The sequence below is a fragment of the Vicugna pacos genome, chromosome 12 (genome assembly GCF_048564905.1).
Source record: "Vicugna pacos chromosome 12, VicPac4, whole genome shotgun sequence".
NCBI lineage: Eukaryota > Metazoa > Chordata > Mammalia > Artiodactyla > Camelidae > Vicugna > Vicugna pacos.
This window is the reverse complement of record NC_132998.1, coordinates 9,069,203-9,209,152: the sequence shown is the minus strand read 5'-3', so window position 1 is coordinate 9,209,152 and position 139,950 is coordinate 9,069,203. Positions and strand designations below refer to the sequence as shown.

General features: G+C 46.3%; 4 protein-coding genes, 1 long non-coding RNA gene and 1 pseudogene across 18 annotated transcripts; 3 read left to right on the top strand and 3 right to left on the bottom strand.

The window, feature by feature from the left end:
- Positions 1-22,352: 22,352 nt before the first annotated feature.
- On the bottom strand, positions 22,353-36,403 carry GTSF1 (gametocyte specific factor 1). 4 transcript variants are annotated; one of them, XM_072972695.1, is made up of 10 exons: positions 35,399-35,435; positions 34,372-34,416; positions 29,823-29,923; positions 27,910-28,036; positions 27,372-27,455; positions 26,837-26,903; positions 25,641-25,735; positions 24,689-24,721; positions 22,897-22,915; positions 22,353-22,456 (listed from the first exon to the last, which is right to left on the bottom strand). In XM_072972695.1, the coding sequence occupies exons 2-8, from the start codon at positions 34,385-34,387 to the stop codon at positions 24,705-24,707; spliced, it is 507 nt and encodes a 168-aa protein (XP_072828796.1). In that variant the 5' UTR covers positions 34,388-34,416; positions 35,399-35,435; the 3' UTR covers positions 22,353-22,456; positions 22,897-22,915; positions 24,689-24,704. The 4 variants fall into 4 exon arrangements, with proteins under 4 accessions (XP_072828796.1, XP_031538743.1, XP_072828795.1 ...); XM_031682883.2 differs by lacking the exons at positions 22,897-22,915; positions 35,399-35,435 and adding an exon at positions 36,328-36,403; XM_072972694.1 differs by lacking the exon at positions 22,897-22,915 and having other exon boundaries at positions 35,399-35,432.
- LOC116282713 (small nucleolar RNA U3) lies at positions 30,960-31,056 on the top strand (annotated as a pseudogene).
- A 96-nt stretch (positions 36,404-36,499) lies between the features above and the next one.
- NCKAP1L (NCK associated protein 1 like) lies at positions 36,500-89,196 on the top strand. 2 transcript variants are annotated; one of them, XM_072972693.1, is made up of 35 exons: positions 36,500-36,693; positions 39,488-39,554; positions 39,893-40,030; positions 40,339-40,422; positions 49,790-50,146; positions 51,229-51,339; positions 52,061-52,153; positions 56,366-56,422; positions 56,913-57,055; positions 58,005-58,095; positions 58,186-58,323; positions 59,132-59,180; positions 59,283-59,439; positions 63,298-63,354; positions 63,630-63,726; positions 64,265-64,374; positions 64,542-64,674; positions 65,070-65,151; positions 65,336-65,394; positions 65,608-65,753; positions 66,771-66,903; positions 67,186-67,305; positions 69,734-69,879; positions 70,195-70,326; positions 72,832-73,050; positions 74,386-74,516; positions 77,228-77,325; positions 77,455-77,548; positions 77,687-77,769; positions 78,074-78,154; positions 81,501-81,594; positions 82,499-82,615; positions 82,900-83,009; positions 84,817-84,906; positions 88,673-89,196. In XM_072972693.1, the coding sequence occupies exons 5-35, from the start codon at positions 50,045-50,047 to the stop codon at positions 88,802-88,804; spliced, it is 3,405 nt and encodes a 1,134-aa protein (XP_072828794.1). In that variant the 5' UTR covers positions 36,500-36,693; positions 39,488-39,554; positions 39,893-40,030; positions 40,339-40,422; positions 49,790-50,044; the 3' UTR covers positions 88,805-89,196. The 2 variants fall into 2 exon arrangements, with proteins under 2 accessions (XP_072828794.1, XP_015093690.2); XM_015238204.3 differs by lacking the exons at positions 36,500-36,693; positions 39,488-39,554; positions 39,893-40,030; positions 40,339-40,422 and adding an exon at positions 48,830-48,849.
- Positions 89,197-90,849: 1,653 nt separating this feature from the next.
- Positions 90,850-108,984, bottom strand: LOC140700099 (uncharacterized). Of its 6 annotated transcripts, none has more exons than XR_012078309.1 (9): positions 108,902-108,984; positions 101,584-101,716; positions 99,424-99,505; positions 99,195-99,287; positions 96,153-96,351; positions 95,597-95,713; positions 91,830-91,975; positions 91,588-91,745; positions 90,850-91,201 (listed from the first exon to the last, which is right to left on the bottom strand). It is a non-coding gene; the product is annotated as an uncharacterized lncRNA (long non-coding RNA). The 6 variants fall into 6 exon arrangements; XR_012078311.1 differs by having other exon boundaries at positions 99,424-99,502; XR_012078307.1 differs by having other exon boundaries at positions 99,195-99,505.
- Positions 94,556-120,284, top strand: PDE1B (phosphodiesterase 1B). 4 transcript variants are annotated; one of them, XM_006203101.3, is made up of 16 exons: positions 94,556-94,709; positions 94,798-94,920; positions 110,173-110,286; positions 111,204-111,386; positions 111,527-111,593; positions 111,938-112,054; positions 114,197-114,337; positions 114,748-114,848; positions 114,931-115,056; positions 115,176-115,277; positions 116,267-116,387; positions 116,691-116,772; positions 117,118-117,226; positions 117,641-117,771; positions 118,274-118,393; positions 118,891-120,284. In XM_006203101.3, exons 2-15 carry the CDS (start codon positions 94,811-94,813, stop codon positions 118,375-118,377), a joined length of 1,608 nt encoding a protein of 535 aa, XP_006203163.2. In that variant the 5' UTR covers positions 94,556-94,709; positions 94,798-94,810; the 3' UTR covers positions 118,378-118,393; positions 118,891-120,284. The 4 variants fall into 4 exon arrangements, with proteins under 4 accessions (XP_006203163.2, XP_006203164.2, XP_072828793.1 ...); XM_006203102.4 differs by lacking the exons at positions 94,556-94,709; positions 94,798-94,920 and adding an exon at positions 104,964-105,890; XM_072972692.1 differs by lacking the exons at positions 94,556-94,709; positions 94,798-94,920 and adding an exon at positions 109,072-109,129.
- Positions 120,285-121,215: 931 nt separating this feature from the next.
- PPP1R1A (protein phosphatase 1 regulatory inhibitor subunit 1A) lies at positions 121,216-128,978 on the bottom strand. 2 transcript variants are annotated; one of them, XM_072973909.1, is made up of 7 exons: positions 128,731-128,978; positions 125,016-125,076; positions 123,938-123,975; positions 123,577-123,640; positions 122,841-122,996; positions 121,872-121,978; positions 121,216-121,348 (listed from the first exon to the last, which is right to left on the bottom strand). In XM_072973909.1, the coding sequence occupies exons 1-7, from the start codon at positions 128,812-128,814 to the stop codon at positions 121,343-121,345; spliced, it is 516 nt and encodes a 171-aa protein (XP_072830010.1). In that variant the 5' UTR covers positions 128,815-128,978; the 3' UTR covers positions 121,216-121,342. The 2 variants fall into 2 exon arrangements, with proteins under 2 accessions (XP_072830010.1, XP_072830011.1); XM_072973910.1 differs by lacking the exons at positions 125,016-125,076; positions 128,731-128,978 and adding an exon at positions 124,248-124,330.
- Positions 128,979-139,950: the final 10,972 nt, after the last annotated feature.

Here is a 139,950-nt window from a genome sequence, read left to right as displayed (position 1 = left end):
AGGGTGGAAAGAGGGTGCCGGGAAGGAAAACTGAAGGAAGAAGGGGACGATTCATGGAAGGGAGAAAGGGTGACTCTGTGGTCAGGTGGGGCAGCCTGTGAAGGTGAAGAAGAGTCAGAGGGAAACAGCTGGAGAGAGAGAAAGGATAGGAAAAAGGGTCTCATCCCCCTGCAACTCACCCTCCTCACTGCAGGCAAATCAATCTTCTTAAACCGAGGCTCTAATGATGTTCCTTCTCAGCTCAAAAACTTCCCTGGCTTCAGCCTTTTGACTAATAAAGATCTGTCTACTCTAAAGAGCCTACAACTGTGCAAGGCACATGGTAAGTGCCAGTCATCCAATTCAGGGTACGTCTAACCGTGCTGGGGGGCAGTGTAAAGAGAGGGAAGAAGGAGGAGGAATTAGACTAAAGTGGAGACACAAATAAGAGCAAAGAGGTGGAGAGAGGCTTCGGAGAGAGAGAAAAGACAAGTGACCAGGGAGGGAGAGCCAGGAGCGTCGAGTGGAGATTGAAAGGGCAGGTGGAGGAAGTAGGAAGGAGGGCCCTGGAAAGATGGGAGGAGGGAGGGAAGGGGAAAGGAAAGGGGAGGGAAAGGAGAGGGAGGGGGATGGAGGGAGAGGACCATGAAGAGAGGAAGGCAGGGGGTGGAGTCACGGAGTGTGGGAGATGGGTAGAAAAGGGGACCCCTCCCCGCTGGGCTATGGTTGGCAGTTTGGATGGGCAGGAAGCCTGCAGGCCATCTGTCTGTTCCCCATCCATTTCCTATTTAGGACTCAGCTTTCTATGTCCTTTGTCATTTTGGGGTTCTCGAATTGACTCTTCCTCTTCCTGCCCTCCCCACCCTCACCTCTTGGGCACAGATTTTTGAAGTCAACTTCCCTCCCACTCATCCCACTGCAGGCCAGTCTCCTGTGGACCTCTTCTTGGAGTTTCTTTCTTTGGAGTGGGTGGGCAGGGATGAAACAGACCAGAGGTGCTCCCAGGTCTGGTCTGCTCTCCACTCAGGGTACCCCCGCCTTTTTCAGACCAGTCCAGGGCTGAGAGTGTATTTCAGGAGTTCCTTTGGCCCCTTTCCTGCTCCAGAGTCCTTGGGGGTTGGGGGAGGGGAAAGGTCTGAGGTGGAAAGTCTGATGGCAAGTCCAGGCCCCCAGCCCCACTCAGACTGGCTGAGCTCATCTCTCCAAGCAACCACGGCGGGACATTTTCCATGTGATCACTTCCGGGAGAAGGGCTGGCTTCCAGAAACCCAGACAGCACTGAGTCTCACAACCTTGGGGTTGGGCACCCTCAGGTGCTGCCACCCCACCTCTGCTGTGCTCTGCAGGGAAAGCCCTGGAGGAGGAGCCAGGGCAGAGGCGAAACAGGCCTGGAGAAGCCCCAAAGCTGGAATCGATTTTGGGCCCAAGTGGCCCAGGTTTCCTTATCCTGACTTGTGAAGTTTCACCACTTGCACTGGCCGGGCTGGGAAAAGATGCTGTGTGATGTACATGTTTATGTGAGGTGAAAATTTGTGTGTGTGTGTGTGTGTGAGGTCTGAACACCTGAATACGCTAGGTCAGTGTGTATGTCTGTATGGGGTGGGGGCGGGCATCTCTGCCCAAAATAGGCCAAAGATGTCTGTGTGTCTGCGTGTATGATTGCCCTGCCTCTTCCCAGTGCAGTGGGAGGTGACAGCTGCCTGCTCTCCTGATCACTCCATCCCTCTCTAACCCACGGCCTTCTCTTTCAAACACAGATAACAGGAGGGCAAGAGAAAATAAGCCATTGAACAGAGGGAGGAATGGTTCCCTTCCTCCCCCAGTGGAGGGAATTGGGGTAAGGGGCTTCCAGGCTGGCTGAGGGGAGGGCAAGCACTCAGCAGTGGACACAGGGGCTTCTGTGAGTAGCCCCTGGCCCCCTGCCATGAAGGCTGTGGACCAGGAAGTGTTATGGGGTGTCCGATGTGCGTCTCTGCACCCCCTTTCTCCCTCTCCCCTGGCCCTGAGATGTTGGGACAGGCCAGAGGAGTTTGGTGGAGCGTGTGAGGCTGGGAGGCAGGGATGGGGGTGGGCAGGAAGCCCTTAGCTGTTTGCTCCCTCTCTTTCCTGACTCCTTTGTGGCAGCAGACGGGCTTCCTTCCTCCCCATGGCACCTTGGCTCCCAGCTCGTTTCCGCTCTTATGCCCTCAGCGCAGCTCTGGGATTGGCACGGTGGAGTTTTTCCAAGCAGGGCTTCTGGGCATGGGAACCCCTAGATGAGCGGGAAGAGGGGCTGAGGGATGCAAGAAGGATGCCATTTGCCCCTCCCTCAACCCATTCAAGGTCAGTAACCCGACTTGAATGAATGTGGGAGGGGCTCATTGGCCAGCGGAGGCGAAGGGCTCTGAACAAAGCAGAGACCCAGGTGTTTGGTTACCTGGAGCCTGTCTCTCCTTCAGCCTGGGATGTGGAGAGAGCAGGACTGGAAGAGGCACCCCACCCCTACCCCAGCCTGTCTTCCCTCTCCCTGTCCCTACTTGGCTGTCCTTGCCTCAGTCTGCCCCTGCCCCACCTCCCACCTCCATCCACTGCCCTACAAGTCAAGGAATGTAAGTTTCCTCTCTCACTCTCTCATTGATTAGTCATGGGCACCCCGATCCCCACGGGAACCGTTACTCACCCTTGGGCCCCCCCTCACCGGCAGTCGTCTCCCCAGAACTGGCTGAATTCCTGTAGGAGGAGCTCAGGGTTGGACATGGTGGGGAGCTAGCAGGGGTGATGGGTGGTGGGCAGTGTCCTAGAGCAGCCAAAGCAGCACCCCCACCCTCCCCCCCAACACACACAGACACACAGGGCGGTGGCACTCCTGTTCAAGCCACTTTAACGGCTCAGGAGGTTTAGGCAGAAGGGGTGGGGTTGAAGTAGGAGACTGTGTGCTGTGACTGTGTGGAGAAGGGCCCAAAGTAACTGAGCATCTAGTCCTTTCACCCTTCGGGGCCAGGACGGGGGCCTGGGGCCCACTCTCTGGACTTGGCTGAGTGCCCAGGCCTGGCCTCTGTCTCACAGAATCAGACAGGGGCCTTTCCCAATAAGGAGCCTCAAACTCCGGGTCCACTCTCCTGCTGCCCCCACTCCCTCTCCCCTCTAACAGCTCCTCTGCCCTAAAATGGCCACGTTTTCCCTTCTTTCCTCCTTCCCTCCCCCCAAACCCAGGTTTGGGCCCCAGGGGAGAGAAGGGGGCCGGGTAAGGGTACTGCACAGAGGCCAGATGGGCAGGTTTGAAGGGTAATGGGATCCCAGGAAGAGAGGGGAATTGGGCCACATGACCCAGGTGTATAAGAGGGTAGGGGTAGAGGCACAGCCCCCTGCAGTTACTGTCTTTCCTACGATAATAATAATGACTTATGCTATTATTGTACATACTATCTGATAGATATACTGCTATAAGTATTATTACACATATTATGTATTCTGAGAGCTCTAAATATACTGACTCATTTCACTGGCGTTGCCATTCTAGGAGGCATACTGTTGACCTATCTAGTAAGATGAAGAGACTGAGGCACGGAGAGGTTAAGTAACTTGCCCAGGGTAAGTGCAAGAGCTGGGATTCAAACTCAAGCAATCAGGCTTCTCTTTAGGAGAAACCAACCCACTCACTTTGTCTGTGGAATACTTAAGACTTGCTGGCGGAGGCATAAAGAATGGCGAAGTGGCTTATGGGGCGCTGATGCTCACAGAAGCTGTGGGCCACGCATGCTGCACTATGGACCCTTGGGTGTTTGCATGGATTCAGATTATATATTCTCAGAGAGCCATTGATTCATTAAAAAAAAGCAACAAATAAACAAACAAAACTAAACCTAAAGTCTATTGTTGAGTGACAGGCAAATGATACGCAGGTTAGCACGGAAGCTAAGTAAGTGTGACTGGGGAGTGGGGAAAGGATGGGGGGCGGGAGAATGCAAGAAGGGGAGTTAGGGAAAATCTGAGAGAATGAAGATGAAACCACAGGGTGTGTGTGTGGAGGGACTTCCTTGAGCCCTGCCCCAGCCTTTGCTTATGTTCCCAGCAGTTAAAAATAGTGATTTATTCTCCCCACTGAGGCAGAGAAAGAAAGGAGGGGATGAGAATTCTTCTAGCCCTGACAGCAGACAGGAACGCCCTGGGATGGATCCAGGTACTTGACTTGGAAGTACCAGCTTGAGCAAGACTCTTGCCTTTTCTGGCTCTCAGTTTTGTCTTTCCTAAGCCAGAGGAATTGAACTAGATGATCCCTGAGGTTCCATCTCCAACACATTCAGATTCCTATATGGGAACTCAGTGGGGAAAACCAGCGCAGGGGGCTGGAGTCCTTGTGTGGGGCCAGGACTAAACAAACACTTGGTAACTAGGATGAGCTCAGGGCTCTGGGGGAAAGGCTCTGCAGGGGATGATGGGAAGGAAGCCAGGCCAGGCCAGACCCCGGAACAGTGAATGGAGGATGGAGCCATTCATTCATTCAACCGTGTCCCTTCAGAAAATTAAAACCCAGAAAGCTGAGCTTCCCATCCAAGGAGGCTACAATGAGAGCATGAACTCTAAATGTCTAGGCAGGGCAGGCCCCTCCCCCAATTTTTGAGGTATTATGGGAAAAATTAGCTAATTTTAATTAGCTTACCAAGTACCAGGTACAGACATTAGCATTTTACAGGTATTATCTCATTTAACCTCTAAAAAAAAATCCTGTGAGGCAGTATTTTCTATCTTTGAAATCAATTTCCCTATTTAATCTTCCTAACAACCCTCTAAAGTTAACAAGGCCATTTGGTTGACGAGGAATCTGAAAAAGCCAGGAAGGGGGGAATTAGATTCCTGGTGGGACTTTCTAACTGGTAAGCGTTAGGGGAGTTAGGAGACTCTCACTTCCCAGGAAAGTCTTTCTGGCTCTGGATTTCTAGATTGGTTTGGCTGGAGGGAGGGTGGGGCTTGCATTCCAGCCCTTGACAATAGGGAGATGGAGATATGCACTAATGTCACATGACCTGTTACTGATTAGGATGGAGAAAATGACACTCTGATAATGTGGAGAATGCTTCTTAGAAGTCTTTAGAGTTAGAAACAATCATAGGGTTGAGGATTAATTGCCTTAAATCTGCAAAAGGACCTTGAGAGGCCAGAGGGAGAATTCTGAGTGAGCTGGCTGCCCTTTGTTTCCACCAACTACTGGCCCAACAGCAGGAGAGAAGGCAGTTAGATATATAGAGGGACTTCCCTACTGTTTGGGGCTGATAGGGGAATCTGTCCCCTGTGGTGACTGTAAAGTGAATACATTCTTCCATTACTAGTCTGCAGTGATGAGTGGTAGTGGTGGTAGAGAGGGGGATGGCAGTGGACGTGGGGTAGTTCGCCTGGATGACCTCTGACAAGCTAGAAAAGCCTGAGATTTCTGAGGAGGAGGAAATTTGCCAAAAGGGCACTCATGGGGAGGGTCCATATATTTGGGTTCCAGCTTGGGGTGAAGTCAGAGGCATAAATCACACCTCCCAACTGCCCATTTCCGCTTTGAGCTTAGTTCCCAGCCAAAAGCCCAGCTCTCCGCCCAGAGGAGTGAGTGTGGTGATGGGGGAGGAACCAAGGAGCTGGAAGCCGGTGGTTGGGAAAGGGAATCAGCTGGGACTGCAAATCTGGTCTCATCAGGGTCATGGAATGGGCTCAGGGTCCGGGCTGGTAGGCCAGGGAGGCCGGAGATCTTAACTGAGTAATAATAAGAAATGCCTCTGAGGGTTGTAGCTCCCTCATCCCACTCAGGACACACCCACTGCCACACCCAGTCTGCCAAATTCTCTCCCACAAATAAAACCACTGTGACGCGCTTAGAGGCACAGATACGTATGTAGACATACCCCCATCCTGTGCTCTTCCCCCATCCAGCTGTTGCTCAGAAAAGCCCAGATCTTCCTGTGAGCTGCACTAGAAGAAAGGAATGGGGGTTTCAAAGAGATAAGAGTATCTTGGATCTTTGTTGAGATGTGGAAACACCCTCCTCTTCTGATCTCAAAGGTCTGCACTATGTCATCTCTTTTGCCCCTTCCCACTGGGGACAGGTCTGGATGATGTTCCCTCTCACTCCAGGAGAACCTTGCTGGTCTGTTGTCCTCTGGCTCTGCACTGCCCGGGAACCACAGTGATGGAGGAGGTGGAGCAGAACGCCTGAGACTGAGTACGTGTGTTGGGCGAGGTAGGTGTTTCAGGGCAGGAAGCTGAGAAAGCAGCTCAGACAATGGCATTTTCCGCTGGCTTAGGCCCAGGCTGCTGGGTCCTGTCTGCCCCTAACAGCACCTCCTACCTCTTCCTTTGGTCAGCTTCCCACTCATTGCTCATTTGGGGGAAGACATAGGAGAAGCAGTGTTCCCCTGGAGGAAAGGTACCCCTTCTGTCAGCCCCTTTCCAGGTGAGTGTTCTGGGTTAACCACAGGGATCTGAGGGCCAAGTAACGTCATCCAGCCTGGAACCACCCCCTCCCCCTCCCCACTATTTTCTTCCACGTGAAGGAGTTTGTCAGGCTCCTCGATGGTGTAGCTAGAAGCGTTTTGACATTTAAGGGAAACCATGATGCTTTTATTTTGGACTGACTTTACCCCATTCTGTTTTCTGAATTGTCTGTTTGCAGCCCCATTAGACTGGAAATTTTAATGGAACAAAGACTGTGTGTCTGTCAGTTGGTACAGGCCCCAGAACTGCATTAGGAGAATAATACACTATACTTCCCCATACACAAAGTGACCATATGATAATACTGGAGCAGGGGAGAACTTGGGAATGCTGGAATAGATTGTTTTTTCCCTCCTAGAAAAGGGGAGGAATTACGGCCACAGCTACCAGGACCATTTAAATAGGGGTAAACTGACATTGAGGCCTCCCTCCTCCCCTACCTGTGAGGACCAGAAAAAGCCTCTTTCTAATACAACCTCCATTCCAGTCACTTGAGTCTCATCGTTTCCATGCTGTCTCACTAATGTGCCCAGTTTATCTTTAGTTTTGCTCCTGTGATGCCTGCATCTGGAAAGCACTGTCTTCTGCATCATTCACCAAGGCCCACCCAAGCCCTGCATAAACTTTCCCAGCTCATTCTGACTCTCAGTCATGTTGTGCTCTTCTGAATTCCTGCACTCATAGTCTGGACTACACAGTCCAGCACTTAATTATGCAGAGTATTTATAAAGTCCTTGTGCAATTTAGAAATGGAATACATTTGGATGTACATGATAAAAATAACTATAAATATTTTATGAAAGCATATTCCATAGAATTTTTAATGCTAACGTTAGCTTTTTGTTAACATGCTTTTAATTTGCAAAGGAAAGACGTATGCTCTACTGAAAAGAACACCTAGGTTTGAATGCTGCCTCCATCACCTAATAGATACGTGATCTTGGGAAGTTACTTAACCTCCCTGGATCTCAGTAGCTTCATCTGTAAAATGGAGATAACACCTTCCTCATAGATTTATTGGGAGAATTAAACTATTACACTGTGTGTACAATTATGTACCATAGTGCTTGGCTGCACATATTAAAGCCTCATTCAGTCTGTCTGATGAATCTGAAATCTATTCAAAGTCTGATGTGCTCTCTGAATGGAATGGAATGTATTTTATAGGTCAGTTCTCAGCAGACGTTACATCCTTCAAGAAGCCTTCCTTAATCCCCACCCAGTACTACAGATTTCACTAGTCGTAGCCCTTACCCCACTACATTGTATCTCTTTGTTTAACTGCCTCCCCAACTGGATTCAATTCTGGGTGGTAAGGATCTTGTTTACTTCTGTTTTCCCACTGCCTAACACTTTGCCTAGATCAGTAAATATTTTGTGAGTAATATTTTAAAATTAAGTCTTTTAAAAAAAGCAATGGTAAACATAACACATGATATTACGAAACTAATTTCTGAACTCTATGACTAATAATTGCTTTTTTTTTTTAACAAACTAGTCTTCCAGAAAGATAGCACTTCTTGCTAACATGCTTTAAATGTACATCCAATTCTTGAAATGTATCTGGAGATTTGATCCAATTTCTTGCTAACCTTAGTCACTTGGCCTGCCCCACAGAACTCTATTTTGTCACTGTAGCAGAGACCACTGTCTCCCAGCATCCAGTTTCCTCTTCCTTTTAGTCATATGACCCCATCACCCTGCCACCCACACACTGAGTTTTAGCAGGGTACATGGCTGCTAGCTAGGGTACTCTGCCCAGCCTCTTACAGTAGACACACAACTAGATTCTGGGCAGCGGATTGTGAGTAAAGTGATGGTGTAACTCCTCAGTCATGTTCTTAGAACGGAAAGCTGATTGCCTTCTACATCCTCTTGCTTCCTGCTGCTTACCGGGACTTGATGACAAACTAAGCAGTCACCGTGGACCAGTGATGCTGTCAAGGACTATCAACCCCATCTACCTCTGGACTCTTACTTTATCTGAACTCCTCTATTTGCGGGTCTTTTTGTTACAGCAGCATGGCCTACTGTCTTTGGATAAAGATTGGTTTTGGGGGGATGTTTTTGGTGGGGGAGGTAATTAGGTTCACTTATTTCTTAACAGAGTTACTGGGGATTGAGCCCAGGACCTCATGCATGCTGAGCATGTACTCTCCCACTGAGCTATACCTTTCCCCAGAATACGTTTTGTGTTTTGTGTGGTTTTTTTTGGAAATTTTTTTCATTTTTTTTTTGAGGGGGGAGGTAACTAGGTTTATTTATTTTAATGGAGGTACTGGGGATTGAACCCAGGACCTCGTGCATGCTCAACATGTACTCTACCACTGAGTTATACCCTCCCCTGGAATGGTTTTTTTTGGGGGGGGGTTGGAATTTTTTTTCATATTTTTTTGGTAGGGGGGAGGTAACTAGGTTAATTCAACTACTTTAATGGAGGTACTAGGGATTGAACCCAGGACCTCCTGCATGCTAAGCACACACTCTACCACTGAGCTGTATCCTCCTTGAATAAAGATTAAAATCACAACGCAATCGTGAAATCTCTTAGCCTACTCTGAAGAATGTTCTCAAGGAGTTCAAATGTAAAATTAAACCAAGTTTCAATGAAAACAGAATCTGAAGTCATTTATTTAATGACGTTTCATGAAAAAACTATGAAATTTGCTCTATTAGGAACATTTTCAGATTTCTTGCAGGTTTATAAACCTCTTTTGTTTAGCATATTATTTATGATAACTTTGAAATCCCAGACGGTTTATGTGGTAGCTGGACTCCAAGATGGCCTAATGACCCTCATCTCCTGCTATTCATGCCCTTCCTGTGTTTCCTTCCTACACTGACTCATGGCTGGTCTGGGATAGCAACACAATACTGTGGAGGTAACATATGTAACTTTCAAGGCTAAGCCATAAAAGACTTAGTTTCCATCTTGGTCTCTCTCTTGGATCGCTTGCTCTGAGGGAAGCCAGCCGCCATGTCAGGGGGACACTCAAGCAGTCCTATGGAGAGACCCATGTGGAGAGGAACTGAGGCCTTCCAGCAAAAGCAGCACCAACTTGCTGGAATTTGAGTTTGCTCATGTGAATGAGTTACCTTACAGTACAAGGTGGCCAACCCCAGTTATGCTTTCAAATAACTGCAGCCCCAGTTGACATGGTGACTGCAATCTCATGAGAGACATCAAGCCAGAGCCATCCAGTTAAGCTGCTTCTAAGTTCCTGACCCACAGACACTGTGAGAGAGAATAATGTTGTCCTGGCTTACTGTTTTGGGGGGTAATTTGTTATGTATCAGTAGGTAACTAATACAGACTATAAATTCCTTGAAAGCAGGATTCATGTTTTCAAGTTATTGTATCTCCCTGCACCCCACCCCTCCAACCTCAGAGACTAAAGCGTACTAAAATACGTGATGGAATAGGAACAGTGAAATGACATTCCCTTTGAAATTCAGCCTAAAGCAAAACATGATGTTAATCAGTCTGACTTTCTGACCACATTTTTTTCTTCTCTGAGCATATTTAAGGCTCCCCAGGGTGGAGGGAAGGACAAGGGAGCAGAACTTGGGTCTCAGGTGAGTATTGTTATTTGCCCATTTGGAATCTGCCCTAACTCCCTGTTCTCAATTCTTAAGTGGAATATTTTCATAAGGCTGGGTATATAGGGAAGCTTTGGTAAGTGAGGAGTTTCCAATATTCTGTGGAAACTCACCTGGGCAAAGGAAAGGAGACAATGCCTAGAGGCGAAGTAAAGGGATACCTCATTCAGGCAGAGGTCCTTTTCCAGGGACCAGGTGAACACTTCACAGGCAGTCAGCCCAACAGTCAGCCCACTGTGAATCTGAGGCAATGCAGCAGAGATTGGAGACAGATCAGCCTTAGACCTGAACTCAGTATATATCATGCAGTGGATGTTACCCAGATGAGCATCACTTTCTTTTTGACACAGTAGTTTTAGATTCTCTTAGCTACAAGGCTGACAAAAGTTTACAAGAGCCTCTGGCCTTCTGAGTATACAGAAGATTAGGAGGTCTGGACCTCTGATCTTCAAATCTCTGTGCTGGTGGGAGGTCCCGTGGCCTGGCGTGGCATAGAGATAGTGGGTCAGGAGGGGCATGGGGAACACAGGACTTTCACTTCCCCCACTCCTTTAGGGCTGGCTTCCCTTAGCTAAGACATAGCTTCTGCCGGGTCACACAGAGGTCTATGGGTGCTAGACGGGTCACCCTAACAAGGGAAAGTCAAATCACTTCTCAAAATTGAAAAGTGTGTGTCAAAGGAGGAAGATACTCTAGACCCCATCCAGCCCAACGTCCTCATTTTACAGATCAGGAAACTGAAGCTTAGAGAAAAGAAATGACTTGCCCAAAGTCATGCAGCTGATGTGGGACAGAATCCAGGTGTCCTTATTCCAAATTAAATCTTTCTACCATGCCCTGCACTGGCCTTCACTCCACTTCCATCGTACATTCTGTTTTATCCTACTGACTTCTAACTGCAGGTTCTGGGTCATATTCACAAAGGTCCATTTCCAGACTTTGCCAGTGGAAGAGTTAAGAGCCTCTGGTACTGTTTTTAGGTAAGGTAGAGCATTACCTGCTTTCCCGGTCTCCTTATCTCTTCTTGCTCTCAATGAGGAACTGAGTCTATGGAGGTGGGCTCTTGGAAGTTCTGTGCTCCATTCAGTTTGTGGCCGGGGAGGCTGATGGGCACAACCTTTTGGGATGCCCCTCACCTTGGCAGGCTGATTGTACCCAACTGGTGGTGGTGGCCCAGTGCCCAATGGCAGGGAGGGTGCCCACTCATGCACTAACTCGATGCCTGGCATCCATAGGTGCCGGACAATTGTTTGGATCCCTATGCCGAAGCTTGCCTGGTCTGCTGGTCCTGGCTGTGTCACTCTGAGATCTGTTTACCTGTGGGAGTTTCAGGAGGGTGATCTCTCCACGGATTTAAGATATTGGCATTTCCAGTTTGGCAGGAATGACACTTCACTGCCAAAAGAATCTGTGCTAAACAGCACAGATCCTGGATTTCTGGAAAGTTCGTCAAATGTATGAACCCCCTCTTCCCACCTTTCCCCCACCATCGAGTTGTTTGTATCACCCCTTCCTAGCCTCATACCAGAAGCCGACAGATCACAGTCTCAGGCCAAAGTGTCTGTGAAAGAGAAGGAAGAGAAATGGGGCGGATGTGGGTTAGGATGAGTAGGGGCTGATAAGCAAAAAAGGCATGCTGCGTACTCTCTACCACAGGCCTCAGAAGACTCTGGAATCTACCTACTGCCCAGTAATTTCCACTGCAGTTCCGGGCAGCCTTAGACTCTATCTCCACCTGCTGGACACCAAGGAGATCGACAACCTTGTCTCGGCTCTTTAGAACCATAGAGACTAAGACTTCACAATTACTCCACCTTTATTCCAAGGTTAAATTCTTTCTTCTCAATCTGTGGAGGTTACAGTTTTCTTTCTTGGAAGACTGCCATTTTCCGTTTTAGGAAACTGGATTTTAGAGAGACCTGGGTACAGTTTCCCGCATATGCTGTCCTATCTCTATCAAAAAATCTCTCAGAGGCTGATTATAGTCTTGTCTCCTTGCTTCAGCTGCCTGAGATGTAGGGAGGTTGAAATCTGTGTCCCTCATGCCAGTTAACTATGTCCACAGACAGAAAGCAGCAGGCAGGTGGGGCTATGCTTGGGTACAGATCACAGGGTCCCTCCCTGTTAGCCTTAGAGGCGGGGAAAAGGAAATCCTAGATAAATAATTACCCCTGTTTGTCTATCTCCTACCTGCTTCAGAGATGGGAGAAACTGGAGGAGTCCTCCACTGTTCTCTTTATACTCACTGGCTAGTCTCCTCTTCCCAACAGACAACGCCACTGGAAGCCATTAGCAATCCCTTAGTCCATGTCGAGACCATGGGCGAGCTAACCCCTAAGGTCCCCAGGCTATATCTTCAGAGGTGAAGGTCATTTATAAGTAGTGACAGCTCTCAAATGAATCTCTTATTGGTAAAATGGGACAGTGCAATAAATAGCCTCAAAATTGATCAGGACATACAATAGCATCAATCCACAGTGGGGGGTAGGGTATAGCTCAAGTAGTAGAGCACTTGCTTAGCATGCATGAGGTCCTGGGTTCAATCCCCAGTACCTCCTCTAAAAATAAATAAACCTAGTTACCTCCCCCCATCAAAATAAAAAAATAAAATAATTTAATAAAACAATAATAAATATCAATCCTTGGAGATTATAAGGCTAGGAAAATAAATGACAGCACATCTAGAAATCTGCTCTCCTTTCCCAGCTGACATCGTGATCTCTCCAGGTTAAGTAAAAAGCAGTCATTTCTTTTTAATTTTTTGGATGTTTGATCTTGACTGAGGATGTCCTTTAAGTGTCTTTCAAATTTTTGTTTTAAAAGGAAGAAATCAAGGTGTTAAGACAGTGTGTGGGGATAATTTTGTGCTGCATGTACGCCATGTAATCTGTGTTAGGTACCCTCAGTTTATTCATGACAACTAAAATGTATTAAGTGCTTACTGTTGACACTCTTAAAAACTTTAATGCATCCCCCCTACATTTACACCTTTAAATGAGCTTATGATTCAGGTATCATACTTTATTTTACCCGTGTTCTTAATCACTACTCTGCTGTACTCTACTTTGTGATTAGCGTGCAGATTTTTTAAGGACCTGGGTCCTTAAAACTCAAACAGTGTAATTATCTTCCTTGTAAATTCCTAAAAAGTCTTTATTCGAAGTCATGTGTGGTTTCAGAGGCTTTGCTGTACATAAGAATTATGCGAGGTATAATGTGAAAAATAGATTGCTGTGTGCTGCTTCCAGATATTCCGATTCGGGAAATCTGGACCAAAGCCCAGGAATCTGCATTTTAAAATAAGCACCCAAGTAATTATGATGTAGGTGATATCTGGATTATGCTTTGAGAAACACTGCCTTTGACTATAAATGGCTTGAGGGGAGGGCTGTAAGTATAACAAATCTCCACGTGCACATCCCATTTAATTTGGCCACATGTAGCGAGAGATGTAGCACTGGGGTCTGTGTCATCTGTGGCAAAGAACTAAACCCTGCTTGTTCACTCTTCTCTCATTCTTTTTTCCCTGCGCCAAGGAGAGGGAGCTCTGGAGCCTCCCTGTCTGTTAGAGGCCCCTGGAAAAGAGGCTTGCTATATGTTAAGTGGCTGTTTCTTTTGCTAACCTGAAATATCTCTGTGCACAGGCGTGGTGAAGGCTGCACGGTCTGGTGTGCTGGCCCCGGTGATGCTGCAGTCTTCACTGGAGAGGGCTGAGAAGAGGCTGTTATGTCTCTCTACCTTTAGAAAGGCACAATGCAGGGGGCGGGATGAAGGCAGGAGAGCCCAGGGACTAAGCTAGAGTTGGTAAACAACCTTGGAAGCAAACTAAGGAAGCATATTAGCAGGGGAGAGACGAAGGGCTGCCCACGGCTCGGGTAATGCCACAGCACTCTGAAGACAGACCAGTCGCTGCCGGGTGTCTCTTATTTTGAAGGAAATAACAACAAAACACAGTATTGGCAAACTGACCCTGGGCTAACACTTGAAGGCTTGTCTGGAAATGGTGTTCTGAAAAGCTGTTTACATCAGAGAAGCAAGAGAATGGAGGACAAGTCTTGCAGGGGAAAAAAAAAATTAGGCCAAAAAAATACAGCAAGCACCTCAAATAGCCCAAAGGAGATTGCAGGGACCTGGGGAAAGCTCTATTTAATCTCTGGCCTAGCTAACACAGCCTAGAGGCAGCTTTTTAATGCACTTTTTATAACAAGCCTGGCTTTTGAGGTTGTGATGAGCCCTTCTAGCTCCCAGTCAGTGACGGTTCTTTGAAGAATTTCTTTCCCCCTTAATTCCTGGGGACAGATTAACCGGAACTCCAAACCGGGAAATTAGGGGACTCTGAAGACTGTATTTGATTCAGCATGGTGAGCAAAACCCCCTTCTGCGTCCTAGGTTCCTTTCTTCCCCACTGCTTCTCTCACCTCGTCTGGGTGGCCTCAGAGAATGTTTTAAGGTTGACAGGAAAATTTTACAGAATGATCAAAAGAAAAGAGAGCCCTAGAAATGGCTGCATAATTTTCCTATTTACTTTAACAATGTTTTTTTTTAAATTGAGTAACTGAAAAACCAAAAATTTAGGGTTGGATTCAAGCTTGGAGGTCAAAGGAGGAATAAAGCACAGAAAATTTAAATGACATTTCCAAGGTCACAGGGTTGGTCTCAGATTCAATATACGTCTGTACTGACGCCTAGTTCAATGTTACCTCTCAATTGCTTTCATAACCACTTTTCTCAAGTAGCTTTTGCCTGCCTCTGCCCACTTAAGCACTCAAGTTCTAGTAACAACACATTTTTGGGTTTTTTTTGGAGAAGGAGAGGTTGGCATATGGTATCTTTTTCTGTGAACTTTGAAAGTAACTGATTTCCTTAAAAAAAAAAAAACAAAAAGGCTTACCTCAATCTTATTTTATGAAAGCAAACATTCAAAAACCCCAGCACACCCTAAAGCAAACTTTCAACGCTCCAGATTCTGAATATCCAGTTTCCTTTTTCCTCCCTCAGCTGACCGTGCATTTGGATGTTTACATTGGTCAGAAGCTCTGCAGAATGTCTGATACTATATATGTTGTGGGATTGTTTGTCCTGTTTGTCAGCAGCTTCCTGATCCCTGGATTGTACTGCAGTGCTATGTTCTCACACTCAGTTTTCCAGTGGCCATCAGAGGCTGTAGCTCCCTTGGTAGGTTAGTTTGATAGTGTTCTGGGAGTCATTCTTAAGCGGCCCCAGCTACATCCTGCTTCTCCAGCTATTCAAAGGACTTGGTAAACACTTCATAATTCTCTGTATTAAATTTCTTTTCTGCTTAAAATACTGAGATATAGAGAGTGATTTCTGTTTCCTATTCTAAACTGGCTGATGCAGGCAATTAGAAGATAATCACAATGCAACTCAAAAATAGTATAAACAGAGAACAGTAGGAGCCTAGAGCAGAGAGCTTGGAAGTTACCCAAATAGGTAACATTTGAGTAGGAACTTAAAGGTGGAACATGCTAAGCAGAGAAACACTGGGGAGGGGACAAGTGCATTCTAGAAAACAAGATGTGTCAAGGTGTGGTCATCAGAGAGTGTACTGCATTAGAGAGATGGTGAGTTCACCACGGCTAGACTGTGAACAGAATGGGGAGGGATGAGGCTGGAGCAACTGTAGAAGGTGGTGGGATTAAGAATACTGCCTTCCCGGGTAGCAGACCTGACTCCAATTCTGGTTCCTCCATGAAGTAACTAAATAACTCTGGTCAAATCTTGTATATTTGATGATCCTCAGTTTCCTTACCTACCAACTGGGGACCTAATAATATCTACTTCATGGGGATTTTAATGTGACAATGTATACAGAATACTTTGTACAGTGCTTGCCACAGACCAAGTGCTCAAAAAAATCTTTGCCATTATTATTAGGTGAACTGGAAACAGATCACTAAATATCTTGAAAGCAGGTGGAGAAGAAACTGAAATGGGGAAAGCCTAGCGGCTAAAGGACTACTTAGGAGGTTGCTGTAACAGTCCAGGCAGGGATGATGACTGAAATATGGCAGTGGCAGTGGAGATGCAAAGAACTGGTTGGCTTCAGAAGTCATTGCTAGTACTAAAATTCCAAGATTTGGTGACTGTGAGGAATTCTGAAAAGACTGGGCGAACAGTAACATCACTAACCTAGTTTGGTCGTGTATGAGGAAGAGCAGGTCTAGAGAGTAGCTGAAGCTCAAAACTCTAAGTGCCTCCAAGTCCAAGGCCTGCTTGAGGAAAGTGGCCTTAAATGCTTTGGTGAATTAACATTGACATGGCTCTGACCACAAGCATCACCAGAAACAACTTGCTGCTCCTTGAATGCCCAAGGGAGCTGGACTAAAATAGACAAGTGGTCCATCAAATTAGTAGACTGAGTGGAGACAGAACAGAGTGGGCAGACTGCAATGCATTAAAGAGTAAGGGGGAACTGGAGACCAAGTGTAGACAATTTCAGGAAATCTGACACTGAAGGGAAGCAGCAAGAAAGCAGTAGCTCGAGAGGGAGTGTGGAGGTTTCTATGCATTGGTTTGCTCAACATGATACTCTTCTAGGGTACCGACCTGGACAGCCAGACTACATTCCCCACATTCCCTTGTAGCCAGGGTGCAGGTGTGACTTAAATTCTGCCAATCAGCTGCACTACTGTATCACTTGGATTCTGAAGCCAGCAGGGGTTAAGGTGGTGCAGGCCATCCATCTGGGGATGCTGACAGTGGCAGAGAAAGTGTGCTGCTTGTACTGGCAGCTGCAGGGGCAGCTTCCTTACTGTAGCAGAAGCAGCAGCTTCCTGAACAGTCTTTGGGAGTTATTTACGGAAGTCCAGTCTAGAGTTTATTTCTTCAGCCTTCCCAACAATTGTGACCCATTTAATGCCCTATAACAAGTTCCTTCCTGCTTAGACTAGCTCAAATGGATGTTTTCTACGACCGAACCTGAATTAGTATGGGGTACAGGGTATGTGTTTAAAGAATGAATGTAATGTATTTTTGTAGCTTAAAGAGTTAAAGGTTAAAGAAGACAACCTATTTATTACTGAAAATAGAACCTTATAAAGAAATTGAACTAAGGTAAAGAGAAAGGAGAGAATAACTTATGGAAGATATGGAAGGTAGGGGAAGTTGGGTGTGAGAGCCAGCCTCCAAGATGGCCCCGATGATTCTTGCCTCCTGGTATTCCTCTCTTTTGACGTCCCCTCCTACAATGAAAAGGGCTTACCAGTGTAACCAAAAGCATACTTTAGAAATGATGAAGTGTGACTTCTGAAGTTAGGTCATAAAGATTTTAGTTTTCACCCTGCTCATAATTTACTCTCTCCGGGGGAAGGTAGCTGGCATGTTGTGAGGAGACTGAGGTTGTGGAGAGTCTCACATGGGGAGGAACTGAGGCCTTCCGCCAACAGCCAACACTGCCTTGCCACACATGTTAAGTGAGCCACATTAGAAACAAATCCTCCAGCGTCGGTCAAGTCTTCAGAAAACTGTAGCCTTGGCTGACATCTTAACTGCAACCATAGAAGATTCCAAGCCAGGATTGCCCAGCTAAGCCACTCCTGAATTCCTCACCCATAGAAACTGTGAAGGTAATAATGTTTATTTTTTTTTAATTCACTATGCTTTGGGGAAACTTGTTATGCATCAATAGCTGGGATGCAGTGCAGGTACAGGGATGAGGTCAGCCATGGAGAGGAACTATACCTCTGACATAAAGGGAAAGATGTATGTTGTAGGAGTTAAAGTCTAGGGATAGGAAAAAAAGGAGGTTAAGTTTGATGACCAGTGTTTTCTTTAGAGTAAGAGGCAAAGCCATCTGCTGAAAAGGGAGGGGTAGGGATTATAAAGTTTATGAGAAAAGTGAAAAGGGTACAACGGTTACCAGGTAAATATGGAAACAGGCAAACAGGAATGAGTGCCTGAGTAAGAAACACATTTGCAGTGGAGTCAGTTGGCATATTTGTGTCATTTTCTACCACTGTGCTCAGTAACCTAGAGGAAATTCTCGAGTAAGAGACGGTGGTCGGGGAAGGGTATAGCTCAGTGACAGAGCACATGCTTAGCAGGAAGGAGGTCCTGGGTTCGTTCCCCAGTACCTCTGTTAAATAAAAATAATAATGATACTAAATAAAATAAGTATTACCTCCCCTATAAAAAAATTAAAAAAAAAAAAGACAGTGAGTTTCACTTGACTTAAGAATAGGTGAAGTGGAGACAGTAGAACAACAATGGGGTCAAGGGAAGTCAGGGTGCTGATTTAGGCCACTGACGTGACTGACCATGGAGGCCAGGCTGGTAGACGTGGAAACGAGTTCAGGAGGAAACTCACAGCTGGAGACAATGAGAGGTTGGGTGCAAAATCAATTCAGAGAAGCAGAATGGTTAGAGAAGCCAAAAGCAGCAACTTAGAAATCAGAAGTCCCAGGTTATTATGGTCATGGCTCACTGCTAACAAGCTGTGAATTTTCAGGGCCTGTTTACCCCCTATCTTGGGTTAAAATATGTAAAATGCTAAGAAAGAATATGCCTTGCCTACAGGAAGCACTCTGCAGTGATTCTGACAAATATTGTTAGATGTTTTAACATATACTATTTAATACACACATATGAAGCATCGTAAGATAATCATTGGGAAACCCACCACCCAACTTATTAAACAAAATACACCTAATATACTGTGTTCTTTCCTGACTCCATCCTCCTGGCTTCTCCCCTAGAGATAACAACTATCTTGAATTTTGGGTTTATCATTCTCTTTTCTTAAAAAAAAAAGTCCTATTTCATATTTGTACCAGGCCTGTTTGTAGGATGTGTAAGAAGAGATGTAAGATGTAAGATGTGTAAGATGAAGCTTTGGATTAGGGGATCTCTAAGCTCCTTTCCAGCTCTAAGAGTATATAAGATATGATAGGTGGATATCAAAATTACATACCTAGCGGGAACCATATCAATGCTTATTTTTCAAGGGTTTTATATAGCTAAAACACTGACTCTTCTATTGAAATCTTCAATTCAACAAAAGGACATCTTCTAATCTCAGGATCAAGACTTTCCATCACTTTCAATTTGCACCTCTGCTATAAAGTTCTACTCTAGAGAAAACCAACACAAGGAGCTAAATAATCTAAGCCCTTGACACTGTCCAATGAAAGCCTGAAACCTAAGCCTGAGGAGACAGGATTGAAACAGATGAACTGAGAAAGCACAGTTTATTTCAGTGACAAGTATTTTAAAAATTAAGAGGCATAGTTGGATTCGTATGTAGTAGTTTTTCATACAACCTGGAATTACTTTTTCCATATATATGTGTGTATATAAATAGTATAAAATAAAACAACTTGTCTTCTTTAGTTTCATCAAAGGTGCTTACAATATTTTAGTTTCATGCAAAACCGTCTTTAAATAAGGTTAAATACAAATGCAAATCTGCTGACCATATGGTTGTCCTCTAGGGTTATTATCTAGCCTAGAACACTGTTCTTCCTAGCTGTAAACAACCTGAGGTTTTATATTTGTCTTGCCAGTGACCAAGTTGATAAGAGTTAAGTGAGTTGGCCTAGGCAGTGGAATTGCTGTGTCAAGGGCAAACAAATGCCCTGCTCATACACAGGTCTGCATTCATCAGACTTCAGCATGGCTGGAATAGAAAGTCAGCTGAGACTGCTGGTATGAGGTAACAGGTTAATGTGTCTTCAGTGGCCTCTGAAGAGGCCAGACTGTAAAGGAGGATGTGGGTAGTTCTGAACCTTAAAAGGACCAGGAAGACAGTGGTCAAAAGAATGAGCAGTCACTACAGTAATTTTCTCATGGAATTTATGTAGTTTTCCTTATTTTACCCACTGAATTGGCACAAGAAAACAAATACTTTCTTAGCGGTATCTTCTTCCCAAGGCCAGTCCTGCTTCAATCATTTAAAATATAGAATACAAATCACCTCGACTTTTATAACCTGCCTCTTTAAAAACGGTAATAAGAAGTATAATGTCATCTCCTTGACTTCTGTCTACTTCAGAGCTTAATATGAATTGTGAAATGTACAACTAAAGGACTCGAAGAATGCCAGGACAGGTGTATACATTTTGTCTAAGAGACTAACACAGGCAGCTACTGTTTCATCTCACCAGTGAAAAGCTACTGCAGTGTACTATCTGAAATTAAATCCAAATACTCTCCTTGTTGAGCTCAGGTACAGCTACCACGAGAGCTAAGCAGCATTTATTACCTACATTTGTTTATTCCTGGTAAGAACATTGCAAATCACAGTGGTACTTCTAGAATACCTGCAGAGAAAGGCAACCTTCCAGAAAGCAAATCATCTCCTTGGGGTAGAGTGTGGAAGCCCTGGATAAGATCAAAATGCAGGACTCAAAGGCTCTCTGAGATAAGCTTTTGAAACACGCCTGTATTTAACCTTTAACCATAACACTTGACCTTAACTGAAATTAAGGTAGAATATTCAGCTGTTTACCTTCCACTGTTCACATTCCAAAGGGAAGGTAGCCTCTGAAAAAGAAGGTCTCAGAAATAAGTAAGCGTCTCCTCCTAGCTTCTGACAGAAGTAGTAGAGTTAAACAGTCACTCCTTTCTTTTAGTTTTTGGGAATGTCCACAATCTCCAGCAAAGTAAATTTAGACTCGTGAATCTTAGGCCCAATAAAAATCCTAAGCAGTCTCTGAAAGCTCCTGCACCAGAAAAACTGGCTGCTTTAACCATTAGTTTACTAAATAAACAACAGGGTTGTCTATTTTGTGAGCTAATAAAATTAACATAGACAGGCATTCTCCCATAGTGTTACTCACACTCCATAAGGTCAAACGTGTTGTGGTTAAGTTAGTGAGCAAAGAGGTGTCCTCTTAAAATAACATGAGGTTTTTCATAAACGATAGATGCTCACCTATCTTGCTCCTTTAGATATTTAAAAAAACAAAGTAACTTTTTAAATTTAATTCCTTTATTGAGTTGTATTCAAGCAATTAATTCTTTGCAAATATTTCTTTGCAGTAAGATGCACACCCGTTTTTCCTAAACTAGGGAGGAGTTCTGGGTTACAACTGTAGTTATGAGACAGTTTTGTCTGTTGTCACCCAAACAAATGAAATCAAAAGGGTTGTATTTTCTAGTTAAGACTATTTTTAAATAAAGTTAAACTGTTGTGAGTTGTTTGCTGATGCATAAACATAAGGGACCAGAATTACAGGAATAATGAGTGTTTTTTTTTCCTTCTCTATACGTTGCGCCAGAAGAAATGGTCTACTTACTCACACAGCTAGAAGCAGAAACACTATTGTACTGGGGCTTATCTTGAATCTGTTTTTAGAGATTAGAACTAAATAAACAGATAGCTCTGCTTCATTAGAAGAGGATCCTGTTTTGTGTAAAACTCGTGGGAGAGGCATTCCACGAGTTCACTTCTCCTTACTGTTACCTACAGACAATCCTAAAGCGATCATTTTTTGGAATTATTGGTCAGTATGCTTCATCTGAGTCCCTGTCTATCCCAGACCCCAAATCCTGTCCCAGGCCAGACGGTTTTAAAACCAAATCACACCAAACCTGAAAACAACCAACCAAACAGAAAACTGGTCTGGGAGGTTAGGAATTCTCCTTTTGAGGGCCAAAAAAACGCCAGAATAACCAGAGCCTCAGGTGTTTCAGAAATCTAACTTATTATACACACGTCCCAGGGTAGTCGGCAGGGCCCTCGCACATTTCAGCTTTGAAGCTTAATGAAATTTCACACACAGGTGGAAAGCCTCTCTCTCCTCCACGTGTACATTGGTTCCTCCTCTCCATTCCAATCTTCACTCCTACGTAATCCATACCTGGTCTGACAGCTAGGACAATTTCTAGCTGGAATGTGGGAAAGATAAAAGAAAGAAAAGACACCTACCCTAGGTTAGAAATATTCAGGGAGCAAGATGTCCTAAAGACTCTAAACAAGAATGGGGTATTTTACTGTATAGAAATGCTATCAACATCGGAGACGCAATAAACAGACGCACTGATCAGAAAAGGCCCACTCCTATAAATGCTGAAAAGAATTTGGTCCATGTGTATCAGAGAACACAAACACAGTTACTCTTTCTAACCCAAGTTTCTTGCCTGCTTTAGCTGGATCCTTTAAAGATAACTTTAAATGATTCTGTTTCATTAATGTGGGATGGGGTGTGATTTCTGATCTTGGGGCTGCAGCTACTTAACCAAACTATCAAGCTAGCTACAATGATGGTTTATCTGAAACAGTTCTTCAGAGCATGAGGGTTCTTTCTTGCATCAAATGAGTGAGGACTCACAGAGGGGAGAGAAAAAAAGGTACTTGTCAGTTTGAAAGCCACAGACAATTTATCTTTCTATAATTAGATTGGGAGGAAAAAAATGAAGACCCCATTGTAGCAGGAAGAAGCAAGAGTCTTCTAGGGTCTGGCATCTGTAAGGAAAGGAGAAAAGAGTTCTTAGTTCCTTTCAATGACAAAACCACCAACCACATCTGACAATGGGCCACACAACTACAGCCCAATTAAAATCCCTTCGTCTGCTCAAAGAATTTGCTGTTAATGGCAGAACACCAAGTACTTTCTGACCCTTAGCTCTTTAGTACCACTAAGCACACAGAAACTTGTTAATTGAATTAAAAACATTCTCTACAGGGATCAACGTCCACTTCTTGTGTCAACAGCTTCGTGGGTGAGGAAAAAATCAGAACTGACCATTCAGACAACTGACTTCTCTAGACAATTCTGGATTAATTCCCATTAACTTGTATTGATCTTTTTCTCTTCTCATACACTCTATCTGCTTGTTAATTCAATAATATTTTTTGAGCTGTTACAATGCACATTAGGGGAACAAAAATTGGTAAAGTATTACCTGCTCTTGAGGTACTTGGCTGGTAAAAAGTGGAGTTGTTGATAAAAACACAAATGGGATAAAGCATATTAAGTGCAAGGTGAATAAACCCTTTTCATGAATGTGCATTAAAAAAATTCTCCACCCACTCTTAAGTTCCTTAAGGGAATAAGTCATGTCTCCTCTTTCTTTGGGTGTGGGTGTGGCTGTGTGTGTGTGTGTGTGTGTGTGTGTGTGTGTGTGTGTGTGTGTGTGTGTGTGTGTGTGTGTGTGTGTGTGTGTGTGTGTGTGTGTGTGTGTGTGTGTGTGTATCCTTGCAAAGAAGAGAATTCTGTAACAACAGGCATTCAGAAATGATGCTTTATTTTTATTAGGAGGGTAAGAAGGTCTGTGGCTGTTTAAGGATTCTTATTTTCCCCCTCTGATTCCTCAGGGGTTACACAAAAAAAAACAAATTCAGTATGTAAGGAGTTCATCAGCAAAGAGCTAAGTTCCAGGGGGTGGCTAAGTTCCAGGGGGTGGGTACAGCTCAGTGGTAGAGCACATGCATAGGATGCACAAGGTCCTGGGTATAATCCCTAGTACTTCCATTAAAAAAAAGGAAAAAAAAAAAGAGTTAAGTTCCAAAGCAGAAAAGTGTTTAGTCTTAAGTGGCAGAGGGAAGATTCTCCTAGGCTTTCTTTCACCTTAGACTGGCCGTTTTTACTAGATAGCTATCCATACTGGATGAGCACCAAGAATCTTATGCAGTGTGTCAGAGAAGGAGTCAAAGTTCACCATTTACCAAGGTCTGTGTGTACTTTCTTGACACACCCCAGTGCAGTTGTGTCTCTTTCCCTTCTGGGGCCAAATCCAATTTTCTGGTTTCCAGATATATTTAATAATTTGATGTCAGAACCTACCAAGAAAAATGGCCAGTACCTAGAAGTAACTGATAAATATTATTGTTCAGAGCTCAGGCGTGTTTGCTTTTAGAATCTCTTTTCTGCTTCTCTCCAGAATAACAGTTTTGGTACAAAATGAATTCTAACTCATAGAAAAATAACTTGCTTCACTGTCCAGAGGAAAGAGAATGGACTAGAAGAAAACAGGCCAATTACTCATTCATTCAATAACTATTCACTGAAGGCCCCTGCAAGACAGTGGGGATGATCATCCCATTCCCAGCCCAATAATATTCCTTTTGCCAGAAGCAGTGTGACCTGGCGACCTCAGCCAAGGCAGCATGTGAAGCATCAAAACTGGCTCTACTATGAGTATACAGGGTGACCTCAAAGAAAGGCTTCATCTGTGAAAAGTAAAAGATTTTGGTCTCTTCATATAGATTTTGTGAGGTTCTACTAAATCAAATATTCAGATAAGATCAACAGTGCAAGACTCTTAGAGACCCAAAACTTTAGGTGCTCATTAAAAAGAGTGTGAATTTTTTGATGAGTATTAAACTGTACTGCACAGGGAAGAACTGCAGAGCAGTGAAGCACAACTCTCTGATTAATCTCAGTCCATTAAAAAGGCTTGATAGATCTAGAATGCAACTTTGATACAAAAGAAAAGAAGAAAAAGGAAAAAGGCAATGTGTACCAACATTAGGGGAAGCAACTTGGCATGTTAACAGAATTCTAATTTAACTAGTAAATGCCTATTCATTAGCATGTAAAGCCATAACAGAGGCTATATACTTAAAAAACATAGGCACACACAAAGCTTTAATTTGGTAAGATAATCTGAAAGAAAATTGGACCCAAAGTGCTTTATGTCCAGTTAAATCTTACTATCATCTGAAGAAACAGTGAAATAAAACTGAAACACTTACTCGATGAGATATTCAGTTACTGCGCATTTCCATCTACGAAGTAGAAATATTTCAAAATAAATACACATGTCAATTGAAATTCACTCCATCTCCTATTCTTACCAAACACAAATGACTTATTCCTGGGGTATATGGAATTACAATATAAAAGTAGAATTTAAAATTAGCGATTGGATTCTACTCAAGAGTATGAAAAACAACAACAACAACAACAATTCTCTATCTATCAAGCCCTGCGGCATATGATCTGGTGATCTTGTTTTGGGGAAAATGCAAGTACCCAAAGGGCAACGTTTAAAAGAGAACCCTTTAGCCATCTAAAAATTAGCTCAAACGGTGGCACAGATTCAAATATAGAGAATCTGAATTTGGAAGCAACATTAGAAAAAGGAAGTTTGTATTAAATAAACATGATAGTATCCTAAGTGTTCCTTATGTGGGGATTTCTTTACTAGGGCGGTATGATATGAATTTAGTGCCTGTTTACTCAGCATGGTCTCTGAAGCCTAGGGAAGACACATGAGTATCATTCTTATGCTGGTTCTTATACTTTTATTCTCTACCCATTTCCTTTTAGGCCCCTGCAATCCAATTTCTAATCCCAATTCCTTATTGATACCGTGCCTTGAAAACCAAGGATGACATCCTCCTAGCCAAAATCAATAGCCTTTTTATTGGTCCCCAAATTTACCCATGGTATATGATGTCAGTGGTCACCCTTCCTTGAAAATAATCTTTAGGCTTCTATGATCTTGTATTTTCCTGTTACTAACCAGCATCAGGATTAGGGTGAAGTCAGTGAGGTGCTTAGGGTACAAAATTTAAGGAGACACTCATTCTCAGGGTCATGTGAGTGAAAGGTGTTCGGACTGAACACGTCTTTGAATAATTAAGACCAACTGTATTTAGCACAATGAACAATGTAAAAGCATTTTGCCTCTATTTCACTTACTGTTTTTCCATGGCAGAACATACGGCAGAGACTTGGGAACGCGCATGCCTGAAGCCAGGTTACTCTTATGTTCCATAACTCTGTTGCTTGCGGGGCTGCAAAAAGAAAGACGAACTGACTATGCCAGCATATCTGTATTCTCCAGACAGGCACACACCAGAAAATCAAAATATGTTTCTTGTAATTTTGGGGAAAACAACCACCTACATTCTGAAATGTAAACACATTTCCATCAAAACATTCTTGAAATTAGAATGATTACCACTTTTCTGGAAAGCTCACTGTTCTGTACAGGCATTAAGATGGGTCTAACCATTTTCATTTTCCAGAAATTGAGATAAACAGCAATGCCATCTACTGTTCAGTTGTATGACAGGCTCATCAACTCACTCAAATATAAGAGAGAAAATAAAATGCCAAGACAACCAAAATAAAGGGAACAAATCTCACTGAACTGAGGTAAAATTAAAATTGTACCAGTGGAATTCACCTCTCAGTTTTTCTATCTCAGTGCATACACAAAATAAGGTACACTTACAATAAGTAACTGACCTCACGAGCTAAGAAATAAAAATTGATAAGCACTTTATTTGAGGGAAAAAAATAAAGTCTAGCATGTAATTCCTTCATTTTCTAATCCAGAAATATTCTCATTTGGGTTTAAAGCTTGACCTTTTAAGGTCTGAAGATCAAGTAGTAATGAAAAATCTTATAGATTTAAATTAGATACAAAATCAGTGGGAAGAAGAGATGCATTTTCTTCCCTACTCACCCGGTATTATGAATTGTTCAATCTCAAATCAAGAAATTTTAAGATTATGTTTTCCTTAGACGCCAGTTTTCTGAATAAAAATGATCCATGTGGTATAGCTAGAGAATTTTTTCAAAGCATTAAAATAATGTGAACCTAGCAAAAAACCCAACTAAAACATTAGAATGTCTGGCGCCACTGTCTCCCTTGCTAGACTATGAGCTAGTATTTTTGTGTTCCCACAGTGATTAACATAAAGCATGCGACCTGCTTTTGAATCAAGGAATAAATAAGGAAAAAAACCCACCAAAACTATATCTAGACTAAATCACCACCAAGTAACATCATTAAGGAAAGAAGTCAATTCATGCTTTGGTAGCTTCTACCGGTAACAGAGCACTCTGATTTTGGGAGGCAGTGGTGGGAATGAGGCCATTCCACTTACCTGTTGTTGCCACAGTAGTTGGCTGTGCCCCAGACAAAAGGGGTGCTGGTCTGTTCCCACAAATCTGCTAAAGGAAGCAAAACATGGTTTGTGGCACTACAAGGCAAAACACCAACTCATGCTAGTTGAACTTGTAAGATGAGAAATAATAAACTTAAGTTTAGAGAAGCAAGTAAAAATTAATCAAGTACCCTGCCTAAATGACACAGGAGCAAGAATTTAACTGAAGGATAGAAGGATATAAACACAAGCTACATAAATAATAATAAATGTACCTAGTAACAACCAAACACAGATGGTATAATACAATTTATGGAAAAAAACAGATGTAAAGAAGTGTTTTTTCCAATCAAGAGGGAGACTGTTACATGTGTCTGCGCAGCAATACAAATGTGTTTATATTGGGGCCCAATAAAAATAATAAGGCATTCTGAACAACATGGTATGCTCATAAAAAAGGGAAGTCTTCCTTCCGTCTAAAGCAAATGACTTGAGATTTAGACATTGGGAAGAAAAAGATGTAAAGACACTTCACCTTTGTCCCAGTCTTCATCACAAGGAGGGCACTGCCATGTGCTCTCAGCCAGAGTCTCTTGTCCAAGGTTCCTGGTTTGGTTGACTGCAAGACAACAGAGATTCTGGCTTAAGAAAAGGATACTGCCTAGTTATTATGTTTAGAAGGGTTAGTGGCTTAAAAGGCTGCAGTATCCTAAAGGTCTTTGTTTCTGAAAAAATGGATGGGATGAAAGCTAAATAGAGAGGTCTTATCCTCTTGCCGACAGAAGGGAAGAAAGAGAAGCAGAAACAAAGATGTTTGCCATGTTTATGGCAATAAAAGATTTTTATACTTAGATGAGTTATCAGTAAAATAAATCAGGCTGTTCAGAAGAGAAAGCAGTCTGACAAATACAACCTGACAACCTTTTGCTGATGAGGTAAAAGTCTCAAAGGCAGAAAAGTACTGTTCTTCAGAAATGATGAAAGTTAAAAATCAAGGTGTTAATGCAGCATCATACAAATATGAAGGGGGTGATAACCTCTAGCACCGAAACATTTTAGCTGGTTAGTCTTACCTACATCCTGCTCAATACAGCTTTTGTCATCACAGGTCGAGATATGATGACTGATTTCAGCCCGAGGAACCTGATGACGAGCATTGAAGGGACAAGTAGCCAGTTTGTTTGCGATATCAGGATGATTCTATGGAAAAAAATTAAAGGGGTCCTTGTCCATAAACTTGTCGCTGAGCTATGGTAGGTGAACTCATAGTAGAAAATTAAGAGGGAATTACTTATCACTCATACAGACTATAGACACCTTACCTCAAAATCATCAAAACCTAATGACTATAATGGCTGACAACACAGATATTGGGGTTAAAGTGGCTTACACAGAAGCAAACAGTGAATTTAGGATTGGGTTTTTTGAACCATATCTTCTTCATTGTTTACTTCAGGGTCAAAGAATAGGGCAGCACAGCCTGTAAAGGTAGAGCTCTCAGGGTGTCTTTGAAAGCTGATATTCAAGGGCGAACAGTAACACTAAAACACACCCTTAGTCTGCACTGCGGTAGTGCCCCTGCTACTGCAGTACAACAGTGCTGGCAAACAGCCGCTGGAAGGGAGCTGCAGAAGAGGCAAACCCAGTGATTTTTCAGATTAACGCAGGAACACTTATTTAAAGTAATGATGCCTGAAATGAAGCTCTGAACAATTTGGACTTTATTTCAGCTACTTCACTAAGGAAGAGCCCAAATGATAGACTCTACTCTGCTGACTAAGTTTCTTATTTTAATACAAAACAAGAGAGTAAAACAAAGTGTTTAATATCACCCAAATCCTATGGTAAATTTACTAGCAATTAACAAATTTATTTATTAGGAGAAGTGAAAGGTGTATCACAAATGATACTTGAAGTAAAAATAATGTAAAGTGGGTGGGAGGGTGGAAAAAAATAGAGGCTGGAGAAAATTGCGAGGGTAAGTATCTCCGTGATTTTTGTAAGGGATATCAGGCATTCCAGCGCAAAGGTTTTGTGGCTGAAGATTAAGAGCATTAGAAGAGGCGAGTTATGATGATGTCTTTTCACCGCCTGGCTCCCTTTCCCAACTTTGGGACATGTTTGAGAGCCTAGGGGAGGAAGCTGTGGTGGTATCTGCTGGTTCATATTGTCCAGGTTCAACCTTAAGGAATCCTTGCTCTGGAGATTAAAAAGAGCTGAGAAATAATCAACAATGGCATTGTGATCATGCCTCCAGGACTGCAAGAGAAACACCCTTTGAAGAATGCATACTTGAATTGTACGAAGGTTTGGATTAAATAACAGAATTGTCTTCCAAGCATAAATCCTGGCAGAACTTTGGCTTCAGTGTCTGACATCTGTATTCTAATGATCCTTTCAAACTGCCTCAATTAATATATCAGCATTAAGTTAGCTTACGTCAGCTAAGTCTACAGAAGGGTGACCAGAGAAAAAACTTTTTGAGCTGGTTCCCCCCCAACCATAAGCTTACTGCTGAAACCTGGAGAAACAGTTATTTTTAGGAATAATCTTTTCTTGGACTAAACTCTGGCTGTTCAACTTCTCTAAAATCTCCAAACAACAACAACAAAAAATCAGAAATGAGTGTTTTACAGTATTCCATCCTTATTAGGACAATGAACAGATCAAATTTACAAGGCAGGAGGGATTTCTCATTGGTAGCAAAAATTAGTGTTTCCTCTGTTTTACAATGGTTGAGAAGACTCCAGAGAAGCTGTTTATAAAAGGTGCTTTGTCATCAGTTGGGGGAAAAATCGAAACAAGAAAAACTAATGCATGTAAGAAATAAACAAATTCCTTTCTATAAATGCTGGTATTTAACTCAAAGCAATTCTGGCATTCAACTAAAACACTTATGCTAAAATTATTTGAAATTTACAAAATTTGGCTTTTAAAAAGAACTCAGGAGGGCATCACGGGGCAAATTATGAAAATAATACCCTACCTTTCTGCACTTGATAAGATGATAAGGAAACCTGCAGGCCCTGATCTGGTGGTTTTTATCATAGGGGCATTGTAATAGCTTTTCAGGGTCCAGGGAATCGACTGAAAGAGAGAAAAATAGGGTGAGTATAAAGCTTAACAGGCCCTTGTAAAACTTCAGCATCCCCGGCACATTGGATTTTTCAACAGAATCTGTAAGAATTGAACAAGACAGTCTAACAACAACTTGGAATTTTTGTTTTTAAACGGTGACTAAACATTTGAAAGTGAAAATGTAACCCTGAAAAGATAAAATTGTTATCACTGAATCTTAATAAGTTCAGCAAAACCAGCAATCATGGGATGGGGTCTTAGTTCATATTTGGTTGCACATAAATATTGTTATTTTCATTGTTGGCTACCCTTACCATAAACAAAAAGTTAAATGAAATGAAATCTTTTCCTATTCTAAAAGTGCTAATTCAGGGCCATTCTTATCTCTAGCTAGCTCAACCAGAGCTTCCCAGCCAGTATGCTGAGGGTTGGAATGGACAGTGTACCAATACACTGACGTGGGGGTACTACCCATGAGCCCCCTATTCCCTAACCAGTCCTAGGGCAAGTTGAGGGTAGTAAATTCTCTTTACTAGCATCCTTGTCTATTTATTTGTATGCTATGACACAAAAAAAGTTGGTAAGTATGCCTCTGTATCAGCTGTATGTTCTATGGAGGCTTGAGAAATATTTATTGATTTCTTTCTGTCTGCTTTAATGTATTTCTGTAAGTAGTTCCTGATATATATATATATGTGTATATATATATATATATATATATATATATATATATATACATATATATATATATGTATATATAATTGAAGTATAGTCAGTTTACAATGTTGTGAGACCTTGGTTAATCTAGTTACCTCTCAAAGAAACCAAAACCTTTACCAGATAGGTGGTTTTACTTTTCATATTTTGGAACACAATGAGAAAAAAAGAGAATTCTTTAATTGAGTGATTATCAAATTGGCCAGATGAAATAAAGAATAATATGCAAAAACAGAACCTCCTGAGGTTAACACAACTGCAGATATATGGAGCTACTGTGTGAAAGAAAGCCCTTTACCCATATTGTGCTATTTAAAACTACCTTTAGAAGACTATACTTTCAGGGATCATTTCAACAGTTTGTGACTAGAGAAGTTTCCCTGAATGTGTAAAACTACCCTTAGGCTTTTCAAAATGTCCAGGCTGGACCCCCAATTTTAACAAGCCTAGTTAAAGAAGGGAAATTAAATGGTTAAGCACATTCTGAATATATTATGAGGACAAGAGGCAACGTAATAAAATGCTGTTGCTACCAATGAAGGCAATAATAAAAGTGAAATAAGATAAACAATTCACATTTGGTAAGAACCTTACAAACCAGAAAACTGCTATGAAAACCAGAGTCCAGTGGGGAATTTAAACAGACAGTTTCACTGGAAGAGTGGTAAACATGGAATAAACTAACCATGATTGTGATGCAAATGAGCCAGAAAGGTGACTTGAAGGACAGAATGAATTGGAATGAAAAGTCTTAGACAGACAGGCTTATTATGCCAACCAGGCTCATCCTGACCAGCAATCTTTTCACATTTCTGAAGCTTCAGGACACCCAGGGAGAGTTTACAGATGAAATTCTTGTTAGTTTCCCTTCATTTAATCCATTCCATCACTAGCAAAAGATAGGGCATTTTGGCAGATGACAGACTAGACGTACCTTATGATTCATACCCATTAGACTGCCCATACAGTGGCATACATCAGAGTTTATAATGATAGCTTCCTACCATAATGTTTTTTTTTTTTTTGGTCTCTGATAACTTAGGTCAGCTCTAAACTGATTTTCCAGATTAAAACATTTTAAATTTATTTTTAATTAAAAAAATTTCATGGTAATAATACACCCATAACATAAAATTTACCATCTTAACCATTTTAAGGTGTATAGTTCTGTAGTATTGAGTATATTCACATTTTTGTGCAACTAATTGCCAGAACTTTTCATCTTGCAAAACTGAAATTCTATATCCATTAAACAACTCCCATTTCCTCCTCCCTGCAACCCCTGGCAACCACTATTCTACTTTTGGTTTCTTTGAGTTTGACTATTCTAGATACTTCATGTAAGTGAAATCATACAGCATTTGTCTTTTTGTGACTGATTTGTTTCACTTACCATAATGTCCTCAAGGTTTATCCACAGTGTACGTAGCATGTGATGAGATTTCCTGTACCTATTTTGCTATTTTTTTTTATTTAATATATCTTAGAGCTCCTGCTATGTCAGTACATATAAGAAGTATTTCTTTTTCGCATATGGATGGGCCATATATTCTTAATCAGGTTCTTTCCTGATGGACATTTGTTTCAGGTTATTTACTACTAATACAAGTTGTGATTAGCAATCAAATGTACACTTCTTTGTGCACTGTATGAGTATTTCTCTTGGGCAGATACTTAAAAGTGCTGCATTGAAGTATATATACATTTCAAGTTGTAATAAAATACTATCAAACTGTTCAGCAAAAATTTTGAGTGGCTTTCTGGGAATATAACCTATTTTGGAAAATAAAGTGGGCCCTGTGGACAAGCATCCTCCAAAAGCATATACTCAAATGTTCCTCACACTTGGGTAGGGCCTGGAACCCATGGTGAGAAATGGAGGAAACTTCATGAAATAAGGAACTAGACCTGTCAAGAGTACCACCAGCTAAGAGGTACTGCCCAAAGACAGAACTGGAGATCTTCAGGAATCTATCAGATTAAGGTTAGACTTAGGTCAATATGGTAAAAAGGTCAAGTACATTGGAAAGCAGTGTTTCTCAAACCTCAACATGATCCCTGGTGTTAAATCACTTGAGGACTGTGTTAAAATGCAGATTCTGATTCAGTAGGTTGGAAAAGAGGCCTGAGATTGTGCACTTCTAATACACTCCCAGGTGATATTTTTCTTTTTCTTTAATTGTAAAAGAATCAAGCTTAATTAAGAAAGACACAGATTAACAGAAAGAAATGCCATGTTTTTCAATAATCAAATATAGACTTAAAGGAGCTGATTCTTTCATAAGCCAACTTATTTATTAAGTTTATTTAATCACAAAACAAAAATTTAAAGTATACAGAATTCATCTTTTCCTTATTTCTTTAACACCTACTGTACCAACTATGTAAAAAAGTTTGTGCTATGTAGCAGTAATTAAAAGACCCATGTGATATTTTTCTAAGAAAAAAATTATCGCTGAAAAAAGTTAAGAATGAGACACATAAAGGAGAGATGTTGCTTTCTAATAGAGAGCAGTCAGCTTCCAAGAATAAATAAATATAAATCTATATCTCACATTTATCTCACATGGGCATTTCAGATTTTAATTAAAATACTGTAAGAAAAATTAAGGTGGGTGAAGAAGGGAGCCCTAAGGAAGATCAAGGACAATCAGCCTTCCAGATCCATGATCCTTAAAGTATGGTCCTCAGATTAGCATCATCACCTGGTAACACGTTAGAAATGCAAATTCTTGGGTCCCAGACCTTCTGAGTCAGAAATTCTGGGGGTGGGGTCTAGCAACCTGTGTTTTAATAAGCCCCCTAGGTGATTCTGTTGCATGCTAAGGTTTGAGAACCTCCGTTGTAGATATTTAATAAAGGCTGTTTCCATGTAATTTCTGTATGTTGGTGATAAAGTTTCTACTGGATTCTTTCTTGAAGGCAGAATGGGACTAAAACATCCTTTAGTTAGAACTTACAGAGATTCTGAGCAAGACAGCAATGCTGGAGAGAAAGTAGGCCCTGTTGATGAGTTTCATTCACTCAGATGTCCCTCACGCTTGGTCAGGGCCTAGAAACCACAGTGCCTTGTGGTATCAGTAAGGCACTACATATAAACAATGTACCAGACTCTGGTTTGACTCTGCCCCCAACTAACTATGTAACTTTGGGGCAAATCAATTAATTTAGGTTGTTTTCTCAGTTGTAAAATTTGAGGGTTAAATGACACGACTTTTCAGGTTTCTCTTGGTTCTACACTTGTCTGATTCTAGATCTGCTGGCTCCCTTTGATTTGCTGGGCCATCTAAGATTCCTAGATCATGTGAGACAAAGGAATTCTCCCTAGAATTTCTTTAATCCTAAAAACTCAGTGTACATCAACATTATTATATATACCACATTATCCCTCAAAATAAAAGAAACCAAGGGTTACTCTTCTGTGTCATTAACAGAAAAACTGAAGTCCTGAGGAATGAAAATGCTCCATTTAGTAAAAATATAGCTTAACACAGGTGTCCCAACTGTAGCCTTTGCAAAACTCAATTAACTTTCTCATACCTCTTTATTTAAATTTCAAATGTCTTATTTCAAATTTGGGCACTTCTCTACATTACTAAAACAATCTCTGGGGAGACTGTTTCTCTTTGGCAGGTTAGCAAGAGACTTGACTCTTTCCCAACACACTAAAGGTCTTATAAGGCATAAAACTAAGTGTAAGTAATTTAACTTATTTTCTAAAAGCAACAAGAAGTACATACTGTAGGTTTCTTCCATATTGGAAATGAAGGAGCCAAATCCAAGTGCTGTGGGAAAAAAATAGCAGTGATTCAGGGAATCAGAAATGAAATGTATCAAATGTAGCTCTAAGAAGTGGAATCAAACTGGAAAAAGTTACCCAGGTTCAATACAAAAACCCCTATAGCACCTCCCTCCCCCAAATAGTTTCTCCTCTTTAAAGCATTCTTTACTACTTTGAGGCATTTTAACATCATTGGCTAATTCACACTCTTGGAATAAATTCTAGGGCTCATAAACAGTTAAGAAAAAACATATATGTGCCTATAATATAACTGTATTCAGGTGATGTCAGTCTATTTTCAGTGCCATTACAACAGCCTGTTTGTTACTGTTTACCATCTATTAGGGCTTGATGCTATTAAAGGTTAGAGGGGGCAAATCAAGCCCATGAGAATACAGTTACTTAAACTTCAGGATAAACAAAAGAATAGTGTACTATTTTAAAGCTCTCCTGTCAAGTCCTTAAAAATACAGGATGGGCAGGCTGTCAGGCTTGCTTCCCCCCTGGGACCTGAGAACACTGGAAGCCTATGTCAGACTATACACTCAATCCATCCAACATGCCCAGAGACATTCTGATTTACTATTTCTATGACTTTGCTTAAATATGGTCAGTAAGTGCCACACTTTTTCCAATGATGCTTCACCTCCCCTCTCCCCACCCCCCAATCTCCTATGCTAAAATGGATAGACTTGGTTATTTAAGTCTCTCCAGTTAATACTCATTCTTTTTACGCATTGAGGGAAAACTGCCGAATGTTAGGACTTAAGAACTGTTCATTTCATATTAACACAGTCACAAGAACAAATCTGTAACAGAAATATGGAAGATTAAAAGACAAGAACTGTTTTCTTTAGTTTGAATCCTTTTCTACCTGAGATCCCCCCATTGAGCACTGTGATTAAATAAACTTATCATTATGAGAAAAAACTAAATTTATATAAAACCATCCCCATAGGAAACTTCTGAAAATAGGCTAGCTTTACAGCTATTGCCTCCAGAGCCAGCTCTCCTTTGGCCCCGCATGCAATTCCAAACCCCTTCCCCCCATTCTATGACATAAGCAGCCTTGGAACCTATGATAAGAAATACAAGTGATCAGCTGGAATCTACTTTAGTAATATGCTGCTGAGCCCATTTGTAAATGACAATTATCAGTGACCAAACTGCCATAAAAAATATTTTTCATGCCTGGATTAAGAATTCTGACCTTCCTTTTGACATGTTTTATGTACACACAATTACTTTATACTTTTTCAATAAAAATAAAAGAATTGGAAGGAAGAACCGAGTACTATTACTTGATTTAAAGGTATTTAAAGGAGTGATCAGTGCCAGATTCATCTTCTTGTAGAAGCTACCCTATCCTTCGGAGGCCAAAAGTAGTACTGGAATCCATAACCTCATCATTCAGCCCTTCTAATTATCTTCCGTATCAAACTGTTAGGACTTCTTTTACCTTTTCCCTAGCACTAGACCGTGGTGAAATGTACAAATTACACTAAGCAGTCAAGTTTAGGGGCTGGCTGTAGTCTGAAGCAACTGGTTAAACTCTTAACAGAGCTGGGGGTCTCAGTAAAACCATCGTTTTTCTCCCTTTCAACAAAACAATCTGAGTCGATTTAAACAACGGGACTAAAAAGGCGAAGGTGGGGAAGGTGGTTAACCTAAAGGAACAGAGACGAAGGAGCCAGGAAGGCCAAGGCCCTAGAGGGGAGGAAGGCCCTCGAGGGGACGAAGCCCGAAGCCGCGACAGAACCACCGGTTGCCAAAACATCGGCGCTGAGAACCCACGAGGCCGAAAGCTCTGAGCAGAAAAGGGAAAAGGGAAGACAACTAAACGGTGAAGGATCCCCAGCCCACAAAAGGTGAGCTGTTCGGAAGCCCCAAGCCAGGACCGGGGCGCGTCTCCTACCTTGGCTGAGACACGCTCTCCGCTCTCCCGACTCTCGCCTTCGCCCCACACCCACGCCCCAGCAACGCTCACTTCCGGCCCCTGACGTTGGGGGTGGGGCTCCACTTCCTGTGACGCGGGGGGGGGCGCAGCGTGGGCGGGGGGGGGGGGGCTCGGCCGTCCGCCTTGTGGGTCCTCCCGCCTCAGCTCCCCCGCCGCCTCCCGCCCCACCTCCGGCGCGTCCTCCTCTGGCCCCCAGAATGACCGGGGCCGTGCGTTGGCCGAACTCGCACTGCTTTCGCTGGTGACCATCTTAGAAAAGAGAATGAGTGCTTAGAAATGGCACTCGAGGAGGGACTGGGACTCGTTAGAGGTCGATCGATGCTGGTGAGAAAGAAGCCTTGTTTGTGGAAGTTGTTCAGATAGAAAGATAATTTAGATTTTGAGGGGAGGGAAGCGGAAAATTGTAAAGGAGATATGAGCAGACAGAACAGCCCCCCACCCTCCCAGCCCCCAAAACGAAAAATACTAATCACCAAAGGACAGGAACCTTTTTGTTTAGCACGCAGTTGTAGAATCTCAAAATTCAAAAGTCAGCAATGGTTTGTCTGAGAATGCTTGGTAGGATGGGTGTCCTAGTCAGATTAAAGGGAGATTTAACCTGACAGTGGAAAACTAAACATATATTGTGAGCCTTTGCTCTGGAAACTGTGATACGAAAAAGAAAAAGTGTAAGCAGCATTTCTTGTCTCCAAGGTACTAGGATAACAGGCCCCAACGTGGCAGCATAATAGATGCCAAAAAAGGTGGTTGAGACTGTAAATTCATATTAGGAAGATATCAGTGGGGCATAGAGTGACCTGGGGAGGGCTATGGAGAAAAGGGACTTGTGGCCTTTGAAGATTACACATAGAAAAGGAAAGAGTTGACATTACAGGTAGATCTGGTAATAATACTTTTCAAAACCAGGAGTAAAAAATGTGATGTCACAGATTTTTATATTTGGTAGGAGGTAAGAGGCAGTCTGGGAGATCAGTCTGAGTGCTGAAATATTGCGGGTTTAGAACATTTCAGTGGTTTACAGAACCAAAATATGATTGCTAACATTTCAGTGGTTTACAGAGACAAAATATGATTTAGGGGAAATCCAGACAGTAAGAGCTAAATGTGGCTTTAGTGAAAAGGATCATGGGAGTAGGATATTTTATTTTTACATGAATAATAGCTAAACATTGTTACAGTTTTTTTGTTTTTGTTTTTTAAATTATCCTCCCCAGGGCTTCAGGCAGTGTGCTTCACAACCTTTAGTTCATATTAAGACCCTAAAAAGAAACATGTTGATGGAAACAGGGCCCAGGCCATTCTTGTTCTAGGCTACTGGTTCTTAATCTTGTCTGTACCTTAGAATCATCTGGGGAGCCTTTAAGACATATTATGCCAGGTTCTGTCCCAGACAATTAATCAGAAAGAGCTGGGCATAGTTATTTTTAAAAAGCTGCCCAGATGATTCTAATGTGCAGTCAGGGTTGAGAACCACTGAACTAGGCATTGTTTTGAATTTACAAAAGCTATTCCTTCACTTGGATGGAATGGATAATTCTTGTGAAGGAGGAGCAAGCTATTAAAGTGCTTCTTGAAAGATGATTGCAAAGAATGAACGCTTCATTGCAAGCTTAGCACAGAGCATGTTAGAAAAAGCTGTTCTTTTGGCAAATTTCAGATTGTTAAGAATATCTTAAAGTAATCTTTATGAAATCCTCTGGATTTATCACAACATCATTCACGTGAAATTAGTGAGGCCAGTGTGATTTGAAGCGAAATGTGATTTTTCAGGATTTAAATTACAGTAATCTGGTGAAATGGTTTGACACTGTTTCTGTGACCCATCCATTCTTTTCATTCAGATAGATACCTGCAGATTGAAATTTCTGGGGAAGAGCGAGCTAAGACCTTGAGAGGACAGGGAGTGGATACCAAACCAGAATCCCAAGTCAGGCTTCACTGCATTCAGTGATGCCTTGTCAGGGTGACAGGCTCCTGAGCTGATAAAGCTGTTCCATTTAGCAGCAGTGAACAAGCCCACCAACTTTTAAGCAAACAAAAGCCAAACCTGTCTTTCAGTGGTGGCGATTTTAAAATAAAAATGCATCACACATCTATTCTTTTCATTCTTAAATGCTTGGTTCGTTCCTTTCTAACCCAGAAAGTTCCTTTATCTGAGATGCCTGCTGAGCTTTCTTTCAGACTGACTTTCCATCCAGGTTGAATATTTTTGAAAAGGAAAAACAAAGCAAACAAAACAATGAGAGACCAAGGCATTTACACAGGTTCATTCTAAGAGCTAGCTGAGATTAATACCCTAAACTGAATCTGATCCTTGCTGGTTCTGTCTGTGGGTATACTTGCATTTATCCCTAAGTTATAGATTATATTTTTAGAGTGAATAGTTATTAGTTAAAAATAAAGACTGAAGTAATGAGTAAAAAGACAGATCTATATGCTAGTGATTGGGGGGGAAAAAAAGTATGTTAGAAGGTGAGTTTTCTCAGCTTTTAGAATTGAAGGAATCCCAGTAGGTTCTCAGATTCTTTAGAGTTTTTCAGTGTTTCAGAAAGCCTGATAAAACTTAAACTTCTGCCCATCAGAAGCCTAAAACATTAAATTTCTTTGTTTCTGGCTTGAATTTTATCAACTAAGTCCTGGTTGTCTCATCTGATTATTTCTGATTGGTAGTTAAGTGTGTAATTTAAAATAGGAAAATTATTCAGTATGTGCAGTTGCAAAATATTTCAAAAAGAGATTTATGGGGGAACATAATAGATGTTCTCATTGGTGAGGATAGACTGGAAAGTATTGCTTTAGAGGAGGGTGAAAAATTGGGGCTAGTTACAATTTTTCAGGGAAAGTAGCAGGGAGAGGTGTTCCTACCAGGGAGCCATTGGAAATAAATTTGTGTTCAAAAAGAGGTACTCCTGGGAGTTTGCCAAGAATAGCCAACGACCCGCTCTAGAAATACAGGATGATACAGGGTAAATGAGAAAACCAGTGGTGATTTTTTTGTTTTGTTTTGTTTTTACTTTAAATTCATTCTGCATCCTAATATGTAAATATTCTGTACCCGTGTAATCCACATTGCCTGTACTTGAGCAATCTGTTCTCTGTGTTTTTCCTTGACTTTTAGGTAGTTCCTTTCCCCAGGACTCAGCAACAAATAGCCCCTCACATCTTTCCTGATGCTGGCATCTAAGGTGCAAATTGTTAAGTCAAAGTTTGCAAACTATTGTTAGTATTGATTTGGCAAGGGTTAATGAACAGATATGTAAAGAAATGGAAATTTCTAAAAAAAAATTATGTTGAAAAGATGGTAGAATGGCAGAATTATGCTAAAAATCTTTTACTTACTAAAAATTGTGGAAAGAGCTATTCTTGTACAGAACAGTTCTAAAATTCTAATACTACTATTCTGATATTATTTTAAGGAATGTCAAATGTTTAAACCCAAGAATCATTTTGTTTTTGAAGCCTTCTCCTAACCTCTGCCTGGAATTAAGTTCTTACGTTTTCTCATAACCTCCTTTCCTCCCAGCATGTAGTAACCTGTGTGTCATACCAGTAGTTCTCAAAGTGTGATCTCCAGACCAGCAGCATGAGCGTCACTTGGGAACTTGAGAAAATGCAAATTCTTGGGCCTTACTCCCGACCTACTGAATCAGAAACTCAAGAGGTAAGATGTCCTACAATCTGTGTTTTAATAAGCCCTCCAAGTGATTTTGATGCCCACTAAAGTTTGAGAACTGTTGCTTTATACTATAGTTGTCACCATTGTTCCCTCATAATGGACCGTGGCCACTATAGTTCTTAACGTAGTGCTTCAAGCTGAGTAGATACTTGATTATTTGACTTGAGCACACAGGTATACTTTGTCAGGAGCTGCAGCAACTGTAAAACATCATCTATCTTGTAAGAGAATATGTGGGAAGAGGAGACTAAAATATTTGAGATTTTTTTTTCTTTCCTTGTTTTATACCACAGCTGCTTGGAAAGCCTGGATAAAAAGTCCCATAAAGTGTGGCCCAACAAAAGGATAAAGATGTGGAACCAATGAGAGATGTTTTGGTACGTATCTAGGACGTGAGTAATGGGCCTTAGCGCTATTTTCCCCACAGTTCATACTGTGAATGTAACGGTAGAAACCTTAAACCCGATTTTAGGGAAGAAACTTTATAGCTGGAAAGTCTTATTACTGGTACATAAATATAATTTAAATTGCCTTGATGGGACTTTTTGGTGAAGATGAGTGAACCTGGTTACCAAGGTTTTTGAGAGGTTGATTTATTCAGTATAAATATTTAGCCCCGAGTCCTGAATCTCTTTTCACTCTACCACGTGTATGTAGTATAGAGTCTCCACATTCAACAACTTTGATTTTGTGTGGGCACAGGACTAGTGCATGGGCAGATCATGCCTCTCCTAAAGCAGAGTGCAGTTTCATAGTAATAAATCAGAATGAAACTCCTTTTAGTAAATGGAGGTAAATGGAGACATAAGCCACCTGTTGTGGGAGCTTGGGGGAATAGCTAGGACTTTGGGGAATCTAGGCAAGCTTTGAGGCAATTATTTTTAAACTCTGGCTTTTTTTAAAGTAAGTATTTTTCCATAAGTTTATTTGGTCTTTTTGAAGCTTTGACCAAGTGTCATTTTTGAAGCCAAAAAGTGATGCTTTAGCTTCTATTATGCCTTCTTCAGAGGAGCTGAAAACCTTTAAAGCAGGATTTGAGTCGATCTGGCACGCACGTTTTAAATGACACAAGTGCCTAATCGATGATTTATTTCTTTAGACTTAGGGTGGCTGACTTGATTTGTCTGGTTGTTATTCCAAGATAATTATTGTTCCCCCTTTCAAGCTCAAGAGTATCCTGGTTTGGAGGAAGAATTATGGGTTCCCCTAGTTAAGACTGCATAGTCTTTTAGGATAATATTCCATATACCTAAAATGTGATAAAGGAAGATATCTTTATCTTTTGGGGACTTTTTTCTCCTCAGAAACATTCTGATGTTAATATACCAAAGTATAATTTGTCTGATGTTAAAATACCAAAGTATAATTAAAAAAATTCAGAATATGTGTAAGGTCTTAGTCAAGAGATAAAAGTAAATCTTGTTTATATTATGTAAAGCTAAGGGAGAAAGTCAGTAGCCCCCCACTCCCTCCACTTTGTACAAAATATGCTAGAATGTGCTAGATGCTAAAAGTGTCTAGTTGTTCTCCCTTCTATTTTCTACTTTAGCTGAAGAAAGAAGAAAGATCATTTGAAAAGAATCTAGAAAATACTTAGGGATGGATGAGACTCCTAAGGGCAGAAAATATTCATTTGACTAAAACTTCTACTTTTGATTATAGGTGTAAATATATCTGAAATAATCAGTAAACTAGCAAAACCTCAAACTCATTATTTTAGAAGGATTAGCTAGCTGCAATAAAAATTACAGCTTAAGAGGTACTAATTTGGGCCTATTTTAAATTGGGTCTTGGTTCAGTTTAAACACTGAGTATTTGAATATCTCCTGGGTGCCTGGCACCAGGCTAGTGATGTAGTAAATACAAAGCAGTATGTGATTCTGACTTCCCTCATGAAGCTTTGTGCTATGGTTGAGTTTGGAGACAGGGAACATTTAAATGAGGTGAGAATTAAGAATTGGACTTAAAAGCTAGAACAGGGATTTGAATGGTTTAAGGGCAAGGGGTGGCATTTTAAATGAACAGAGTGGAAAAGAATAACGCATATTTAACACAGGAGTAAACTGACTTCTGTGGAGTTAGGAAGTTAGATTTAGAGCCATGTTCCAAACTCTGCTTATCGTAAGACGATACCTTTTAAGCATGGAAGATTTCTGTGGAGAATTGATTGAAGAAGGTTGATATGATGGTCATATGGTAAATGACTTGGAGGTAGGAGAAGAAAGTTGGAGAATAAGGAATCTAACTAAGGAATAGCATTATACCCTGCATGATGACTGTATTTTCCCTACTAAGGGAAATAGGCAAATAAGCCCTTGAGCTATTTGGTTGACAAATGAGGATATGAAAACAAGGCAAATAAACCAAAGCTTATCATAGGAAAAATATTCTTTATTTAATTAAATAAAAACGTATTCACATGCCGACAATGGCAAGAGTTGTTACCAAGAGTTGTTGTCAAGTTGTTAACAAGAGTTCAAAACTTGAGAGTTAAGATTTCTCCAAAGTTTAGAAAAGACTTAATAAATCTTCCATCTGCTGGCTCTTTAATCACAACTCCTCCCTCAGTTTTTGTGACCTAACGGTAGAAAGAGAACACTGAGGGGGTGTCACTTTAATAGCGAGCATTTTTATCAAAGGCCTAAGCTTGATGTGCCTTAATAGCATTTCAAATAAAGGTCTAGAGAGCTCTTTCTCCAAAATCAGATTTAAAGCCAACAGGACTTTTCCCTGCATTCTATTGTGTGTGGGAAAGAGGACTTAGAATAGAAAATATGGTTTATTTTTTAAAGAAGAAAAGCTTGTCTAAGGATCTTTGAAAATTTAGAATACGACATTAGTGATATTAGTTAAAACTATGTTGATATGTTAAAAATGATGTTAAGATACTTAAAAAATTACTCTACCATTTCTCCAGGACTTCTGGTGGTTAGGATGTTTATCATCCATAGTCTCTTTTTAATGTCTTTTGAGTCACTGTAGGAGATGATCAAAGGAGGAAAGTTAGCTGGAAATCAGAACTAGAGAATTAGATAACCATTCTGGGAGATTAAAGATTATTTTATCAAAAACAGTTTATCACTACATGTCAGAATAGGAATTATTGGTTTTGTGCTAGCTTCTGTTTTATATAGTTCCTTTGCACTTTCCCTCCCCACTATGTATGTGGTGGGGAACTCCACTGATGGCTCCTGTAACTCTTGGCTGTGCCCTTCAAGCTTGTGTGTTTGGAGATCCTGACCTGGTTCATGTAGAGTATATTAATTCTTTCCCTTTCATAGCTTTAGGAATGGGTTTTTTATTCCTTGAAAATCTTATGCAGAATTGAGAACCATGTGTAATCAAGTTCTTGATGGATTAAAGTCATAAGTGGAGCGTGAGAGAAGAAATGGAAATACTCTGAGCCTGTGAATATAGCTCTTTTAAAATCTGTAATTGAATCTTAGGCATCTGCCATGCCTATGATCTAGTGGCCAGCCCAACTTAAAGGTATTCTGCTCTCTATTCCAATAACTTGTATAAGATGATTTATCTTACCTTTCACAAAACAGCATTTTTGGAGCAAATGTCTTAAGGACAAATAAAGGAGAATGATGTGTGTTATCTGGAAAGAAGCAAAGGAGGAAGAAGTAACACAAGTACTAGGCATTTTTATATTGCAGGGAAGGCTAGCTGGCAGCAGAGATTTGAGTCTCCCTTCCACAGTTGTTGCTGGAAAGTGGAGTTGCTCTGCCAGTCAACCTGCCTCCATTAGATTGGCATGGTCATGTAACTAGTTTTTGCCAATGAGAAGTGAGTGAAAGTATTCTCTTCTAGGCTGAGGTGGTTAAGAGGCAGCTGTACCTTCCTTATTCTCTTTTTGTGGCTGCTTGGGAAGCCAGGTGTGGAAGGTGACAGTCAAGAGTTAGGAAAGACCCTGTGTTCTTGAATCACCACCCCCACAGAATACTTGCACTGAATTGTAGACAAGGAAACTTCTGCTGTGTTAAATCAGAATATTAACACAATTTGAACTTTATCTATTACAAGAGCCTGCATTGCTCTAACACACACATACATCTTTATTCAATATTAATCTACCTTATGAGGTAGATATTATTCCTTTTATAAATGAGGAATATGTGTTTGAGAAGTATCTTTCCTGAAAGCCAAAGCAGCTAGTTGAACCTAAATCTGACGGAAAAGCTAGTGAGTTCTCCAACATACTGTGCTGCAGCTTAGAGAAAGGATATCACTTGAGATAGGACAAATCCCAACCTTCCAGATTACAAGTTTCAGTTTATACCGGTAATTTTTTCTGTGGAAAGTGACTAGGTATTGATAAGATAAGAATCTTTTAGCTGTTGTAAGTGAATTTAGATTTTAATTAGACTCCTTTTTTACTGGATTGCCTCTCCAGAGACAGATGAAATTCTCAGATTTACTCTTCTGATTGTTTTGGTGACAGATTTTGTGGGAGGAGTATTAAGAGTTAATTACTTCAGGGTTGCAGTGCTTATTAGCTATAGAGGGCTTAGAGTCCAGCCTTCACTTAGGACTGTGTTCACCCTCCCACTGTTGCTTACCTATGCTCCAGACATCAGGGTCAGGAATCTGATTGGCAGCATTAGAAAGTTTTTCATTTGGTTTGAAACTTGGAGAAACAACCTTTAGAAGATTAAATGGCTCTGAAATAAAGCAGACCAGAAGTTAGAGAAGCAGAGTAGAAACTTCCTTTGGCTTTTCATTCCTTTCATTTGGCTAAGGTTTCCAGTAGCTATGGAATACGGAGGTGCGGGGCAGGCAATAGAACTTGACTCTACTTATCCGTCCCTCAAGTAAAGAAATTTATTATCATCAATAGCAGTTCTGTTGATACAGCCTCATGTTCTTTGAGCCTTTTGATTGGGACCACATGACAAGCATTATATTTACAGTTAGCCATCTTTGTAGCTGTCTTTGGATTTTTCGAAAAGGAAAAAGTTCTTGTTAAATGGCTATTAGGTTTTAACTCTATTTCACCCTCCATTCCTTTCTGGAAATGCTGAAGACATACCATGTTCCAAAATTAAGAACTTCCAGGTCAGAAGTTTGTTCTTTTTTTTTTTTTTTAAGTCTTTAATCTTTTATATACTTAGCATGTTTTTCTCCTTCCAGTGACTTAATAGTTCTTATCAGGAAAACTTACCTTTCTACATGATGCTAGGTGGTACTGTAACCTGCTGGCTAGCATCCTGTGGTTTGGGTCATAAGGACATATTTCTAAGGCTTCTGGCTCCATGAAGCCTAAGTAGCAGGAACCATGGGTTGATGAAGAAAATATTGACATTTAAGATCAGGTAATCTTGGCATAGGCCTATTTTCTGTTCTCAGAGAAAAAGAGCTGTGAAAGATATCAGGGTCTGAAGTCATACCTGTGAAAGTTTTGGGTAACTAAACTAAAGTTTTGGATAAACCTAGCCAGTCAGATAATAGGATGATAGGACAAATTCACTGCTTATATGCCTTGGGAGACCAAAAATTAACATTTGTACATAATTTTTAGTCTGAAAGCTTGCTTTAAGTAGCTTTTTGCCCTCCAATTATTAAATAAACAGGCAGGATTCCTTGGGAAATTCATGAAAGTGGGGTAAGATGAAGTTTAACACCATAAGCTTGAGTGCTGGCGAAAGCAAGGCTGGGGCAGCTGGTTCCTTTACTGTTCAGCATCGCTCCCTTCCTCCTCTTCACCCAACCTGTCTAAATTAAGCTCTTTGCCAGACAAGGATGCTACTTGTCAGATAGATCAGTGTAGCCACTTTTGGGGAGAGGGATTTGGAAGAATGAACATTACCATGTTCAAGTTCAGGCTATGTTATAATTGTCTGAGAATGCCAGTCTGAAATCTCTAAAGTTGTAGTTATTAACATAGGAAGACTCCTAGGAGTGAACTAAGAATGTACCGGCTCAAATCTGCCGCATTTTACTGCCAATAGGAGGCCTACTTTCCCTTTTGGCTAGCTGTCTTTAGCTATCATCGCAGACATTCACTTCAATGACTTCCAAGTTTCCAGGCAACAGCTACAGCTGAGATTTCTGCAAAGCAGAGACAGCACGGTCTGATAGGGGGGAGAAAAGATCAAGGAAGACTGGCATAAGCAGTAGGGATAGAAAAGGGCCTAGAATAGCCCATTTCAATTCTACTTTGCATCATGCCTAGAGCATAGACAAAGGGCACAGAACTAGACTGTTAAATGTCAGACTTTCCTGAGGGCATTTATGTGATTAAGTCCAGGGATTTAGACTCAGGTGTCTTTCAGGAACACAAGCCAAGGTGTTATTTATTTTTTTTAAAGCTTACAGTGCATATTAATGATTATATTAGAGCCATGAACATTTATTATGAAGTGAATTGGCTCTCTGAATATAAAGGCTGTAGTATAATCCAACATTGCATAGCTGTCTTTAGATTCTTAAAGATAATGGGAAAAGAGCTTTAATACTTAAATGTAGTTTTCAGATAACCCCAAACTCTTATTTTTAGCCAGTGGCCTAGAAATGTATGACATTTGATTGGACTGATAAGGCTAGTCTTCATAAACAAAGGGTGATTCCGAGTAAGCCTCAAGAATTGGTGACATTATGGATAGCTGAGCATCCCATGTAGGGAGGCCAAGACTATAATGGAAGCCATTTGGTTTAATACATGTTAGACTTGGCAAGAGTATTCCAGCCTTGATGCTAGCTTGACACTTAAACCTAGTCTAAAGGCTCTTTAGACCTACCTTATTCTTGAAGCAGTGTCTCTCAAGAATCTGAAGGGAAGTGTCACTTGAAGAGGAGGACAGTCCTGTAAGGCAAAACAAGGAAAATAGCTGAAGTTTGTTGAAAGAGAAGGCATAGTACCTTACACTCGAGTGATACGGATCAGCTTTCTGTTCAAGCTACTCAATTCCTCTTCTCCCTCTGTATGTTCTATGGCTTCTCAGAGGTTTGGACATTTTTGATGTCATAGTTAAGTCTTGAGAAGTGGTTCTCTGTCCTAGATGTGTATGAGAATCACTGAGTAGTCTTAAAGTGACAGAGCCTTTGACCCCACTCCAAAACTGTTGGTTTAGAATCTTTGCTTTTTTTGGGGGGGGGGAGGGGGCAGGTAATTGTGTTTGTTTATTAATTTTGATGGAGGTACTGGGGATTGAACCCAGGACCTCAGGTGTGCTGGGCATATACTCTACCACTGAGCTATGCCCCTTCACTAGAATCTTTGCAAATGGAGTCTGGCTAACTGTGGCTTTAAAAGAGTTCTACAGGGGATTTTGATTTGTAACCAGGGTTACTAGACCCTGCTCTGGGGTAATTAAACTGCCCTTAGAGGGGTTCCTCCAGTTTCCAGCAGGAACTGCTGCATAATGTTTCCAATGAAGTCTCTCTAAAGATGACCTCTTGGCAAGATTAGTCTCATCTTTAAACCTGGCCTTTTTCTTTATAGGGTGCTAAATAGAATTCTATAGAAAGCAACATATGCTCACTTCATGCTAAAAAAAATCAAAAATTTATTTTTGGCCGTCCTAATCCAGTGGACCAAGGCTTGAGCCAAATATATACATACACCATGTCATATAATTACAGTTGTATGATAGATTACCACCATTGTATAGTTAGAAAACCAGCTCAGTGGTGATAGCCTAGAGTTACAAAGCTAGTAAGTGTTTGAATATCATTATTAATGTTATTTGATGTAATACATGTCAAGCACTTAAAGTACCTGGTACATAGTAAATAACGGGATCATCACTTTACATGCAGTAACTTATTTAACACACACACAATATCCCCAAGAGATAGAAACTATTATCAATATTGTCTCCATTTTACAGACAGGGAAACTGGATCAGAGCTGCCAAATGATAAAGCTGGGATGTGAACTCAAGCTGTCTGTTTCCAGAACCTAGGCTCCTAGCCGCTAAGTCTTAAGTCTCATACATATCTACTTTTGAGCCCAAAATTCCATCTGATGCCAAAATGTAGGCTTTTCCCATATGCCAAGTATGGCAAATAAGTGTTTATAGGCTCCAGCAATCTTACAGTTCACCTGGGGTGGCAGTATAATATGAAATGGGCAATTAAAGAGGAAAGCTAATTTAGATGTCAAATATGTGCCCTAGACCAAGTGCTATAGGAGTTTATCAGGGGCTGGACTTGGTACTATTTGAGCTAGATCCAGAAGATCGACTAGGATTTGGGCCAGCAAGAGGGAAAGCATATATAAATGAGAAAGGCAGAAATGAACATAGGACATCCACAGTAGACCAAGAACATGGTCCCCACTAGGTTGAGGAGTACATATTAGGGGACAGCAGAAAACAAGATTCTTCAACAAAATTTTCAGGACGAGGATAAGAAATGCAAGTGAGAAAGATCCAGTGGGAACTGTACTCACCCATAAGGAGGCTGCTGCTATGCCGCTGCTCAGCTCCCTAGATGTTAGCGTCTTCCTGCCCGCCCTTTATTCCCCCCATCAAGGTGAAAGACCAGCAGAAACCTCACAGATCTCTTTAGTAGAACCTGGGTTGCTTTGGTAACAGCAGGTGGTAATTCAAATATTCAGGGCCAAATCGCCTTATGCTAGGCCCATATTCTTCCAGGGTCTCAATAATAGTAAATAAACTGGAAGGCAGATTCTATTTTCCAAAAATGCAAAGTCTACCTTAGAGATAGTTGAAATTTCATGCCATCTTCTTGTTTCTTTGAAAAGGTATTGGAAAGAAGGTAGATATGAAGATAATCCTGTTTGATTTAGAATTGTCTGAGGACTTTCTGCTTTTTATCTTCAAAGAAGCTTCAAAGTGAGTTAGTTAGTTTTCTTGAGTTAGGGAGTTAAGACCTAACTTGGAATGGCAAGAATATTTTAGTACTAAAATTAATCTAGTCTTCTAAGATTTAAAGTCTATTATTAGTTTCCCCTTGTTAATCTCAGTTAATTTGGTTGTTCTTCATGGGGACTGTTTCCCAGTTTAGTCTTAATAACTCAACAAATAAATCAGCATATTTATTGAGTGGCTACTATATCCAAGAGGTGGTGTTCTAGATCAGTGTTTCTCAACACGTGTCTGATGGAGCATTTGCACCAAAACCTCCTAGGGTACTTGTTAATGCAGACTTCTAGACCCCACTGCAGACCTACCAATCCCGAATCTCAGGAGATAGGGATCAATCTCAGTTTCTCAAGCACCTTTAAGAATCATTGTACATATGCAGTGGTTCTCAAACCTGAGAGAGCATTGGAGTTACCTGGAGGGCTTGTTGAAACAGCATGGTGACCTTACCCCAGAGCTTTGGATTCAGTAGGTCTGAGAATTTGCATGTCTGGTAAGTTTCCAGGTGATACTGATGTGACCACACTTTGAGAACCACTATGCTAGAGCATTTGTGAGGAATGTAAAGAAGTATTAGATATAATTCCTGAAGGAGCTTGTTATGCTGTAGTTGGGGAGATAAAACATGTACTTAATAACATGACAAGGAATTCAATGTTATATATACTGTTTGACACTGAATGGGGTAATTTGGAGGAGTTGGGATTTGATCTGGGTCCTAAAAGGTGGATGGGCCCAAGGTTCAGGAGAAAATAACTCAGGCATTCTTGATGGGGATATTAAAGAGGGAAAGTATAAAGGTGTGCAGGAGTGGGGTGGCTGATACTTTATCTGGTTTATATAGGACACTAGTGGAAGGGTAAGAGCCTTGAAAGCCTGCCCCTCTCCCCCACCTCCACCTATTTCACAGTCTTACCAAAAATGCTGCACAGCTAGAAAGAGGAAGTCTCCCCTGCTGAGTGTGCAAGAGGAAGCACAGAAGAGTCTGAGGGCCTGTGAGTGGTAATGACTGCTTTCACCCATGAGCCAATGGTAGAGGCGACAGGAAGACCAGTACACCAACCAGGCTGGGCCCCTCCGCCCAGAGGGTGTCACCACCCAAGCTGAAAGTGTTTGGGGAGATCAGGCACTGCTCTCTGGATGCTCCTTTCTCTCGGTGGCCATCATGTCTTTGACCTCTGCCTACCAGCATAAACTAGCAGAGAAGCTCACCATCCTAAATGATCGAGGTCAGGGCGTTCTCATCCGAATGTATAACATCAAAAAGGTAAGCGTGACCATCTGGGCTAGTACTAATTATTCCAGCAACAGTACGACAGGGAACCCTGAGGCCAGTAGATCCAGCCAGACTCCCTCCTCTTTCCCACTGGTTTAACTGGCCTTCAGTCACTCGGATTATATAGGACAACCAGTGCTGGCAGGCAGAAGGGGAGGTTTTTTTTTTCCCCCAGGGTTTCCCCCTTCCTTAGTATGATTCTCACCCCAACAAGAGTGTCTGCTTCCTGCTGGGTGTGGAGGTAGAGGTGGGATGGGAAATAACTGTTTCGAATCACTTGGGTCTAGAATTCTGGGTCTTATTGTTTAGTGCTGATCCCCCACATTCTGACGATACCCAGAATTGGGTCTCTGGCAAAACCTTTTAGAGTGGAAGTACTTTCCCTAAAGGGAAAAAATAGATATGATATTTGGATTAAAATAAAAGAGTAGGTTCCTTCTGAAGTACTTAGAGTCTGAGACAGTTCTTGCTGTGGTCATACATGTGCGTGTTTAGGATAGGAACCGTGAAATTGGGAGAAGCTGGTGGCAAGAGACGGGCTAGGAGCTGAGCCTGGCGGAGCTAAGAGATAAAGACGGGTTGGAGTGAGGAGTTTCTGGAAGAGAAAATAGGGGACTTAGGGGGAGGGCCTTTGTGCATTTCGTAATAAAACAAATCACTGGGAACACGGTTTCTCTGCCCCCGTGTACCCTATGAATGCCCTTCGGGATGAGATGCTTATATAATGGACAGAGTTGTGACACTGGGTCTCCCACAAAGTGTAGCTTCTGAGCAGCTGCTTTTCTTACTCCTTCCGGCTTCGGCTGAGGGGTGGGGAGAGAGCTTCCTCTTTGTGCTGGGGCCAAGCAGGCATTAAGCTTTACCCAGCAAAACGACATGCCCAGTCTGTTTAGCTCTTCTGATAGTTGGCTTCATGTCCTGGAACTTGTTGCTGACCTACGCTCCGCTTTTATAGTTCATTCCCAGATCCCCTTTCCCTAGAGAGATAGTGTGAGAATGCATAGTGCAGGAAAGAGGTATGTTTCTGAGGAGCAGGAGAAAGGGTTGAAATATAGTGTAATTTGTCTGTGCAGACTTGTTCGGACCCCAAATCCAAGCCTCCTTTCTTACTGGAGAAGTCCATGGAATCATCTCTCAAGTTCATCAACAAGAAATTTCCCAACATAGATATCCGAAACAGCACGGTGAGAATGCCATCCCTCTTCTCTCCTTTCTCTGAAATAACTCTATGCTTGGAGGGTTCAGACTCGCTTTTGTGTGCCTGTCTTTGAATTTGGCAGGGGATGGAGTAGCCTTCTTTCAGTTTTCCTAGGCTCAACCACAGGGCTTCAGGTTGCTGTAGTCTTGAGAATTCTGTGACAAGTTGGGGTTCTCCTAGGGTGTCTGCAGCAAAGCGTTGCCCCTTCATTGTAAGATTCGCAAGAACCCTTTGTTTTTATGGAGAAAGAAAGCTCTGTGAACCCAGCAGTTGCGTATATTTTACAGTTGTTTCCCACTCAGCGTTTTCTTGCTTATTGTCTTTGAATTATGTGTCTAGTGGCATATCCTTTACTTCTCATTTATTAAATAATAGCCCTAGATTTCTTACTATCTTAGCTGTAGCATCTTCTCATTCTGCTTCTTTTGACTTTCATGTAAGTAGTAAACCTCTTTGGCTGAAAGAGACTTTGAAATTTCCTCTCATTTCATACTCTGTATCTAGTCAAGATCACATGCAACCATCCTACCTAGACAGAAATATCCTGTTTAAAGACCTTCCAAGTTCGAAGATTTTCCAGCTCCCTCTGTCAGTGTATTTTAACCCTCTTTAAGACTGTTTTAGGTATAACCCTTGTTCTTCTTGGGCTGCTTTGATCTCTTGTTTCCTTATTTTGTGTTTTTTATTTTGTTTTATGTTTCTCTCAGCAACATTTAGGACCAGTACATCGGGAAAAATCTGAGATAATTAGATTCCTCACCAATTACTACCAGTCGTTTGTGGATGTCATGGAATTTCGGGTGAGCTCTCTCTAGCCCAGGTCCCCAGTGTTTGGATGTTCATTTATGCTCCTTATTACTATTTTTTGAAAAAATAAGTTATATTGATTTGGAAGAATCTAAGTTGTATTGCTAAATGAAAGTGAGTTGCAGAATAATGTTTGATACGATTATATTTTTGCTTTAAAAGATACATAAACTTATATACACATGGTATTAGTGTAAACATAGGAAAGATTTGGAATATTATACATTAAGCTGTTGAAAAGCACCTGCTTTTGGGGGTGGATTATTGTGATTGGCTTTAATTTATTTCACTATATACTTTTGTATTATTTGAGTTAAAATTTTTAAGTATTATTCCCCAATATTTTATTACAAGTCTACTGAAAAATTCCAGGAATAATACAGTGAGTATTGTTCCGCTCTCCCCCCTGGATCTCCTAATTTTTAATATTTTTCCATGTTTGCTTAGCTTTGTTATTTTGAACCATTTGAATTAGTTGCAGATATCGTGACATTTCTCTGCCTGAATACCTTGGCATAGATCTGCTAAGCACAAAAATATTTTCTTATATAACCCCAATACAGTTAAATTGTGCTGAGGAAATGTAACATTGCTGCAATGGTACAGTTAATACATAGCCCATATTCACATTGCTTTAGTTGTCTGAAGGGTCAGACACTGAACTTATGGTGTCACATCTCTTTGTCACATCTCTTTAGTCTTTATAATCTAGAATAGTTCCCGGCCTTATTTTTTTTGACCTTTCTGAAGAATCCAGACTAGTTATTTTTCAGACTATCCCTTAATATGAATTTGTCTAATTGTTAACAGTGTTTAGTAGCATAATACATGGATGATATTTTATTTGTGTTTTAAACAATGAGCATGTACTATTTTTGTAAACATAAACTGTAAAAAATTATTCAGTGCAATGTTTTTGGAAGGCAGATTAATATGGTGTTTCAAAAGTCTTAAAAATACATACTTTTTAATGTAACAATTCTAATTCTAGAAATTTGGAAACAGGAAACAGTCAGATAGAAGCACAAAAGTATATGTAGCAGAATGTACTCTTGCGTTATTTATGATAGTGACAACTTAATGATTAATATATCAGGTAAATAGAGGTTTAGTTAAAAGTTCAGAGTATATGTCTGTAAATGAACATTATACAACTATTAAGATGACATACATTTATATTAATTGGCACAGAAAAGTGTTCTTCACATGTTCTTTAGTGTAAAAGCAAATTACAATGCAGCTTAAGACAGGAGATGTCCCTGAAATGTGTATTTACATAGATCAAAATGCATGGAACTTCTATATATGGTGAGATTATGAGTGGCTTTAAAAACTAATTAAAACTGTTTGTATTCTTCTAATTTCCTGCAATGAACATGTATTATTTATGTATTCAAGAAATAATACAAATTTTAGTCATCTGAGCAATCTAAGTTTGTGATGGTATTATAGTATTTCTTCAGATGATAGAGGAGCATAGGTCCCTGCCTTGGGTGTCCTGCATATACCCTAGGGAGCTAATCCAGGCCATTCATCAGATCACACAATGAAGAGAGAAGTGGGAACTTGAAAGACTGTAAAGTTTGAAGGAGGGTCAGGCCAGAGGTTACTAATTAGTAGTGGTTAGGAAGAAGGTAGGCACTAGTGGAGGTAGTAGAAAGTATGCTGGAAGCATATAAAAAGTTCTCTTACTAGGAAAAGCTGGAATCCAAAGGAGATTTTAGGATACCTTCTGATTGCTCCAGTGGTAAAATTCTGAGCCCAGGGCATTTAGTATGGCTTATTTAGGGCTGGAAGGAAAGTAGAGACTGAGATATTGTGCACTGTAAAGTAGGTAGGCTCTGAATCAGACAGACCTGGTTTCAAATCTCAGCTTTATCACTTACAAACTGTATGACTTTAGACAAGAAACTCTTCGAATACCAGTTTCTTTATCTATAAAATGGGGAAATAAGATTTACTGCATGAGATATTTGTGAGAATTAAGTGAGATAACACATTGGAAACATCTAGCTCAGTGTTTAGCATATAATTAAGTAATAGGCCAAGAATGTTAAATCCATTCCCTTCTGATTCTTGTCTTCATAGTAAAGACCTGTATAGTGACACTGGCTAATGGCTGAAAACAAACCTCATTTATACCCCTTGGGAATTGGGTTGCAGGAAGGAGTTGTAGAAAGGCCCTCCCAGCAAAGGAGGCAGCATAGACCTAGACAGAGGTCTTGAGGTCGTGTAGTATAGACAGAAGATCATGGGCTCTGGGTTCTAATTCTGGTACTTTTCCTTACTGACTTTGGGATCTTCAGTGAGTTTCTTGACTGCTCTTAGCCCCAGTTTTCCCCATGTGTTAATTTATACACAATCTTTTGGAGAAGATAACTTGGAAACATTTTTTCCCCATACATTCGATAAGTGCGACAAATGTATATATCTGTGTAACAACCGCCACAAAGTATAGAAAATTTCCATCAATCCAGAGTCTCCCTGTGCCTTTTTTACTTCGGTCAGTCCGTGTACCCCCAACTCCTGGCCCCAGGCAGCCACTGATCGGCTTTCCAGATGAGATTTTTCTCTTTTCGAGGTTCATGTATGTAATTAGAATCTGTGCAGCATGTCTTCTTTTGTGTCTGGCTTCTCTCATTCAGCATGTTTTTCAGATTTGTTTATATTTCCTGTATCTGTGATTCGTTTTCTATTTTTGCTGAGCACTAGTTCATTGTATGGATACAATCTGGTTAGCCATTTACCTGTTGATGGACTTTGGGTTTGTGTCCAGTTTTGGGCCAGTATGCATAAGTTGCTATTTGAGCACATTTGAGCACAAATCCTTGTAGGGCATATTTTTCATTTCACTTACATAAATAATGTAGAAGTTGAATTGCTAATACATATATGGTAAATATATGTTTAATTTTGTTAGAAATTGCCAAACATTTTTCAAAAGTCATTGTTCCATTTTCCCTTCCCATCAGCCATATACTAGTGTTGCAGTTGCTGCACGTTCTCATCAACACTTGCTATTATCAGGCTTAAATTTTAGTCATTGTAATGGGGATGTAGTGGTATCTTCTTGTGGTTTTAATTTGCAGTTCCTTGATGGCTAATATTATTGAGCATCTTTTCATGTGCTTATTGGTCATTTTCATTTTTTTTATTATAAAGTGGCTGTTCAAATCTTTTGGCAACATATTTTAAAAATAAAAAATATACACATACTCTTTGACCTAGCAGTTCCACTTGTGTAGAAATGAAAGTACTGATATGCAGAGGATAGGGCCAGGAATTGGAACAAAGCAAAATACTCATCAGTGGGAAAAAGGCTGAATGAATTGGCTATTAGGCAGCCATTAAAAGAAAGTGCATTGTACTCCACCAGATGACTTGAGGACTTTTAGCAGGTAAGGTTAATAAGAAAAGTAAAATGAATATGAATGGTGTAGTATGTCAATTTTATAATATAAATGCTGATCAAAAAAACCCCTCACTCTCTTTTTCTCCCTGTCTATCTGAATAAGATTATATAAATAGGGTGAAAATAAAGAAGAAAGACAAACCAGGTTATTAAACTGGTTTACCTGAGGGTTAGGCAGCATGTAGGGTGGGTGCTGATGTGGGCAGAGGGAACTGTACACAATGAAACTGTATATTTATGTAGGTAAAATTATGTATGAAAAGAAAAATAATCCCTCTTACACTAGAATGAGGGTTAAATGAAATATGTGCAAATTACTTACTATTTAACACATAGTAGGTAATCAGTAAATAGAAATGTATAGAAAGTTGGGTACTATTCCCATTTGTTAATTAACTTTTGAGAACAGGAGATGGATTCTGAGAACAGACTGACTTTGGGATTCATCATTAAAAACAGGTCTGATTTTTGATATTTTAGAGTCTGTCAGATCTTCATTTTGTGGACTTTTTTTGTGAAGGAAGAGGGCACTGGAGTGATAAGATCAAGGAAAGTGTGCAGAATGTAGTGATGACTTGTGCCTCTGGAGACATGGGCATCTGGCAGGGTAGCCTCCCAGGGACCCACTGACAGCTTACTGAGGAGCCGCCCCCTCTGCTCAGCAGGCCTCCCTTAGGTTATTCTGTGGCTCTCTGGGACCTCCAAGGGAGAGAAGCCTTTCCCTCAAATTCTGGTAGAACATGTCATCATCTTTTTATTCTTTATTCATTCTCATCTCCAATTCTACCCCCAGGATCACGTATATGAACTTCTCAACACCATTGATGCCTGCCAGTGCCATTTTGATATCGTAAGATTCCTTGCAGTTCTATTCTATCCTAGAGCCACAGAAGTGGTCTCTGTTTGGACAGTGTGGGGTGAGATGGGACTGGAGGAATGTCTATTTCTCTGGGACTGTAATATTATACATGATGAATACTATATAATCAATGAATGGATATTAATTCCAGGGCTATAATTCTCCTGTAAAAAGTAAAGTGTATTTACATGTTAAGCAGGCCTGCAATATCATTTATTTAATGTAATATGTACACAAAAATGTTCCTATTCTACCTCCTCCAACCCCCAAATGCTGCCTTATTTCCTGGTCTCTTTATGTCTTGAGCTCACTTTTAGCTCCTGACTTTTGTTCCAATTTTCTCCTTCTGAATTTGCAATCCTGTCAGTTTCTCCTTCTAAATAGGCACTTTCAGAGTCTGTTTGGCACTGTCTGGAATGTTTGGGGAAGTAGGGATTAATTGGCCTTGCTGTTTTTGGGTTCCTATGTATTTTCTTTGTAGAATCTCAACTTTGACTTTACTCGGAGTTACCTGGACTTGATAGTGACTTACACCTCAGTTATTTTACTTCTGTCACGGATTGAAGACCGACGGATACTCATTGGCATGTACAATTGTGCGCTTGAGATGCTGCACGGACATGGGTGAGTTGGGATATACAGGATGAAGAACCTCATACAAGGTGTTATGAAGTAAAGGGGATACAAGGAAATAAATGGCATATTTTCTCATGTGAGAATCTGTAATCTACATGATGACCCAGGCAAAATAAAACAATTCCGAATACTCATAAGGGCATACACCAACAAGTGCACTTTTATGAATACTTAAATCTTGAATATCTGCTAGTGGATTATCCGTTTTACACTGTCTCTGATCAGTTTTTAATCCTCGACTGGCTGCCACTCTGCTTTTCAGGTTATTGCAAAAGGCAAGGAAAATTCTTTTTAGTATTGGTAAGAATAATATTAGTAAGGTTAAAGCCATTAGAGGTAAGTAATATATGATAATACATTCAAAGTCAAATGTAAATGGATTTTGGATTATCTACAATTCTTTGCCTTTCCATTAGTGCAAATAAAAGTATTTAGAGGCTGATAAAGTGAAGACCAGAGGGATCAGAGTGGGCTGTGGCACATTGTTCTGTGTACGATGTGTATTCCCACGCGCCTACATGAATACCTAGGCACGTGACTTACACATACGCTTTGAATATGTGTATTGTATATCCTTTTGGGTTGTATACAGTTTTAGGTCCAGCCATATTACTTGATTTGTAACAAATTTGATTTATAACTTGGTTTATACCTAATCAACGTGAATTTATAGAGTACGTATCATGTGTCAGACCCTATTTTGGGTGCTTATAAGGAAGAAACATTCATGGACCGGCCCAAAATTATGTGGTCTACGATAGCTTAGAATACCTGGGCCTGGAATGGGTTATCTATATATGTAACTCACAGTTTGGTATCTTTGGAGATGGAAAAGAAGGCCAGCCCTCGCACACATCTTTATCCTATATGCAAACATGAACATTTACGTCATGTTTAAAGGAGGGCTGTGACTTCTCTTTCGTATGCTTTCTTCCAGTGACCCCAGTTTTGCCCGTCTGGGACAGATGGTCTTGGAGTATGACCACCCTCTGAAGAAGCTGACAGAGGAGTTTGGGCCTCACACAAAGGCAAGTCTCTTGAGAGAGTGGAGAATTGCTCAGGTAGAAGTATGTTGTCCTCATCATTGACGTTACAGATTAACTTGCTTTCCCCTACAGGCTGTGAGTGGAGCCCTCCTCTCTTTGCACTTCCTCTTTGTCCGAAGGAACCAGGGGGCTGAGCAGTGGCGCAGTGCCCAGCTTCTAAGTCTCATCGGCACCCCCGCAGCCATGATTAACCCTGCTGGCTCAGACACAGTGAGTTCCCTTTTCCTGTTGTCAATGGAAACATTCTCTTTCCAATGCTGTCTCTGTACAGGGTGCTTCTTCCCAGGAAATATCAGCCCTAGGAGCGCTTTAGCTCTCTTCCAGGACATGCCTCTTGGTGGATCACCTCTTGTAGCTAAAAAAGTCATGGTTGGGTTGGAGCTTTTCTTTGGACCAGGATTAATGTGTGCCTGCCCATAGAAGGAATTTAATAAATGTTCATAGAATGAATGAATGGATGAAACTGAGTCATTAGGCACCTATTCAGCGCAGCAGGAACTTGAGCATAGATGTCAATTAATTAACAAGTGTTTTTATTCAACCAGTATTGACCCAAGGTTTTTGTTTCAAAGAATTTATAGTCTAGTTGGGGAGATACACCATGTAGTCATAAAAATAAAACTGATGTTACAAGATGAATGGGATGCACCAGAAGAGTGATTTATACCTTATGTGGTAAAAGAATCCTAAGGAGGGGATTCTGAGTATTGCTCTCATGAACTCTTGAGGAGAAGTTATGTTAAACCTCTTGTTTGCCCTGACTTCTAGCCCAAAGTCCTTTTTTTTTCTCTCTCTCAACTATATTCTTTTGGCTTTACTCTACTTCCAGTGCCTCAGCTCTGTTATTATCAGGGTTCCCAGATACTGGCTTATCAGAGTACCCTGATCCAGTCTGGTAAAATAAAAGTTGATTTTGATACTCAAATTCTCGCTTGACTGCCCTTGCCTTGACTGCCTTAGTCTTTGGCGTAGACCTAGTTAAATAACTGCTTAACCATCTCTACCTCTCTTTTCATAGATGGCCTGTGAGTACCTGTCTGTGGAAGTGATGGAGCGCTGGATTATCAGTAAGTTTTGTGGAATGAGGTGGGAACAGATACATATAGCAGCATGTTACATGGATATCAAGTTCTCAGAGTCTTCCTCTGCACTGTTTTACCCACCTCCAGTTGGGTTTCTTCTTTGTCATGGGTGCCTCAACTCCAACAGCCAGTGCCAGAAGCTGTGGAAGCTGTGTCTGCAGGGCTCCCTGTACATCACCCTCATCCGGGAGGATGTGCTGCAGGTGCACAAGGTCACTGAGGACCTGTTCAGCAGTTTGAAAGGGTGAGCCATGAGAGCCATACTAATCTTCAGGGATTTTTAGCTCCTCCTGACATCCTTTTCTAGCCTCCATAAGTGTCCCAAGTACGTGTGTTAAGGATTAATTCTGATTATTGAAGAAATATTTATTGAATACATAGTATTTACTAGGCCCTTCCCTGGGTTTTAGGGATACATTAATTAATAAGACAATATAGAAATTAAGATCATGGGCTCTGAAACCGGACTACCTGGGTTTGAATTCCAGCTCTACCACTTACTGGCTGTGTCATCTTGGGCAAGTTATTTAACTTCTCCATGCCATGCCTCAATTTCTTTATCTAGAAATAATAATAGTACTTTCCTATGACCTACCTCATAGGGTTGTTATGAGGAATGAAAGAGTGACTATAAAGCCCATAGAAAAGTACCTGGTACATTGTAAATGCTAGATATGTGCTTATTAAATAAAAAAAAGACAGAGTCTCTGCTCTCAAAGAGCTTACAGATTGGTGAAAAATAGGCAAACTGTTGTGATATAATAAGGGATTATGATGTTTAAATGAAAAATGCTAGCATTTAGAAGGATACTTAAACTGGCCTTGGAGGATCCAGAAAAACCTGGAGACAGATAGACCTGAAGAATTAAACGGGTGAAGTGTGTGTGTGTGTGTGTGTGTGTGTGTGTGTGTGTGTGTGTGTGAGTGAAGATGGAAAGGCAGGGGAGTTGCTTAAGGCAGAGGAAGATATTCTAGGCAGAGAAACTAACAAGATTTCAAGGCAAGAGGGAGCATGGCAAGTTCTAAGAAATTCATATAGCCTAGGTTACAAAAGTGGGGCTGTCTTCGGAGACTGATTTGGAGAGGTAAGCTGGGGCCTTGTGTGTCCTGCCGTGGAGTTTGAGCCTTCCCTAAGAAGGATAGGGAGGTCAATGAGTAATTTTAAATAGGGAAGTGGTAAGATCATATTTGCATTTTAGGAAAAAAATCACTCTGGCTGCAGGGAAGAAAAGAAGTTAGATGGAAAAAACTAGAGGCAGAGATTAATTGAGCAAATTAGGAGGAACTGAGGATGAAGTCGGGGTTTCCAGAATGGTCACTTGGTATTCCTGAAGATAGAGAACATGTGATAAAAGCTAGTTTGTCAGGGAAAGGTGGTGAATTCAGTTTTGAGCAGATTGAATTTGAAGTGTTTGTAGAACACTGGAGATAGATGTGCGTTAGACTTTTTACTTTGTGCTTCTGGAACTTAAGAGCAAGATCTGGATTCAGGTAAGATTGCTGAAATGGTAATTCAAGCCATGGGAGTAGGCGAGATTACTCACGGAGAACATGTAAAGTGAAAAGAGAGTGGGATAAAACCTCTGATGGGAACGCTGATGTTTAAGGGCTAGCAGAGGCAGAGAAATCAGTGAGAGGTGAAGAAGAGCGATACCAGAAGGCAAGGGAAGAAGACATACCAAGAAGGAAGGACCAGTTATCTATGTCAGATGATGCTGAGAGATCAGATACAATGAGGACTGGAAGATGTTCATTGAATTTGGCTCTACAGATGGTCTTAGTGTCCTTCTTGTGGACAACTTCAGGTGAGTGCTGAGGTTGAAACCTGGGTTGCATTGGGTTTAGGAGCAAATAGGAGGTAGGGAATTTAGTAAGTAACTCTTTCAGGAAGTTTGACTGTGAAGGGAAGAATAGAGAGAAAGCTATAGTGACGAGGTGTGGGATTAAGGAAGGGGTCAAATATATTATTTTTTGTAGCTGTAAAATGAACACCAGAAATGTAAAAAATACAAAGTGGAACTTGACTGCAGTCTCACCTCCCAGAATAGTTTGCTGTATGTTTTCCAGATGCTTGTCTGTACACATGTAAACATGTAAAAATGTGCATGTATTTTCAGCCTTATATAAGCAATGGATCCCCATTCTATATTATATTCTGAAGTTTGCTTTTTTTTAAACTTACTGTGTTTTGGATATCTTTGCATATCAGTCTATAGAAACTTACTATTTTTAACAGTCAAATAGTATTTCATTATATTGTTGTAACATAATTTATTTACTCAGTCCACTGTTGATGGACGTTTGAACTCTTTCCCTCACTTAAAAAAAGGCCATTACAAATGATGTTGTAATGAACATCCTTAGACTTATATCTTTGTGAGCATTTCTTTTTCTTTCTTTCTTTTTTTGCTGGAGGCGAAGTAATTAGGTTTATTTATTTATTTAGTTTTTAATGGAGGTGCCTGAGACTGAACCCAGGACCTTGTGCATGCTAAGCATGTGCTCTACCACTGAGCTATACCCTCCCCCTCTTTGTGAACATTTCTAGAGGGTAAATTCTCAGAAGTGGGATTGCTGGGTAAAGGGTATGCTTATTTCAAAGTGTAATAGCTCTTGCCCAGTTGCTCTCCAAACAGATGTATTATCTACAGTGTATGAGAAAACTTATTCCTTATGCTCTCAACAACTGAGTATTATCGTTAAAAAGTCATTTCCAGATTTAAGAGAGAGTAATCTAAGACTAATAATTAGAAGTTACAGGAGGTAGATAGATAGAAATATATAGAAAAACGTCCTAATGATTACTACTTCTAAGGAATGGAAGGGATATTTGAAGGTGTTCAGTTCCCCTTCACTAACAATAAAACTAACATATAAGATTTATAGTTTAGGGAGTTCTTTGACATAAAGATTTAATCTTTGTGTTACTTATACTGAGGTGTAAGTGTTAATATCTTTCTTCATAAATGAGAAAATGGAAGCTCAGTTTCAGTATCACTCAGTTAATAAGAGATGGAATTAGAAAATAATTCCAGGTTTTTTGATTCTTAATCCTCTTGCTTTCCATCGTACCATGTAGAGGATGAAATAATTACCTACCAGGAATGCTGTGGAGTTGGATCCTGAGTTAATTAAGATACTTTCCAACTCTAATTGTTCTGATTTTGTGCTAAGCTCAATAAAGGGGTGGTTCGGAGAAGGAAAGTGAAAGGTTATAAATTCAACTGGTGTGGTGGCAACAGATGCAGGACAAGAGAAGACATAGAGAACACAGAGCCGAAAGTAATGTGGGACTTTTGGATCACTAGCAGAAAGAAAGAAATATGATCAGGAGAGTCAAATATTACAGGCAAACAAAGGACGTTGAAAAGGCCATCGAATCTGGTGATTCAAAAGTTCATGGTGACTTAGAGCAGTTTGCTTAGTATCCAAGGTTATATGGGCTTCAAGGATCAGTGAAAGGGGAGGTGGAAAAAAGTAGGGCTGTCTCTCTGGAGGAGTTCAGTGATGTGGGAAAATGGACAAAGTTCATCAGATTCTCGGGCTCAAGCTAGGATCCTTTTAGAATAAGGGAGGTTTTGAACTTACGTGTTGGGAGAAGAGAATAAACCAGTGGAGAAGGAAAGTGACAAAGGAATAAGCTTAAATTCCAAGAGGAGGTGGCTGGGAGTAGGACCCAGGGTAGAGCTGGAGTAGCTACTTCTACTAGAGAGCAGGGTCTGGGTCGTATTTATAAGCCACTTCATGTATTTTCCTCAAACCTGGAAGGACTTGGCTTGAAGGTGTCAAGGCAGGAGCACAGGACAAGACATCTAGTCCCAGCTTTGCCATTAAAACCCTACGTGACCGTGGGCAAGTCACTGCTCTTCCCTAGGTATTGTTTTATTTGCCGATTAATGACGGCAACTAGATAATCTCTTAAGTTCTCTGAGTCTCTTGTTAACAGGCCAGGGTGAAAAGGGGGGTTTGGAAAGATCCTGGTGGTGAGTACTGCCCATGCTCCCCTCAGGCTGTAGTTGGGAATCTGTGAGGACTGGGGAGGTGGGACAAGGCCTCCAACCGGTGGTGTGGCCGACCTTGCTGTGCTTGTGTCAATCCGCAGGTATGGCAAGCGAGTGGCCGACATAAAGGAGAGCAAGGAACACGCGATCACCAACAGGTAAAGGTGGGGAGTGAGCTCTCGAGAGGGGATGGAGCAGCACTCTCTCCTGACCTGTGTTCTCACTCAGCCACCGCAGTTTCTCTCCAGCCTTATCGTCTCAACCCCAGAACTTGCTGCTGCCCCAGATCCTTGTGCTTCCTTACTGAGTCTAACTAGCACTGAGCCCTCCTTCTGGCTGACACCCCTTCCTAAATGCAGCTCTTCCGCACTGCCTTCGGAGGATTTAAGCCTAGGAGAGGCAGTATTCTCGAGTTTCCACTTTCTTTCTTCAGTGGCCAGTTTCATTCTCAACGACGCCAGTTTCTGAGGGTGGCTGTGAAAGAGCTGGAATCTGTGTTGACTGATGAGCCAGGACTGCTGGGTCCCAAGGCAAGAGAAAGAACTGCTGGGAGGGGGATGATGTCCAGTGATAAAAGGCTCCTATGTGGGAGGTGGCTTGGCATTCGAGTTTTTGCATTTCTGAATTTTTGTGATCTATTTGTATTTGTATATGTTAATTCCCTTGACTCTTCTTGGAGTACCCTAAAGCTTTTTGTATCTCTTTTTTGGGGTACTATTACAGTATATCATATGTTATAGCTATTTGTGTACTTGTCTCATCCTGTATTTGAGAGTGAACTAATTGAAGACAGAGCTTGCTTTTTTTTTAAAAAACACATACATACCTAGTAAATATTTCTAAAATTTAATTTGATAAGGGGATATTGACTGTGAGCCAGTGTCAACATATATACATGTCTGGTTCTTGTCAGATAGTTTTTGGTGGGTTTTTGTGTTTAGCATTGGACAGTATTGTTGGTGTGGCTACACAATTGTATCTGTATGTATATTTTCTTGATAGTTTTCTCTGTGCTTTGAAATCCATTTTTAAAGTAGAAAATTCTCATAGTCCCTATCCCCTCCTTAGGCCCTTTTTGCTTTCATGGCCCTGTCCTTCATTCGTGATGAGGTCACTTGGCTGGTTCGCCACACAGAAAATGTCACCAAGACAAAGACACCAGAGGACTATGCTGACTCGTTAGTACCTGGCGTGGTTAAGATTCCTGACCTTAGATGGATTGGGAAAAGGGATGGGGGGGCATGAAATGACCTCGGGAGGTTACGGTTTCTGCCCTGTTGTCACTGTCTTTGTCTCGGTACACATTTTCAGTCTTGTACATCTCTTCTCATCCTCGACCTTGTAGGAGCATTGCAGAACTGCTTTTCTTGTTGGAAGAGATTCGGGCTCTGGTCCGAAGACACATCAAGGTGATACAGCAATACCACCTTCAGTACCTGGCCAGATTTGATGCTCTTGTGCTCAGTGACATCATTCAAGTATGTTTAATTGGTGATACTTTGGGAATTTCAGGGTGATTCCTGGTCATTTTTCCCTGAGGGCCACCCTGGCTGAATCTCATGCTCTGTAGATTGTGTATCAAAAAGCCCAATTTTCCCCTCTACATTTGTTTAAGAAAAAAAAGACTAATAATCTGAGCAGTTTTTCCCCAACTGAGGCTGCATAGAAATAGGAGAGAAAAATAAATGGCGGTTGGGTGTTAGCATGGCAGGGAAGTAAGGAAGTTTCGTCTGTGTCTTGCGAGGCTCCTTCTCTCTATTCATGGCCCTTCGCAATTCTTTCTACCTTCATACACTGACTGAGACTTGTGGTCCTCGTTTCCCTCCTGGTGGAACTTATGCCCCTTTGACGGTAACTCCCCCTTCTCTTTTAGAACCTGTCTGTGTGTCCTGAGGAGGAGTCCATCATAATGTCCTCATTCGTCAGTACTCTCTCCTCTCTAAATCCCAAACAAGGTAACAGGGGGGAAGTGAAGAAGGAAGAGTATATGTGAGGGTGAACATCTTGTTTTTTCTAGAAATATTGATCTCTCGAGCCAGGGAATGGGTCAAGATGACTTTGAAGAGCCTCTCGCATTCCATGCAGTTGGATAGAGGTGCTGTTTTACTAGTTCCTTTTAAACTGCTGTTTCTCTTACAGTTGATAATGGAGAGAAATTTGAGTTTTCTGGACTGAGGCTGGACTGGTTCCGTCTGCAGGTAGGTCTGTTCCTGTTAATGGTCCCCCATTCTCAAGGTTTTTTCTCCCTCACGATCCCTTCTCCCTTTAACTCCTGAGCTCTGCTGTATGGAGTGACTCAACACTGAAAACTGCTGACTGGACAGTACAAACCCCAGCCAGACTGTCTCAAGGCTGAGAGTCCTTTTCATTTATCTTGTGTTTCTCTACTCTTTCCCCAACCCCAACCACAGGCATACACCAGCGTGGCTAAGGCTCCCCTGCATCTGCACGAGAACCCTGACTTAGCCAAGGTGATGAACCTCATTGTCTTTCACTCCCGGATGCTGGACTCAGTGGAGAACATGCTGGTGGAAACTTCTGACTTATCGATTTTCTGGTATGTTCTGACTCAGAGTTCTTTATCAATTGCCCTGATCTCTTGCCTGCCTCTGTGGAGGACTCTGATTCCCCCAGACGTGCAGGAAAGGCTTGTTTTCTTTGAGATCTCCTGAAAGGCAGATGCTCAAACTCCACTGCTCCCTCATTCCAGCTTTTACCAAGTGATAGGAATTTGAAGTTGATTCCCTTTTTTGCCAGCTTCCATTAGGGAAGGCTGTTTGGACTTTACACAGCCCTCCCTTCTCTGGGATAATTTGATTGTCTTTTCCTCATTGTTATCTTCGGAACCTTCTTCAGCTTCTTTTTATTCTTTGGACACAGTGACTTTAAAGAGACATGGAAAACTTGGAGATTTAGTGGAGAGAACTAAAAATAATTGGGAGGGCTGGGGAATAGGGCCTTTGGAGAATGCAAATTGGTTCATCTTGCTTAGGTATCATTTGGCATTTACTGAGTGACCACTGTTGTGTGTGCATAACTCTACCCTTTGAAGGATCCAACACACAGCAAGCTATGTTGGCTCGGCTCTCTGCAGTCAGCGTGGGTGGGGCAATACAGCCCCCACATGTGAAAAGGACATCAATGTAATAATTGCAGATGTTAGAACGTGTAACAGGAGTGCATGATGTCAAAAGGATACAGGTTTAAGGAATGATCAGTATCCCGAAATTTATTTGAGAAAGTTTTCTGGAGCCTGAGTGTTAAATTTTGGGAGGACTGTAAATTAGTGGTACTTCTAAATGACGGGGAAAAGGCCCAAATCATGCAGAGGTTCTGAGGGAGGAATAGTTTGTGCAAGGAAAGGGAAGAATATACTAGTAACCTGCCCTGGGGTTCAGTGAAAAGGTCTGAAAGGGTTGCGTTTCTTGGGTTCCTGTTTGCCTTAAGGGTAGGGAAATTGAAGAGGGAGGGATGAAGATAAATAAATATTTGTTGAGGGAATGGCTATTCTCTCCACCTCAAAGGGACCAGCTCATAAACCCTGGTTTTAAGTCTCCTTCCCCTTTTTCCTCAGCTTTCATCTCCGTACCTTTGAGAAGATGTTTGCTATGACCCTGGAGGAACCTGCCGTGTTGCGTTATGCCATTGCCTTCCCCCTGATCTGTGCTCATTTTGTCCAGTGCACTCATGAGATGTGCCCAGAGGAGGTGAGTACCCTGAAATCCAAACCCTGTCATCTCTCTAATCACATCTTACTCTTCCAAAACACAATTCTGAGGGTTGATTTTGGTCCCAGGGAGGGTACGAACATAGATGTCTGATACAAGTCCCTAAATGTCTCAACTTTATGTAGAATGTATCCTCTCTCTGGGTCTGTTTCTTCTTCTGTAGGAGTGGGTGGCCCAGGCCAGGGGATCAGAGCAGTATTATGAGGAAGAACTGGCTGTCTTGGTGATGACAGTTTCTTCCTTGGTTCCTTTTTCCCAAAGTACCCCCACCTGAAGAACCATGGCCTTCATCACTGCAACTCCTTCCTGGAAGAGTTGGCCAAGCAGACAAGCAACTGTGTCCTGGAGATCTGTGCTGAGCAGCGAAACCTGAGCGAGCAGGTAGGCTCAGCCCTCTCTCTGTATCTGCCTCCCCTCTGCCATCCCTCAGTGTCTTTCCTCTACCTACTGCTGTCTTCCTCTTAAATGCCAAGTTCTCTGACCCTTTCAGCTAGGGCTGGGCTTTTGTGTACTTGAGTTGATGGCAAGCTTCTTTTCTAGCTGACTTTTTTTTTTTTTGGGAAGTGGAGGTAATTAATTTTTTTTCCTTTGAAATTTATCTTTTGTAATGGATGTACTGGGGATTGAACCCAGAACCTCATGCATGCTAGGCATGCACTCTTACCACTGAGCTATATCCTACCCCCTAGCAAGCTTCTTTTCTTAGTGTAGTCCCTTCAGTCTTTACTCCCTTAGCACTATGGGTGTCTAAAAATACTCTTATTTAAACAGCTGCACTCCAACAAAATCTGTGCTCTCATTTGAAGAGTTCCAAGAGATGAGTTAACTTTCTAATTCACTTCCCCTCCCCTCTCTGCTCTGCGTGTACACACTTAGAACAGTGGTCCCCAGATCACCTGTCTTGTCTCACCTTTCTGTCCATCTGCACCCTAATCTGCGGCTGTCTGAACATTTTCAGGCGCCTCCTGTGTGTTTATCCTCAGGGCTGCTTTCTTGTCCTTGTCTGTTGTTTTCCCCTCCCCTCCCTTGTGGCTGACTCACAGCACCTGGTCATGATTAGCTCAACCTAAATTTACAGAAAATTTGAAAATGAGGAAATTGTTTTGCTGTTGCCCTGGAGTCTTTTAGGTTTCCTAGACTACCCACCCTTCCTGGGTTTGAGTCAGGCTTTGTAGCAACTTTGGTAGAAGGAGAGTCTGGTTGTGCGTGTGTGTGTGTGTGTGTGTATTATTATGCAATCTTTCCATTTTCTTGCATGTAAAATGGGGATAAAAATCATTTCTTTATAGAAATATTATAAAGGTGAAATGAAATACAGTGTGTTAAATATTTGGTATGCAAATCTCAGTAGATGTTAACTGCTGCATTATTTGGTACTTACTGGTCACGAAGCCCTGTGCTGGGTTTGGGGGGTGGTCCCAGAAGGGAGGTACACAATCCCTGCCCTTGGGGAATATCCCAGTTTAAGGGAAAAAGGAGTACAAATAATATGTTTGGAAGAAATTTAATAATCAATGCAAAGAAGAAATGTAAACAAGTACGATTATGGGAATATTCATCACTCAACTTGAATTCCTGTTACATGCAGGGGACACAGCTAAAGGTACTTGCTCAGTGCTGAAATCAGAGTTGACTAAAACATGATGTGAGTGTGATTTTCACACACACCAGTACTTTTGCAAATGAGTATTGTCCCCTCCAAAGTTACTGTTTTGAGTAAATGATTAGTGATGTTGCCATTACTGATGGAGTTACGTTTTTCGGAACGACTTTCAGAATCTGCCATTTTTGCATCACTTCACGGTTGACACATCTTGCCCATCAAGGTAGACTTGATTTTTTTGGAAACAGTGAAAGTTTCGATTTAAAAAAACGAAGTATGAGTATAAAGTAATAAAACCAGTTTTCTCATGGCTGTTATCCTGCTCTAAGAGTAATTCCAGATGAGGAATTTCCATACTTGCTCTGCACATGCTCAGCCGCTTTGGATTAAATGGAGGGAATTCCAAAGTGATTACCTTGAAGGAGATATCTGAATATAGAATTCTATCTTATATTTTCTGTATGGCTAACTCGGATATCTCAGTGACCAGAAGAGATGCAGGATTGATGTTTAACTAGCAAGAAATATGATATCTTATTTTAGAAAAAGAGAAGTGGAAAGAGAGTGCTGGCCACACTAAACTCTGAGTCTTTGCAGGGCTGTGGTGGTGTGGGTAACTGTCTCCACTGGACAGAATATGAAGAGATGTAGCAAGTGAGATGGGAATTCCATACTGACAGAACCAAACTGTCTTTCCAGATTGGAGGACTCCAGACAGCATGACTGAGTGGGGCTCTTAGATTGTATTATCTTACTTGAATTTTGCCACTAGGGAAGACTCTCTCTCCTAGGAAGTGGGTGGAGGATTGATGATCTGATCCCTGAAGGACACTGCCGCCTTGAAACTTTGAGCCTAAACATGGGGAGATATTTAATGAGAAATGAAAGGGCTGAGCACATTCCAAGTAGGCCCCCATTAGAGAAAGAGATGCATGGAAGGAAAGAGAAGAAAGGTGGAAAGAGAAGAGAACAGCAATAAGGAAGGGTGGGGAGGGTATAGCTCAAGTGGTAGAGTACAGGCTTAGCGTATACAAGGTCCTGGGTTCAATCCCCCGCACCTCCTCTAAAAATAAACAAATAAATAAACTTAATTACTCCCCCCCCAAAAAACAATAAGGGAGGACCTATTTATAGCTGTTAGATGGACTGCTTGGCAGTTTTAAGAACAAATCTTATTTCTCCATTTACTTGTGTTTGTTTCTAAAGCTTCTACCTAAGCACTGTGCCACTACCATCAGCAAGGCCAAGAACAAGAAAACCATGAAGCAGAGGCAGACTCCCAGAAAAGGAGAGCCTGAGAGGGACAAGCCAGGAGCTGAGAGTCACCGGAAGAACCGCAGCATTGTCACCAAGTGAGGACTGGGGCCCCAGCCGGCCAGCCGGGACTACATCAAAGAAGGGAGAACAGGGAAGAGGGAAGGTGATGCAGCAAGAGTGCAGGAGCGGGGTGGGGAGTGGCAGAGGCGGAAAAGCACTTCAGCGTGTTCTACTTTGCCTTTGAAGTCAGCATCAGTGTACAGCTGTACAGTGTGTACAGCTCTAGGCTGAGTTTTCCTACAAGATGGAAGGGGTCTAAGGGTCATGTGCCTGACAGGTTCTTCCCAGATACTATCAGGCAGTGCCAGACCTGTAATCAAGGCTCGTTTTACTTTCTCAATTTTACCCAGCATGGACAAGCTGCACCTAAACTTGACGGAATTGGCACTGACAATGAATCACGTCCACAGCTTCTCTGTATTTGAACACACCATCTTCCCTTCTGAGTATCTCAGCAGCCATCTGGAGGCCAGACTCAACAGGTATCACTCTCTTCTTTGTCTTGTTTGCATAGTATGGTAGTTCTCAAAGTAAGGTTTCTTTGGATTCATCTTGGTGGTCATTCTGATGCAGTCAATCTGTCTAGATCCCAAACATCTCTATTAAAAGCAAATAAACAAAAGGAATCCCAAACCTCTATAGTTGGTTTTGATGAACAACCAGAACTAATCAGCACTGGTTTAGTCGAGCGAGTGGGGCCTTTGCAGTCAGCAGACCTGTGTTGACATCCTGGCCATTAGCTGAGACGCTGGAGCAGGTTATCTCACCTTTTTGAGCCTTAGTTTTCCTTCCCTTTAAAGTAAAGATAGTGACATTTACCTTAGAATGAGAATTATCTGTAATTGAGAATTGGTAGAGAATTGAAGATAATTATGAGTAACATATATAGGCCTCAACAAATAAATTTCCTTCCCTCCACTTTGCGCATCATTCCATTGCCTCCTAAAGTAGCAAGAACATTCCTTGTATTGGAATTGGGCACTATAGCCAGCAAATAGGGGAATGAAGAGAAGAATTATTATGAATAATCTCTTAGTCTTCCATGTTTCATTTGGAATATGTAGTATATTTACTCATTCATTCCATATTTATTGAACATATATTATATGTCAGCAGCATTCCAGGAGCTGTTGATACAGCAGTATACAAAATGAATAAACATCCCTGGCCCCATAAAGCTTACCTTCTAGTGGGAGAGGGAGGGACAAACAAAAGAAGAGAGTAGGATGTATAGTAGGTTAGATAATGCTAAGTGCTAAACAGGAAACGAAAGCAGGACAAGTGGCGGTGGTGAAGTTTTACTTAGGGAGACAGGAAGACCCGCTCGGGAAAGTGACATTTGAGTAAATTCCTGAAGGAACTGAGGAAGCCAAGTGTGTGACTATCTGGGGAAAGAATATTTTAGGCAAGTGTGAAGGCCCCGAGGTGGGAACATGCCTGGTGTGTTCGGGGAACTTGAAGGAGGCTAGCCAGGGGGAGGCTGGTGGGACGTGAGGTCAGAGGGGTTGGAGGAGCGGCAGACTGACGATTCAGGTGCTTCTGTGTCATTGGGAGGACTTTGGCTTTTATTCTGAGTGAGATGGGGAGCCGTGGCAGGGTTTGAGCAGAGCAGTAACACGATTTCGCTCAATATTTCAGTAGGTTCACTCTGTCTGCACTAGGGGGGCAAGGACAGAAGTAGGGAGAACAGTTAGGAGTCTGTGTTGTGATCGTAGGAGAGGCAGATTTGTTTTTCAATTAAGTTTTTGCTTGAGTGACAGTAAAATTTGTTTTTATTCCATACGCTTTAGCTATATAGAAGGAAATGTCTCAGGTGCATAACAAAATGTCAGGAAGGTGACAATTTGATCATTGCTTATATGCAAACCTTCAGAAGCTGGCTGTGGTCTAGGCCCTGGAGCAGCATGGGCGTGATATTCCGGTTCTCCCTGAATATTTCTAATATTTTCTTTACTGACGTCATTGTTCCTAAATTCCTGACGTTGGCCTGAAGGTTTGGCCTCAGTGAAAACTCTAAGATAGATCAGGCTTGCCTCTGGTCTGTCCCTTCCGCATTACTTTCCCTCAAGTGGTGCCTCCTCTCTTTTCCTTTTCACCAGGGGAGCAGGCCCTCCCGTTCCCTTCCTCTCCCCTGCAATAAATATTTCTCCCAAAACACAAAAACAAACAAAAAACTCCCAAACATTTGTGGCTGTAGGAAGAATCTGATGAACTCATTCATACTGATGTGCAGATGACCGACAAAAGCTTGTCACTGGCAAAGTCTGTTGTTCCTCTTTCTCTTACTCTTTACCTTTTAAGGAAGGTAGCCTTAAGGCAGAGGACTGACTCTAATTGTGAATTCTCAGGTTCCTGGGGAAGGTATTTTGGAAGGAGCTGGGGGTCCAGTGAGGAGGAGTGTTCCTGGTGTGCCCCTGAAGTAATACAGCGTGGCCAGTTATTCTGCCTTCTCTAAGGCTGGCTGTAACTGCCTGCCAGCCAAGTGTGCTCTCTCTCTGCCTGGAATCCCATGGCCACTCCGGATTGCACTGCACTTCTAAGGATTTCTAGGTGTGGTTTTCCATTTCTGACAGTGGTTGGAACTAATTCTTCCCAAGGAGAAAAGACAAATGCTGGCTGTAAGAATGAGCCCACATGTAGAGTTAGATGGCATTTGGGAGCCCAAGTCTTTTACCACCTGACCTAATTTCTCCAGAGGAGGCAGAAGGGCATAGTGATTGAGAGTCAAATGTTGTTAGAGTCAGGTCCCCGCTCTGCCACTTGCCAGCTGTATGGTCTTCACAGATGGCAGGTGGCTTCCTATCTCTGTCCCAGTTTCCTCATCCATAAACTGGGAATAACAATTATACTTACCTTACAGGGTTGCTGTGGGCTTTACACAAGATAATGCATGTAATTAAATAATAGTGCAGCACCTGGAACACAGTGTAAATGTGATAACTGATACTATGTACATTATGATTGTAATTATCGTTTTTGTCCCCCAGAGCCATTGTGTGGCTGGCTGGCTACAATGCCACGACCCAGGAGATCGCAAGGCCTTCCGAGCTGTTGGCAGGAGTCAAAGCATACATCAGTTTCATACAGTCACTGGCGCAGTTTTTGGGTGCAGATGTGTCCAGAGTCATCCGAAATGCTCTCCTGCAGCAGACACAGCCGCTGGACTCGTGTGGGGAACAGACTATCACCACTCTCTACACGAATTGGTCAGTGTTGCTTCTCCTCTTGCCTCACCTCTTGGTTAGCACTTTCCCCTTTATGCAGTGGGACCTCAGGACCAGGCATTTTAGCTCCTCGGGTCATAGACCCCCAAACAGAGGTTTGTTTCCGCTTGAGGACTGGAGCAGTAAGCTGCGGCAAACTCAGGTCCCCTTCTGTCCACCATGATGTTTCTTTGTAACCTTCCATATAATGTCCGTCGACCTACTCTGTAGCAATTTGACATTTTGCCTCTTAATCTCCAGTTCCTAACCTTCCTTTTCTGGGTTCTTACTGCTTTAATTTCTCTCTTCCTTTTTCTGAAGTTCTCTTATTTTTCTTTTCACTCAGCTTCTCCCTTTGAAGACCATTCTGTCTAACACCATCTCTCTGGAGCGCTGTTTCCTCACCTCCCGACATGACCATGTTGAATCTAGTAGATTATTCTTCGTAGGGAAAGGGGGCTTCCTCCCCAAAACTGAAAGAGGCGGAAATCAGCAATAGTTCCTTCGCGATTTTAAAGATGGAAAGGAGGTGGATTCCTATCTCCCTAGGCCACTGGGTGGCGCTCTTCGTCCAGTCTTAGCTCCGCAGGAGCCAGGCTGCGAAGAACCCCCTGAAGAGGGGGAAAGACTGAGACAAGGTTTGCAGTACAAATGCCAACAGGGACAAATTAAAAGGAAAAAAACCCCACGTTTGAGAGCTGGGTTTGACCTCCCTATGGTTAGCTTGTGACTTCTGTAAGACGTAGGCCCAGAGCCAGTGCCTGGGTAAGTGACAGGGGTTGGCCAAGCCCACTGCTGACACTGGCTGGAGGCCTTCTCAGCTTGCCCAGAGGTTAGGAGGGAATATCTGTAGACTGGATGACAAGTGTTCATGGGGCTTCTCTCTGTCTGGGAGGTTTGACTTGAGACCCACTTCCAGGATCCTAGGCCCTGGGTCCAACACTCTCATTGGAGAGGCTGGGGCTAAGTATATTTCAGAGAAGCCCAGTCAGGAGGAGTTTTTTCCGTGTCAGCTTGGGCTTGTCTTACCTGACAGAGAAAGGTCAAGGGCGGGGGGAGCGCAATACTTGGAGTAGAGGGGTTTGGTGGGGGAAGTGCACACCATTACATTTGGCAGCACAGTGAAATTCTCTGTAGGTTAGAGGCCAAGCGGAATCACGTTACTGCCAGTCATTTTTGAGCCAGCAGCTTGGAGTGTTAATTAGGGTGTTGTGCTGTCTTCTTCGAGTCTCTTCTCCCTACCCCAGCCTTTGGTGGAGTCTCGCTTCCTGAGCCCAGTGGTGGTAGGGAGAAGGGGTTGAACACTAATCTTCTGTGCTTTCTTTGCCAACCCTGTAGGTACCTAGAAAGTCTGCTTAGACAGGCGAGCAGTGGGACCATCATCCTCTCCCCAGCCATGCAGGCCTTCGTCAGCCTTCCCAGAGAAGGGGAGCAGAACTTCAGTGCAGAAGAATTCTCTGACATCTCTGGTGAGCCCACAGCCTGGTCTCCCGGTCAGGGAGCTGAGCCTTTTCCTTTAATACAATTACACAGCCTGAGGACCCCATCTAGATTCTTTTACCTTCCCAGAGGCTCTTTCTGTGCTCTCCTCAGCATCTCTGCTAGATTCCACTGTAGGGACAATAAAAAGAAGTTCTAGGTGAGACCCAGCATTGAGGAGTGGCTTGAGAGATGAAGGTGGAGAGGGAGAATTACGGGAGTTAGGAGCTAGGCAGGGGCACTCAAGTCACTGAAAGGATTTATTCTTCAAAGGGTAGTAAATGGTTATTTTCCATTTCCACAAAGAGTAAAGAGTAGGACATAATGAAGGGTAAAGAGTAAATATAAGGAGGACATTCTAATGTTCAGAATTATTGAACAGTGGTCTGGGGTCATCTCCTTCTTTAGGGAAACACTTTAGAGACGTAGCTGGTGCTTGGACTGCTGAAGTTTAATAATGATGATGAGATGGTGGATGACACTTAGTGAGGGCTGGGTTCTAGGTGCTCGCATGTAGTAACTCTTTTAATCCTCCCACAGTCTTGAGATAGATCCTCTTATTACCCCATTTTACAGATGAGGACACGGAGACACAGAGAGGTTAAGGAGCTTGATGAAGGGTGCACATTCATAAATGGTAGGGCAGGGATCTCAACTCAAGAACTCGGGTGCTTAATCACTATGTCACGCTGCTTCCCCGTGTATAGAAGTGCTTTTGTGTCTTAAGGCAGGAGGGTAAGGAATGTGTAGTGAATGAGCTGGGAAGTTGTTCTCTTTTTAAAGAGGGCTTGAAGCCATGAAGATCCTTTTAAATAGATTTGTTTTACTGACTGTCTGATTCATGACTATCCCACTGCCTCCTCCTTCCTCTCACCTCCCTTTAAATCATGGATCCTGCATGGCATCTGAGACAGGTAGGAGATGTTTCAGTGACCCTGCCCTCTCCGTTCTTCCCCTTCCTTCGGGGGTGTTATGAAAGTCAGAGTACACAGCTCTGTTTTCCAGCTCTACCTTCTTCCTCCCCTCATACTGACTCTGTCAGTAAGCTGACCCTACTCTTTACCTGCTGCAGGCTTCAGGTGTCCCTTTCTCATCAACTCCACCCACAGACTGTAGGCAGCATCTAAAATCAGCTTTAGGTCTTGCTGACAACTGACAAGCAGCAGGAGGTAATGCTGATTCCCCCTTCTCCCACCACCACCCCAATTTCCCTGGGTTACCATGGTGATGGGCCAATGCTGCTGCAAAAATAGATGGATGGAAAGAGAAGGATGCCCTAGGGTTACTAGCCTAGAGTAGAGAAGACTAGAGTAAGGAAGGTTGGCAGATCCAAACTGGTAGATGAGTGTGTCTTCTCTCCAGAGAAGGCAGTACAGTCCCTCACTCTGTCAGCTGTTTTAGCAGGGTCTAAGTTGACCAGCTGGGAAATCCTTTCCTGGTTCTCAGCTCAGTTGTTCTTATTGTAAATAGGTGACTCTAAAAATATCTAGTATTTACTCCACATGAGGCTCTGTGTTGGCTGCCGTGACCGGTTCCACTTCCCCTGTCAGTGGTGAGGTGGAGATGAACTGGTCCTGCCTTTAAACACTGGAGTGTGGAGCCTTGATTTCCTTTTCCCTTCATCTCTTATTAACCATGTTAAACGCACCTTTCCTATACTGGCCTCTTGTTACTTCTGGTCTTTATGGTTTGCCCTGCTGGGACAGCCCAGAGCCAAAGATCATAGCTGGAGCTCTTCTCTGTCTGAATTTGTCACTGGTGTTTCTCACATGGGATTTCCCCAGCCAGGTTTTATTTAATTCACAAAGGGCCAGAAGCAGGCTGGGTAGGGAGGGATAAGGAAGTGGGCAGACTGGAGAGAAGAAGGCTTTAGAGCAGAAAACAGCTGGGACTCTGGGGATGTGTGTTGCTTATGAAAGAAGAAAAGGTAGCTCAAAGAGAGGAAAACTTCAACTGTGAGGCATTAAATAAGGGAAATGGAGGGAGGAACATGGAAAAAGCCAGACCTCAGGTCAGGAGCTAGTTGTGGCATCTGCTGGGATGCAGTAAGGGGCAGTAAAGCATTGCACAAGCCAGGTTCTTGGTACCAGTCCTTGGCTTGGCTAAGTGACTTGGATAAGCACTTAATCCCCCATGTGTGTAACGAGGGTGATGTGCCACATATCTCAGAGGACCGTTAATAATGATCATAATAATTCCTCATTCATACACATATGTTTATAGTTTTCTAAGGTTTTATAATATAGCATCTTACTTGCTCTCATATCAACTCTGTGAGGTATTCAGGGCAGATACTAATTTCTTCATTTTACAGAGGAGTAAACTGAGGCTGAGAGAGGGTCAGTGACTTATTTAAGGTCTTACATCAGATAAAGCTAGTGCAGCTAGTGCAGCCGCCGTAAAGCCCAGGTGCCACGTAAAGGGACTTGGGAAAGGGCAGATTCTAATAATGTTAAGTAGATGGTTATCATCTGTGGTATGTCTTGGGGTGAGTAGCAGTGGGGAGAGGGTAAACTGTCCCGCAGGCAGGCCAGATACCTATCGCCTCAATGCGGGATTTCAGGCCGCTTTTGCTTCCTGACTTCCCACTTTCCCGTCCTTGATGAGAAACGTGCGAAATGTTGAGGTTGCCCTATAGCTATCGCGCAGATGCGCCGGTGCCCTCCGAGTCCCACCTGGCACTGCTGTGACTCTATTCCAGAGATGCGGGCCTTGGCTGAACTTTTGGGCCCCTACGGCATGAAGTTCCTGAGTGAAAACCTGATGTGGCATGTGACCTCTCAGATTGTGGAGCTGAAGGTACTGTGGGAAGCAAGGCCCCAGGAAGAAGGTCCAGCCTCAGGGGAAGAGGAGAGGAGTGGGAGGCTGGGGGGCAGAGGTACCGTGGGTCTCATCTTCCTGCTGAATGGCCCTGTGTCCCGGCTGCAGAAGCTGGTGGTGGAAAACATGGATATACTTGTTCAGATCAGATCCAACTTCAGCAATGCGGACTTGATGGCTTCTCTGCTGCCCCAGCTGATGGGTGAGCACCTCCCCTAAAGGGAGGAGGAACTGTGGGAAAAGCATTGCAGATGACAGGGGTTTTCGGAGATCTGGGGGCTGGGCTGGGTTTGAAGTTGCAAAAGCATCGCTATTCTCTAACACTCTTCTTTCTCCTCAGGGGCTGAAAATGTGCTGAAGCGCATGACCATCATTGGAGTTATCCTCACTTTCAGGGCCATGGCCCAGGAGGGACTTCGGGAGGTGATGTAGGGGAGAGGGGGATGCCACAGAATAAACAGACACCTCCCAGGGTAGGGCTTGTGTGAGAAGTTGTGGAAAGGGTTTGTGAGCACTGAGGAGAAAGGAATGTAATTAGCTAGAGGTCCTGGAAGAGCTCTGGAGATTCATGAGCTGAGAAGACCTCCGGGCCTGAGGAGAAGGGTAGCACAGGAAGCTGGCTACGTTCTCTTCTAAGCTGAGGCCCTTTTTTTGTTTTTTGTGTCCACCCATGTTTGAAGGCACTGGCTACTGTCCTGGGGACCCATTTATCCTCTCTTTCCTCCAGGTTTTCTCCTCCCACTGCCCATTTCTTATGAGTCCCATCGAATGCCTGAAGGAGTTTGTCACTCCAGACACAGATATCAAGGTATGGGCGAGTGCAGAGTGGAATCCAATTAGGAGATTTTTGTTGTTGAAAAAGGATGGAGCTAGGCTTTTGTAAGGGAGAGAGGGCTCTGAGGAATACTGCAGGGAGAAGAGCCAGGATTTGAGTAGAAACATACTAGGGGAGATCTTGTGCAGGGAGGGGCATCGGTCAGACGTATTCTTGGAGAGGGGGCAGAGTGGGGAGACCCCAGGGAATGGAGAGAAGTGGGAGCCTGGGAGACCATGTTGGGGCTGGGAAACATTATTGGAGGAAGAAAAGTAAGGTCTAGAATAGTATCTGTAGGTTTTCTCCTAAGATGTGTAAATGAGATGCTGAATTATGTGCAGACAAGTCCCTTCTTTAGTCAGGGGGCTAGGTCCTTTTTGTAAAATTTTTTCATTCCATTCTCACCCACCCTGCCTGCCCTTAAGAGTTTTCCTTTCTTTTTCTGGCCTTTACTTCCTTCCTCCTAGTTTTGAAACTTTCTGGTTCCTCTATGTCTTTGTCATTTGCGTCAGGCCCCATTTCCTATAGAGTTGGAGAAAGGAAGAGGGGCGTCTGTAGGCACCCCAAGTTAAACATCCTCCCTCCCCTCCTGCACCTTGTGTCAGCTTGCCTTTTGAATCGCCTGGAACAGACGAGTATGTTTTGCAGGAAATACAGCTGAAGGCTGGGAACAAAGGCCTTCAAATCCATAGGGCAGGGTACTTCTCTTATAATTGATTACTTTCATGGAGGGAGGTCTGTGAGAAGAGGAAACTGGTTAATAGGAAGCATTAAAGTTCGATGTTAAGAAAATAAAAAACTTCCTTACTTTGAGGTCAAAGGAGTTACGACATTTTCCCCTCTGTCTGCAATCAGGTGAGGGTCAAGTGGGCACGGGCCATGAGGGGGCGCTGTTTCACAGGGATGGCCGCCCCGTTAGACTGGTCTGGGACTTTACTGTGAGCCTGGGTTTCTGGCAGCTGTTGACGCTGGGGCTGGATGCTCCAGCACGTCAGGAGCATGTCTAGCTGATATCTCATCGGCAGCTCTGGGCTGTAGGCTCTGCCTGCTTGTGAAAATAAGCAGGTGGGGTGGAGAGGGGGATGACCTGTCCACTAGAGATTCTGTTACTGCCTCAGAGGGGTGAGAAGATTAGGGAAAGAGAAAAGAAGGCTTCCTTCAGTCATACCTCTCTTCCTCCAGAAAACCACAGGTCGTGGACCAGATCCCTGATTTCCTAGGTCCTAACCAGGGTTAATTAGTTAGTAGGGAATTTAAATAAAGGGCAGAGCAGAATGTGGCTAAGGTTTGTCTTCTGTGTCCGGTACCACAGGCAAAGTGTGTTTACTGTTACATCTGTGGGGTTCTTTGTATAAGGTATTCCACTTAGTTGTCAACAGTTGAAACACTTCTCCTGTTCTCTAGAACATATTAAAGTCTTTTTTTTTTTAACCTCAAAAGGGGCCTAAATACTTGGTATGGGTTTGGGGCTACATCTTGGGAACCTGATTCTGGGTACAATGAGAGATTCAGGAATCAATAAATATTAATGGAATGCCTTCGATGTGCTTCGCATTGTGTTAAAGCCTAGAGAGGAGAAAAAGAAATGCAAAATGCCTGGCTTTGAGAGAAAGGAAGCAGAGCGAGAGGAGTAATGTTTATTAGTCTCTTAGTGACTCCGTGAGTCGCTAGGTGGATGCTTTGCACACATGGTCTGCTTTAATCTTCACAGCAACTCTGTGAGGTAGGTAGTATTATCCCAGTTTTATAGATGAGAAAGCAGAGGCTCAAAGAGGCTAAGAAACTTTTAGCCAAGGTCACACATTTAGTAAGTGGTGGTGCTATGATTTCAACCCAGATCTTCTCACTCCAAAGACTTTCTCTCCCCTCTCAATGCCATGAGGTTAAACAAAAAAATGTTACCTAGTTGGTGAGATAAGCCATACGTCTCACCTCCAACCTGAAAAGATAACGGGTGGTGCCAGGTGCTGTGTGTGGTCAGTGCTAAGTAAGTGGTACCAGTTTAAGAGGGGAGAGATGAGCTTGGGAATTTGAATTAGGCCTCAGGGTGGGTGTCACTTAGATATAAGTAGAGGAGAGGTGAATAGGAAAAACTCCAGTCTTTTTTCCTTCCTATGTAGGGAAAACTCCAGTTCTTCCCCACTGTGTGTTTCTCTCCTGTGAGTCTCCTTTACTTTCACCCAGAACACTTCATGTCTGACACTTCTGGTCACCAAATGTGTGGAGGTTTTTCCCTACACCGATTCTCTGTGACACCAGCTGGGTTTCCTACAGTTTAACTCAATTCTGACACTGTCTACCTGGAGATAGTATCAGATCACACAGGTTAAGGGCTCAGTCCCACAAGCCTGCCCCCCCCCCCCCTCAGAAGCCAGTTGCAAGCCTGGGTTGTCACCTGTGCTTCTGACCAACCAGCTATAGAGCAGAGGTTCCGATATCCCCCTCCTTGGGTTCCATTAATTTGCTAGAGCGGCTCACAGAACTCAGGGAAACACATCTACCAGTTTAGTAAAGGATATGATAAAGGATGCAGATGAACAGCCAGATGGAGAGATACATAGGGCGAGGTCTGGGAGGGCCCTGATGGTGGAGCTTCTGTCCCTGTGGAGTTGGGGTATGTCATCCTCCCAGTATGTGGATGTGTTCCCCACTTGGAAGGTCTCTGAACCCTGTCCTATTGGGACTTTATGGAGGCCTCCTCAAGTAGGCATGAGCTATTATTAACTCCATTTCCAGGCCCTCTTCCCTCTCTGAAGAAGTGAGGGGTCGGGCTGACAAGTTCCCAGCCTCTAACCAAGGCTTGGTCTTTCTGGTGACCAGGAGCCATCCAGGAGCCCACCCAGAGTTGCCTCATATGAACAAAAAATGCTTCTAGTGTTTTTATCACTTAGGAAGTTATAAGAGTTTTAGGAGCCCTGTGTCAGGAACCAGGGCAGGGACCAATATATATATATGTATTTTCTATTATCTCTCAAGAAGAAAGGACACGCTAGAAGAGGGAAGCACATGAACGGAAGTGTGGAAGTAAGAATGTAAGTTGTAGTTTGGAGACAGTGAATAAATGATCCTGGCTGTGTTGAGTGTAGGAAGCATTTAGGGATGTAAGGTTGAGAAAGTAAATTTGCACTGTGGAGTATGTGAATGCCACGCTAAAGTGCTAAAGCTTTTGGGGTTTTTTTTCCCCTGTAGGTTAGGGAAATCTATGAAAGGAATACTAGAAAAGATGGTGGTACACCAAAAGTTTGGAATCTGTGATCCAGGACTCTTGACCACCTGTAACTTCTGCTTAGTACTTCTCTCCTAGGAACCCTCTCCAGAATGTTGTTTTCTTCTCTACCAGGTGACCCTGAGTGTCTTTGAGCTGGCATCTGCTGCAGGGGTGGGCTGTGACATTGACCCAGCTCTGGTGGCCGCCATTGCCAATCTGAAGACTGGTAAGATTGGGGAAGGAGGTGACGGAGGGCTTGGGCCCTATTCTGGGTAGAATTGTCAATGTCAATGTCAGAGAAGCCTTTTTTTGGGGATTGTGAATTCAGAGGATATAAACTGGGAGCTAAGAAAAGACTTAAAACGCAGTCCCTAATCCCCAGAAAATACTTCCACAGGCAATTTAGATGTCTAGTCAGGTTCCAACCAGTTGATCTGTCAATCAGGTACAAAGTATTAAGTGAGAGTCTGATACTCGGCAAGTGCTCAAAGGAACCTGCAGTCTGGCTGGGGAAAGAAGATGAATGCAAATGAAACAGTGAGTGAAGAGCACACAGTAGACATGACTTCACGCCAAGTTGTGTGGCATAGCATCCAAGTTCCCCAGAATGATCTTGTGCTCTCCCCACCCCTATAATCACCTTGACACCGTTCACTTCTTCCCCCGGTCCCACACTTGTCTCTTGCATTTCCATTACACATCTCCTCTGATTAGCACATTCATACTCGTACACACTCAGAATAGGGTGGAACCAAGGGGCTGGTATCAAGCCCTTTCAAAAATGCCAGTCTTGCTCTAACTCTTCTGAATTCTTGGCTTTGGTGAGACTCTTGCCTCTCCTTGCTGCCTCTCCACCCCATCGGGCAGCTGACAGAGTGTCCTCAGACTGCATGTCAGCAGAGCCCCTCGCCAGGAGCTCTGCTCCGTCACCAGGGGACGCCTCCAGCGCTCAGGGCCCTGTGTAAGTGGAGGCTGGCCATGTCCCCTGCAGTGGTAACAACTTGCCCCTAGTGCTCTGTGAAGTGTTTCCATAGATGTTCCCTCGTGTGATCCTCCCAGGCATTCTGTGAAGCATGGCCCCAGAGAAGAAAACTCGTGTTGCTGACCTTACTCTCTTTCCCACTTTCCAGATTCGTCATCCTCTGAGGAAGAATATAAGGTGGCCTGCCTGCTCTTGATCTTTCTCGCCGTTTCCCTGCCCCTCCTTGCCACAGACCCTTCCTCCTTCTATAGCATTGAGAAGGATGGTAAGTAAGGAGGAGGTTTGAGGGACCAATGCAATTTAGGTAAGTGTCCCGGGGTAGGGAGATGGGACAGACATTTTTCTGGAAAATACAGACCTCTGATTCAGGTGTAGAGTGCTGTTTCAAAGAGCACTTGAGAATGAATTATCCATAAAATTCAATTCCAGTGAAATTTCATAGGATTAGTCTTGTCCTAATTCCCAAATGCCTGCCAGTCCCTGCTGGGGTCACCTGGGGGTGGCTCACTTTCCTTGTCTTTCTCTCCCCCTCTGTCAATAATAACCCAGGTTACAGCAACAATATTCACTGCTTGACCAAAGCCATCATCCAGGTGTCTGCTGCCCTCTTCACGGTCTACAACAAGAACATTGAAACTCACCTCAAGGAATTTCTAGTGGTGAGTGGGTCTCGGTTATAAGGAATGGAAGACTGCAAAGTCTGGTGGGAGTTGGTTTGACTTAAATCCATAGACAGTTATTATTGAGCAGGCCTGGGAGTCTAAGCTCCTGTCCTATGTGTTTAGTAAGTAGTGAGAGGCCACTTTGTGAAAGGCAGAGCTTCTTCTGAATTCCCTAACAGCTGGCACTTCAGCCTCTGCCCAAATACTTAGGATGAGCACTGGGCCAAGAGTCAGTAAATCTAAGTTCTAGTTCTGGATCTGCCACCAAGAAGTTGTGTGATCTCTGAAGGGCCAAACTTCTGGGGCCTCAGTTTTCCCATTTATTAAATGGATTAAAATGAATCCATGGTTCACTACCTTGGTGTGTCTTAGAACACCCCAAGGAGCTTGTTAAAACACAGATTCCTGATCCTTACACTAGACCTATGAATTAGAATATCCTAGGGTGAGTCCAGGCCTCTGTTTTTTAATAAGGTCTCCAGGAGACCTCATGTACAACGAAGTTGGAGAGACACTGAGTTTTATAACCCTTCCCCAGTCTAATGCTGATAAAAAGGTAAACTTTTTTCAAATTCTCAAACTTCATTGTAAGTCAGAGAATTTCTGATTCAGCAAATTAGAGGTGGGGCTAGAAGATTTGCATTTCTGACAAGTTCCGGGGTAATGCTGGTGCTGCTCATCCTGGGATCTCACTTTGAGAACGACTGGTCTAGATCTCTAGAGACTGGAATGTACACCCAGGCAGCCGATTCTACTGTAGGTTGTGTCCAATTTGTTGGAAAAAAATTTTTTTCTGGCCGAAGTTGGACTCCCTGTAACTATCACCATTGATCTGAGTTTTGCCTCTGGAAAAACAGAATAAGTAATCTCTTTCTGTTGTTGAAAGAGGCCCCCAAGTCTTCCACTCTAAATCCTCCGTGGAGGAATCCTATCCATACACTTCTGTTACATGGTCCATTACCCAGTGCCTGCTTGAGCATTCTCAGCAACAGGGAGATTATTCCTTTTTAAAGCATGGTCCCGATTTAAAAACTAGGACCTCATCTGTCTCCTTTTGGGAGGAGACACAGTAGATCATATTCTCTAGGGAGTCATACTTTTATCCTGAGAAGTACATGTCAGAGCTTGGAAGCTTAGTGAGAGGGTCTCTGTTTAAACTGGGACAGCAGGCCAGACCGAATGGGCTCTGAGCATCTTAGATATAAAGAGGATTCACACCAGGTCTCTAAAATGGGTGAGAAGGGACTCCTTCCCCACCCTCTGCTTTCCCCTTCTACCCTCTTTGCTAAATGCAGGTAACCTGGGCCTGGGATACCATTAATCACCTTTCTTCCTCCCTCTTTGATCTGTTGGGGACCTGGAAGTGAACTGAGAGGACAGCCATCTGGGAGCTGGCAGGAGGAGAATACCAAGAGCACTGTCTGAATCAGAGGCCCAGCTCTGCCTCTGGTCGGGTGGGGAGTCAGCTGTGAACAGCCTGATGACAGTGGTGTCTGGGAGCTGCCTAGGAAAAGACATTAATCTCCCGGCATATACAGTATTACCTACCTTTGTTTCAAGTTCTTTCTTTGTCCCTTGCAACCTCTCCTCCATCCCGCCAACCTCCTGTTGTCTGCACTGGCTGTTTTAGAAGCAGTGTGCATCTCTGAAACGTAGCAGATTTGCCACTTTTCCACCCTGAGCCTCCAGGAACATCCCAGCACTTCTTAACTCTCCTCCTTGATCTTTTAACTTCCTGTAGCCCGAGGCTGTCCTACTCTGACCTCCATAAAAATCTGCTTCCTTACGAATTCTTCCCCTACAGGTGGCTTCTGTTAGCCTCCTACAGCTGGGCCAGGAGACTGACAAGCTTAAAACCAGAAATCGGGAATCCATTTCTCTGCTCATGCGCTTGGTATGTATCTGGTGTAAGCTGGTCTTAGAGGAAGGGCCAGAGGGAGACTCGTCTTTAGGGTCTTCGGGTCCCAGCCATTGTAATCACCCAAGAGCACTAACTAAGAGCTTAGTTCTGCCTGAAGCGGTCTAGTCCTCACATTCTGGCTAGCATTCTGGCCTTGTCCTGTAACCCCAAGGAAGAGTCTCTGAGGACTTTTCCGCAGGACAGGGTCTCCCTGGCCCCTTCCCCTGCAGTGTTCCAGAGCCTGATCTGGTGGGGCAGCCAAGTCCCTCAGGCATAACTGCCTGCCTAGTACATGCTTGGTTTTACACGACCACTCCCCAGCGCTGTGTTTCTTGTCCTTCTGCCGTGGATCAGGCAGCTCCTGCTTTCTCTTCTGTCTTCCCAAGCTGTGGGCTTTCCCCTGCTTTGGCAGAAAGTTCTGGGGACTCTGACTCAGTGAACTTTGAAAAGAATCTCTTCCTTGTGACCTTGTGTCCCTCTTCAACACACTTTTGCTCTAAAGTTTGATTCCCCAGGTTAGTACTGCACTTAGATGCGGACAGGAGGGGCACCCGCCCTGGGCCCTGGGCTTAAGCGGCCCTCTGACCTCCTGGGAGAGGACATGCCCACCCCGAGCCTGAGCCCCACCTCCACGCCCACACGGAAGGTCTCTGGTCTCTCAGAGTTCTCTGCTGAGCAGCTCCAGCGCACTTGGAGAGCTTGTGCTGAGCCTCCCCAAGTCCGTCCTGCTGAGGCAGACTGCTGCTGGCAGATACACCTCGAGAGCCCACGGAGTGTACGGCTGGAGTTTGGATGTGCAGACAGGAAGTTTATGTGTGTGTACAAATCCCCCAAACTGGGGGTGGGAGGAGAAGGGGGGCCAGGCTGGAGGCTGCCTCCCTCTCTCCACCCTTTTCTGGTGCAGAACTCTGAGGAGTCTAAGAATTCTTAATTCAAACCTGCCTCCCCTGAAATTGTAAAGGTGCACTCAGTCCTCCATATCTGTGGGTTCTACAGTCATGAATTCAACCAACCGTGGATTGAAAATGTTAAAAAAAAAAAAGTCCAGAAAGTTCCAAAAAGCAAAACTTCAATTTGGCCACACCAACAACTATTTACATAGCATTTACATTGTATTTACAACTGTTTATACAGCATTTACATTGTACTAGTTATTATAAGTTATCTAGAGATGATTTACAGTGTATAGGAGGATGTTGTAGGTTATATGCAAATACTATGCCATTTTTTGGAATGAACTTGGGGATCCACGGATTTTGGTATCTGTGGAGTGGGATGGTCCTGGAACCAATCCCCTACCAGTCCCTCATGAATACCGAGGGACAACTATTTTTTCGAAGGTTGAAAGAAAGAATGTAATAGTTTATCTGATTTATTTAGTCATACGGTATGTGGGCTTCCATTTGTGCTCTTGGCCAGGCCTGAGACTCCCTCTGGGTTTCTTTCTTTAAATACACAGACACCAAGTGGTATCTGTGTCTCAGTTTCTCCAGCTAGAAAAAGGCGTAGGTTGTGCTGATTAAGGTTTATGATGAGAAGAGAAAAGCATGGACATGAAAGTGTGTGTGTGTGTGTGTGTGTGTGTGTGTGTGTGTCTGTCTGTCTGTCTGTATAGGGTGTGGCAAGGGCAGAGGGAAGGCAAATGTAGTGTGCTAGATAGAGCGCGGACTTCAGAGCAGCACGACCTAGGGCAAGTTAATTAACCTTTCTGAGACTGATTCTTTAGCCATGAAAGTGGGCAATTATCCTATGACAGAGTGGTGAGGATTCACGAGCTAGTGTATATGAAAGTGCACAGCACATACTAGATGCTAAACAAATGTTAGTTCCCTCTGTCTGCTGCTCACTTTAGTTTCTGGGTGATTTAGGCATGCTTGTTCACTTCTTTGGGCTCACTTCCTCTGACCTTCATAGGGTTGGAGGTGATTCTGTATTACCACTCAGCACTGCCTCCTCCCTCTGCTTTGCGTGCCCACCTCCTCCCCCAACCCGTCCCCAAAGTGTGGGAAGGTGTCTGCGCCTTGTGGCATCACAGTGAGGCATGCAGGGTGGCTGGAACAGAGCTAGGGCCGAGGCACTTTCTGAAGGAGGGAAGAGACAGAGGGACTAGCTGCTGCAAAGCAATTTAAATGCAAATGTTTCCACGGAGAAATTGGAAATGACTGAAGGGAAGGAGCTGTATTCTGAGTTAAGAGGCTACTCATGTGGCCCCAGATCCTGGCCAGGCACCTCTCTCCCTGGGGTCTTTCTGTCTTGGCTGTCAAGTGTCGGCAGTGCCCACCCCCACTACTGCTAGACTGCTCCTGGTGTGAGTTTCACTGGGGAAGGAGTGACTGTCTCCGAGAACCATGGAGCCTAGTTGTCAGAACCAGATCAGATGCTGGCAGTTAGTGCAGTCCTTACAACTCCTCAGTGAGGAAACTGAGCAGAGGGAGGGAAAGATGACCTCCAGGTCTCCCCCAAAATATATTGGCAGATTTAGGACTAGAACCCATTTCTTGGCCTTCACTCTAGGGCTATTTCCATTGTGAATTTTCTCCAGTTAGGAGCCCTGGGGTTTTCTGTGCTTAATAGAGCAAAGATTAGAAAATTTTGGACCTGTGGATCCTTCTTAAAGCCATCACTCATTTGTCTGTACCCAAGGGTCATAGCCTGGAAAAGAGATCTTATCTCTCCCCTAGCTTCAGGTTTAAAAGCCTCACCTAGCAAGAAATTCATCCAACCTGAGATCAGAGCTGCGGTGTTACGGGCAGATTTCCTTTCCTTCAGCCTGTGTTGTCTGCTCTTCTGAGGCTGTTGTGTATATTGTGTGTAGGTTTGAGAAAAGCAGTATCTTACAAATTCTAAAACCTGAAAGGACTTCAGAGAGAGAAACACATTAAGAGTGCAGGTGGCAGATTCTGTTCCCTGAGTGAATTTTTAGGACTTGAATCACCAGACACATTGGGAAGGCCCGTCTGGGTGAGCTGCCAGAGCATGTGGGACACTTCTCTCCAGGGTGTGTTTCTTAGGCCCACGCCTCTTGGACGAGGAGAGTAAGGAAGGAAGCACACCCTGCCCCTTCCTTAGGGAAGGGGACCCTCCAGCCCAGGGCTAGGCTGCGCTGTTCCTCGCTGCTCCCCGCCCCCCTCAGTCTTACCCAAGCATCTTGATCTATCTTTCTGCTTGGCGTGGGGGCTGCTGGGATAACCACTGCACACAGGCTTCTAATTAAACTAATTAATCATGCCTGCTCCTTTGTGCAGCATCCTTACTGTTCCCCAAGCACTGTGCTAAGGGAGGGAGGAGACTGAGGCCCAGCACAAGAGGACCCATGTGGATTCCAGGCCCGTCTTTCTTGGCCTGCAGTGGTGATTGTTCCCTTCTCTGCAAAGCTTTGTCGTTAGCACTTTCATCCATCCTTACCTGCATCTGTGCCGCCCACCCACATATGATTTAACATCCAGAGTGGGAGAGAACGGGAGTTTTTCTGCCACTGGAGAAATGATTCTTTCCAGTCTTCTGCTTCTGAGCCCTTCGTATAAGCCTGAGGAGGGCACAGGGGTCATTACAGTGGAGCTGAAGAGGCCATATTGCTTTCCTAGAGTTAAACGAAGTGAGGGAGGGAGCAGTGTGGCCTTGCAAGGGGGAGAGTGACTTGGAACTCTGCTTGCTTGTGACTCTAAGGCCTGAGAGGGCCCAGGGAACTGAGTGAAGAGGAACAGCATCAGAGGTCTGCCCTCCCTCGCCTTCTCATCTCTCTTGGTCCCTTCTCTTCTAGGTGGTGGAGGAGTCCTCCTTCCTGACCCTGGACATGCTGGAGTCCTGTTTCCCTTACGTCCTGCTTCGAAATGCCTACCGGGAGGTGTCCCGGGCCTTCCACCTGAACCGAGTGCCAGCCAGTACCCACTGAAGGACCCTTCGGACCTACCTAAACCCATGCCATCCTGGAAGCTGTGGCCACTTTCTCAAGGGGTGGGAATGGGGTGGGGTCTCTAGGGAGAGGATCAGCCAGAGCTGGTGAAGGGGGATGTGAAGGGGCGGCCCAGGGCTGAGAAATCATAGAGAAGTGGGGCTGGCTGGGGGGACGGAGGACTTTTTTATGAAATAAAGTTAGGGGATTGGGGCCACATGTGTGAATTTTTACAATGAAAGAAATGTAACATACAAGTATGTTTTCTGTCTTCTGGGGACTGGAGCTTGAGCTCTGACTGGCACGGGTCTCTCCGACCTTCATCACTATTCCAGGATATGCTGGCGGGCAGAGATGATCAATCATCATATTAAACCATAATGAGCTTATAATCCTCCCGCTGAAGCTGCTATTGTCTCTTGCACATTCATTAGGACGATTATCTCCTCTCTTCTTTTTCCAGATGTGTTCAGCAAACATTCAGCCTGCTCCTACTGCAAAGGAACCCCTTTTTTCCTTTGTGAGGGCTCTTTTAGGAGTCATAAGTCTCTGCCTCCAGCTCTGCTGCCTGCGGGGCAGTGAGGAAGTGCTTGTGAGGGATTTCCACTGCCCCAAAGCCCCTCACCTGCCCTGTCACACCTTGTAGGTAACTAGTAAGTGCTCTCATCTGTTTGACTTCAACCCTTCCTGGTTTCCCTGAAATTGCCACAAGCAGAGCTGAGGGTCTAGATTAATATTAATTCTGGGTCACATGACGACGAACTGGACCAGAGTCACGTGAGTTTCCGTCACACACCATTTGGGGGTATTCTCCCTCCTATTTGAACGGACTAATTTAACCCAAATCCTCTTGTCATCCTGGGTACAGCTGTTGCTCCAGGCAGGGATTTCTCTTCTAGCTCTTAAATTTCATAGACCTCATTAGGTTACAGGGCCCTGAGACTGGGTATACTTGAGGGAGTACAAGCTGTTTCAACTTAGCCCCTTTCTGCACTAATTAGAATTTCAAGTGTCACAGAGCCTGGGGCACTCAAGATAGCACTAAACTAGGTTTAGTTAGTTCCATGGCAGGAAATAGCCGCCCTCATCCATCACTTCTGTGCACTCAGTGCCAGGGAGAACTGGGGCAACAGATCATACGTGTCACAGGTCTAGAGTGGTTGGCATGAGCAAAGATAATTGACTGGTTAATTACTTGGGGTCATGTCTATACTTCCATGATAAAAAGGAAGCAGTTTTTGGTTTTTAGCAAAACCATCCGGCATCCATTAAAACTATTTGATAGCTGTTGTTAGATTTTTGTATTTGTGTTTGATCTTTATTTCTTGAGACCCAGGCATAATCAATACTTTTTAAACTTGGCACCCATAACCAATACACAAGTTTTTCTTAGCAACAATTGTCTCCTCTTTAGGATAGAAGCATCAGAGGGTTCTGCTTCCTGAGTCAGCTAATTGTCCTTCCTTGCTATGGAAAGGACGTTATGTTCTAGGGAGTGATTTAGGGTCAGGCTTACTGAGACTGAGGGCAAAGTTGAGGAGGAAGAGAAAGCTCAAAAGTCTGAACAACTGCCCTCATACTCTCATATTTCTGCCGGGATCTTCTTGAGGAGACCGGAGATGCCTTTTCCATCTGCACACGGAATTGCTTAAGAGGAACCTCCCAGAGGGTGGCAAGACAAGTTGCCGCAGGGGAATAGAGGGGAGATATGATACTTTTTTTAAATTAAAATTTTTGTTGATGTAGTTAATCCACATGCACTTGTAAGAAAGAATACAGAGATCCGGTGTACCTTTACCAGTTTTCCTCAAAGGTAACATCTTGCAAAACTGTAGTACACCATCATAATCAGGATACTGATATTGATACAATCCACTGATCTTATTTAGATTTCTCCAGTTTTACTTATACTCATTTCACTGTGTGTATTTAGTTCTGTACAGCTTTATCACGTGTAGGTTCAGGCGTCTGCCTCCATGGTCAAGATACAGAATGATTCCATCACTCCAGGGACCCCTCATGTTATTCTTTTATGTCCCTCCCACAACCTGGTCCCCCTTCCCTAACCCCTGGCAACCCAAATCTGTTCTCCTTTTCAAAAATTTTGTCATGTGACATATATCTTTTTATAAACATATAATCACACACATTTCTCTCACATATGCTTTTTCAAAGTGCTATCACATCCTTAAGACAATTCTGCAAGGTAGCCAGGGAAGGCTTCCCTATTTCAGACCAGTAAGCAGATTCAGAGATGTTAAATGACTTAATGAAGGTCACATGTTTAGCAGTACATCTGGAACTGGGACCCGAGTCTGACATTCAGTCCTAAACCTTTTCTGCCTGCCCGAACTGCCTTTTCATCTAGGAAGACTTCGTTGCTAGAATCCAGAGACCCTAGAATGAACAAAAATAGGAGAAGGTGAACACATACGGTCTTTACCACCTGAAGCAAAAGGTGAATGTGTAGAGGTGAAGGACAGATGAAGTAACAGGACCCATCGGCATTTTGGCAGTTTGCTGCCTTGGCCAGGAGGGTCTCTGACCTCTTACAGTCTGGGATGCCATCAACTATGAACTGCTTCCTGCTCTCAGATCCCCAGCTCGCTTTATTTAGGCCTAAAAGGAACTGAGGAATGAATATCAGAAATTCTGACCCCGATTATTTTGTCTCAGGCAGAGAGTAGGTTCTAGTCTCAGCATTTTCATTAGTGCAGTGTTTTCATTAAAATCTCCATTAACTTGTTTGCAGCAATGAGATGGAATTATCCCTCCCACCAGACCTGGGGCGAGATGCTTGCAGAGGAGCTCCTGCTCCTTTGGGCAGTGAAAACAGTGCTTCCCCCACTATGATGTTCAGTCCAGTGGGCAGGTGAGGACAGCCTCCACGTGCAGGCAGGCCAGGGCCGGCCTGAGGGTATCTCACCCTTTGGCACCCGGCCTGAGAGGAAAAGAACAACTGTGAGTTAAGCACAGGGACCCCGGGGGGGAAGGAGGTCCCCGACTGGCACCAGATTTCCCTAACCTGGGTCCCCATGCCTAGATCAGTTCTTCTCCAACAAAGTTTGACTTGGCGAAGAAGCTGGCACATGGCTGAAAGGCACTCACGCGGTTGGGGGAAGACTTCTTCCAGTCCTCCGCCCCACAGGGCCTCCTGCTCCTCCTAAGTACCTGTCATCAAAGCAGATGAAGATGAACCCCCCCCTCAGCCCCCACACCTCAGTGAGTTGTCAAGTCCTCTCCCTCCCACCTGAATAGGAAGCAGGAGCAGCAGGCCAGGGTGCAGGTTGAGGAAGTCAGAAGTGAACTTGAGCTGAGTTTGCAGCTCTGGGGAGATTGAGGAGCAGGCTTTTCTCTTGTCACTCTGGAAGGCAAGGATTGCGAGGCCGCCCCTTTAAATAGCATTCCCGTGGGAGGCAGATCACATCCAGCCATCACCCGCTGCCAAAGCATCATTTTTGGTCTCTATCAAACTCACAGCTTGTCGGAAGGGGTTGTGGGGTTGAGGGAGTGAGGAGGCAGGGTCTCCGAGGGACAGGGGCAGTTTGGAAGCTGGCAAGGAGAGGGACGAGATTGGGCAGAAGGAGCCTGGGAAAGCTGGGGGTGGGGGACAAGGGGAAAAGAGAGAAGAATAGTGGTCTTTTGAGCCCATGAATGGAGCAGCACACCCTGTTCTTCTCTCCCTAGAGGTAGGTAAGGCAGAGATGGAACTGGACTGGAACAAGAGGGATGGTGTTGAGGTTAAACGCAAGGACTGGTGACTAAAGAAAGAAAGAGCCACAGAACGGAAAAGCACTAGAAAAAGGTTAGGAGACTTGGTCCTGGCTTTGTCACTGACTCTCTGTGGGACCATATCATTTTTCTGGGCTTAGTTTTCCCGTTTGTTAAATGAGTGGGGTTGGACTAGATGGTCTCTGAGGTATCTCCCATGAATTATTTTGTGTGTGTGTGTGTGTGTGTGTGTGAATTTTCCTTTTCTTAAAATAGGTTAGGAATTGGGGGGCTGGGAGAGCAAGGGTGGGATATGCCACTGTGTTGAGAAGAAAATATTGAGAGATCCCTCTGGAAGTACATCTCCCACCCTTTTCCCACCTCTTCTAGTTGAAATACCTGCCTAGTTTGGGAAGTTCCTTAGCTCTAATCCTAATCTCCTAATTAGAGCTCTTTAACTCTAATCTTATTTTGCAATTCTTTTGTAGTTTCCAGCCCATTCTTTTTCAGTTGGTAAGGGAGGCATTTGCTCTCAAGTTTTGCGAATTGGATTGTGTAGGAGTCTGACTTGGGTCTCAGAGGCAGCAATGTCTTGGCTGGAACAGTTCCACTGGCCAGGAGGGAAAAAGGGTGTGTCCTTAAGTTACATGGACAGAGGCCGAAGTCCCAGTATTCCTTCTGCTTTTTTCTTTACCTCTGACTCTGTCATCTCCTGCCTCCATACTTCTTGGGAGCTGGTTCGGCTGATATGTCTCTGTTTTGCCAGATCGAAGGCCTGATCTACTTAGTTGCCTAAAAGGCAATCCTTCCATGTTGGGAATCTTTACTCTGCCACTTTACTTCTGTTCTTTTCTCCTCCACCACTTGGGAAGAGGGGAGCTTCCACTTGATACTTGGCGTGGAGTAAATACCTTCACCTGATCACCCTTCCTTCCAACCTCCAGAGTTCTTGAAATTAAAACTCACATCTGGGATCATGGATTAGTGAATACAGCTCCATTTTCTGTTTACATAGGATTTCCCTCCATGGCAAAGCAGGGGGTCATTAAGGAGGAGGAGTTCTAAGGAATCCTAAGGTGGTTCTTGCCAGAGTCCCACGTAGGATTCAATTTGATGGAAGAGACTCTGCCCTGCTACAAGACTTAAGTTTAAATTCCAGATCATTCATTCTACAAATGTTTTAAGCAGCTAAGATATTTTGTGCTGGGCCCTTAGCCATTACATTTCTTTCGCAGAAGACAGAATAAGAGGAAATAAACTGGAAAGACTACAGGAGGGGTTGCAATGAGATAGGAATGATTTCCTGGCCCTCATAGAGTTATATACAGTCAAATGAAAATAGGGTGCTGCCTGCTCTGGTGGATTCTCTCTGGAAAATTTTAAGCTTAGGAGAAACTTTCACCTCCGTGGGTAGTTAGAGGCACCCGCGGAAGGCCACAGGATGGAGACAGGTCGGGAAGACCAAACTAAGGAAACTGGGGAGAGGAGTGGGATACCATGGCCACTCGAAGCAGACCGTGGACTTTCCCCTTCAAAGGCAGGAGCACAACTGTGAGGGTCTGGTCTGGGGCTGGGTTCTGGCGGTGGTGGGGCTTCACTCTCCCAGAGTGTCCAGGACCCCAGGCAGAGAGATGTGGACTCATCCCTGATCCCTTCCTCACGCCTGGGACGCACCGGCGGCGAGGCACACGTGGATACATGAAATGACAGACACAAACTCAAAGCACACAGCCAGGGAAGCCGCACAGCCGCCCACAGTGAGGTCCCGCCGCCCGCCGCTTGCGCTGCACTCTGTAAACAGGCGTTCACATCCACCCGCGCGGGGCACACGCAGCCTCCCGCACCCGGCGCCTGTGTGCGTGCGCTCGCCCTTGGGCGCTGCTGTGTGAGTGTGCCCCCGGCTTCCAAGCGTTCCTCTGGGAGGGGGAGGAGAGGCTGCGAGGAGTGAGAGACGAGCGGGCTGGCAGAGGAGAAGGGAGGGGGGAAAGGGAGGAGAAGCCGGCCCGGGGAGGAGGAAAGAGGCGAGGAGGCGGCTCTGGCAGCGCGCGGCGGCGGCGGCGGCGGGGCGGAGAGCTTGGACTGGGAGCCCAGAGCTCGGCTGGGCAGCGGGAGAGGAGGCGCCGCAGGAACTGCAGCTCTGCCAGCTTGGGCCGAGCCTAGAGACACCGGCCTGGCTGGTCCCCGCCAGCCGCAGGTGGGAAGGGGCTGGGATGGGGGGCGCGGGTCCCCGGGCTAGGAGCTGAGGCTGAGCCGCGGTGCTGTCTCCTCCCTCTGTTCCGTAGACAGAGGCTGAGCATGGAGCTGTCCCCCCGCAGCCCTCCCGAGATGCTGGAGTCGGATTGCCCGTCACCCCTGGAGCTGAAGTCAGCCCCCAGCAAGAAGATGTGGATTAAGCTTCGGTCTCTGTGAGTCCCCGGGCCAGGGGGTGGGGGGAAGGAATTTTAGGGAACCTGGAAAGGTGGGGGTGCAGCTGGAGCCGGGCCGGTGGGTTCTTTTGGGCACACATGTTGGCAGGTGCGAGGAAATAAACTGCCCTGACACGCGTGGCGAGGCCACATGTGCAAGGCATGTGCGGGGCAAGCCGGCTGGTTGCAGCGGGTTTAGGAGTTGCAGGGCTAACGATGTGCTTGCGGACCCCCCTGGTAACACACGCACCGCAGCACAGAGGCAGCACAGTATTTGCCGTGTGGCAGGGCTGCAGTCGGGCAGCATTCAGGAGGTGCCAGGCTGACTCACACGTATCCATGTGCAGGGTTGTGCAGATGTAAGACACATCACATGTGTGTACATGAGTGTCCCAGGGTCACGGAGATGTGTGTAAGGTGCTTGGCCACAGCTGCAGATTTAGTGCACAGGGATACTTGTGCCAACCTGTGGGTCATAGAGCTCGGCTGGGATTGGTGGTTTCTGCCTCCTGCAGCCTACGGGGTGGGGGTGGGGGGCACTCCATACCTGAGCTGCTCATCTCTCTTGGGGCCTGGAAATCCACCCTGCATGTTAACAATGGGGAACCCACCGGGGACCTAGAGAAGGGGTGGGACACTGACCTGGGATCTGGAGAGGGGGAGGTGGAGCCCCTACCTGGAAGCTGGGGTGGTGGTGAAGAGAGATTGATTGACAGGGGCAAGGTAACTGTCAAAGCCTTCTTGTTGCTGTAGAGTCTTCTAAGCTCTCCAGGCATTTAGGCATCTTTTCTTACTGTTGCAGGAAGAGGGCATGTGGGGAGGAATAAATGGGAAAAGGAAGGAATCAGGTGTCCCAGACTCCCATTCCAGGGAAGGAAAGGAACTTTTCTTCCTGCTCCTCAGAGAAGGAGAGAGGTTGGGTCAGAGATGAGCCATGCACCATGTTTATCTCCCAGTCAGCTGCCATTGGGTAATCTCCGCAGTCTGTTGATTCTTAACCAGAGAACAAGGGAAGGAGCCCCTCTCCCTGATATGACTCCCCACGGCCCCGGGGGGAAGGCTGCAGGTGTTTGGTGAGGAAATACAGGAAATAGAGCCTCTAAATCCAGTTCCTCCCCAGTACCCTCAATAGTGAGCAGTGAAGCTTTTCATTTCTGGGCTCTGGCAGAGGAAGAGATAGGGGTAGAATATGGATAGATGCTTATGATTGTGTTGTTTTAAAAATACATCACCTGTGGCGATAAGTTGACACCTTTCTGTTGGGCCAGTGGGTCTGATTTACACACTAGCTGCTTAGACAGGCCGTAGGGAGAAGGGAGGCACAGTGGGCAACAGGGCTTGGAGTCCAAATGTGCTTCTCAGTCCCCTCCTTTGCTGCCTCTGGCCAATGCAATTTGCAGGCTCCATGAAGCACAGCCTTGGAATGAGGTTCTGGGATGAAGCAATGGAAAACCGGATTGAACTGATTTTTGTTGGGAGGAGCACTGGGTGATTCTTGATAGAAAATGCTGCTCTGTTAATGGTAACTAAGCTGGGAAGAGGTATAAGTGAGGAAGCAGTTGAAAGGCAAAGAAGGGACCTCAGGGTCTATAAATGGGAGAATTCAATGTGTCCCAGGATGCTTCCTCATAGCACGAATGGCTCATCATATACTTCCTCTGCCTTCATCCCAGGTAATGGGCCCTGCAAAAGAGCAGGTTCTGCCTATTTCACTATCTCCCACACCTTTCTAACCAAAAGTCTTTCCTGGAAGCAAATTGCTCTTTCTTCCCTTAGTGTGGGAAGTGCTCATCAACGAGAGAAGGGGACCCTCAGAAGGAAGCACTGAAACCTGGGGAAAGAAGGGAGTAGAGGCAGCTGCCCCTACAGAGTGTGTTCGCTGAGATGTCCTTCCAGGAGATCACAGTGGACAAGGATCACTAATCTTATTGATGAGATTGTTCCGGTTTTCACTCACTTCAGCAATCTGGTCCTTAAGAATGCTAGCTACGTGTAATAACTCACCCAGAAAAGCACCATCTCCTCAATGTTAATCACCAGGAATAGATTCCCAGGCTCACTTTTTCAAAGTGGAGGAAGATCTTGATATTATGATAGATCCCAAGTTGATGGCTTACTGGAATTGGCCCTGTTTGATTACTGGGGAGGCTTTGCCAATCAGGTGAAGGGAAATAAAAGGATTTTAGGACTTTTTCTGGGTAGTAGAGAGAAATAACTCTTAGGGTCCAGTGGTTTCTGAAGAGGTGAGCAACGGGAGCATTCCCTCCTTTGAATAGAAATGGAATTCCTACTCCCCTCCCCAGTTACCACCTGTCCCCAGACAGGCCTTGGGTGGGAAGGGACTGTTTAGTCTGGGAATAGGAGGGTGGACATGATTATCTCAGGACTAGATACTGAATAAAAATGAATACAGATGGAAAAAAACATATGTATGTTGATTCCCCTACTCAACGTATCCTATCCCCTCTACCCCAACTACTCTTTTAATTTCTAATCTGGGATATCTAGATTCTTTTCAGGGAATCTGGGTCTGGTGTTTTTCTTCTGGTTAAAAAGCCCATACTAATATAATTGTGCAGGGCAACTTCCCCTTGGGAAGGGCATCCAGGAATTCTGTTTCCCATACTAGGACTCTGCCAAAGATAAATTCAGAATCTGGAGCATGAGAGCTCAGGAGAGTCTCTAACTGTGGGATTTCACCTCTACCTGGCAGGAAAATTTTCCTAACTAAGTAGACTCTTTGGCTAAGGCACAGAGAGGCTGAGACAGGCAGCCTGGGGATGATGGGTTGACCAGGATGAGTTTCAGCATCTCTAACCCTAAACAGAAGGATCTGACCTGCCTGCCCACCTGTCTCTGAGACCAGAGGACCTTGAGGAACATAGGGGAGGGTGGGTAGAAATTGAAGGGGTTTTCTGTGTCTTTTGTGAAATAAGAAAAACTATGAGCAGAGATTGGTTTGCCATCCTTAGCTCATTGATTCATTCATTCATTCAACAACTATTAATTGAGTGCCTCCTATGGGCTAGGTGATGTGCTGGATGCTGGGGATATAGTGGTGGACAAAATGGACACAGTCTCAGATTCTGTGGAGCTTATAATATGGTTCAACTCCATCAGATGGAGTGCGGAGTAGAGAAGGTACCCTGTTCCTCATTTTGCTATGCCACCCAAGTGGTAGAATTCAAGCTCTCTAGTTTCTGCCTCATCTTTCCCTTTGGTGGGGTGGTGGTAACACATACAGGAAAAGCACGTATATGAATTCTTTCTCTCTCCTGGGTAGTACAAGCATCACTCTCTTCTCTCTGCTCCAGTTTCTCCTGGAATTTTACAGACAGAACTTCCCTCTTCCTTGGGATAGTCTAGACACAATCCCTTTCTCTTCTCCTTTCTCCACACACTCAGGCTCCCATGGTCTAGTGTCAATGTCCTAGGCTGTGGTTCAAGGTCATTACAGGGGAGCTGGAGCAAGGACTCAGCTGGGGCTTATTTTTGCCCATCTTTATTTCATCGGAGTCTAGTGTGGTAGCTGGAACATAATAGGCACTCAGTAATTGCTGTTAAATGAAGGAATGAACAAATGAAGTAATGAATATACGTGTATATGTCACAGAGCCAGCTTCTCTCTTATGCTGTGGTGCATGTGTTCCTGTGTGCGGAGGGGGCGGGGGAGGGGAGCAGGAATGGGGATGGAAGAAAGGCAGAGGTTATTACTGCTGTTTTTTGAGAGGGTGATGTTCAAAGGTCTGGGGTTTGAGGACCTCAGGACAGAACCTGGAACTGAAGGAGTTACAGAGGATACAGGAACAACCTGGTTTTGTGAACGAGATGTATCAGGATGAAATTGTGAATGCCTGACGTGTATACGTATGTGTCTGGGTAAAGGGTAATGTGCGTGATGGGACAGCTGGTGGAGTCAGAGCTCCATGATGATGTCTCTTTGTTTTTATGTTTATAAATGGCAATAAATAATAAATATGTGTGATAATAAATTTGTTGGGAAGATATACACTTACCTGAATACCTGAAATAGTCCTCTGTATGAATGAGATGACATATGCGTGTGTGGGAGTGTATGTGTAAGTAACAGGATAATATGTACGTGTGATCTGGTGTATGTGTTTGTGACACACTCACACTTTTTGACAATCCTGGGGAGATCAGATGGGCAGGAGGAGGAAGCCGAGGGACTGGACTGGGTACCTTGCTGATTTATCCCACCTTTTGTCCTCATCTTGAATATGCCCCATGGAGTGATCATCCGTGGCTCTTACCAGTTCGAAAACTGTGCTGCCGACCTCCTTTCTCTGCATATGGCTGTGGAGCTGCTGTGAAGATTGCAGGACAGACTGTGGCTCTCTGGACCTCTGGAGAAAGAGGAGCATCATTTCTCCCAGGACTTTGTAGAAATGATCTTTAGTGCCTTCCTCCCTGGATCAGCTCTCCCTCCTCTGTTTCTATCCATGGCAAAGGGCGTCTCTCCTCCCCGGGTTTTATACCCACAGCTCCCATCAGCTTTTGCTATTTCCTCCATCAGCTTTGTCTTGAATGAGGCTTCTCTCAACGGTAGAGTGGAAAACTCCTGCTGTAAGGTGAAGGGGAGGTGCAGAGATAGGGGAAATCAAGTTCAGATCAAAGGAAGAACTTCACAAATGTCTGGTCAGAGGGAATGGCTGGAGGGAATCAGAGAGGCAGGGTGGTGGAAACAAAAGAGCATAGGGAATATTGGGAAACTTGAGTCTGAGTTCATGTTCCCACTCTGCCAAATACTAGCTGCATGATCTTGAAGTCACATACTCTCTCTGCATCTTAGTTCTTTCTTTGATGTCATCCATGTGAAAGTGGCTTTTAAATGATAAAGTCTGCAGCTCTTTGAGCATGTGAAGAGGCAGGGGAATGGGAATAAATGGGTAGACATTGTCTTGGATGGGGAGAAAATAAAGAGTCAAGAGGCAGGAATCTGAATGACTTTATAGGTTTGGGTCCTGGTGTCTGGGGCATGATTTGGAAGAGCCTTGTTGATGAGCGGTTGTTGGAGGGGGTGAGGCAGGTGTCTGAGCTTAGAGACCAGAAGGCTGGGTGGGGCTGGAAGAGGGCAATCCCACCAAGCGTGTGGGCCACTGAGGCCAAAAGCAGAGAGAGGGACTTACTCCTTGTCATCTCTTCTCGAGTGGTTAACTAGAAGTGGATGGAGCAATTGCAGTTCTAAGACATGGTGGGTGTGGGGAGCCCAGGGACCGGCATTGGCATTCATCCTAAGTCTCGAGGCCTGGGGGTGACATGACCAGCTGTGACACATCCTATTTTAGAGAATCTCTAAAGTCCCTTAGAACGCAAATATCACTCTGCTTGCCCAGGAGCCCCAGGGGGACGGTTAAAAAGACAGAGAGGAGATCCCACGTTTGAGGTTGCATTTATCACTTTTGTCAGGAGGGGGTGAAGTAGGTTCGAGATGATGCTACGGGACTGGAAGGCTGGGTGAGAGACTCTATACGAGAGAAGCCTGATGTCTCTAGACCCCTTCCTCCTGCCCGCTGTCCACCGAGCTCCTGAAATCAACTCCTGTGTTCTGCAAGGCCTTTCTTGTGCCTTCTCAGTGACCTCATCCTCCCAGCTCCTCTGGGGAGGAAGCCAAGTAATTGCCTTCGGGTCTCACGGGGCTGATTTTCACAGGTAAGGAGTAGCTATTTTCCAGCTCTCTTCAGGACAGCACAGAGAAAGGCGGACAAAACCAGGGCAGCAGGTGGGGTGCAGGTGAGACCACAGGGAGACTGAAGTTGTTACATAATGAGATTGTCCCCTAAGGGAGGAAGACTTAATGGTCTGTGAGAACTGGGAGAGAATCCTGGGAATAGTGAGCGGGGCACAGATGGGACTTGAAGGGGAAGAAGGGCTACTGGAAGGGAAAAGGAGGAAAGAGAGTTGTGATCCATTCACTGCAGTGAGGTCCCTAATGCCAGTGCTCTTGCCCCTCTGTCCCTCACATCCCCAGTCCTGCAGCTGCTCTTCTCCCGTCTTGCATCTTCTCCCTGTCTGGGAAGAAAACAGCAGGCCAGGATTCTACTTCGGCACCCCAGACCTGGCATCCTCCAGTGAGGGAGCTGTGCTGGGGTTTTGGTGGAGAAGCAGGCTTGGGGGGAAAAGGGCATCTCCAGGGAGAGGCTTGGGGGCTTAGGGCCAGGAGAAAAACTAGAAAGAGGTGCTTCAGGTGGTACTGTTGGATCCAGCCAGGCCCCCAGGTCGGTTGATGCCACAGCTGCAATGAGAAGTCAGATTTGCAAATAATTACAGTGGCTGCAGTGGGATGATTAGGCTGCCAGCTGGTGTTGGCACCATTTAGGTTGGGAAGGGAGCTTGGCTTTCAGGGGGCTTAGTGATTCTCCAGCAGGCAGGACCTGGGGCTAGAGAAGGTTTTGTTCCTTCTTACTCTTGGCTTCCCCGCTCCCCTGTTAATCAGCTCTTGTATATCTAACTTGGCACCACCCCCTTAGTTCTCTTCTCCGTGCCCACCTTGTTTGGAAACTTCTCGGGGCCCGGGTAGAGTGAGCACACATGCCAGCAGTGTTGCCAAGCACCCTAAACCCCAACTGTCTCTCTACAAGCAGTGGCTTTAGAAATTCCAACCTGAAAGAAATATAATAAATCCAATTGCACCAGACTCACCCCAAAGACTTCTTTGTCCTGCCTCTTCTCTTCCTTCCTATTCTTCTTTGAAATGCCAAGAAAATTTGCTGTTGTTTTCATTGCATCGAGATGGTTTGAAGAGAGATATGTGGGAGAACTTCTGGGAAAGTTCCTGGAGGTTAGAATGTGATGAAGATAAAAGCCACCCTCCTCCTTTAAAGCATCAGGTGAGGGCTGAGCTGGGGGAAGCAGTGAGCCAGTCAGAAAAGATAAACTCCAACCAGGGAATCCTATTTCCCTAGTGCCGCCAATCCATGTGCTGAGCTTTACAGAGGGGGAAACTAATGCCCAGAAATAGTTGGTAAGATTGGGGGCCAGGCTAGGACCTGACCCATATTCCACTGATGCACAATCTAGAGCGGCTCTCATCACACCAGCGGTCATTCCCTTGCCAAGTTTCCAACTTACTTTCCCATCCCAAGCCTCCTTCAACATCTGTTAAGTCTCCTGGAAACAGGGCATCTGCTGGGAACATCTGCTGGGATGTGGTTTGGCAGGCCGGTGGGGTGGTCCATGTGGAGGTGGTTAATGAGCAGAATTAAATAGTGCAGGGAAGGAGGAGAGGGGTGCGCAAGTGAACCAGGATAGAGTTCTCCTGGACTGGGTCCTGGGAGCCTCCTCTCTGATTAGCTTTCCTCTGAACTTTTTGCCCACCCCTCCCATTTCCTCCCTGTTTCCGGGGCTGAAGCCTGAGGGCGAGGTGACGCGTCTGTGTGCTGGGCAGGGAGCTCGGCTACCTGGGTTCCTACTAGTCTGGGCTAAGGCTTACACTGCTTAGGTTACCCGCCTCCGCCGCTGATCTGAGCCGAGCTGGGCTGTTGCTAGGAACACCTGCTAGAAACAGCTTCTGGTCAGGAGGCGGAGGGGGACTTGTCTTTAGACACACTCACAGGGGTGTGAGCTGACTCCTCCCGCTCTTCTGCAGTGCTTCCCAGACCTTCTTCTCCAATACTTTTCAAATCTCCCTTTCTTCACTCCCTGCCCCCTTATTACCTCCTGCCTCTCTCCCTCATCTCCCTCCACTTGCCTGGTGTCTGTCCTCCCCCGCCTACCCGCCAGTCTTCTCCAGGCCCTGCCCCATTTCCCCCCAACCCCCCTATCCCTTCAGCTTCCTTGTCCAGTGCCTGGAGATCTCTCACCACCGCTGCCATGTCAACCTGAGGCCTGCCGCCTCCCAGAATGGCACCCCAGCTCTGCCACCGGTGGGGGGGGGCTATTTTTATCTGTGAAGCCACCCCCGCCACTGTGCCCAGCCAGCTGCCAGAACCAGGGCTGCTTGTATAGCAATGGGAAGCCAGGGGAGTGAGTGGAGCAGCAGAGCTTGGATGAGGTGGGGATCTGGTTGTTCCTGGTTTCTGGAACTCCGTGCTCTGCATGTCCCCAGCTTTGGCTTCCACTACTTCCCTGGCCCCTTTAAAATTAGGAGCTAGGGAAGAGCCCTTGACATCTGGAGAGGTGGGGAGACATGGCTTTTCCACATCAGGGGCCCTGGGTGCACAGGCACAGGGGACTTTGTTCATGGAGAACTCTTTAATTTATTTATTTTTAATTCTTATTTTTTACTGAACTGTAGTCAGTTTACAACATTAGTTTCAGGTGTACAGCAAAGTGATTCAGTTATACACATACATACATATATATATTCAGTCTCTTAATGAATATTTGCTGAACTAACTAAATAGAAACTAGATAATAATCTTGTGGATTTATGTATCACTTTAGAGTTTCCAAGGTGCTCTTATATGATGTCATTTGATCCTTATGAGAAGCATGTATTCACCCATTTTACAGACAAGGAAACTGGAGCTCAGAGTGTCTTATCCAAAGTCACACATAGTGACCAAGGCAAGGCAAAAGTCTCCTGATTTTAGTTCATATCCTATTTCTATTAGATTTAGATGATTTCCTTGGTTCTTTCAATTTCTGAGATTTTGGAGATCAGCCAGTTAATCCCTTCCCCAGCACCCACCTCCAAACCCACACCCACTCGTCCTTACACCCCTCTTCTCTCACTGGAGGCAAAGTCTCCTATCCTTTGTTGAGCCCCTGTTCCAACTCCTGTTATTCAGTGCAGGTAGGGAATGGTGGGGATGGACCAGGGAGGGAGGCATTATAGTAGGTCTCCTTGCTCTTTTAAAAAGGAAAGCTCATGCTGGAGTCATCACATCTACGTCCAGCCCATAGGACAGCCTCCTTGGCCCAGGCAGAGGTGTAGTGTGGCCTGTGAGTACATGTGTGGGTGAGTGGATATGTGTGAATTTCTTTTCCCCCAGGGGATAGTGGTTGACCAATATCCTTTCTAATTAGCAATAGTGAATAAAAAGGCTGGGATGAGCATGTATGAGCTGCACGCTGGGATGAAGCAGCATGCACGTATGTGGGGTGATGTTGTAAGCCATCATTTGTCCAACCAGCTTTGGTTCTATTGGGCAAGAGTGAAGGGGGATGGACAAGATATCCTCTCTAAAGCTTTTCTAGTCTAAGAAATCTCTGCCTTGGACTAGGAGGGTTGAAGTTAGTGCCTATTTGGCTCAGATGGTAGGGCCTGGAGTCAGGTGAGGGAGCAGAGCCGGCTTGGTTTGGTGTTCTTTGGTGTTCCAGGCTGGGTGCAGCTGGCTACCACCTGTCCGTATTTCCACCCCTCTCTATGCCTCCAAGCTAGCTTGTCCATAAAGCAGGCCAAATAGCTTGTCCCTCATCTCTGGGGTTGGCCATTCTAGATCTCTGACTCTAGGTCAAGTCCTTTCTCTCTAAAAACACTAACCAGCTCAGCAGCCCTACTTCATGGCTACCAAGAGTTCACTAGAACACAACTTGTAGACATTTAACCTCGATTCCTCTCCTTGCTGTTGAAGCCCACTTCAACTTGTCCCAGTAGTTTCTCAAACTTCATTTATTTATAATTCTTCGAGGCCTTGGCACAGTGATAAAGTATTTTAAATTCTCCCAGCTTTGGGGAGGTAAGGGTGCAGGGGTCGGGGGCTGGGATGGATGGTGGTGTATGTAAGACTTGCCGTCATAAAATCCTAATCCTGGCTCGTGGCCCGTTTTTTCTCTTTTCTCTTTCTCCTGTCAAACGCACCCCTACTAGTTCCTTTTCTTCATCCCCACATTACCCCCAGCCCTAAACTCCACATTAAGAAGACCATAGTCCCGCGGAACTCTTCCTTGGCAGCGTTTGGCTGCATCTCGGGCGCTCCTCCTTAGCCCCGCCCAGTCCCTCGCTGACCAATCGCAGCCCCAAAGCACTCGTATTGGTGACGTCATCCCACAGCCAATCCGGAGGCGGGCCGGGGCCGTCTGCGCACGTCCACTTCGCGCCGCAGAGGCCGCCTTCTTTCTCCTCCAACCTGAGCGAGGGCAAAACCTGCAGGCGGAAGACGGGGTTCTGGCCCCCAGGTCCCTCTAGGACTATCCCATAACTTCTCTTCTCCCTCTGGGCTGGATTGACCTCTCTCCAGTTAATTCACGGTTATTCCGCAGCCCCGGTTTTACAGATGAGAAAACCGGGCGGGGAGTGTTAAAGTAACTTGCATAGCCTCTCGGTTTCTGTGAGCAAGTCCCTTCTGACTTTCGGTCACTGCTTGGGCGGGGGCTTCCCTCCTTGTTGAGCGGGTCTCTTAGTAAGGGTCCCCGGATGCCTAGTTTCAGCAAGTCCCTCCCCTGCAGTTTCTAGTTCTCTTTCATGCTTCCATCCTGTCGGGTGGGTTAAAGCTCATTTTGAAGTATGGCCCCAGAAGACGACCCTGGGAGGGAGCTGAATCTGCCTTAGCTCCGCTGAGGGGCTCTTGCAGGGCCTCTTCCCCACCGCTGCAGACTTCCTCTCCAGGACAGGTTCAGGATGTTTCCCTGTCCCTGCACCCTTAGGCCTCCCACTAACCCTTTCCTTCTCCCCAAAGAGGAGCCCCACCTCCTAAGAGCAAGGGGCTGGCCTGTGCTATTTCTGTCCTTTCTGGGATTCTTCTGAGAACAGATTCTTGTTTTCAGTCTGATTCAGATGTGAAACTTTTCCCTTAGCCTCTCACCCAGTTGCTGGGGGATGGGTCTCTGCCTCATCCACTCCTTCCTCTAGCCAGGCTCTTCCTGTTCCCCTCCTCAAAATTCTGTCAGTCACTCAGTTTTGCTGAGACCTGGAGGAGGAAGTCAGGGGCTTAAGAGGGAGCCCTTCCCCTCAGGGGCCTGGGGCCCCGGGGGCAGCACTTTGATATTTTGAAGTAGGAAACTTTGATTCCCATGGCCAGCCCTGTTCCTGTGCAGAGGAGTCACCTCCATGGCCCCATCCTCAGGTAGGCGCCAGGGATGAGGAAGGGAGAGGGGAGGAGGAGGACAGGCTGCTGTGGGTCCACCAGTTGTAGTGTGGTGGAGGGGAGGGGTGAAGACCTGACAGTCTCCTATGTTTTGTGTGTGTGTGTGTGTGTGTGTGTGTGTGTGTGAATATGTTTGTGACTTAGCAGTGAGTGACAGGTGACTTAGCAGTGTTTCCCCTCTTTCCTTCCTGACCTCCAGCAGCCCCAGCATCCTTAGGACCTCACATTCCTCCAGTATCTCCTCACCTGGTCTTAAAAGCCTGAAAGGGAAGTAAAAGTCTTCTCTCAACTCCCAGCCCCTTAGCTTGAGGCTGCCCTGTCCCATGCTCCCCACTTATAGTGGTATTTTGGGGAGGGTAGTGGTGGAAGTAGTGGCAGGGGGCTTTGGAAATCGCCGGGTCCTCTGATGGGGGCTGGGGGAGCTGCAGTCTTCTGGGATGTTGGGATTCCTACTGCCCGGAGCCACCTTTGCCAGCTGGCTGCCTATAGCTGGGAGAGACTCGGGCCTCCAGTGGTCAGGATCTGAGGCTCTCCTTTGGGGCAGGGACTGAGGGTAGAGGAGGAAGAAGTGGTGGTGGTGAACCAAAACTAGGGATGGAGTGGAAGGGCTGTTGGGAAGCTTCAAGTTTTCCTTAAGTCTGGATGAAGAGTGGACAGGGGTGAGCATCCTATTCTGCAGGGAAAGGGACCTGTGCCAGATTCTCTGAGGACTGAACCAGAGGGGCTAGAGGAAAACTGACGTGAGTGGGGAAGTAGGACTTCCTGCAGAAGCTTGGTGAGGTGAGGACTTTGGGTGGGTCTGAGGAGATCCTAACTCTGAAGGACGTTAGAATCAGAGAGGCCCTGCCAGGCCAGGAAGTTTTGTGCAGGAGAGTTATGTAACTTCAGGAGGGGGAAGTGCAGCACCTGGATCCCTCCAGCTGCCCAAGTCCAGGTCCCCTCCTTGGACTCCCCGTTTGTCAGATTTATCCTTTTCCTCCCTCCTCTTCCTTCTGGTGTCTGGATCATGTTGGGTTCAGATTTTAACAGGAGCTATGAAAGAGCTCCTGGACAAGATCAAGACGGGGAGGGGGAGGAACTTGGAGGACAGGGTGTGTTGAAAGCCAGCCCAGGACCTCACTCTTCTCCCCAGACTCTCCATTGGAGTTTCAGAAACCCTGGTTCTGAGTTGACAGTTGTGAGCTCTGGCAGACAGCTTCCCGATTAATCTGCCTCCTTTCCCTTTTATTTCTTTAGTGAACATTTACTGAGCATGTTACTGGGTGCTCTGAGCACAGCTGCCAGGATAGACAAATCACCGTCACTGGCATCAAGACACCTCCCCAGTCTATTGTGGGCCACCAAGCACCATCACCCCATGAAGGATGGGTGACTGAGCCGGAAGGAGCTCTGATGCAATGAGGCCCAGCCTCCCTCCAAGCCAGTTACACGATCAAGCTCCTTCTGCCCCAACACCTTTGGTATCTGGGGCATAGTTAGGCTCCAGCAGAGTGAGCTGTAGGCTTGACAGAGATTGACAGGTTGTGCGACCTTGGACAAGTCACTCAAACTCCCTATAAGATGATTGTGAGGCTCAAGTCAGGTAATTATCAAGGCGAGATTACAACCATTACCATTCTCCCATTTCCTCTGTTAAGGGGCTTCCTAATTACCAGCCTCCAACCAAACTAGGGGCACTCTTCTCCACCCGGACTTGGGATAGAGCAGGCAGCTGCTTGTCGGATTTGAAGGGAGTGGGGTGTGAGCTGGGTAGGGCCGGCAGGATGCTGGTCAGTTAATTCCAATTCAGATCACATTTATAGAGCCTCATTGTATCTGCAAGGCCTTTCGAATACATTATTTCATTTAATCCTTGTATTACAGCCCTTCAAACATGGTTTATTATTATCCTCACTATTTAACAGATGAAGGAACTGAAGCTCGAAGATAAAGGTTCTCAAACTTCAGGGTGTGTGAGAATCACCTGGGATGCTTGTTAAAAATGCAGATCTCTGGACTCATACCTTAGAAATTCTGGTTCAATAGGTATGCAGTGAGGCCTAGAATCGAACAGTTTCACAAGTATCGCAGGTGATTCTGATACTGGTGATCTACGGGCCTCACTTTGGCGGGCACTGGTGAAGAATTAGACTTGCCCAGGGGCTCAGAGCCAGGAAGTGAAAAGTTTGAATCCAGGATTCCTGCCTCCCGGAGCTGCCTCGGGAGCCTGGGTTTCTACATTAGACAAACGGGTGTCTTCCCCGCCTCCCTCCCTCTCTAGGCCCATTGTGAGGATAAAAGGAGATAATGTAGGAGACAGCGCTTTTTAAAATGTAGAGCTGGCAGCATTGTTACAGATTATGCGAATCCATGCAAATGAGCACCCGTGGGTTTGGCTGGCTGTTCACTTTGGGAGCCTGTGCTGGGCTGTGTGTTTCCTCGAGGTGGCTCAGGAAAGAAGGAAGAACTTCGGCGGTGGGCATTGACCCCCAGTGGGCAGAGTTTTTGGCTGTAAAAGGGCTGATGGAAGTGGAAGATTAGGGCTGGGATGGGAATCTGGGGGAGAGGTGGGACCAGCAGCCTTTCTTTCTTCCTGAGTTGTGTGTCTCCAGATTCAAGGGTCCCTGGCCACGGGGACTGACCAGGAGAGGGAAGCCCCAGCTTGTGCCTGGGCCCCAAAGGCCGAGCACACTGTAATCTTTGCCCTGTGACCTCTGAGTCTGCACTCAGGGAGATGCTGGCTCAGTCACCCCTTGCTAGCTCATTGGCCAGAAAACCTTTTGTGCTCTTCAGCCTCTATTCCTCCTCCCTAGTGGAGCCTAAGCTGGGGCTGAGCTTTACTGAACCCTGGGCTCTTTCTTGTTGAACAGCTTGCTGTCTCCATGTGGAGACGGGGCAGCAGGAAGGCTGGAAGTGGGACTTGAAGATAGCCCACCAGGAGGCTCTAGTGTCACCCTTCAACGTCTTTCCCCACTTTTCCCCTTTCCCTTTTGCCCCGTTTGCATTCAGACCTGTCTTCGTCCAGGACTGCTTGTCTCTTAGGTGAGAGCTGGCCAGTGATGCTTCCCGGGGCTGGCTATTTTGGGCGCCCTATTCCCAAAGCTGCTGGGACCCCGGAATTCTAGAGCTGCTTCTGTTCAGGAACGCCATTGTTCTCTCTCCCCCGGCAACCCTGGGAACTGATGCTAATTTCAGCCTCTGGTCCCTGACTCATTCTCTTCTCTTTCCTGACTCATAGGGTGACCTTGGGTTTCTGAAGCCCCTTTCAGTGGGAAATTGTGCTGGCCACCATCTCACCCCACCTTGGTTTTAGGTGGGGTGGGGCAGGGCTGGGGGAAGGAGCCAGAAAGGAATGTTTAATTGCTTACTTTAAAATCACCATCTAAAGTCAGAGAGCTTTGTTTGCTTTGTGACTGCCTGGGCCGGACTCAGGCAGTCACAAACCAGACTTTTAAGAAGCCTCCCTGTTAATCACTGTCCCTCAGAACTGGTGAGTGTAAAATATGAGGGATTGTCTCTTCAGGCAAAGGGTCTAGTAGGTGAGAACCCTGACCCTACCTTCACTACTCTGGATGCCGCAGGGCAGAGACGGGATGGGTACAGCCACCCTTTGCCAGAGGGTGCAACCTGGGGAGGCAGGGGTTAATCCTGCTTTGTCCCGGTTGATGGATTCTGGAATCATAATCCATTAGCTCTGCCTGGATGGAGGGAGGCCAGGCGAAAGCATTCAGATTGGTCTTTGTTCTGTGTCTTTGCCATCCTTGCCAGGGACAGAGGAGCTGTGGACATGTTCCCCTAACCTGCCAAGACCAAGAGACATAATGAAAGAATCCTGGGGGCTCTTTTGATGGCTGTTGATCCCAGAGCCCCGTTTCAGGGGGAAAAAAGCAGTTTCAGCTCTTGGTTATTCAGACTATGAAACAGATCATCCCTGAAACATCACACCAGGGGCTTGTACCTGCCTGATTCTTCTGAGCCTGGGCAATCTAAACAAGAGTTTTCAGGGAAAACTGACTAAAATAGGGTGTTAATGGTCAGAGGGGGATGGGGTCTGTGGAGTCAGGAAAAGCCTGGGGTTTAACTTTAGGGGGGTGGATAAACTTAGTACAAGCCCTGGCAACAGCCTGTGATGAAACACGTCAGCTGCTGTTATTCTATTAGAAAGATGAATGGTTTATGGAAGACTAAGGCTGTTTCTGTAAAATGCGTCCTGTTAGAGGGTATCCTGCTCTCCTGACAAGGAAGCAGCACCTGAGCAGGTTGTCTGTCCCCTCCCCCGCAGGCTGCGCTGCATGGTGAAGCAGTTGGAGAACGGGGAGGTGAACATTGAGGAACTGAAGAAAAACCTGGAGTACACAGCTTCCCTGCTGGAGGCCGTCTATATAGATGAGACGCGGTGAGAGGGGTGACCCTGGGCTGCGGGAGAGACATACACACGGGGGAGAAAGCTACCAGACAGACACAGTCATCCAGGCTGGGGAGTCAGACAGAAAGCTGGAGATCGACACGTGTGACAGGGCCAGAGCAGGGAGGAGGAGGGGCAGGGCAGGTAGATCTATAGGTAGAGATTTTGACAGAGATACAGAGGGACAGACAGAGAGTTGTGGAAATAGCAACAAACACAAGAAGAGGAGAAGACTGTTCCAGAGCTGGAAAGGCCTTACAGCTCATCTGGTCCTAACCTTGCCAGTGGGGAAGCCTTCCAGACTGTTGCTGCCCAGGATGGGGGCCACTGGTCACACATGGCTATTGGGGCTTGAAACGTGGCAAGTGAGCATTGAGACGTGTGTGTATATATAAAATCCATGCTGGATTTCAAAGATTTAGAGAAAAGAATGTCAAATATCTCAATCATGTATTTTATATTGATTCCATGTTAATGATAATACTGTGGGTACATTAGGTTAAAGAAAATTCATTATTAAAATGAATTTCACCTGGTTCTTTTTAACCTTTGAAGGTGGCTACCAGAAAACTTTAAGTGACTTATGTATGGTTTGCATTTTATTTCTGCTGGACAGTGCTGCTGGTCTGTAGCATCCTCCATGGGTGGTACCCATTCCACTGTCTGCTTGAACACTTCCAGAGTTGGGCTGCTCACTACCTCACATAGTGACCAGTTTCATTATTGGAGACATCAGAAAGAGAAACAGAAATAAAAAAGACTTAGCGAAAGAAAGGAAAGCGAGGGTCAGAGGAGGGAGAGAGCCGCTGTGAGAGTTTTCAAGGCGTGGGGTGTGGCTGGGCCCAGGGTCTCTAGACTGTGGAAGCACCTGCTGTCTTTGCTCTGTGACTCCTCTTCTGGGGCCTCAGGCAAATCTTGGACACGGAGGATGAGCTGCAGGAGCTGCGGTCAGACGCGGTGCCTTCGGAGGTGCGGGACTGGCTGGCTTCCACCTTCACCCAGCAGACTCGGGCCAAGGGCCGCCGAGCGGAGGAGAAGCCCAAGTTCCGGAGCATCGTGCATGCGGTGCAGGCTGGGATCTTCGTGGAACGGTGAGGCTTGCCCACGCCCTACCTTGCTCTGCTTCTAGCTGTGTCTCTCTCTCCCAGCCACCTTGGTCTTCCAGGACCCCACCTGATCAGACCCCACCCCCAGACCTCACACCTGAGCTTCTTTTCTTCCTCTCCCTCAGGATGTTCCGGAGAACGTACACCTCTGTGGGCCCCACCTACTCCACTGCGGTCCTCAACTGTCTCAAGGTGATCCCTGGGTTTTCAGGCAAGAGGAGGAGTTGGGGGATGGAAGAGTCATTGGGGCAGTCATACTCTTTATGGGGTGATTTTTGCCTTCCCTTTTAACTGTTGTTTCCATGTTCCTCAAAACAACTTTTGCCCACCCCAGAGGCCAATTCCTGACTTCTTGTCGCTCCATATGGAGAGATATCTGGGAAGAAAGAGGGCCATTTCACCACTTCTTTGTTTTCCTGCTTCTCAAGCCTCTGTAATCATCGGGAAGTCCTCCTTGAAGTCTAACTGCAGCCCTTGCTGCTGCTGGGATGTCCCCCCTTGGGAGTCTCTCTGTCTAGTTCCTTGTTTCTTCACAGAACCTGGACCTCTGGTGCTTTGATGTCTTTTCCTTGAACCGGGCAGCAGATGACCATGCCTTGAGGACCATTGTTTTTGAGCTGCTGACTCGGCACAACCTCATCAGCCGCTTTAAGGTTGGGAGCATCCTAGCCCTGCCTCCGGGCAGGATTCTCCACTCCCATTGCTCCTGTTCTCCGAGAGTCCAAACGGGCGGATTCCACAGGCTCCTTCCCTCCCTCCGTCTCACTGTCAGGGATGTCTCCCCATGCCCATCCTAGTCTACCTTTTCCTTCACTCCCTGCAGTCCCAGCCTCTGACTTGATTTATTGCTTTCTAGGGGAAGATTCTAGCCCTGCAACTGTCCAGCCTAGGAGCCTGCCCTTTCCCCATTCACTTTGTCCCCTCACTTGCCCTCCCCGGTCTGGCTGCAAGTCCAGCTCCCTGTTTCAGCCCTCCTGCCCCCTGCCCGTGCACACGGGCAGCCTGGAGTCCAGATGCTGTCAGCCGTGCCCTGCGGGACTAGCACCTCTCCATTTGTTTTGGGGGCGGGGCCTCTCCCTCCCCTCTCCCTCTCCTCCCCCTCTCCTCCCCCTCCAGCTCTTGCCTCTGTCCAAGGAATTTTATGGAGAGGATCAGCTCTTGGCAGGGCTAGGTAGGGCTGTAGGTGCGCAGGGAGGGTGTGAACTCATTTGCTCTTGGCTGGCCAGGAAGAATATGGGATTAAAGTCCTCTTCAGATCCCTGTGCCAGAAGGTTCTTTTGGGAACAGGAGCTGGAAAAGAATCACTTCCATGTGGGAAAACCATACTTGGAGGTGGAGGGTGAGGCAGGGCCAAAGAACCACAAAGGGGATATTTGTTCAGCACTTACGTGGGGCTCACAATAGACGTTAGGGTGGAGGAAAATGCATGTGTTCTGAGGGGCATGGGGGCGTCAACGGAGTCCAGTTGGAGGGCCCCTCTCAGAGGGCTTCGGGGAGTCACCAGGTCACCCTCTGCCTCCACTTCACTACAACAGACTATTGATGTGTGAGAGCCTTTCTTTGACTCCGCCTTTTACAACAGCTCCCCAGAGGGTTTCCAGAACTTTCCTGAGATGCTCAGCTGGAAGTTTCCCCAGTGCCTCCCTGAGGCCTGTTCCTCTGCAGTTTCATTTTCTTCTTTCCAATCCTGCCCTCTCCAGGACAGAGAACAGCAAGATCCTCTTTTTCCTAAGACTTTTCCCAGCTCTTGTTTCCCAGCTCCAGACTGGTTCTCAGACTTCCTCCAGACACCAAATTCTCCTACTGGTGCTCCCTCACTTGGAAGGATGGTTGTAGGGGACCCCAAGAGTAACTGCGTCAGGTTGGGTTTGGCCCAGCCCCAGCCTGCTTTGTTCCAAGGCAGTCGGAGAGGGACCTTCTCGCTCTAGTCCTCTCTCCTGGTAAAGACCCCTTGTCAAGCTCCATATTCCTTTCCTGGGCACCCGGCCCCTCCCCTGCTCCTCCCCTTCCCTTCTCTTCCTCCAGGGACGCCATGGCAACAGAAAAGCAAGGGCAGTTGTCATGGAAACGGTCCTTTAAAATTCCCTGAATTTGGGGCACAGCCCTCCAGGGGTGGGGGCCGGGGATGTTAGGGTCTGACTGACTAGTGGCACATCTCCTGTGCCTCACCCCTACTGCTCATCTCTGCAAGTCCTAAACCCTACTCTCCTCCCAGTCTCAGAGGAGCCTTGGGTCTTTGAAGGAGGCAGTTGTACCCTCTGGGCGTATGCAGAGACTGAGTGCTTGAGAGTGTGTGGTGGAGGTGGTGGGTAGGGAATGTTTCTCAGAGGAGGGAGTGATCCGCATCTGGCTAGAAGACTGCTCTCCAGGCCATCTGATTCTTTCCCTTGCTTCTGAGCCCCTCTCCATGGCTCCGGGGATGGAGTAGGGTAGTTGGAAGCCAGGAGGGAAGTTTTCTTTCCTTTTCTAAAAAATCTTCAGGGAAATAATAATTATAGCTACTCTTTAGAGAACACTTAAGTGCCTTGTACTTATCTCATTAAACTTAAGGTAGGTGGTATTCATTCTGCAATTAAGCATCTGAGGCACAGAGAGGCACGTGACTTGCCCACGGTCACACAGCCAACAGGTGTAGAGCCAGGATGTGAGCCAGGTTCACCGATTGAGGGGCCATCATCTCCCCTGCTATGTTGCCTTCTAAAGAAAGAGGGCCTTGCTGACCTTCATCCTCGGCCACCCCCCTCCCCAACTCCCGCACACCCTCCACGTGTCTCAGTTTCCTCCTCCTCCTGCAGATTCCCACTGTGTTTTTGATGACTTTCCTGGATGCCTTGGAGACAGGCTATGGGAAGTACAAGAATCCTTACCACAACCAGATTCATGCAGCTGATGTTACCCAGACGGTCCATTGCTTCTTGCTCCGCACAGGGATGGTGGTAGGTGCCCCGGAGATCGCTCTTCTGTGATTCAAGGTTTTATGGCTGCAGCACTGGGCAGTCTAGACTGTACTCTCATTTCCCTTTTTCTCTCTTTGATTCCTCTCCTTTGGCATCCCAAAGCCTTTACAGAGTCAGATGGGACTTACTCACTCTAGAGAATTCCTGGCTGGACCGTGACTTCATGGGCAGTGCTGGGGACGTGTGCTGGGATGCAGTGGGAATGTTGCCAGTCGGGATGGAGAAGGGTCTTTGGCCATTCTAGGAGCTGAGAAACATGGGTGCATTAGCTCAAGAGCTGGCCTTGAGGAATGGAAGGGCTGGGCTGAGCGTCCAGCCTGTGTGTGGAGGTCTCCGGGCAGCGACTGGCAGAGGCCAGCCTCCTCTCATCCTCTGTCTCTTTCTCCCAGCACTGCCTGTCGGAGATCGAGGTCCTGGCCATCGTGTTTGCTGCAGCCATCCATGACTATGAGCACACAGGCACTACCAACAGCTTCCACATCCAGACCAAGTGAGGGGTGGGGACGAAGCAGGGGCGGGAGGGGCCCAGTGGAGGTACAGAGGGCTGGACACCGTGACCTTGGGCTTTGCAGGTCAGAATGTGCCATCCTGTACAATGATCGCTCAGTGCTGGAGAATCACCACATCAGCTCTGTTTTCCGGTTGATGCAGGATGATGAGATGAACATTTTCATCAACCTCACCAAGGATGAGTTTGTGTGAGCAGACGCCAGGAGTGGGCATCCCTGAGAGACTCCTTACCCCCAAGCCCTCCCTTCCCGCTTTCCGGACCGCCCACCTAGCAGTGCTGATCCCTGCTTGGGTTCTGTCCATTCAGAGAGTTGCGGGCCCTGGTCATCGAGATGGTGTTGGCCACAGACATGTCCTGCCATTTCCAGCAAGTGAAGACCATGAAGACGGCCTTGCAGCAGCTGGAGAGGTGACATCTGGTGGGGCGTGGCTGGGGATAGGCCAGAGTGAGGGGTGTGTGAAATGGGGGCGTCCACATGGGTCATAGGTGTGCCAGGTCTTGACATCTCATGTATGTGACGTGTGTGCCCGTGGCCCGGGCTCGTGTGCGGCGCAGGCAGCCTGTCTGCTGGAGAGCACTTGGGCTGGGGGTCTGAGATGGGCATTCTCATGGCAGCTTCAGGACAGGCTTCTTCTGGAAAGTTGCGAAAATCATTCAGCCTTCTGGACTCGTTTCCCTACCTGTGAAATGTGAAAATGATATGCCTCCCTCCACGACAGCTTGCCACCAGTTTCTACTCTAAGCGGGCCGTTGGGAGAGTCGTGTGAGGTTAAATGAAAAAGCACAGAACAAATGCCGTAATTACATCTAATGTTGCTGCAGAGTGGGTGGGAGTATACAGATGTAAGAGAGAGCAGGCTGTGTTTGTGTGTGGCCTAAAGGTGTGTGTTATTGTATGGTGTCCGTGTGGGGGAGAGTGTGCAATGTCAGAGCGTGGCATTGTTGGGAAATAACAATAATCGTTATAATAATAATAATTACAGACAACATCTACTGAGCACTTATTAGGTGCCAGACACTCTTCTAAATACTTTTATGTTGTATGTCATTTAATTTTCAGAACAACTCTGTGTGGCAGATTCTGTTATTATTTCCACTTAGGATTGAGGAAAATGAAATATGGACATTTTAAGTCACTTGTTCCGTGTCACATAGCTAGAGTGTGATAGGTATAGTGGGGATTCGAACCCAGCTCTTTGACTCTGAGAAGCTGGGCTGCTTCCTATACATATATGGGTGTGTGTGTGAGTGTGTGTGTGTGTGACGTGTGTGTGTCGAGCCTCAGAAGGTGTTTGAAGTTAGGTCTGAGAGAGGGCGTGTGATGAGAAGTTAGGCGTGGTCCGGGCTTCCCTTTCCTAAAAGATCAGTCTCCCTTCCCTTGTCACCTGCCCCGACAGGATTGACAAGTCCAAGGCCCTGTCCCTGCTGCTCCACACCGCTGACATCAGCCACCCAACCAAGAAGTGGGCGGTTCACAGCCGCTGGACCAAGGCCCTCATGGAGGAATTCTTCCGCCAGGTCTGGGGCAGCTTTGCCCGCCCTGCCCACGGGGACTCTCCCCTTTGTTCTCCGAGTTCCCTGTTCCTACTCCAGCTCTCCATTCAGCTGCCTGCAGCTGCCGACCTGATCCCGAACCTGTGGGATCAAATGTATCTCTGCAAAACCTAACAGTCATTGCCAACAGAGGCATTCCGTTGGCATGCCACCCATTTTTAGGTCAAAGGCACAGAGATCCCTCTTCTCCCCCAACAGCCCCTACTGCCCCAGCTGCACCCCAGGCTGGTAGACTGAGGTGCTTTCCTGCCTTGTCTGCTCCCGCAGGGTGACAAGGAAGCGGAGCTGGGCCTGCCATTTTCTCCGCTCTGTGACCGAACCTCCACGCTCGTGGCGCAGTCCCAGATTGGTGAGTGTCCCTTCTGGCAGGGAGGAGAGGGTGGGGAAGGGGGGAGGGTGCCTTCTGGGCCTGCATCAGGACTGCTCCTTGTCCCCATCCCTCAGAACCATAATTCCAGTCAAGGTGAGCCTCCTGTGTTGGAGCATGGGGTCCTGGGGTGGAGCGCCAGGGTGGGCAATGGTGGACAATGATGGGGAGGAGTTGACTGGGTCACAAAGACATCGTCCCAAAGGCTGCCCCCCTGGGGAACTTCTCAGCCCCAGGTGCCCCTGTTTTACATGCAGTCGGGGGCCACAGCCGCGCCCGCCATAGCCCGGCCCTCCAAGGCACACGTCGTGTCCCCCTGCCCTGCAGGTTTCATCGACTTCATCGTGGAGCCCACGTTCTCTGTCCTGACGGACGTGGCTGAGAAGAGTGTCCAGCCCATGGGGGATGAGGACTCCAAGTCTAAAAACCAGCCCAGGTGAGGGTGGCCGGGGTAGCCAGGAGACCCCAGAGAGGACCGACTCCCGGGGAGGAGGCTCAGGCCTGGCAGGGGTGTGGAGAGGCAGGTGACTCCCAACCAGGGAGCTCCTCTGCCGCGGGTCACACGTTGGGGCAGGAGGCTGGGGGCAGGGGGTGTGGCTTGCCCGTGTTCCCTCTGCTAGATTTGCTTTCTTCCATTAGCTCTGTCTTTCTGTGAATCTGCTTTTATTTTCCTTCTAGTAGGAGGGAAGGTGTGGAGAGGGCTGGGGGCCGGGGGCCGCCTAGCAGAAGGAAGAGGGGACAGGTCTCCCTGAGGCTCCCGGTCCTCCATCCCTCCCGCTCTGAGGGCTGTGGAGGCCGTCCTGGAGGAGGCAGGGTCTCATCTCTGCCATGTGGGGGGTCCTGCTTCTAGTTTCCAGTGGCGTCAGCCTTCTCTGGATGTGGAAGTAGGAGACCCCAACCCTGACGTGGTCAGCTTCCGCTCTACCTGGACCAAATACATTCAGGAGAACAAGCAGAAATGGAAGGAACGGGCAGCAAGCGGTGGGTCCTGTGGGAGGTTGAGGCCTTGTGGGCAGGATGGCTAATGGAGCAGCAGCAGGTCCATTTTCCTTAAGCCCCATGAGCAAACCTTTGTCAGATTCCTCCCCAGAGTTGGGAAAGAACTGATCAGGCTGCATTAGATCATGGGAAGGATGGACTGACTGGCCTGGACTGTTCTAGAAGAGGGACTGGAGAGAGGAGGGGGAGAGCCAGAGCCCACAGCTAGAGGGACCTGGTGCACACTGCGGTCTCTAAGTGGTGCCCTGTGCATGCGGGTAGCCTGGTGGCCCTGGCTGAGACACATCTTCCCTAATGTGCGAGTTGAGGGGCGTGAATTTCAGCAAGGCTGGAGAGGCTGTCTCCAAGTGCGCCTGGGTTGAATGGAGCTTAGCTTGAAGAAGGGGGATGGGTGAGAACCCCTTATTTTTCTCCACATATTCCTTGGGTTTGGGGGAAAAACACTGCTTGGTCTGGTCCCAACTTCCTTCATGTCCCTCCGCAGGCATCACCAACCAGATGTCCATTGATGAGCTGTCCCCCTGTGAGGAAGAGGCCCCGGCCTCCCCTGCCGAAGATGAACACAACCAGAACGGGAATCTGGACTAGCCTGCGGCTGGCCCAGGTGAGCTCGTGGTGGTGGACAGGGAGGGGCCTGAGGTTCCGCAAGGAGGAGGGAGGGCTGGGTGTCCAACAGACATCTTTGAAGGGTCGTCTCTGTGGTTCAGTGGATGTGAGGTTCTCCCTCTCTCTTTCCAGGCAGGATAAACACATAGAACTGAGCCAGGGCGTGAGTGGGAGGCAGGGAAGTCCTCCCGCCTCTTCTGTCCCAGCCTCTGCGGGGAGAGAGGCGGTAGCTCCTCAGACTGGGGTGAGGCCTGTGTGGCTCCTTTGTGCGGGTCCGGGAGAGGAAGCAGCCAGGGCGCGAGGCTCTGGGAGGTCAGCTGGGCATGACTTCCATTCCAGGCCCCACTCACATCCTCGCTGAGCACATTCTGCGGGGCACTTTTTGCACAACTAGATGTGAGACTGAGTGGGGATCCAGTGGGTCGTGGGGAAGGTAAGTCAGGCTGGAGATGAAGGTGGAGATCAGAACACTGAGGCGTCTCCCTCTTCCCCCAGGTCCTCACCGAGTCCAGAGTGTTCAACGTCATCAGCACCATCCATCGGGACAGGCTCCCCCATCTGTTCCAAGGGAGCATGGCGGTCACGGAACAGACAGCCCACCCGAAGGACAAATGCCAGAGACTGTGGGGTTGAGGGAAGGGCCCCTCCCCACCCGACACCCACTGGGGCGTGCTTTAATCTCCCGTCAGCAAGACTGGGGAACTTCAGGCTCCCAGTGGTCACTGTGTCCATCCCCCCACCTCTGGACTCTCCCCGTGGCCAGATGACTGGCTGGACGAGAGCTTCCTGGAGGCTTCCCAGGGCCTGGGGGGAGGGTCAGAGATGCCAGCCCCCTGGGCCCTCCCCTATCCTTTTTGCCTCCAAGTTTCTAAGCAATACATTTTGGGGGTTTCCTCGGCCCCCTACCCCAGATCTTAGCTGGCAGGTCTGGGTCCCCCTTTTCCTCCCCTCGGAGGGCTGGAATAGGACAGAGAGATGGGGGTTTTCAGAGCCCTATGCATGGGGAGGGGAGTGGGCTTCTTCAGGGTGTGGTACCTTTCTAGGGCCTGGGGGTGGGGGGCACCCTGTTTACCCCAGGCTTGCACTGCTTCAGCCCCATCCCCAGACTGGCCCCCAGCAGTCTTCCCTCTCCGAAGTGGTGACCGGGGGAAGAGGAGCCACTGGGACCAGGAGCTGAGAGGAGGTCTTTCCTGGGGTCTGCAGGGACTCTGGACTGGTCTAGGCCCCTGGGGCTTGTCACCTGCTCTGGCCAAATCCTGAACCCTTTGCCTCCTTCCTCTCCCCTGGGGCCGGGAGGTTCCTATCCGACCAATGTCTGTAAAGTGCTCTGAGGTCTCCCCAGCAAAGCACCTTTAGGATGCATCCTATGAGCACAGGTGGGAGGGACCAGCTGGGTTGGGGTCAAGGGTGCATGGGGAGGGCGAGGTGTAACCCAGTAACCCTGTGTTGCAAACAGAGAGGGTCCCTCTCCTCCCTCCCAGCACTGGCCCACTTACAGGTGCCAAGAGGCCCCTCTCCGGGGCAAATGGGGGAGTGGAGGGGGGCAGATGGGGAAGAGCTCAGGTCTGCTGCTGTCAAAAGTGTCCTCTGAAGAGAGCCCAGCCAGGCCTCTGCCCCTTCCTCTCCTCAGGCTCCTCTCTTCCCGCTTTGTCCCCAGAAAGTTCCAGGTCCAGGCGACTGCCCCTCCTCCTTTCTTGTAAATACCAACCATGCATTTGTACAGTGGGCCTGTTCATGTGAAGTCATATCCACGGTCTCTTAGACCTGCCACCTGCCACTTGTCCCTCCTGCCCCACCCCTAGTGGGGCAGAGACGCATGTGACTCACCCCTGCCCTTGGACTCCCAGCACCCTGCTATCACCAGAGGTCAATAAAGAGGAGAGACCAGGCCTGGCCGTGAGTGTCGTTCACTGGGTATCTTCGCGCACACTGTCTCTTCACGCTCAATAAAATCCTGGTGCGGTGTTCGCCCTGTTTCATGTGGGGAGGGGTGAACGGAGGCCCAGAGAGGCGAGGTCTTGCCCGAGGGCGCCCAGCAGCACAAGAACTTCTGAAGTTCTTTTTTCTCTCCATCATACTACTTCAGTAAACAGGGGCAAAACTTGCCTTCCCTCCTCCCTGCTCGCCTCCATTGTTGGGAAAAATCAAAAGCAGTGGGTAGGAGAGGCCTGGCTATGGGGTCTGAGGAAGTTTCTTCTCTGCTCAGCTGCTGTCGTTGACCCTGTGTCCTCAATGTCTAGGACAAAGGGGAGAGGTGACCTTTCCAGTTCCTAGCAAGGGCCTCTTTGTGAATAGCCACTGTCTTCTCCATCCAGCTTTGCTAATGGGTTGGAACCGGGGTGGTGGTCTCCTCACAGCTGGAGGAGGGAACACATCCTGAAGCCTGGGACTCACTGAGCCTTGCAGGACAGGCAGGGAGGCATCCACACAACACCTGCTCTTTCCCATGGGTCGTGCCCAGGTGCACTTCCTAGCTGTGTCCAGCAGATGGCGCCCACAGCACAGCCGCAGCCGGACTGGCCTTAGGGCTCCTAGTCTCCCAGCTGCGGGATGGTGATACATTTTCCTCAATATGAAGAGAACCTGGGGCCATCCTTCCTTCTTGGTACCCTAGGAGTCAGTCCTCCCACCTGTCTGACCCCCAGTAAGTAAGGATAGGGTTGGGAAAAAACTCCTTTCCCAAGGCTCCTGCCCAGCTTCCATATTTACTCCTTCCTTTCCAGAGGCAGCTGGGCAGAAGAGAAGGGGGCTATGTAGAGGGCAGGACGAGAGGGGAGGGAGAAAAGATGCTCCAAGTCTGGAAAGAAGGAAAGTGCCAAGGACTTAACACCAAATTTATCACTTTTTAAAAACAAGAAATTTTCCCCAAAAGTGAAGAAATAAGAAACAATTCCAGTGTCCATGCATTCCCAACTGCAGTCTTGATTCCAAGATACCTCCTTTACTCTCAGACCTGTTGTGAGGAAGTGGGCAGAAAGAGGTGAGTGAGAGGCCGGGGGTCCTACTGCCCGTCCAACCATCCCGTTAGTCTCGAACTTCTGCTGTCTGACCCCAGCGGCTGCCCTCCTTGTCCAGTCTACACAGGGGAGGGGCGACTGTAAAGTCAAAGCTCGCGAGGTTATTCCGTCAGCCTCTCTACTGCGGCAGGACCACTGCTCTCTCAGCCTACACAGGTGAAGCCCTCCCCTTGGGTTCCAAAGGCCCTTTATCAGGAACTCCGTGGCTTTCTTCTATCACCCATTTCAGGAGCTGGAAATCCTGAGACAGAGTCTAACCTCAGTCCCTCCTGCTGCAGCTTAATCCCACTTCTCTGCTGGTCTGTCAGGGGAGAGGCCAGTCCTCTGGCCATAGAGAATAGCCTTTCAGTGACTGAAGCTGGTCCTTGGTTCTCCTTCTTCTCGACTCCAGATCTTCGCCCTTGCCCTCTCCACACAGCCCGCTGTCCTGCGGCCCACAGCCCCGCCCTGGGCTCTTACCGAGTTGGCTCCCTGGGAATCCAGTGGTGGTATATGGGTTGAGGGGTCTTCTGTGCTGGGTTTCTCACTGCCCCTCCCCTGAGTTTTCGGGATGGATTCTGCAGGTTCTGGGGAGGGAGAACGAGTGGTGGGAGGGAGGGGTGGTTATTCATGAGGGCTTGGAGAGGGGGCGCTGCTTCTGCTCACCCTGTCCTGTGCTCCTGTGACCCCTGAGAGGAGCCCAGGACCAGCAAGGTTTTCTCTGGTCACAATTGTTACTTAGGTTCACTGGTTTTTTTTTTTTTTAAATCTGCAATCAGGAAAAAAAAAAACAACCTCTAAAAAAGCTTAAAAATTTGGGTAAGGTCTCAATGTGTGGTTACACCTGACCTGAACGGAGATGAGGCTTTTTATAGTCTATTTATTCCACTGAGTGGGACCATTCATTTCACTGCAGAAATATTAATGTGTTTCTGCTCGGGGTAGGAGGTAACATACAGTATATATACGCTTTACCTTCGTAAAACTGGAAAAATTCTGAATTCTGGCCTACATCTGGGATAAGGGCCCGTGGGCACTCAGCTCCCACTGATTGCACGCATTGTGTGTCCGCCGCTGGACTCAGGACTGGTCTCGTGTAATTTTCACAAACAATCCAAGGCGCCATCGTGATCGCTTTATAGGCTGAGGTTAAGTAAGTTGCTCAAGGCCTCTGGGCTGGTAAAGAGGCAGAGCCAGGATTCTAGCCCCAGTGCTGCTCCCATTATGGTGGGCTCCCCCCATACAACAGGGAGCTCTGAAGTCCCAGCTGGGAGGGGATGGTGTCATCCCGGAAGGAAAGGTGAAGAGATGCAAAACACAGCCACTGCCTCGTATGTACAAAGAATCCATACTCTCCAGACAGTTTATGGCTCCCCCTGGGCCTCTCTCTGCAGTGACTGGGCAAGGCTGGCCTCCCCCTGGGCTGGCCCCTCCCCAGCCTGAACGTACTGTGTGCTTTCCCAGAGGTGCCCGGCCTTGACTCCGCTTCTGTGTCTGTGATCCCAGCTGGGCGGGACTCCTGGGTCCCTGTGCTCTCAGTGGCTCCTTCATACTCCTCTCCCTGCTCCTGTTGCCCCAGGTGATGTTCAACCATCATCTGGAGCTCTGGGGGCACAGAGAAAGGGAGAGAGCATGACTTCCCAGACTCCTCCATGGACCCTCAAATTCGACAGCCCCACTACAGGGCCGGCACTCACTGCCTTGTGTGGTTTGACTTTTCTGTCCCGAGATCCAGTCAAGAAGGATGTTCTCTGTGCAATAAGGAGGGACTAAAGCTAGACAATAAAACCTACTTCCTTCAAAGGTGGGGGGGGGGAAGGGAAGAGGCTTAAGAACAAAAGAGCCTCCTGACTAGCTGGGATACATGGTCTCCCTTGGGGTCAGGAGAAAAGACTCAATTTAGATTCAAGAAATATTACAGCGCCTCCTATGTGCTGTGCCCTCTGTGGGTGAGTTCACACACTTAATTTATCTGCCAAAGGGAGGCAGTATGCAGGGCCCTGGAGGTTAAGTTTTCCCAGGCTACCAGGCTAGTTGGTGTCAGGGCTAGAACCCAGCCCTGGTTGGTCCAGCAACAACCCTCCTTTAATAAAGGCAGATTTAACAACTTCCCAAGGATTCCTTCCAAAGGGGTCAATGTGGCTGCCGCTCAGCATCAGGTGTGGCGGGGAAGGGTCTTCCGCACCTTTCATTGTGGGTGTGGTCCTCGTCACCTTCTTCCGTTGCCGTGGAGACATGGACAGAGCCGGCTGTGAAGGGTGAAGAGCACAGGTGGGCGCTGGCCCTTCTCCCCCTCCCCCTCTGGACTAGCTGTGGGCTTCAGAAAGTAGGGGAAGAAAACTCCTGCCCCCCACCCCTCATGATGAGCACGGAGTCTGTGTGTGGGGGACACAGGGGGGTGTGTGTGTGCATCCACTCAAGCCCATGCTAGGGGCACAGGGAAGAGGGAGCCAAAACGTCCTACAGATTGGTGGGGAGTTGAGGGATAATCCCCTAACGAGTCTGGGGGTTCTCTGTGCTGGGCTGAGTGGGAGGGACCAGCTCACCTTGAGAAGCGGGTTGGGGATCCGGTCTTCATCTATCTCTGAGGGAAAGATGGAAAGAAGAAAGTGATGAGAATGGGAAATCCAGGCTCCTCCCACCCCCGCCGCCAAGCGGACTTCCCAAGGGGAGGAGCCTCTGCAGTCACCTCCTTCTTGATCCATCCCTCACATCTGCCCCCAGGAAGCTGGCCCTGGTGGCTGTCCCCAACCTCCATCCTCCAGCTCCCTCCTGCCTTCCTGCCCGGTTTTATCTGCTGCTTCCTGTACTGTCCTGGACTCTGTAGTCATCGGCATCTCTATTCTTGCCTCAGACCTGGAGGTTCCTGAAGGCAGAGTTTGTGGTCCTTTTCCTTTTTTCCTTCTTCTGAAGTATCCATCTCTTTCCCCTTCAAAACATTCCCCCTGCCCAGATCCAGGACTGAACCACGCCTAGGAGGGAACACCTAGGAGGGAACACCAGGTAAAGAACAGCAAATGTGTCCTCCGCCGGGCCGGGAGGTTATAGTCCTTTTTAGTAGTTGGAGGAAAGTTGGAGACTCAGGCATCCTGAGTTCCAGTCTGGCTTATTAGCATCACCGCCTCTCTGCTACTCGCCCACCAGCGCCCCTGACATTCTCTGAGACCTTGTTCTCTCCCCAGATCTTGATGGGGACACTGGTGACCAGAATGCCAGCTGGTCCCTGAGCTGTTTCTAACCTTCCCCTTTCCCCTCTGGGGGCCAGGAAGAGAGCTGATGGAGGCGGTCCCTCCCCGTCACAGCTGTCACCGCCTCTGGGGGTGGGGGCAGCAGCCTTTCAGTTGCTGGAGAAAACTGGAAAGCAGTTGCCACAGCAACCGGTACTCTGTTGACCACCCCAACTCCTGGGGGGCTTGGGAACCAGGTGGTCTCCCTCCTCTCCCTAGCACTGCTCCATCTTTCTGAAGGAAATCCTCCTGCTAATCTAGCCATCACTTTCCTGTCTCTGGGTCAGAGATCTCTGGCTCCTCAGATCTGCCCTTCTCCCTAGCACCCACCCTCTCTCACTGGGACCCAGCTGTCTTCAGCAGCCCCTGCTCCCTTCAGCGATCCATCTGGGGTTACCTGGGGATGACTGGTCACTGGTCAGCACGAGGGTCGCAGGGGTGGGGCGGCGCCTCCGGATCTGAGGGAAGAGGTCAGGTATGTGTGGAAGCATCAAAGCCCCACTCCCTCAGCAACAAAATCCCAGCTGCCCACTTAACACACCTCAAAAAGTGCCGCAGTACACTGACCCTGTGGTCTCAGGGTGGACATTCCTGGGCTCCTCCCTCTCCCCTGGGGACCCAGAGCCACCCCACTCCCTGCTTCCCCCAACCCCCTTTCTGTCACTGCATCTCCCCGGGCCCTAGCCCCAGCTCTCCATCTCAGCAGCTATATCTGTGCTAAGGCATCGATCTCTGGCCCACTGTCTTTCCGTCCATCCTGGATCAATGCTCAGAAATAACCGGAGAGGGCACAACGCTTTCTTCCCCTCAGCCCCCCAGCCCGCTCCCCACACGGACTGGAACCTGTTGTGGGCAGCACCTCAGTCCCCACCCAGCCTGGGAGGACAGCACAAGGAAGGAAGGGCTGACTGGGCATTTCCTTGGCCCGGGCTCCTCACTGCATCATCCCCTCCCTATCCTTGGACACACCGCCTTTCTGACTTGTCAGGAAATACAGTCTTGAGAAATCCTTGTCATGGTAAATACAATATGAGGAGGAGCCTGAGGCAGGCAGGACTCTGGCTGGGGACTAACACTCAGCTGAAAAATCATCCTGGGCTCCAGGGTCCCATTCTAAGAAATTAACATATAAGAGCTGATTGACTGCTGGGCCTCTGAGCCCCCTTTCCCTGTCTCTGTCCTTTTGTAATGCTGCCAATAAAGTTGATTGTTGTTGAAGTCAGTCCAAGGACCCTTGGGACACGTAGTTTCCCCCTTTTCTCCGGAGCCTTGGAAATGAAGAGAACTGTGGGGTTGGAGTCCCTGCAGCTCCCTCCCGGGCAGAAGAGGGGAGGGAAGACAAATGGGGCTGGGAAAGAGGCTAAAAACCTCCCAAGGTTGAGAGGAGTAGGCTAAGGACACTGAATGATCAAATTCCTATCTCTGTGTGTCCATTATTTAGAGTCATTACCATGGGGGTGGGGGTGGTAAGTCATGAGCCCTTCTTTATGCCCAGAAAGTGGGTACCAGCCATGGCAAGAGGGGCAGGGTTGGTGTGAGAGAGGGACTCCCTGTAGAAGAAACAGGCGCATAGCATAGGGGTAGCTTGGGGTAGGGATTGTTTTCTCAGGAGAATCCAGTGCTATCTGGTTTTTTTGGTGACATTTCAAGGTCCCTGGCAGCAGTATTAGTGGTGTGTGAGTGTGTGCACGCACATGTGCATACACGCATGCACTGCACATCTCTGGCTCTTCCTGGTGCAAATGTACTGGGGGCCAGCAGGCCGGTATGTGTGCCTCATGCATGTGGGGAGAGGCCAGCCTTCTCCTAGGAGAGGACTCCTCTCCATTTCTTTCCTGTCCTGGGGGAGGGGAGCTGAAGACAGGGAGAGGGTGGGCTGTGGAGCCCAAGGAAGAGACTAAAAGTGTGACAGAAAGGGCAGCAGGGCTCTGGACAGGTCCCTTCCTTAACCAATATCCTTGCCTTGGACAACAATTCTAAGCACTCAGTGTCCTTGAGAATTTTGATGTCCTACAGCAGGAGGGAGTAAAATTAGACTCCCTGAAGCACCTCCAGGCACCCGAACTACTAGGAAACGAGTCTCTTTTTTTTTTCTCCTTGCCCCTATCTCAAATCCTAGCTCTCAAGGACACCTGGTGCTTCTGCTTCTGATTTATTTCCAAACCAGTCATGCCAGAGATCTGGTAGCTATGGGCACCCCTCCATCCCCAGCCACTCTGTGCTCCATAACTCAGAGTTTCCAACTCCTGCTGCCCTCTCAAGTCGGTCTGGGTTGGGTGCTCCTGCCAAGCCTGGAGATTTTTGCCCACACACTTGGGTAACACAGCAAGAGGGGCTGAGGTGAGGCTGCAGGTCGGATTTCGCACCAAGCAGACACAGATTTCTGAAGATGGGAGAAAAGCAGGCCGAAGTCTCTGCTGTCTTCTTCTCTCTGGTTCCTGAGCGCTGCTTCATGGTCCTCCCCTGACCCCCTAGACCCCTGGCCCAGCTGGCCTCCCCCTCTCCTCTTCCTCCTCCCAACACACACCTACACCTGCCTCCTCTAACACCAAACAGACGCAGGTGTCAGGTAGCGAGCCTTGTCTATGCCTGTGGAAGGCAGTTCTGCTTAGAACTTCGCTCCTAAGCCCACAGCCAACACTCTTGGGCCCTTTCCCCTGGGTCTGAGGTTGTCTTAGCCAGTCCCCTGCCTCCAGGAGTAGCAGCCTTTTTCCCAGTTCCAAGGGAAGGCTCCCTGTGCTCATGGCTCGTTCCCATCCCCATCCTCAGGCTGTCTGTGGTCTCACCAACCTCCCTCCTACTATCACATCTTGAGGTCTGGAGATGCGGCTCCTCCCAGGCCAGGGAGAGGCTGGAGACACAGTCCCTAACCCCTCCCTACACTCTGGGAAGCTCAAGATGTAAGAGAGGTGTGTGTACCAGGCCTTTCCCTTCACATCCAGCCCTTATCCTACCAAAGAGCTGGAGCAACAGAAAGAACACTGTCTCCAGCCCATCTCAAGAGATCAGAGTTTTCCAGGTGGGGAGGCCCAGCCAGAGCCCTGGAAGCTGGCAGCCAGTTGGGGGAAATAGAGGTGTGTCCTTGTGGGAAGTGGGTATTCTTTAGGAATGGGGGTGTCTAGGTGAAGGGACAGAGAACACGAAAGGAGATGGAGCAGTGAGCAAATGAGCAAATATTTAGCAAATGGGCGGTAGTAGCGACCACGGGTGGTCACCCTCTCCACACACATGCTCACTCTCCCGGAGACACACACTTGCTCACACACTCTCATACACCGCCGCCTCTGCCAGGCTGCTCTGAGCTAAAAATAGGCCGGGCCGGGAGGCTGGGCCAGGGCCCTGGACTCCCACCCCTTGAGCCCAGGCCAGCGCAGGGCTTCTCCCTCGCGGACGCTGGGCTTGGACCACAGCCCCTAGTAAGCCCCCGCCTCTGGCTTCCCGGAGCCATTCTCTCCATGCCCTCCCCGGCCCCCTCCCCCTACCAATCCAAAGGGCAAGAGTTGGGAATAAGGGCCCACGTGTCCAGACTGGCAGAGAGGGGCGCCTCAGCCTGCAGACCCGACCACTCCTCTCCCGCAAAGCCGCAGCCCTCGCAGATTCACTCAACCCCTTCTCGTCCTCACTCTCTGGAGTCTGGCAGGGTCGCCCCCAGTTAGGAGAGGGCTGGGGGCTCTTGCTCCTCTCTCAACTCCCGCCCTCGCCTGCCCTCTCCCTCACCCCCTCCCGAACGCTGCCGACACCCTTGGGCGCCCCCGCCGAGCTCAGAAACTCTGGCGGGCGTTGACTGGGTGGGGGATGCGAGACCGGCGAAGGGGGGAGGGGTCGTGTCCTCAGGCAGGCCCCCTTCCCCAGGGCTGGGGAGGCAGAGAGCGGTTATCGCGGGGACCCGCTTCGAGTGCGGGCGCTCATCCGTCAGTCTGTCTCGAAGAAGCACGGACAGGGCGATGGGGCTCCCACGGTGGGGGAGGGAAGAGAAGACCCCCAAACGGCGCGCCGGCCCTGGCAGGGGCGCCCGACTCAGGGGGGGCTGAGCTGGGGTCTCGGATCGCACGGTCCCGGGGTCCCTCGTCCTCTGCCGGGCGAGTCCCTGGCCGCCCCGCCCCGCTCCGCACCTGCTCCGCCGCCTCGGGGTCAAGGTGCGGCTCCAGCAGAGGGACGGTGAACTGGATCTTCCGGGGGCTGTGGTCTTGCTCCATGGCTGGGGCGGCGGCCGCCCGGCAGGGGGCGGCGGGAGGGCAGGCGGCGGACTGGGGCTGGGGCGGGCGCGCTCCTTCTCCGCTCCGCTCCTGCCCGGCCCCAGCCCGGCGCGCTTGGATCCCGGCTCCCGGCTCCCGGCTCAGCGCTCCCGGCTCGCGGCCCCGGGGACTCCGCAGCCGCCGATTGGCTCCGCACTCGCCCCTCCCGGCCCCCTCCCCCTCCCCCAGCCCCGAGCCTTAACCCCGTCGTGGCTGCAACGCCAGCTGCCGGGGCGGGGGTCACCGCCCCGCCGGTGGGCCACCGGGCGTGGCCGGGTCCTGGTCGTAGTGAACACAGCCCGGGAGGGCACCCAGGGATCCTCAGAGTTCTGGGCAGGGAGGGGATCGGCCGCGAAGAACTTCTCCAAGCTGGGGCGGAATTGAGGGGCTGGGAAGGCGGAGGGGCGCTGTGAGAGAGGGGGCAGCAAACGCGACAGGAAGATTTCCTTTACAATCTTAAAGGGGTCGCCGCATAGTGAAAAGAAAGGGGATTTAGGCTTACAGCAGGGAGGATTCAAGTTAGATCAGGAGAGGGACTTTTCATTGAGAGGAAAACACTAGAGCGGAGGTGGAAACTTGGATGGGAGGCGTCGGGTCTGGGCACGGGTCTTGGGTTCACTCTGCAGCAGGGAGTGGGGACTGAGGTCTAAGAGGGTGTCCAGCGCCTCTCCCTTGAAGTGCTGATGACAATGGGTGGAGGGCTAGGGGAGTGAGGACCATGGAGATGGGGAGCCGGTAAAGCTTGTGAAATAAGTTTCTCTTTCTGCTTGCTAAATTTGGGGGATGTAAAGCAGGTGAAAGGCCTGCCAGGGGAGAATGCCCCTGGGGATGGAGAGGGAAACTCCTCTAGTGGGGTGGCTTGCTTACAGATGGGGTTGGTTTCCAATTTTACTGCTGGCAGAATAATGAAAGTGATCTGCTGTCCCAAAGGGATGGAGGTGTATGTGAAGAACTTACTAGGTTGGTGTAGGACCAAGATGTCAGTACTAGTGAGGGAGATAGGACGTTCACAGGAGCTGGTGGGGACTCTGCCAGGGGCTGGGGGTCACTCGATAGAGGGAAGAGAGGTGCTGACACTGGGGAGGCTGGATGTGTCTTTGAGGGAGAAGAACTGGGCATGGGGAGAAGGCACGAGGGTTTTGAGGGAGTGGCTGGGTAGGGGCCGGAGCCAGAGATCTGTTTATTTAGTCTTAAACGGAGCAACTGGCAAGTTCCAGTCAGATGAATGCCTGGTTCTCTGGGGGCCCTGGAATCATCCTCTTTTCTAAGGGGTCAGCCTCAGTCCTCAGTCGCCTCCTCTCCCCGGCAGCCCTTCCCTGAGCTGGATTTCACATTGCCCTTTCCTCTCTTACCTCCCAAAATAACCTCCCCTGCCCTCCCCCCTAGCCATATCCCTTTACATACAGTAGGCCAGGCCAGGCTGTTTCTTCAGGGCAAGGCTGGGGTTATAGGGACCCAGGGGGCCAGTTCTATCTGCTGTTAACTGGCCGCTGATTTGCTGTCACTTGGAGTCCAGGAATGACCCCCCTACACCCAGCCTACATCTGCGTGGTCCCTTTGCTCTCTTTGATATACCAGGGCCAGCCCGGGGGGGTCCCCAGATCTCTCCCCTTCCCAAGTGACAGTGGAGGGAGGGAATGTGAGGGCATGAAGCCAAAAGGATAAGGATATGATGGGGACACCGGGACCCAGTAGGACTCAGCACTTGCTCCGGCTTTCCCTCCACTCGCCCATCTCCTAACCACACATACACAGGGCCAGGTTGGAGGTGCCCTTTAAATAGGTGACTTGTCCCTCCCCAACCCCATTTCACCAGGCCCCTGGGAGCTGGAACTTGAAGCCAGGATTCCCACACCCCTATCTCTGGGGACTCAGACTCCCCTCACTGGGCCTCAATCTCCACATTTATAAAATGGGCAGAATAGTACCTCGCTGAGAGGGCTGAGTACCATATGAGGTGAGGTCCTGGCACAGGGCAGGCCCTTGATTAACTGAGAGCTGTTATTATTGTCATGTCCTCTCCTGGCAGGACAGCAGAGTTAGGAGGATCACCTCTTCAGGTTTTCAGAAGACCCTCTGCACCCAGCCCTGGTCACCCAGTTTGCCTGCACCTCTTCCGTATTTCCTTCTTTCCCTGAAACTTCGGTTTGGTCATGGAAATTCTCCGCCCCCCCCCCCCCAGAGCCTCACATCCACCCTTCACGTTACCTTCTCAAGCTCCAGATTCTCAGACTCCCTTCCCCTGAAATCTTTGGGTCAGGAGAGGGCCCAGAGCGCTCAGGCTTTGGAGAGATGGATGATGGGGGGGTGCGTGGGTTGAGGGGTCCTGGGAGCAGCCGGTGCTGGGGTGGAGGCAGAGGAGGCGAGAGCAGGGAGAGAGAGGAGAGGCAGCTCCTGGTTCTGGCTTCAGAGGAGGCTGGGGGTGGGTGAGCAAAGCGTTTGTGGGTTCCAGGGAGGGGAGTGCAGATGACTGCAGCCTTTGGTGCCAGGGTCTCCTCGTGGGTTGGAAGAGGTCTGTGAAGGTGTGTGTATGACGTTTTGACCTTTTCGACGCCCAGAGCTGGGTGAGCAACTGTGGGTGTCTGTTGGGCTTGTGGGTGGAAGAAGACGTGGGTCGCCTGCTTGCGGGGCTGGGAGTTGCGATGCCTGCTCTTAGAGCCCTTCCTAGAATGTCTCAGCCAGCCCCATCCTAGCCCTTCCCTGGCTTGCACGTGTCTGTGCAAGGTGTGCTTGTTTGTGTGCAAGCGTTCACGTCCCTGCTGCAGTCCCAGCCCCACAGGAGGAGCAGCAGCTCTTCCACGTGGTGCACTTCTGGGTCCATGAAATATTTAAGGTTACAGGGATGTGACTGGGTGATGCAATTACTGAACAGCTCCCACCTGCCCCTGCTCTTGGTGCTGGGCTCTGGCTTAATGGGCTGCTCTTTGTGGCTCTCAGCACTTTCCGGTTTTATTTGTCCACCCTCCTTATCCCCCACCAGCCTTCTCATGCATTGATTCACTGACCCCCTCGACCAAGCAGGAAGGAGAGAGGTATTTTGCGCTTTGCTTTTCAAGAGCAGGGGTGTGTAGAGAGGTGATGCTGGGCTGGGCCACCTGGGTTGGGATTTGGGAGGTCGGAGTTCAGTCCCTTCCTCTGCTGCCAACTCTCTGGGCCACTCTGGGGCAATCACTCTCTGCTCTGCCCCAAGCACACTGATCTCAGTTTCCTCATCTGTAAAATGAGGAGACCCAGGTGACTGTGCAGGTTTCTTCCTGTTCTAATATTTGTCATTCCAAGTTAGGGATGCTCCCATCATATAGGCAGGCAGTCTCGAAACCAGTCAGAACCCGGGACACCGGGCCCTTACCTCTATCTTTGCATCTCCCTGCTGGCCAGTGTGGCGGGGCTAAACTCCTGCCTGTTAAATACATGATGCACATGCGCTTTTCACATACTCGGCTCTGAGGATTTTATAAACCCAAAGGAGCAGCGACCCTATCCAAGTGGTTTCCCCCTGGGAAGCCATATGCTTGCACCAATTTGCTGCAATTTCTCAAACATGGAACACCTTTGGAATCCTCTCAGAACTTGTGGCATATGCTCTGAAAATCCTTCCTGGGGCATGAGTCTCTCCTTTGAGGAGGCTCTGCTCTTCTGGAAATAAGTAGGAATCTTTAGGGGTCATGCCTGGTGAAGGAGGGAGGTCAGGTGGGGAGCAGAACTTCATCTGGAACCCAGGTGTGGGGACCCTGCAGGGAGGCTGCCTGCCCCCTGGGGCTCCAAAGCCCATCTGGAAGGTACCTCTGCAAGAGAATTTTCCAGACCTTCTTGTGAGCCGCAGCAGCACCGTTAGGTTAGATGTGTGGCCTCTTCGGATGACTTGGAAGGCCCAGCCTCCTCCAACTGCACGAGTCCCAGTTTGCCTGTGAAGAGTGATTTATTTAGTTTTTTGGGGGGAGGAGGAGGTAATTAGGTTTACTTACTTCTTTATTTTTAGACAGCGTACTTGGGGTTGAACCCAGGACCTTGTGCATGCTAAGCATGAGCTCTACCACTTGCGCTATACCCCGCTCCCCCCGCACCCCCCCCAGCCGTTTGCCTGTGAAAAAGCCCGTGGTTGCAAATCTGCCAGGCTTGGGTGCACACCCTCCTGCAGCTGGCACTCTTGGGAATGGGGCCAGAGCTGGTGATTTCAAACCAAGGGGATGCTCGTTTCCAAAATGCTTTGCCTCTTCTTGAACCACAAACTGGTAGAGGTGGAAGAGACTTCAAGATCAGCCAATCCACCGCTCCTGAGCTTGAGAGAGGAAACTGAGGCCAAGAGAAGGGAAGCAGCTCTCCCAAGGACTTGGACCCATGCCAATGCTTTTCCCAGACTTGGTGGCTATGACAGGGCAATGGCTGAAGCCGAAGCAGGGGCATGGACCAGATGACCTCTTGAGATGCACTTTAACCCTATAATCAGCACCTGTCTAGAAGTCCCCAGCTATCCTCTAGCTAGCCCCTTCCACCCCAACTCTCTAACACATTGAATTTCTACTTCCAACCAATCTTTATTGGGTATCCTTATGTGCCAGGCATTGTGCTAAGTGCTAGGTGCTGGAGCACAAAACAAATTGTCTCTGTCCACCGGCATCTCACAGCCTAGCAGGGCTCCGAGGGGACTAGGGTAACTAAGTTGTTATAAATGATAAATATTGCAAAGGGAAAGTACGAGAATGTGGTGCACTGAGGAAGGAGGGAGGTCAGTATGACCCCTGACTGCTCAGATAAGTCTTCTGGGTTCAAATCCCAGCTCTGCCACTTCAGGCAGTTTCTTTACCTGTAAATAACAGGTATCTCTATTATCATAGTGATGATAATGGGCTCGGGGATGAGGTGATGTCCTTAGAGAGCCTGGCTCAGTGCCCGTCACCCACCTAGCTCTGGAGAAACTCACGTGAGTACTGAAGAGCTCATTGTAGCCTCTGTTTTCTTCTCTGACTCTGGAAAAGACGGAAATGAAGAAATGGGGATTTCAAGCTTACAGAATTGGGAGGGGGTCTGCAGAACACCCCCCCCATCCCTTTCCAGCCAGATCCTGCTCCTCCCACCCGTGTCTGATCAGCTGTTCCTGGTGGCCAGCTGCGCCCTCATCAACATGGATGATCACCCCGACTGGCTAATTAACACCCGTCTGGTTAATGATTATATCTAACGACTTTGACTTGGGGGTGGGATGGAAAATTCCCCAGCCATAGGACAGGATGAGGGTAGGCTACCAGGAGTTGGAGGGAAGGGCCCCCCTGGGCTCTGGACGCCTTGCTGGTGGTAGGTGGCTGAGGGAGCAGATGCCTGGTTTGCTCCCGGGGCTGCTCAGCAGGGGAGTGTGGATGGAGGGGGGTCATTTGAAAGTTACAGTCCATCCTCCTCCCCCACTCCTCCCAGGCTTGGCAGAGGGCACTGGGCGCCAGCCCAAGCCTTGGCGTTCCTCTGGCCAGGGGCTGGCCATTGAATGCTGCTGCAGCTGGAAGGACACGGTGAGACGGAGTACTAGCTCTCAGGGCTGCTGGAACAGAGTACCACGAACTGCGTGGCTTAAAACAGCAGGGATCGACTCTCTCACGGTTCTGGAGGCTGGGAGTTGAAACTGAGGTGTCCGCAGGGCTCTGCGCCCTCTGAAAGCTCTAGGGGAGAACCTTCCTTGCCTCTGTCAGCTTCCCACAGCCCCAGAGTTCCTGAGTTTGTGGCAGGGTAACTGCATTCTCTGCCCTTGTCTTCATGTGGCCTTCCTTTCTCCTGTGTGTCTCTCTGGGTCCTCTCCTCTTTCTGTAAAGACAATAGTTAGTGGTTTTAGGACCCACCCTAAATCCAGGATAATTTCATCTTAAGATCCTTAAGGAATTACATCTCCAAAGACCCTATTTCCAAATAAGGTCACATTCTGAGGTTTGGGGTGGACATGCATTTTGGACACACTGTGCAACCCACTACAGATAGAGTACCTGGGGTCAGGGATGTGGTGAGTACCCCAGGAGGCCATGCTGGAGCTGATATGGGAGATGAAGGCATGTGTCTCTCTTCCACTCCCCAAGTTGGGGAAGTGCTCAGGACCCAAGGGTGGAGCTGGACTGGATCTCAAGAACCTATTGGTGGTACAGAGGCAAAGGGATGGGAGTATGGATGTTCTAGATTAAGGAAAGAAGGCTGAGGAGACTTTGAAGGGAAAATCCTGGGTCCCTGTAATTTAGTCCCATTGGAGGGGAGAGTGTAACCTGCATTATATTATATATTGTATATTGTACATATTGTTGTGTATCTTACACATTACATTTTATACTATTATTTTATGACAACCACAACTTGTCATGAAATAAAAGCTTAAAGTTGCATTTTGATTACCTGATGAGTTTGATTTCATGATGCAATCCTTATCTTTATTGGGCTAGTCTGCAGGGATAATTTATTCCCTTGCTCCTGGGAGGAAACCCAGGAAAGTCTATTCTTCTCACTCTCAGATAAGAGACAGGTTTCATTCCGAAATGAGGATGACCAGGCCAATATATGAATCAAAACCTGAAACTATTTTTTTGGCCTGATATTCTTAGTTTCTTAAATTGAAATATAGCTGATTTACAATATTGCATGAGTTTTAGTTATACAGTATAGTGATTCAGTATTTTTTTTTTGCAGATTACATTCCATTATAGGTTATTATAAGATATTGGGTATAATTTTGTGAGCTATACAGTACATCCCTGTTGCTTATCTATTTTATGTAGTTTGTACCTGTTAATCCCATAACTTCCAATTTATCCCTCCCCCACCCTCCACCTCCCGTTTGGTAACCATGAGTTTGTTTTCTAGATCTGTGAGTCTGTTTCTGTTTTTTATACACATTCATTTGTATTATTTTTTAGATTCCACATATGAGTGAGACTGTATAGTATTTGTCTTTCTTGGTCTGACTTATTTCATTAAGCATAATATTCTATTAAGGTCACTTTTCTGCAGCCTGCTGGGCCCTACTTCAGTTGGAGCTGAGAAAGGGGCTAGCGGTGGGCTTCTCTTTTCCCCAGCCCTCGACATTCCCCCCTCCCCCTGAACTCTCACTAGCAGCTGTTTCTGAGGAGGTGGGGGTGGTGTGAAGCAGACAGAAGGGGCGGTGAGTTTTCTCATCCTTTGGCACAGCAGCTGCTCCATCAGCTGGTAGTGTCCTCGCCCTTCCTCTCCCATGTTCTCTACTGACTGTTCTCTCATGGTGCTTTGCTGGATACTCAGAGCTTTGCCATCAGTCCCACTCACCTGTCTTTCCTTATCCAGGAATCTGAACTTCCTTCCTCAGCTGCTGGGGTCTCTTTGTCCCTTGAGGCAGCCCTATTGGACAGCACTGAAGATGGACGCATGAGGATACACCTGTTTCTCTCCCAGGACCCATGGTGGCTTTTCATTTGCGGGGCAAACTCTGGGAGCCCATCGCAGAGCACCAGCTCAGCCGGCCTGCCCACAGGCTGCTCCCTGGTCCTTGTTTCTCGTTCTGAACTTCTGGGAAGCATCCAGGTCCTGGCATACTCTGCTCCTCACCCTGAGGGCCACGTATTCAGCTCTTGGGGTAACCCATGCCAGCATCCACTAGGTTTACATGATAGGGGATAAGGTTCACAGCACAGCTTCCTCCAGGCATTTCCTCCTGCAAAATCCTCCCTTTGTTGATGCAGTGAGTCAGTTGCTTGGGGTGCATAGCCAGTGAACACACGAAGTACTTTCGATTAAAGCAGAAGCATTTATTATTATCTGTGACAAGTAAGGGGATAGGGTGATAGCCTTCAAAGCACTGTCTTTCTGAACAGCAAGATCAGGAAAGTTTTAAGCTAAGGGTACATATATATTCATGAAAGGACAAGTGTGATCTTCCATGGGGAGGTGGAGTTCTAAATGCGCTTGCGCAGTGTGACAACATGCTCAAACAGACGATGCAGGTTCAAAAGCGGTGGCCATCCCTGCCCTTGGGGTGGAGATATTAGCATTTAAATGAGTCAAAGATCACTCAAGATTGAAAAAATCCGGGCGCCTAGCTGAGTGAGGTCAGGAGGGTCCGCAAACGTCATCATCGCCATTCCCTAGGCTTCAGTTAATCTGGTAGTTGAGCGGTTGAGGGGGTTTGGATCCTGCAGAACAGCTCAATAATGTGCTTCCGGCTGATCTTTACCTTTGAAAGAGAACTGGGAGTCTTTATGACTAATTTACTACCTTTGCTATAACTACGTCTTTTGCCTGATAATAGTTGTTTGTTTCTGCATTCTTTGTTCTTTTTAAAATCATTATTACTGAGACCTATTCTTTTCACTTAAAGATGTAGGGAGCCATAGTTCACTTTTCTCCCAATCATCAGTAAAGAGAACACAGAAAAGTTCTGAAATTTATGCTCTGGTTCTTAACTTATGCTTGTCCAGTGCGTGTTATAATTTCTCTTACTGCTTAGTATTCTGCTCCGCAAGAATACTAAGTGGTTTAACCCCTTCCCTTCCTTATTACTGTCTTGCTAGAACCTTCTCTCCATACAATGACCCCTTTTTGTATCCTTGATCTGGCTGAGGGGGTCAGAAACTAGTTGTTAAACATTTCTTTTGAAATTCTCCATATGATGATTTGGTACCTCACTTTGAAATTTCAACTATTGTACCTTGGTGCCCAGGTGAAATTCCAGTTGTAATATTCTGTTACAAAAGCATCTGGGACAGTTAAGATTGTGCTGGGAGATTGGGGCATCAGGTTCTAAATTCATACCAGCATCTTCTCTGTCAGAAAGGACAGGATGCCAAATGAACGGTCCTGAGGTAGAATGGCCACCAGAGGGCAGTGGATCCTGCTTCAACTCTGTTTCCTTTCTTGGGTTCATTCAACCCCCAGAGACCAGGCGGTGCCCAGGTGCTGAGCTAGGTGGGTGTGCTCAGCTCTCCCTGTATCTCAACCGGCTCCTCGATGTTGACCCTGATTTTCTGACTTTCTGCAGAACAACCACTATTCTTCCAGCTGAAGGATCAAAAGTGTCAGTCCGCGTTCGACGGTACCAGCTAGTTACCAAACACCTACATCGTAATGAGCCTAGAGAGTAAAGCCACACTCGATGCCCTGGAGAAGCCTAGCCAGGGCTGCGAACAGATGTGATGAAATGCAAAATAGCAACTACTGTTGTAGAGACAGAAATAAGGGCTTTGTACTGAACCCACAGAAACAGAGCTGGATGATTGTTGCCAGAGATGGGGGTGGGGGAAATGAGTGCAGGAGGTCAAAAGGTACGACTTCCAGGAACAAGATAAATAAGTTCTGGGGATGTAACACACAGCACGGTGACCATAGTTCTACTGGATTTTATATTTGCGAGTTGCTAAGAGAATTGATCTTAGAAGTTCTCACCAATACACACACACACACACACACACACACACACACACACACACACAATTGTAACTATATGAGGTGATGGATGTGCTAACTATGCTTATTGTGGTAATCATTTCACAATGTATACAACTGTCAAATCATTACATTGTATAATTAAATTTATACAATATTATATGTCAATTATATCTCAATAAAGTTGAAAAAAAAAGAAATAAGGCTTTGGGAGCACTGAGGAAGGAGCAGGAGCTGGAGAAGACTTCATGGAGGAGGGGGACTTGGAGTTGGTTTTTTTTCCAGAATGAGTAGGACTTTGGGGGAGAAGAGGCGTGAGGTAAGGGGGAGGCAGACTGACAAATCCTGGGGGACAAGCGGGTTGACAGGTGATGAGCGAGGTGGAGGGGAGAATTTGGTGGATCATCAGGACTGTGTCTGAGGACTGTGGGGAGACGGGGGCCCAGTGGGGGAACCCTGGGGAGACTCCATATCTTGTCGTCATAGAAGCAAGCGTCATTTCCCATGTTCCAGTCTCCAGGAAGAGGGGCTGAGGCTAGATGACTGCAAGGATTTTATTGAACTTGGAACTTATTACAGAAAATGAGGGATGGGCACCTTGAGTTTCTCAGAGAAGGAATGCTTGAAGGATTTGGTGGTGTTGATCCAGGATTAAAGAAGACTCACTTAGGGGTGCAGTGGTCTTGCGTAGCAGGAGAAGCAAGGCTTTGGATGGAGTCAGAGGGGTCTTGGAACAAATCCTGCTTCTTCCAATACCCAAATAACCCTGGGCTGATTGCCTTACTTCTCGAGTTTATTTCCTACTTTACAGGATAGTAATAATAATTTCTACACACTAAGGATGCTGCAAGAATTGAGTGAGATAATACATGTAAAATGCTGAGCACAGTGCCTGGTAAGCGTTCATTAAATGGTAGCATATATTATTAGAATGATAATTACCTTCAGATGTTTCAAAGGTTGTCACATGGAAACGGCTGGCTTCTCTGTGCTGGTTCACCGGGCTGAACTTGCGATGCAGGTGAGAGGGAGACAGATGCAGGCTGGCTGCGAGGAAGGACCTCTTTCAGTCAGAACTGCCTGGGCCTGGAAGGGTCTGCCTTGCGTGTAGGGAGATTGCTGTCTCTGGAAATACCCAGAGGCTATCTGGGGAAGCTTACAATTAGGCCCAGAGCTGGACCACTAGGGACTCTTTCTAACTCAAATCTTTGGGATCCTGGGTTGTTCTGAAACTGTGCCTCAGTCTATGAGTGGGAGATTCTATGATCCCCCTTGGAGGAGAAGGGCCCCTGGGACAGGGAAGATGGAGGCGGCCGTGGAGAGAATCACTGTCTGTCCTGGTCCAGGGCCAGATCGCCTGAGGCCTTGGCTCTCCTGTCTCCTCGGGTGGTGGTGGGGGGCCAGGCAGGAGGCTCTGTCCCGTCCTTCCTCCTGCCTCCACGTGATGGAACTCCCCATTCTGCATAGGAAGTCTGGGAGTGGTGGGGGATGCTCTTTTAAAAGCCCTTCCCTTCCCCTCAGTAAAAGCAGTCCCGATTCTGGGGCCCCCTACCCGCTCATGCGTTGAGAAGCCCATCCCGAGACATAACCTCTGTCTTCCTCAGTGCGGTGTCCGGACCTCTGATGCTGCACCTTGTTCTCCGGGAATGTGGTCTCCTTATCTCTGTGTTACTCCGGTAGAGGCTGGGGAAGGGAGCCCTGGGCCTGTGAGCAACAGCT

Coding starts and splice junctions, on each gene's coding strand:
- GTSF1 (XM_031682883.2), bottom strand. Junction 27,456..27,909: donor CTGTATTGAGCAGGATGTAG/GTAAGACTAACC, acceptor GTTGTCTTGCAG/TCAACCAAACCAGGAACCTT. Junction 25,736..26,836: donor AACTACTGTGGCAACAACAG/GTAAGTGGAATG, acceptor TTCTTTTTGCAG/CCCCGCAAGCAACAGAGTTA.
- NCKAP1L (XM_072972693.1), top strand. CDS start 50,045: ATGTCTTTGACCTCTGCCTACCAGCATAAACTAGCAGAGAAGCTCACC. Junction 66,904..67,185: donor ATGAGATGTGCCCAGAGGAG/GTGAGTACCCTG, acceptor TTTTTCCCAAAG/TACCCCCACCTGAAGAACCA. Junction 73,051..74,385: donor ACCACTCTCTACACGAATTG/GTCAGTGTTGCT, acceptor CCAACCCTGTAG/GTACCTAGAAAGTCTGCTTA.
- PDE1B (XM_006203101.3), top strand. CDS start 94,811: ATGGAGCTGTCCCCCCGCAGCCCTCCCGAGATGCTGGAGTCGGATTGC. Junction 111,387..111,526: donor GCTGGGATCTTCGTGGAACG/GTGAGGCTTGCC, acceptor CCTCTCCCTCAG/GATGTTCCGGAGAACGTACA. Junction 115,278..116,266: donor GCCTTGCAGCAGCTGGAGAG/GTGACATCTGGT, acceptor CTGCCCCGACAG/GATTGACAAGTCCAAGGCCC.
- PPP1R1A (XM_072973909.1), bottom strand. CDS start 128,814: ATGGAGCAAGACCACAGCCCCCGGAAGATCCAGTTCACCGTCCCTCTG. Junction 123,976..125,015: donor CAGTGACCAGTCATCCCCAG/GTAACCCCAGAT, acceptor TCTTTCCCTCAG/AGATAGATGAAGACCGGATC. Junction 122,997..123,576: donor GACCACACCCACAATGAAAG/GTGCGGAAGACC, acceptor CTGTGCCCCCAG/AGCTCCAGATGATGGTTGAA.